At 48.9% G+C, this 144,179-nt stretch overlaps 1 protein-coding gene, 1 long non-coding RNA gene and 1 other non-coding gene across 4 annotated transcripts; all 3 read left to right on the forward strand.

Moving 5' to 3' along the window:
* The first annotated feature begins 9,221 nt into the window (after positions 1-9,221).
* On the forward strand, positions 9,222-99,530 carry LOC134909062 (ribonuclease H1-like). 2 transcript variants are annotated; one of them, XM_063915475.1, is made up of 7 exons: positions 9,222-9,467; positions 10,536-10,657; positions 18,953-19,052; positions 96,219-96,273; positions 96,723-96,807; positions 96,910-97,034; positions 98,527-99,530. In XM_063915475.1, exons 1-7 carry the CDS (start codon positions 9,415-9,417, stop codon positions 98,629-98,631), a joined length of 645 nt encoding a protein of 214 aa, XP_063771545.1. In that variant the 5' UTR covers positions 9,222-9,414; the 3' UTR covers positions 98,632-99,530. The 2 variants fall into 2 exon arrangements, with proteins under 2 accessions (XP_063771545.1, XP_063771544.1); XM_063915474.1 differs by lacking the exon at positions 9,222-9,467 and adding an exon at positions 9,564-9,634.
* On the forward strand, positions 52,646-52,764 carry LOC134912204 (5S ribosomal RNA). The gene has a single exon (XR_010176968.1). It is a non-coding gene; the product is annotated as a 5S ribosomal RNA (ribosomal RNA).
* LOC134911187 (uncharacterized) lies at positions 61,099-61,969 on the forward strand. Its single transcript, XR_010176391.1, has 4 exons — positions 61,099-61,169; positions 61,251-61,314; positions 61,388-61,506; positions 61,735-61,969. It is a non-coding gene; the product is annotated as an uncharacterized LOC134911187 (long non-coding RNA).
* Positions 99,531-144,179: the final 44,649 nt, after the last annotated feature.

Raw genomic sequence — 144,179 nt, forward strand, 5'->3', positions numbered from 1 at the left:
ATGCTCCAAAATGCCCGATTTCATCCGCTATATCGGGCCGAATGCCCGAAATCGGGCATTATCGCTCTAGTGTATGGGGCCCTTAAGTGCTTTTTTCTTGTTAATTTGATCAGTTTATGTACTGTGTAATGGGCACTGCGGATCCCTTGTGGCCAGAGGCGTATCTACCACTTGGCCAGGATGGCACTCGCCAGGGGCGCCCGTAGAAGGGGGGCGCCACCTGGAGGTGCCACCTGCGGCCAAGTAGTAGAGCGCTACAGTGGGCACGGAGTGAAGCAGGTTGCACAAATTAATAACAGCGGGGTTAATTAGCGGCGAGGGGAGGAGACAGAAGCTGTGTGCTGCTGGCTCCTGACTAAAGTCCTGGCTGCAGCAGTTCCTGTTACAGCATAACGCTCCCCTCAGCTGCTGCACCTCCAAGTCACTCCCTCCTCTGTCCCTTTGAACATAGTTAGCCCCACCCCCCTGGAGGCGGAGATCCGGCCCAGGGCCATGCACACCACGGCAGCGTGAGGAGGTGCCTGCAAGGAATCACACCGCGGAAGGAGGAGAGAGTAAGGCTGGAGACTGATGGATAGCACCATGGTGAGTCCATGGGGGTAATTCCAAGTTGATCGCAGCAGGAAATTTTTTAGCAGTTGGGCAAAACCATGTGCCACTGCAGGGGGAGGCAGATATAACATCTGCAAAGAGAGTTAGATTTGTGTGGGTTATTTTTTTTTCCGTGCAGGGTAAATACTGGCTGCTTTATTTTTACACTGCAATTTAGATTGCAGATTGAACTCACCACACCCAAATCTATCTCTCTCTGCACATGTTATATCTGCCCCCCTGCAGTGCACATGGTTTTGCCCAACTGCTAAAAAATTTCCTGCTGCGATCAACTTGGAATTACCCCCATGTCCCAAGAAGTTTGTGGCAGCCGTCTGTGTGGAGGAGGCAGGATTTGTGCAGGTGACATACACACTACTGTACATCAGTACCTGCAATTATCCCACATTTACAGTATGTGTGCGGTTAGTGTGTGTGGGGGGGGGGGTGTCAGTATCAGTATGGGGAGTGGACATGTGTATATGGGAGCTGTCAGTGTGGAGGGGAGGAAGGTGGGATTAGTGTGATGGAGCTGTCAGTGTGGAGGGGGAGGATTGGTGTGATGGAGCTGTCAGTGTGGAGGGGAGGAAGGGGGGATTGGTGTGATGGAGCTGTCAGTGTGGAGGGGAGGAAGGGGGGATTGGTGTGATGGAGCTGTCAGTGTGGAGGGGAGGAAGGGGAGGATTGGTGTGATGGAGCTGTCAGTGTGGAGGGGAGGAAGAGGGGATTGGTGTGATGGAGCTGTCAGTGTGAAGGGGAGGAAGGGGGGGATTGGTGTGATGGAGGTATCAGTGTGGAGGGGAGGAAGGGGGGATTGGTGTGATGGAGCTGTCAGTGTAGAGGGGAGGAAGGGGGGATTGGTGTGATGGAGCTGTCGGGGAGGAGGGGAGGATTGGTGTGATGGAGCTGTCAGTGTGGAGGGGAGGAAGGGGGGATTGGTGTGATGGAGCTGTCAGTGTGGAGGGAGGAAGGGGGGATTGGTGTGATGGAGCTGTCAGTGTGGAGGGGAGGAAGGGGAGGATTGGTGTGATGGAGCTGTCAGTGTGGAGGGGAGGAAGGGGGGATTGGTGTGATGGAGCTGTCAGTGTGGAGGGGAGGAAGGGGGGGATTGGTGTGATGGAGGTATCAGTGTGGAGGGGAGGAAGGGGGGATTGGTGTGATGGAGCTGTCAGTGTAGAGGTGAGGAAGGGGGGATTGGTGTAATGGAGCTGTCAGTGTGGAGGGGAGGAAGGGGGGATTGGTGTGATGGAGCTGTCAGTGTGGAGGGGAGGAAGGGGGGATTGGTGTGATGGAGCTGTCAGTGTGGAGGGGAGGAAGGGGGGATTGGTGTGATGAAGCTGTCAGTGTGGAGGGGTGGAAGGGGGGATTGGTGTGGTGGAGCTGTCAGTGTGGTGGGGAGGAAGGGGGGATTGGTGTGTTGGAGCTGTCAGTGTGGAGGGGAGGGAGGGGGGATTGGTGTGTTGGAGCTGTCAGTGTTGAGGGGAGGAAGGGGGGGATTGGTGTGATGGAGCTGTCAGTGTGGAGGGGAGGAAGGGGGGGATTGGTGTGATGGAGGTATCGGTGTGGAGGAGAGGAATGGGGGATTGGTGTGATGGAGCTGTCAGTGTGGAGGGGAGGAAGGGGGGATTGGTGTGTTGGAGCTGTCAGTGTGGAGGGGAGGAAGAGGGGATTGGTGTGATGGAGCTGTCAGTGTGGAGGGAAGGAAGGGGGGGATTGGTGTGATGGAGGTATCGGTGTGGAGGGGAGGAAGGGGGGATTGGTGTGATGGAGCTGTCAGTGTGGGAGTGGGAAGAGTTGTCAGTGGGGGAGATATGTGTCTGTGTTTAGATTTGTGAGTATGAGGGTAACGTGTGTTTGAGAGTTTTCGGGGGGGCACATTGTTCATAATTAAGTGTTTTGACAAGGAGAACCACATCTCCCAGCATCTGCAGCGTGCTGGAGATGCTAATAAGCTTTATCAAAAAGTTAAGAACGCTTATTGCTTGTAAGACTGGCTGGTAATAAGTGAGAGCTGTATAGTACGGCATTTTTCCAGTGCATATGTTTGCCGGTTGAGCTGCCACATTTCACTGAACCGTCCCCAAATGTAATTGCACCCACCTCCATCCTTAGAGGGAGAAAGTTACAGCTCTTATACTGTACTAATAGTGAATTGAACGTAGTCAGCAAGTCAACAGTCCTTATGTCGACACTACAATGCCAGCACCAGTTTCCCAACTCAGGCTGCTTAAAGCATTTTTTCCCTATCCTACCACTCACTACTAGACACCTACCCCCGTCCCCCCCTCCTCACACACACACACACACACACACACACACACACACATTCTTTTTGTGTGTTTCAGTATACTTTGCCCACTTTCCCATTTGTTTTACTTTTTCTGGTATTTCTATCTCTCCTCCCTCTATAGTTTATCAATTGCCCACTTTCCCTGGTGCTTTGCTGTTCTTAGACTCTCTCCTCTGTCTAGACTGCAATGGTTCCCAAACTCGACAGTTCATGTTTTCCAGGTCGCCTGTGGATTTTTAAAATGTGGCAGTTGGTGATAACACAGTGCAGCTGCCATGTGAGATGGAAAACATGACCAGTTAGCAGGGGTGTATCTACCTATTGGCCAGGATGGCACTCGCCAAGGGCGCCAGGTAAGGAGGGGGCGCCATCCATGGCCAGGGGGTAGAACCAAGTGGTACTGTTAGACTTAGTGACTGTCTGTTAGCACTTGCGCCAGTGTCCGGCAGCAGCGCACTGCAATTCGCTTGTAATCAGACACAACATAAACTACAGCTCCCAGCAGCCCTTGTTGCTGGGAGCTCCCAGCAGCCCTTGTTGCTGGGAGCTCCCCGCACCAAGGGCTGCTAGGAGCTGTAGTTTACTTTGAGTCTGATTGGTCACTAGTGCTGAGCTGTGCCGCTGGACACTGGCATTTGGCTAGGGCCGTGGACGGAGTGGAAGCACGGGGGTGGGACTACACAACACTCACTGCCAGGCAGCCCAACAGCATGGAGGAGAGGGAGAGAGGACAATGAGCTACTAAAGTACATGCAGTCAGCGTGCCCTGTCTGTAATGTGAGGGTGGGGGGGATACTATATAGTCTGTCTGTATGTATGTGTGTCTGTGACTGAATTTATGTATGTGTGTGACTATGTATGTATGTTTGTGTGTGCATAAGTATCTACTGTATTTATGTGTGTTTTAGTGTGTGACTATGTATGTGAATAAGTGTGTAACTATGTACAGTAAGTATGTGACTGTATTTGTAGATACTGCATGTGTGACTGGACTGTATATCATATGTACTGTATGTGTTTTGTTTGTGACTATGTATGTAAAGCTAGCCATATACCAGGACGATATCTTTCCAACCAGCCAACTAGTTGGCTGGTTGGAAAGATAATCTGGCAGTGTGTGGGAGCAAACGATTATCAGCCGTTTGCTCCCACACGCTAAAAAACGGTCAGAAACGGTCTAACCAACTAGTTGGGAAAATCAAACCTGTTTGATTTTCCCAACCAATCGTTCAGGTGTAGGGGAAAACTTCCCTCCAACTGAACGATAAGTAGGCGGACACTGGCTGCTAGTGTCCGCCTACTTTTGTCTCGTGCTGCAGGTGACGCTCTGTGCTCCATACCCCTCCGGCCACCTCACCGCCCCAGCCGCAGTGACCAGCCACCGCACAGCCACACTGCACCGCCAGCCTCCCGCACCGCAAATTAACCCCCCTCCGCCCGCCAGTCCCTTTCCTCCGCTGGCCGCCCCATCCAACCCGCCAGCCTCCCTCAGCCCTGCTCGCAGCGGTAATTCGACCCCCGGCCGCCAGCCTCCCTCAGCCAGCGCACCGGTAATTCCCCCCCCCCCCCCCCCCGCCCGCCCGCCAGCCTCCCTCAGCCAGCACCCCGGTAATTCCCCCCCCCCCCCCCCCCCGGCCGCCAGCCTCCCTCAGCCAGCGCACCGGTAATTCCCCTCCCCCCCCGGCCGCCAGCCTCCCTCAGCCAGCGCACCGGTAATTCCCCCCCCGGCCGCCAGCCTCCCTCAGCCAGCTCACCGGTAATTCCCCCCCCCCCCCCCCGGCCGCCAGCCTCCCTCAGCCAGCGCACCGGCTCCCGCACCGCATATTCACACCCTCACCCCCCCGGCCGCCAGCCTCCCTCAGCCAGCGCACCGGCTCCCGCACCGCTAATTCACACACCCCCCCCCCCCCCCCGGCCGCCAGCCTCCCTCAGCCAGCGCACCGGCTACCGCACCGCTAATTCACCCCCCCCCCCGCGCGCGCCGCCAGCCTCCCTCAGCCAGCGCACCGGCTCCCGCACCGCTAATTCACACCCCCCCCCCCGCCGCCAGCCTCCCTCAGCCAGCGCACCGGCTCCCGCACCGCTAATTCACACCCCCCGCCCGACAACAGACAGACACACACACACACTGACCGCGGGTAACCCCACCGCTGACCGGAAAGTTCCCACCATTGAAACTAATGGAGGGAGCTGTGCGATGCGCTTCTGTCACTTCAGACGCGCACAGAGCCAATCAGGTGAGTGCCACGGCGCTTCCTGATTGGCTGAAGAGACACTTCTGTGACAGCTGTCACGGGGGTGTCTCTGCATTCGTGGAAAGGGGTCCCATGTGTAAACATGGGACCCCTTTCAGTCCGTTTGGTCCGGGTGTTCGGTTTGTTGTTTTGCCAAGTACATGGATTATAATCTGGACCCTGGATCAGGTGAGTATAATTATCTTTTATTTTCAGGTACCCGTGGATTCTACTTGGAGAAGAGGACCGACTGCTTCGTGTCAACATAGGTAAGTATGTGTGTGTCGACATGTGTGAAATAAAGTTTTACTGTCACGGTGTGTGTCTCCTGTTTTTATTTGGGTATTTTTTTTCCATTAGAACTACAGGTACCAGCGGGCCCGTTTTTCTCCCGCATGCTGGTACTTGTGGTTCTCCAAGTACCAGCTTGCGGGGAGGCTTGCTGGGACTTGTAGTACTACTGGAAAAAACAATATTCTTTCCATTTTCTCAAGGCTATCAGCCCCCCATCCGCAGCCTTTGGATGGGGGGGGACAGCCTCGGGCTTCACCCCTGGCCCTTGGGTGGCTGGGGGGGGGACCCCTTGATTGAAGGGGTCCCCACTCCCCCAGGGTACCCCGGCCAGGGGTGACTAGTTGGATATTTAATGCCACGGCCGCAGGGCACTGTATAAAAGTGACCCCCGGCTGTGGCATTATCTGTCCAGCTAGTGGAGCCCGATGCTGGTGTAAAAAATACGGGGGACCCCTACTCTTTTTGTCTCCCCGTATTTTTTGCACCAGCACCAGGCGCAGAGCCCGGTGCTGGTTTTAAAAATACGGGGGATCCCCTGTCCGTTTTTCCCCCGGATTTTTAGAACCAGGACCAGCTCGAAGAGCCCGAGGCTGGTTATGCTTTGGAGGGGGGACCCCACGCAATTTTTTTTCGGGTTTTTCCCATTCCATTTAAAAAAATAATAATCTTTTAAAAAATATATAAATAATACTTGTGCCTCCAAAAAAGACAAACCAAGTACCTAATCCCTTCTAATATAAATAGATATGCTATTACCCAAAAAAAAAAAACACCAAAAAAAAACATGTTTTTACAATTTTTTATTAGATTCCGCCAGCAAACTGTGGCGGATTGAAAATGACCGAAACCGAAACGTTAAGCTGTCAGAACAGGGTCACGTATGTTCTTGATTTTTGAAAAGTCCTAGAGTGCCGCCTATCGTTTGTGATGTGTTTGCTTTCTGAAGCTCAGGAGGGCACCAGGCAAGCTGTACATTTTACTACATTGGGAGTGCCGAATATCTACATCTGGTGTGTGTATATATATATATATATATATATATATATATGCGCCTTGGCAGCCCAACCATGCTGGTATCCATAGTTCAGTATAAAAATTAGTAAATCTAATAAATGTATGGTGGTGAAAGAAAAGCCCAGTTTCACTGAAAAAAAAGACACTTCTGCATGTTTTGAAATGAAAAAACAAAACAAAACTGAAGAACTGTAGGCAGGCACTGTCCGCCTACTTCGGTGACATCACAAGTTGGACAGAAGTTGGAAGGTTGGTTGGTCTGATGAAAAGTTGGTTAGATGTGTGGAGCACTGGTAAAAAGTTGGTGAGATGTGTGGGGCACTGTTTTAGTTGAACAGACAAGTTGGATGGTTGGAAGTTTGGAGTGTTGGAGAAAAGTTGGTCTGATGTATGGCTAGCATAAGTATATATGTGTGTGCCTATCGGCAGGATCAGATATACTAATGGCAAATGTGGTTTGACCGCATTCCCCATATAAAATTAGGAATATATTTATTAGCACTGGTCCACATTTCCACTTTCTATTTGCATTCCCCATATGCCCTGTATAGACTGTGTTTTCAGTAGTGGTATGACAGTGTGGCGTAACGTGAATGAGAGACACTACTGTGCGTTGTAATGTGAGTAATGGACACTACTGTGCGGTGTAATGTGATACTGTGTGGCATAATTTGAATTGGAAGTACTATTGTGCGGCCATGCCCCTTCCCCACAAGGCCACATTCCTTTTTTGACACGCCTCCCTTATTTCAAATATGTGTGTGGGGGGGGGGGGCTGCCCCTGACTTTGCCAGGGGCGCTCGGACCCCTAGATACACCCCTGCCAGTTAGGTATCCTTGAGGGCCGAGTTTGAGAACCACTGGTCTAAAACGTCAGTGTCTGTTGTCCACTTTGCCCAATGTCTTATTTTTCAGAGTATTTCCTTTCTCTGATGTGCGGAGAGGTCGTACAGTAATGTTTTACAGTGTAGTGTAACCTATAGAAGGGTTAGCAATGTAGTGTAGGGTATAGAGGTGTCAGTAATGTAGTGTACGGCATAGAGGGGTAAGTAATTTAGTGTAGGGTGTAGAGATGACAGAGATGTATCGTTGGGTGCAGAGGGGTCAGTGATGTAGTGCAGAGGAGTCAGTGATGTAGTGTAGAGTATAGATGGGCCAGTGATAAGAGGTGTCAGTGATGTAGTGTAGGGTGTAGAGGGGTCAGTGATGTAGTGTAGGGTGTAGAGGGGTCAGTAATGTAGCGTAGGGTGTAGAGAGGCCAGTGATGTAGCGTAGGGTGTAGGGGGGTCAGTGATGTAGCGTAGGGTGTAGAGGGGTCAGTGATGTAGCGTAGGGTGTAGGGGGGTCAGTGATGTAGAGTAGGGTATAGATAGACCAGCGATATAGCGTAGGGTGTAGAGGGGTCAGTGATGTAGTGTAGGTTATAGAGGGGTCAGTAAAGATACTAATCCCAGGTACTTACTACACTTATTGAATGAAAACACAAACTGCAGGAAAAAATATGCAATCTGGCTCAAAGAAAAAAAGCAAAGGCCAGAGGTTAATACGAGTGACCAGCGCGATGCCTTGCGCCACATAGCATTATGTTAAACTGAGATGTAAATTTTTAATATGGGGGATGGGGACACCAAGGAAAAATTTTGCTCTGGAGAACTACCCGTGATCACATAGTCTGGGTCGGGCAGGTTAGCTAGCCTATACAAATCTGTTGATCGCGGAGGTTGGGGGCTGGACTGATCCAGTGACTTGCAGTTAGGGTAGGCAGGGGAGGCAGAGCCTCAACTGTTATATCGAGTATACCCCAGTTTTTTTTTTACTATAAAAATTAATAGAATAATACAAAAAAGATATTTATAACTATATAGGGTAACAAAATATGTACAACCTTGTATAATGCCCACATGAACACTACGGTTCATATGGGATGCGGTCAACACTACAAGGGGGGTTAGCAGAGTCTGAGCAGTAGCCCCTGCGATTAGCCATAGCTGCCCCCAAACTTTAGCCCTAGCCACCACCCCAGGGGGATTAGGGTAGGGAGCAGAGGAGGGGTAAATTAATTACACTGTCTGCATTCTAAAAATCATGATGTCGCAGTTGGTCATGTGACTGCCAGTATCCTGAACGCCAGCATTTCCTAACACACCCGTTCATATATGTGTATGTAACTCTGGCTCTGATACTAGCCCGTGCCTCCTCAGCCACTGACCTCACTGCACCACACTGGGCTGTTCATGATCCATTGCTGCTCGGTTTCCTGTCTGCTGCTGCTACTGGCCAGTTCCCATTGACAGTGAGTCCTGAACAGCAATGTTTGGCAGTGTTTGGGGTGCGCAGTTGGTGCAGCCCCACTATTTCAAACGTGGTCTCCACTGCAGCTCAACCCCTGCAACTGCCACTGGCTTGCTGTGCTCTCTCTGGGAGGGGGGGGGGCGCCAGGCCCTATTTTGCCAGGGGCGCTCAGACCCCTAGATACACCCCTGCTTGTGGCGCCACAGATTGTAAGCTTGTGAGCAGGGACTTCCTATTTCTATGGATGTCTGTTTTTGCCCAGTTTTGTTCTATTACTGTTTTAATTGTAGAGCTCAATGAAATATGCTGCGCTATACAAGCAACTGTTAATAAATACATATAAATAAAAGCTAATAATACTACTGTAAATCCCTGCTGCACGGATGTGAGAGGTAAGGGGGCTGTTTCTTAAAATGTGCATGTTCCCCCACCCCCTGTACCCGGCCCCGCTGTCTGTCACTGGCTAAAGGGGGATCCAGAGGTGCGTAAGTGGTGACTGGCTTAGCACATGCCCGCCGCCTGTTGCCCCTCCCCCTTATCGGGTTGCAGCGGCCATTTTCAGTGCAAAGTTTGCCCCGTTTGGAAGCAGGAGTGCTGTGCTGCCGCCGCGGAGTGTCCCCAGTGATTCGCCTGCTCCCGCTAAACCGTGTCTGTCCCCTGCCGGTATCTTGTCCTCTGCCTGCGGATTACTGTACGGAGATGTCGTTCTACGCGGTGAAGAAAGGACGCAATCAGGGAGTGTACAACTCGTGGTATGTGATGCGTGTTACTAGCGGGATTATTGCAGACTGGTCCTGTGCCCGCACATGGCTGTATATCTAATTGATCGTCTCTAGTGGGATCAGGTGTAAAATGTTACATCCATGATCCGCGTCCCTGCCTGCAGCGGAAGCTGCTCATCTACAGCATGGGAGTTGGTGTAAGCTCTAAGCAGGGTAGCTATGGGAGGGGGGGGGGATTCAGTTGCAGGTAAATTATGCACTGCCTTTGTTATTACCAGTTATTTATATAGCGCACACATATTCCGCAGCGCTTTACAGAGAATATTTGGCCATTCACGTCAGTCCCTGCCCCAGTGGAGCTTACAGTCTAGATTCCCTACCACATGTACACGAGCACACATTCATACTAGGGTTAATTTGTGATGGGATCCAATTAGCCTACGGGCTGAAACACATTCCGGCTCCCACCGCCCTGCACGATCCCGCCTGGCTTTTTACCACTGCCGTGCTGCGTGTCTTTTCACACAGCACGGGCCCGGTTGCAGCCTGAAATAACCACTGGAAGGTCCGGCTGCCGGGCTGGGGCCATGTCGTCTTTGAAGGCAGAGAACCGTGTGTGTGAAGGGGAGCTTTCACACGCAATGGTATTTTTTTCAAGCCGTGTCTGCTGCTGTGCATGTGCGTAGCATTACACACAGCTCAAAGCCGGTGTGTGTGTGTGTGTGTGTGTGTGTGTGTGTGTGTGTGTGAAAGACTACCGGATGGCAAAAAGCCGAACAGTATGTTTTTGGATTGTGGGAGGAAACCCATGCAAGTATGCGGAGAATATACAAACTCCACACAGTTAGGGCCATGGTGGGAATCGAACCCATGATCTCAGTGCTGTGAGGCAGTAATGCTTACCATTACACCATCTGTACCCCTTGCTCAAATCACTGAACTGCTTGCAAAGTCTACGGGGTGGTGAGCAGGTAAGTGCGAGATCGCGCTTCTGTAAACTGAGTTGCCAGGGCAATTGAATCCCCCTCATAGCCTGATTTCAGTAGTGGATTATCATCTTTTATATGATATTAATATTCCTGTGTTTTATCCTCTCAGGGATGAGTGTAAGGAGCAGGTAGACCGCTTTCCATCGGCCAGATACAAGAAGTTTGCTTCAGAGGATGACGCCAGGCAGTTTGTAAGGGACGGCCGGGAAGCCCCGTCCCGTTATAGAGAAAGTAAGTTGTTATCTGAGAGGCTGAAGACATTTTTGTAGCCAGGATTCCCAGGGACTGGTTTGGGGGTCTGGCGATGGCAAGAGTACTTTTCTAATGTGGGGGCAGTAGGTAAAATTGCCTCTTTGGGTCATTTATTGGGGTCTGTTTAGCAAGGGAGGCATTTGATATGCCGGCTGTCGGTATCCCGGCGCTCAGCATACCGGCGACAATCCCGACAGCCGGCATACCGGCAACTATTTTCCCTTCTGGGGTGTCCAAGAAACTCCTGGAGGGAGAATAAATAGCATGGCGTCCGTAGCTCGCCACTGTGTCCGCAATGTGGCGAGTGCAGCGGGCCCGCAAGGTGCACTTTTGTGCTCGCCCAGCTGCTGGCATACGGGATCACGAGCGCCGGCATACCGTAGTAGACTCGTTTAGCAAGCAAAGTTTCACTTACGTCATGTGGAAACTAAAGTGTCCTATTCATTTATATATTATACCATTATATTCTATACAGTAATACAGAGTTAGACACAACTCCCAACTACAAGCACAGAATGCCCTATTCCGTAATGTGCATGCGCAGTGAGAGGGAGTACTAGCCCTTTGGGGATCAGTACGTATTTCCGACGGTACAGACAACGGCATCCCAGCCATCAGTATGCCGGCTACGGGGTGAGCGCTAGCAAGCCCCTTTTGGGCTCGTTGCACTCGCCACAGGCTCTATCCCCACTCTATGGGTGTTGTGGACACCCGCAAGTAGAAATAGCCCCTGTGCGCCAGGATTCCGGCTGGCAGCATTGTCAGTAGTTGGGATTTCGTCGTCTATCCTAACCGCTGGGATCCCGACTGCCGGCAATGCAACTGCATCCCGCCCTTTGCACCTCTCTGTAGGGAGGTGGCTCTGGCGTAGTCCAAATACAGTAATTGAACTTGCGCTACTTACATAAAAGTAGTATGGGGAGCATGTACATGTTTGCCTCCTCTTAGAGCAAAAAACAAATATGGAGCACCCCTGTAAAAATCTCACTGTACTGCTTCAGGCTAGACTTGCAGCTGCAAAATCAGAGGGACTTGTGAAAATACCAATACTAGCTATCGCAGCTAGGCTGGTGGCATTATAGTACGGTAGGGGAACCCTGTGATCCCGCTAGGCTGTGTTAGCAAAATGCGCCCTGCTGGCCCTCCCGAGTTCCTGCGCGCCCCCCCCCCCCCCCCCCCCCCACCTCCATTGAACCTGTTTCCACCCCGCCTCCTGGTGAACGTTGTCCCTTCCTGCTGCGGTTACCGCACTGAACACTCTCTCTCCAACTGAAGTCTGTCCGCAGTTGAATGCATAAGAATCTGGAGTCAGACAGTAGGGCTGGGTTTACCTCTGTTGCCTTAGGCTAACCCAGCCTCCCGTCTGTACCCAAATAACAGAAGACGATAGTGAAGAGCAGCCATTAACAGACAAGCTCATCCTCCTGGGGACTTTGAAGGGGACATGTGGGGTGGTCTTAGGGGCATTGATGGGGCATGTGGGATGGTCAAATGCTGAGCACACTCACAGAGTGATGGAAACGGGGGCATGCCTCTTTTCACACCTTTCAGTATGAAAAGAGCCCTCAGTGATCACAACCTTGCCATAAACAAACCCTAGAGTGGGCACTACAAACCTGCAGTGGGGTGTCATGTAGTACCTACCATACCTAGGCGGGTCACCACAGGACTGAAGTCTCTTGGTGGTTTGATCCCACAAAGCAATCTATATGCTCTATTTATGCAAGAGGTTTTCTCACAATCTTCACCAAAAGAGGTGAAACCATTGTGATTTCCTGGTGTAATATATAAGGGGAATACAATTTCATGTGGGAAATAAAAAAACAAACAAATCCGCAGCGCATGGTTTCTCTGACGTCCTAAGTGGATGCTGGGACTCCGTAAGGACCATGGGGAATAGCGGCTCCGCAGGAGACTGGGCACAGCTAAAAGAAAGCTTTAGACTACTGGTGTGCACTGGCTCCTCCCACTATGACCCTCCTCCAGACTTCAGTTAGAATCTTGTGTCCGGCTGAGCTGGATGCACACTAGAGGCTCTCCTGAGCTCCTAGAAAGAAAGTATATTTTAGGTTTTTTATTTTACAGTGAGATCTGCTGGCAACAGACTCACTGCAACGAGGGACTAAGGGGAGAAGAAGCGAACCTACCTAACTGGTGGTAGCTTGGGCTTCTTAGGCTACTGGACACCATTAGCTCCAGAGGGATCGACCACAGGACCCGACCTCGCTGTTCGGTCCCGGAGCCGCGCCGCCGGCCCCCTTACAGAGCCAGAAGCAAGAAGTGTTCCTGAAAATCGGCGGCAGAAGACTTCTGTCTTCAACAAGGTAGCGCACAGCACTGCAGCTGTGCGCCATTGCTCCTCATGCACACCTCACACTCCGGTCACTGATGGGTGCAGGGCGCTGGGGGGCGCTGAGGGCAATATAAGACACCTTGGCTGGCAAATCTACACCATATATAGTCAGGAAGGCTATATAGGTGTAAAAATACCCCTGCCAGAATTCCAGAAAAAGCGGGAGAAGTCCGCCGGAAAAGGGGCGAGGCCATCTCCCTCGGCACACTGGCGCCATTTTTACCTCACAGCTCCGCTGGAAGGACGCTCCCTGGCTCTCCCCTGCAGTGTCAAGCTACATAAGGGTAAAAAAGAGAGGGGGGGCACTAAATTTAGGCGCAGTATATATTATATAAGCAGCTATAAGGGAAAAACACTAATTTATAGTGGGATCCCTGTGTTATATAGCGCTCTGGTGTGTGCTGGCATACTCTCTCTCTGTCTCCCCAAAGGGCTTTGTGGGGTCCTGTCCTCTGTCAGAGCATTCCCTGTGTGTATGTGGTGTGTCGGTACGGCTGTGTCGACATGTTTGATGAGGAGGCTTATGTGGAGGCGGAACAGATGCCGATAAATGTGATGTCACCCCCTGCGGGGTCGACACCTGAGTGGATGGTGCTGTGGAAGGAATTACGCGACAGTGTCGACTCCTTGCATAAAAGGTTTGACGACACACCAAATGTGGGACAGCCGGCTTCTCAGCCTGTGCCTGCCCAGGCGTTTCAAAAGCCATCAGGGGCTCTAAAACGCCCGCTACCTCAGATGGCAGACACAGATGTCGACACGGATACTGACTCCAGTGTCGACGACGATGAGACTAATGCATCTTCCAATAGGGCCACACGTTATATGATTGAGGCAATGAAAAATGTGTTACACATTTCTGATGTTACCCCGGGTACCACAAAAAAGGGTATTATGTTTGGAGAGAAAAAACTACCAGTGGTTTTTCCTCCATCTGAGGAATTAAATAAAGTGTGTGAAGAAGCGTGGGCTTCCCCTGATAAGAAACTGGTAATTTCTAAGAGGTTACTAATGGCGTACCCTTTCCCGCCAGAGGATAGGTCACGTTGGGAAACATCCCCTAGGGTGGATAAAGCGCTCACACGCTTGTCAAAGAAGGTGGCACTACCGTCTCCGGATACGGTTGCCCTGAAGGAATCTGCTGATAGAAAGCAGGAGGCTATCCTGAAGTCTATATATACACACACAGGTGTTATACTGAGACCTGCTATTGCTTCAGCATGGATGTGCAGTGCTGCAGCTGCGTGGTCAGATTCCCTGTCGGAAAATATTGATACCCTAGACAGGGACACTATATTGCTAACCGTAGAGCATATTAAAGACGCACTCTTCTACATGAGGGATGCACCAGAGGGATATTTGCCGGCTGGCATCTAAAATAAGTGCAATGTCCATTTCTGCCAGGAGAGGGTTATGGACTCGGCAGTGGACAGGAGATGCAGATTCTAAAAGGCACATGGAAGTTTTGCCTTATAAGGGTGAGGAGTTGTTCGGGGATGGTCTCTCGGACCTTGTTTCCACAGCAACAGCTGGGAAGTCTACATTTTTACCCCATGTTCCCTCACAGCCAAAGAAAGCACCGTATTATCAGGTACAGTCCTTTCGGCCCAATAAGGGCAAGCGGGTTAGGGGCGCGTCCTTTCTGCCCAGAGGTAGAGGGAAAAAGCTGCAGCATACAGCCAGTTCCCAGGAGCAAAAGTCCTCCCCCGCTTCCTCTAAGTCCACAGCATGACGCTGGGGCTCCACAGGCGGAGCCAGGTACGGTGGGGGCCCGTCTCAAAAATTTCAGCAATCAGTGGGCTCGCTCACGGGTGGATCCCTGGATCTTTCGAGTAGTATCTCAGGGGTACAAGCTGGAATTCGAGACATCTCTTCCCCCCCCCCCCCCCGCCGTTTCCTCAAATCTGCCTTACCAACAACTCCCTCAGACAGGGAGGCAGTGTTACAGGCAATTCACAAGCTGTATTCACAACAAGTGATAGTAAAGGTGCCCCTACTTCAACAAGGACGGGGTTACTATTCCACAATGTTTGTGGTACCGAAACCGGACGGTTCGGTGAGACCCATTTTAAATTTGAAATCCTTGAACACGTATATAAAAAAGTTCAAGTTCAAGATGGAATCGCTCAGGGCGGTTATTGCAAGCCTGGACGAGGGGGATTACATGGTATCACTGGACATCAAGGATGCTTACCTGCATGTCCCCATTTACCATCCTCACCAGGAGTACCTCAGATTTGTGGTACAGGATTGTCATTACCAATTCCAGACGTTGCCGTTCGGTCTATCCACGGCTCCGAGGGTCTTTACCAAGGTAATGGCCGAAATGATGATACTCCTTCGAAAGAAGGGAGTTTTAATTATCCCGTACTTGGACGATCTCCTGATAAAAGCGAGGTCCAGGGAGCAGTTGTTGGTCGGGGTAGCACTATCTCGGGAGGTGCTACAACAGCACGGCTGGATTCTAAATATTCCAAAGTCACAGCTGATCCCTACGACACGTCTACTGTTCCTGGGGATGGTTCTGGACACAGAACAGAAAAAAGTGTTTCTCCCGGAGGAGAAGGCCAAGGAGCTGTCATCTCTAGTCAGAGGCCTCCTAAAACCAAAACAGGTGTCGTTGCATCACTGCACGCGGATCCTGGGAAAGATGGTAGCTTCCTACGAAGCAATTCCATTCGGCAGGTTCCATGCAAGAACCTTTCAGTGGGACCTGTTGGACAAGTGGTCCGGATCGCATCTTCAGATGCATCGGCTGATAACCCTGTCTCCAAGGACCAGGGTGTCTCTGCTGTGGTGGCTGCAGAGTGCTCATCTTCAAGAGGGCCGCAGATTCGGCATACAGGACTGGGTCCTGGTGACCACGGATGCCAGCCTTCGAGGCTGGGGGGCAGTCACACAGGGAAGAAACTTCCAAGGACTATGGTCAAGTCAGGAGACTTCCCTGCACATAAATATTCTGGAACTGAGGGCCATTTACAATGCCCTAAGTCAGGCAAAACCCCTGCTTCAAAACCAGCCGGTACTGATCCAGTCAGACAACATCACTGCGGTCGCCCATGTAAACCGACAGGGTCGGCACGAGAAGCAGGACGGCGATGGCAGAAGCCACAAGGATTCTCCGATGGGCGGAAAATCACGTGTTAGTACTGTCAGCAGTGTTCATTCCGGGAGTGGACAACTGGGAAGCAGACTTCCTCAGCAGGCACGACCTCCACCCGGGAGAGTGGGGACTTCATCCAGAAGTCTTCCAACTGATTGTAAACCGTTGGGAAAGGCCACAGGTGGACATGATGGCGTCCCGCCTAAACAAAAAGCTAGAAAAGTATTGCGCCAGGTCAAGAGACCCGCAGGCGATAGCTGTGGACGCTCTAGTGACACCGTGGGTGTACCGGTTTATGTGTTCCCTCCTCTTCCTCTCATACCAAAGGTACTGAGGATAATAAGGAGAAGAGGAGTAAGAACTATACTCATTGTTCCGGATTGGCCAAGAAGAGCTTGGTATCCGGAACTTCAAGAAATGATCTCAGAGGAACCATGGCCTCTGCCGCTCAGACAGGACCTGCTGCAGCAGGGGCCCTGTCTGTTCCAAGACTTACCGCGGCTGCGTTTGACGGCATGGCGGTTGAACACTGGATCCTGAAGGAAAAGGGCATTCCGGAGGAAGTCATTCCTACGCTGATTAAAGCTAGGAAAGAAGAAAATGCAAACCATTATCACCGCATATGGCGAAAATATGTTGCGTGGTGTGAGGCCAGGAAGGCCCCAACGGAAGAATTTCAGCTGGGCCGTTTCCTGCACTTTCTACAGTCAGGGGTGACTATGGGCCTAAAATTGGGTTCCATTAAGGTCCAGATTTCGGCTCTGTCGATTTTCTTCCAGAGAGAACTGGCTTCACTACCTGAAGTTCAATCTTTTGTTAAGGGAGTGCTGCATATTCAGCCCCCTTTTGTGCCTCCAGTGGCACCTTGGGATCTCAACGTGATGTTGGATTTCCTAAAGTCACATTGGTTTGAGCCACTTAAAACCGTGGAATTGAAATATCTCACGTGGAAAGTGGTCATGTTGTTGGCTTCGGCCAGGCGTGTATCAGAATTGGCGGCTTTGTCATGTAAAAGCCCTTATCTGATTTTCCATATGGATAGGGCAGAATTGAGGACTCGTCCCCAGTTTCTCCCTAAGGTGATATCAGCCTTTCATCTGAACCAACCTATCGTGGTGCCTGCGGCTACTAAAGACTTGGAGGCTTCCAAGTCGTTGGATGTAGTCAGGGCCCTGAAAATTTATGTTTCCAGGACAGCTGGAGTCAGAAAGACTGACTCGCTATTTATCCTGTATGCGCCCAACAAGTTGGGTGCACCTGCTTCAAAGCAGACTATTGCTCGCTGGATCTGTAGTACGATTCAGCTTGCACATTCTGCGGCTGGACTGCCGCATCCTAAATCAGTGAAAGCCCATTCCACGAGGAAGGTGGGCTCTTCTCGGCTCTACAACTTTGCCGAGCAGCTACTTGGTCGGGGTCAAACACATTTGCTAAATTCTACAAGTTTGACACCCTGGCTGATGAGGACCTAGAGTTTGCCCATTCGGTGCTGCAGAGTCATCCGCACTCTCCCGCCCGTTTGGGAGCTTTGGTATAATCCCCATGGTCCTTACGGAGTCCCAGCATCCACTTAGGACGTCAGAGAAAATAAGAATTTACTCACCGGTAATTCTATTTCTCGTAGTCCGTAGTGGATGCTGGGCGCCCATCCCAAGTGCGGATTGTCTGCAATATTTGTATATAGTTATTGTTTAACTAAAGGGTTATTGTTGAGCCATCTGTTGAGAGGCTCAGTTATTATCATACTGTTAACTGGGTATTGTATCACGAGTTATACGGTGTGATTGGTGTGGCTGGTATGAGTCTTACCCGGGATTCAAAATCCTTCCTTATTGTGTCAGCTCTTCCGGGCACAGTATCCTAAGTGAAGTCTGGAGGAGGGTCATAGTGGGAGGAGCCAGTGCACACCAGTAGTCTAAAGCTTTCTTTTAGTTGTGCCCAGTCTCCTGCGGAGCCGCTATTCCCCATGGTCCTTACGGAGTCCCAGCATCCACTACGGACTACGAGAAATAGAATTACCGGTGAGTAAATTCTTATTTTTCGCTGCAGTCGCAAGGCTTTGGTATTCAATTTGAACCCAGAAAATCGGACATGGTGATTTCTGTAGAAATAACTACTTTTTTTTTTTTTTTTTCTTTTTTTTTTTCCCTCGCACCTGCAGAGCAACTTGATTTTTCCTAAAATCGTTATTTTTAGGGAAAATCACAGGGGCTTGCTTTGGGACCGCCCCCCTACCCCCTCGGCATCCGCATCGAGAACTAATTAAGCAATTGTAAATTTTCAGTTAGCTTAATTAGACGGGAATTACTCAAATTCCGATGCAGTGTCTTCTTCCAGCGTCTGGAGCTGTTCCCCTGCAGCAGCGGTGAGTATGTAGTGTGTGTTTGTAAGTGTGCATGATTGTGCTATGTGTGTGTGCATGTATGTGAGTGTCACCCAATGTGTGTAATCCCCCCCCCCCCCCCCCCCCCCCCCCCCCCAACCTGAAAGCCCCACTTCCATTTTTATTTTTCATTTGGATACCGCGGGTATCGGGAGCGTGCATACCCGCGGTAATCCAAAATTGTATGCAAGGTTTTTTTTTACCTCACGCCCAATTGGATTCCCTCCAGGCCACTGTTCCCTGTGCATATCCATGCTGGAAATGGCACAGACCTTGAGGTTTTTAGCTCTCTATCTAGCTCTATAAAATATAAATATAGTATGTGACTGATCTCTGAAACAGCATACCGAAATGAGCAAGTTAACTTTAGTCACAACCATAATGCAACTACTAGAATATGATAAATATTCAGGAGTGACCTTGATATCTTTACAGGTGATTCCGCAGTTGTGTACACTGACGGCTGCTGTTCACGGAATGGACAACCTAGGGCACAAGCTGGAGTTGGTGTGTACTGGGGTCCGGACCACCCTCTGTAAGTGACAACACCAATTTCTCTATCGTCCTAAGTGGATGCTGGGGTTCCTGAAAGGACCATGGGGAATAGCGGCTCCGCAGGAGACAGGGCACAAAAAAGTAAAGCTTTACTAGGTCAGGTGGTGTGCACTGGCTCCTCCCCCTATGACCCTCCTCCAGACTCCAGTTAGATTTTGTGCCCGAACGAGAAGGGTGCAATCTAGGTGGCTCTCCTAAAGAGCTGCTTAGAGAAAGTTTAGTTTAGGTTTTTTTCTTTACAGTGAGTCCTGCTGGCAACAGGATCACTGCAACGTGGGACTTAGGGGGAAAGTAGTAAACTCACCTGCATGCAGAGTGGATTTGCTGCTTGGCTACTGGACACCATTAGCTCCAGAGGGATCGAACACAGGCCCAGCCGTGGAGTCCGGTCCCGGAGCCGCGCCGCCGACCCCCTTGCAGATGCTGAAGCGTGAAGAGGTCCGGAAACCGGCGGCTGAAGACTCCTCAGTCTTCATAAGGTAGCGCACAGCACTGCAGCTGTGCGCCATTTTCCTCTCAGCACACTTCACTGGGCAGTCACTGAGGGTGCAGAGCGCTGGGGGGGGGCGCTCTGAGAGGCAAATATAAACCTTATACAAGGCTAAAAATACCTCACATATAGCCCATAGGGGCTATATGGAGATATTTAACCCCTGCCTGACTGGAAAAATAGCGGGAGAAGAACCCGCCGAAAAAGGGGCGGGGCCTATCTCCTCAGCACACGGCGCCATTTTCTGTCACAGCTCCGCTGGTCAGAACGGCTCCCAGGTCTCTCCCCTGCACTGCACTACAGAAACAGGGTAAAACAGAGAGGGGGGGCACATTAATGGCTATATATATATATATTAAAGCAGCTATAAGGGAGCACTTAATATAAGGATATCCCTTGTATATATAGCGCTTTGTGGTGTGTGCTGGCAGACTCTCCCTCTGTCTCCCCAAAAGGGCTAGTGGGTCCTGTCTTCCTTAGAGCATTCCCTGTGAGTTTGCGGTGTGTGTCGGTACGTGGTGTCGACATGTATGAGGACGATATTGGTGTGGAGGCGGAGCAATTGCCAAATATGCAGATGTCACCCCCCAGGGGGTCGACACCAGAATGGATGCCTTTATTTGTGGAATTACGTGATGGTTTATCTTCCCTTAAACAGTCAGTTGAGGACATGAGGCGGCCGGACAATCAATTAATGCCTGTCCAGGCGCCTCAAACACCGTCAGGGGCTGTAAAACGCCCTTTGCCTCAGTCGGTCGACACAGACCCAGACACGGGCACTGATTCCAGTGACGACGGTAGAAATTCAAACGTATTTTCCAGTAGGGCCACACGTTATATGATTTTGGCAATGAAGGAGACGTTACATTTAGCTGATACTACAGATACCGTAAAACAGGGTATTATGTATGGTGTGAAAAAACTACAAACAGTTTTTCCTGAATCAGAAGAATTAAATGACGTGTGTGATGAAGCGTGGGTTGCTCCTGATAAAAAGTTGATAATTTCAAAAAAGTTATTGGCATTATACCCTTTCCCGCCAGAGGTTAGGGCGCGCTGGGAAACACCCCCTAAGGTGGACAAGGCGCTCACACGCTTATCCAAACAAGTGGCGTTACCCTCTCCTGAGACGGCCGCACTTAAGGATCCATCAGATAGAAAGATGGAAGTTATTCAAAAGAATATATACACACATGCAGGTGTTATACTACGACCAGCTATAGCAACTGCCTGGATGTGCAGTGCTGGAGTAGTTTGGTCAGAATCCCTGATTGAAAATATTGATACCCTAGATAGGGACAATGTTTTACTGTCGTTAGAACAAATAAAGGATGCATTTATCTATATGCGTGATGCACAGAGGGATATTTGCACACTGGCATCTCGGGTGAGTGCTATGTCCATTTCAGCCAGAAGAGCCTTATGGACACGACAGTGGACAGGCGATGCGGATTCAAAACGTCACATGGAGGTTTTGCCGTATAAAGGGGAGGAGTTATTTGGAGTTGGTCTATCAGACTTGGTGGCCACGGCTACTGCCGGGAAATCCACTTTTTTACCTCAAGTCACTCCCCAACAGAGAAAGGCACCGACCTTTCAACCGCAGCCTTTTCGCTCCTACAAAAATAAGAGAGCAAAGGGCTTGTCGTACCTGCCACGAGGCAGAGGAAGAGGGAAGAGACACCAACAGGCAGCTCCTTCCCAGGAACAGAAGCCCTCCCCGGCTCCTGCAAAAACCTCAGCATGACGCTGGGGCCTCTCAAGCGGACTCGGGGACAGTGGGGGGCCGTCTCAAAAATTACAGCGCGCAGTGGGCTCACTCGCAGGTAGACCCCTGGATCCTGCAGATAATATCTCAGGGGTACAGGTTGGAATTAGAGACGGATCCTCCTCATCGTTTCCTGAAGTCTGCCTTACCAACCGTCTCTTCCGAAAGGGAGAGGGTGTTGGAAGCCATTCACAAGCTGTACGCTCAGCAGGTGATAGTCAAAGTACCCCTATTACAACAAGGAAAGGGGTATTATTCCACTCTATTTGTGGTACCGAAGCCGGATGGCTCGGTAAGGCCTATTCTAAATCTGAAGTCCTTGAACCTCTACATAAAAAAGTTCAAGTTCAAGATGGAGTCACTCAGAGCAGTGATAGCGAACCTGGAAGAAGGGGACTTTATGGTATCCTTGGACATCAAGGATGCGTATCTACACGTTCCGATTTACCCCGCACACCAGGGGTACCTCAGGTTCATTGTTCAAAAAACTGTCACTATCAGTTTCAGACGCTGCCGTTCGGATTGTCCACGGCGCCTCGGGTCTTTACCAAGGTAATGGCCGAGATGATGATTCTTCTTCGAAGAAAAGGCGTATTAGTTATCCCATACTTGGACGATCTCCTAATAAGGGCAAGGTCCAGAGAACAGCTGGAGACAGCTTTAGCACTATCTCAAGAGGTGCTAAGACAACACGGGTGGATTCTGAATATTCCAAAATCCCATTTAATCCCGACAACTCGTCTGCTGTTCCTAGGAATGATTCTGGACACGGTTCAGAAAAAGGTTTTCCTTCCAGAGGAAAAAGCCAAGGAGTTATCCGATCTGGTCAGGAACCTCCTAAAACCAGGAAAAGTGTCAGTACATCAATGCACAAGAGTCCTGGGAAAAATGGTGGCTTCTTACGAAGCAATTCCATTCGGCAGATTCCAGGCAAGAATATTCCAAAGGGATCTGTTGGACAAATGGTCAGGGTCGCATCTGCAGATGCACCTGCGAATAACCCTGTCACCAAAGACAAGGGTGTCACTTCTGTGGTGGTTGCAGAAGGCTCACCTATTAGAAGGCCGCAGATTCGGCATTCAGGATTGGATCCTGGTGACCACGGACGCCAGCCTGAGAGGCTGGGGAGCAGTCACACAAGGAAGAAACTTCCAGGGAGTATGGACGAGTCTGGAAAAGTCTCTTCACATAAACATTCTGGAACTAAGAGCAATCTACAATGCTCTAAGCCAGGCGGAACTTCTCCTGCAAGGAAAGCCGGTGTTGATTCAGTCGGACAACATCACGGCGGTCGCCCATGTAAACAGGCAGGGCGGCACAAGAAGCAGGAGTGCAATGGCAGAAGCTGCCAAGATTCTTCGCTGGGCGGAGAATCACGTGATAGCACTGTCAGCAGTGTTCATCCCGGGCGTGGACAACTGGGAAGCAGACTTCCTCAGCAGACACGATCTTCATCCGGGAGAGTGGGGTCTACATCCAGAAGTCTTCAACATGTTAATAGACCGTTGGGAAAGACCAATTGTAGACATGATGGCGTCTCGCCTCAACAAGAAACTGGACAAATATTGCGCCAGGTCAAGAGATCCACAGGCAATAGCTGTGGACGCACTGGTAACTCCTTGGGTGTACCAGTCAGTGTATGTGTTTCCTCCTCTGCCGCTCATACCAAAGGTATTGAAGATCATACGGCAAAGAAGAGTAAGAACAATACTAGTGGTTCCGGATTGGCCGAGAAGGACTTGGTATCCGGAACTTCAAGAGATGCTCACGGACGAACCGTGGCCTCTACCTCTGAGAAGGGACCTGCTACAGCAGGGTCCCTGTCTTTTTCAAGACTTACCGCGGCTGCGTTTGACGGCATGGCGGTTGAACGCCAGATCCTAAAAGGGAAAGGCATTCCAGAAGAAGTCATTCCTACCTTGATTAAGGCACGGAAGGAAGTCACCGTGAAACATTATCACCGCATTTGGCGAAAATATGTAGCGTGGTGCGAGGATCGGAGGGTTCCGACGGAGGAATTCCAACTGGGTCGTTTCCTACATTTCCTGCAATCAGGATTATCTATGGGTCTCAAATTGGGATCCATTAAGGTTCAAATTTCGGCCCTGTCAATATTCTTCCAAAAAGAATTGGCCTCTGTCCCTGAGGTCCAGACTTTTGTCAAGGGAGTACTGCATATACAGCCTCCTGTGGTGCCTCCGGTGGCACCGTGGGATCTAAATGTAGTTTTAGATTTCCTCAAATCCCATTGGTTTGAACCATTGAAAAAGGTGGATTTGAAATATCTCACATTGAAAGTGACTATGTTACTAGCCCTGGCCTCTGCCAGGAGAGTATCTGAATTGGCGGCTTTATCTTATAAAAGTCCTTATCTAATCTTCCATTCGGATAGGGCAGAACTGCGGACTCGTCCGCATTTTCTCCCTAAAGTGGTATCAGCATTTCATCTGAACCAACCTATTGTGGTGCCTGCGGCCACTAGCGACTTGGAGGACTCCAAGTTGTTGGACGTTGTCAGAGCCTTAAAAATATACATTGCAAGGACGGCTGGAGTCAGAAAATCTGACTCGCTGTTTATATTGTATGCAACCAACAAGTTGGGCGCACCTGCTTCTAAGCAGTCGATTGCTCGTTGGATTTGTAACACAATTCAACTTGCACATTCTGTGGCAGGCCTGCCACAGCCTAAAACTGTAAAAGCCCACTCCACAAGGAAGGTGGGCTCATCTTGGGCGGCTGCCCGAGGGGTCTCGGCATTACAACTCTGCCGAGCAGCTACGTGGTCGGGGGAGAACACGTTTGTAAAATTTTACAAATTTGATACCCTGGCAAAGGAGGACCTGGAGTTCTCTCATTCGGTGCTGCAGAGTCATCCGCACTCTCCCGCCCGTTTGGGAGCTTTGGTATAATCCCCATGGTCCTTTCAGGAACCCCAGCATCCACTTAGGACGATAGAGAAAATAAGAATTTACTTACCGATAATTCTATTTCTCGGAGTCCGTAGTGGATGCTGGGCGCCCATCCCAAGTGCGGATTATCTGCAATACTTGTACATAGTTATTGTTAACTAATTCGGGTTATTGTTAAGGAGCCATCTTTAAGAGGCCCTTTCTGTTGTCATACTGTTAACTGGGTTTAGATCACAAGTTGTACGGTGTGATTGGTGTGGCTGGTATGAGTCTTACCCGGGATTCAAAATGCCTCCCTTATTGTGTATGCTCGTCCGGGCACAGTACCTAACTGGAGTCTGGAGGAGGGTCATAGGGGGAGGAGCCAGTGCACACCACCTGACCTAGTAAAGCTTTACTTTTTTGTGCCCTGTCTCCTGCGGAGCCGCTATTCCCCATGGTCCTTTCAGGAACCCCAGCATCCACTACGGACTCCGAGAAATAGAATTATCGGTAAGTAAATTCTTATTTTTTTTCATATACTATCCAATACTTAAAGTAGAGATAAGTAAAAATGTATTGCGGTCTTTGAGGGTTTTTTTTGTTTGTTTCTAAATAATAAAAAATTGAGGAAGTCTATGCAGTTATTTAAAAGGTATTAGAGACAATACCCACATTAGAGGAGAATCTCTGCTTTCAAACAATGGGACCCCTCAGTACTTAATGCCTGGTGAATGGAAAACCTGTATACTTTTATACACCATTGCCTCTGCAGGTATGGGAGCACCCACATTTGGAAGGTATGTGGATCATTAGGTCGACAGTAACTAGGTTCACCCCATATGGTTGACTTGCACAGAGTTGGCATGTAAAAAGTAGACACCTGAAAAGGTGATTTGGAAATGATCGACACGTTTTCTGGATGTCATTTTGTATGTTAAACCATGTAAAAGCCAAAATAGTGGAAACGTGTACCAGCAGTCTTACTTTGCTCACCACGCTTCGGTCAAGGTTATGGTTTCAAATCGTAGTCTACCTGTATGGTAAAGTTTGAAAAAGTTGACAAAAATGAATGAAAAACTTGTGTTGACCATTGTCCTGTCGACAATATGGCATTGACCTATTCACTGTCTGCCTATCATCCAGATACCATTTGGAAGAGGGGGTCCTGCTCTTTTCAGTGATGTGGCACGTCATAGCTATTGTCTGGTGATCACCAGACCAAATCACCCAAAAGCAAGTTATTTTATTTAAAAACAAAATACTTGCCCATGTAGACTAGCTTTCATGTGACGTGTTAGTATTTAGTGATGGTATTTTCTGGAAATAACCAATTTGTATGGGTACTGCATAGCTATATCTGTAATATTTATGCTGAATGTGATGAGCAGAAGTGTTGACCGATGGCCTCAGCACAGGGAGGTAGAAAAGTCACTAGCGAAGGGGTTAAATGTAAGAAAAACAAAACATTTCTCTAACGTCCTAGAGGATGCTGGGGACTCCGTAAGGACCATGGGGAATAGACGGGCTCCGCAGGAGACATGGGCACTTTAAGAAATACTTTTGATTCTGGGTGTGCACTGGCTCCTCCCTCTATGCCCCTCCTCCAGACGTCAGTTTTAGACTGTGCCCAGAGGAAGATGGGTGCACTGCAGGGAGCTCTCCGGAGTTCCCTGCTAAGAAAGCATTTTTGTTAGGATTGTTTCTTATTATCAGGGAGCACTGTTGGCAACAGGCTCCCTGCATCGAGGGACTGAGGAGAGCGGAGCAGACCTACTTAAATGATAGGCTCTGCTTCTCGGCTACTGGACACCATTAGCTCCAGAGGGAGTGGAACACAGGTTCGTTCTGGGCGTTCATCCCAGAGCCGCGCCGCCGTTCTACTCACAGAGCCGGAAGAAACGAAGAAAGAAGACGTCTAAGGCGGCAGAAGCCTTCGGGTGCTTCACTGAGGTAACGCACAGCACGGCAGCTGTGCGCCATTGCTCCATTACACCTCACACACTCCGGTCACTGTAAGGGTGCAGGGCGCAGGGGGGGCGCCCTGGGCAGCAATAAATACCTATCCTATGGCAAAATAACCTATGTACAGGTGGGCACTGTACATGTATATAAAAGAGCCCCCGCCATATTTTACTAACTTTGAGCGGGACAGAAGCCCGCCGCCGAGGGGGCGGGGCTTCTCCCTCAGCACTCCCCAGTGCCATTTTTTCTTCACAGCACCGCTGAGAGGAAGCTCCCCGGACTCTCCCCTGCTTGACACACGGTGACAGAAGGGTTTTAAAGTAGAGGGGGGGGCACATAATTGGCAAATATATACTACAGCGCTACTGGGTAAACATTCTGTGTTTTTTTTTCTCCTGGGTCATATAGCGCTGGGGTGTGTGCTGGCATACTCTCTCTCTGTCTCGCCAAAGGGGGATCCTGTCTTCAGAAAAGAGATTCCCTGTGTGTGTGGGAGTGTGTCGGTACGCGCGTGTCGACATGTTTGACGAAGGCTCGCCTAAGGAGGAGGGGGAGTGCATGAATGTCGGGTCGCAGTCGGCACCGCCGACACCGGACTGGGTGGATATGTGGAATGTCTTGAATGCTAATGTAAATTTATTGCATAAGAGATTAGACAAGACTGAGGCTAGGGATCAGTCAGGTTGTCAGATCCCAGTGGCACCGGGACCTTCTGGGTCTCAGAAACGCACATTATCCCAGATCACTGACACAGATACCGACACAGATTCTAGTGTCGACTATGAGGATGCAAAATTACAGCCAAAAGTGGCTAAAGGTATTCGTTGCATGATTGTTGCGATTAAAGAGGTTTTGCATATCACTGAGGAACCCCCTGTCCCAGACACGAGGGTGCACATGTAAGAAGAGAAAAAACCTGAGGTCACTTCCGTCCTCATTTGAGCTAAGCGAATTGTGCGAAAAGGCTTGGGAATCTCCAGACAGGAGATTACAAGTTCCCAAAAGGATTCTTATGGCGTATCGCTTCCCACAAAAGGATAGGATACGATGGGAATCTTCGCCTAAAGTAGACAATGCGTTGACACGCTTATCCAAGAAGGTGGCACTGCCTTCCCAGGATACGGCTACCCTCAAAGAGCCTGCTGATCGTAAGCAGGAAGTTACCATGAAGTACATTTACACACATTCCGGTACTATTGTTAGACCGGCGATGGCATCGGCCTGGGTTTGTAGTGCTGTCGCAGCATGGACCGATTCCTTATCTAATGAGATTGATGCCCTAGATAAGGATACCATTCTAATGACCCTAGCGCATATCAAGGATGCGGCATTATATATGAGGGATGCACAAAGAGACATTTGTTTACTGAGCTCCAGAATAAATGCTATGTCTGTTTCTGCTAGGCGGCTCTTGTGGACCCGACAGTGGACGGGGGATGCAGACTCCAAAGCGGCATATGGAGTCGTTGCCGTACAAGGGGGAGGAGTTGTTTGGAGAAGGCCTCTCGGACCTGGTCTCTACTGCTACAGCTGGTAAATCGAATTTTTTACCTTATGTTCCCCCGCAACATACTAAGAAGGCGCCTCATTATCAAATGCAGTCCTTTCGTTCAAATAAAAGCAAGAAGGTACGGGGATCGTCCTTTCTTACCAGAGGTAAAGGCAAGGGAAAAGCTGCACACAGCTAGTTCCCAGGACCAGAAGTCCTCCCCTCCGTCTGCAAAATCCACTGCATGACGCTGGGGCTCCCCTGGGGGAGTCGGCTCAGGTGGGGGCACGTCTTCGAATTTTCAGCTCACAGGTGGATCCCTGGGCAATAGAGATTGTTTCTCGGGGATACAGGCTGGAATTCGAAGAGATGCCTCCTTGCCGGTTTTTCAAATCGGCTCTGCCGGCTTCTCAGTCAGAGAGGGAGTTGGTGTTATCTGCAATTCAAAAATTGTATCTTCAGCAGGTGATAGTCAAGGTTCCTCTTCTCCAGCAAGGAAAGGGGTATTGCTCAACCCTGTTTGTGGTCCCGAAACCGGACGGTTCGGTCAGACCCATTTTGAATCTAAAATCCCTGAACCTGTACTTAAAAAAGTTCAAGTTCAAGATGGAATCGCTCAGAGCGGTCATTGCCAGCCTGGAGGGGGGGGGGGGGGGTTTGGATGGTTTCCCTGGACATAAAGGATGCTTACCTTCATGTTCCGATTTTTCTTCCTCACCAGGCGTTCCTGAGATTTGCGGTACAGGACTGTCATTACCAATTTCAGACGTTGCCGTTTGGGCTTTCCAAGGCCCCGAGAATTTTCACCAAGATAATGGCGGAAATGATGGTGCTCCTGCGCAAGCAGGGTGTCACAATTATCCCATACTTGGACGATCTCCTCATAAAGGCGAGATCCTGAGAGAAGTTACTGAACAGCGTGTCACTGTCTGTGAGAACGTTGCAGTAGCATGGCTGGACTCTCAATATTCCGAAGTCCCAGCTGGTTCCTACAATGCGTCTGACCTTTTTTGGGCCTGATTCTGGACAAAGAACAGAAAAAGGGTTTTCTTCCGATGGAAAAGGCTCAGGAGCTCATGACTCTGGTCAAGGACCTGTTGAAGCCAAAAAAGGTTTCAGTGCATCACTGTACTCAAGTCCTGGGGAAGATGGTGGCATCTTACGAGGCCATTCCCTTCGGCAGGTTTCATGCGAGGACTTTTCAATGGGACCTACTGGACAAGTGGTCCGGGTCTCATCTACAGATGTATCAAAAGATCACCTTGTCTCCCAGAGCCAGGGTGTCTCTCTCCTGTGGTGGCTACACAGTGCTCACCTCTTAGAGGGCCGCAGATTCGGCATTCAGGATTGGATCCTGGTGACCACGGACGCAAGCCTCCGAGGTTGGGGTGCAGTCACTCTGTGAAGAAATTTTCAAGGTCTCTGGTCAAGTCTAGAGACTTGTCTCCACATCAATGTCCTGGAGTTGAGGGCCATATACAACGCCCTACGTCAAGCGGAGGCATTACTTCGGGACAAACCTGTTCTGATTCAGTCGGACAATGTCACGGCAGTGGCTCATGTAAACCGCCAAGGCGGCACAAGGAGCAGAGTGGCCATGACAGAGGCCACCAGGATTCTTTGCTGGGCGGAAGGTCATGTAAGCGCACTGTCAGCAGTGTTCATCCCGGGTGTGGACAACTGGGAAGCGGACTTCCTCAGCAGACACGACCTGCATCCGGGAGAGTGGGGACTTCATCAGGAAGTCTTCGCACAGATCGCGGGTCAGTGGGGACTGCCTCAGATAGACATGATGGCTAAAGAGGTATTGCGCCAGGTCAAGAGACCCTCAGGCGGTAGCGGTAGACGCTTTGGTGACACCATGGGTGTTCAGATCGGTCTATGTGTTCCCTCCTCTGCCTCTCATACCCAAGGTGTTGAGAATAATAAGACAAATAAGGGTGAAAACAATCCTCATTGTTCCAGATTGGCCACGAAGGACTTGGTATCCGGATCTGCAAGAGTTGCTCACAGAAGATCCGTGGCCTCTTCCTCTAAGGCAGGACCTGCTGCAGCAGGGGCCCTGTCTGTTCCAAGACTTACCGCGGCTACGTTTGACGGCATGGTGGTTGAACGCCGGATCCTAGCAGAAAAAGGTATTCCGGAGGAAGTAATTCCTACCCTGATCAAGGCTAGGAAGGACGTGACATTGAAACATTATCACCGTATATGGCGAAAATATGTTTCTTGGTGTGAGGCCAGGACTGCTCCTACGGAGGAGTTTCATTTGGGCCGTCTCCTTCACTTCCTTCAAACAGGAGTGAATTTGGGCCTAAAATTAGGGTCCATAAAGGTTCAAATTTCGGCCTTATCCATTTTCTTTCAAAAAGAATTGGCTTCTCTTCCTGAAGTACAGACATTTGTGAAGGGAGTGCTGCATATTCAGCCTCCTTTTGTACCTCCGGTGGCGCCTTGGGATCTTAACGTGGTGTTAAGTTTCCTTAAGTCACATTGGTTTGAACCACTCAAAACGGTGGAGTTAAAATATCTCATTTGGAAGGTGGTCATGTTGCTGGCCTTGACTTCGGCTAGGCGAGTCTCGGAATTGGCGGCTTTATCACATAAAAGCCCCTATCTGGTTTTTCATGTGGATAGGGCGGAATTGCGGACTCGTCCTCAATTCCTACCTAAAGTGGTTTCATCCTTTCATATGAATCAACCTATTGTTGGGCCTGTGGCTACGCGTGACTTGGAGGATTCAGAGTCCCTGGATGTGGTCAGGGCTTTGAAAATTTACGTGGCCAGAACGGCTAGAGTCAGAAAAACAGAAGCACTATTTGTCCTGTATGCAGCCAACAAGGTTGGCGCTCCTGCTACAAAGCAGACTATTGCTCGCTGGATCTGTAACACGATTCAGCGGGCACAATCTACGGCAGGATTGCCATTGCCTAAATCAGTTAAGGCCCATTTCACTAGGAAGGTGGGCTCTTCTTAGGCGGCTGCCTGAGGGGTCTCGGCATTACAGTTGTGCCGAGCAGCTACTTGTTCGGGGTCAAACACCTTTGCAAAGTTCTATAAGTTTGATACCCTGGCTGAGGAGGACCTCCTGTTTGCTCAATCTGTGCTGCAGAGTCATCCACACTCTCCCGCCCGTTTGGGAGCTTTGGTATAATCCCCATGGTCCTTACGGAGTCCCCAGCATCTTCTAGGACGTTAGAGAAAATAAGATTTTACACTTACCGGTAAATCTATTTCTCGTAGTCCGTAGAGGATGATGGGCGCCCGTCCCAAGTGCGGACTACTTCTGCAAGACTTGTATATAGTTATTGCTGACATAAGGGTTATGTGTTGGTTAATCGGTTGAACCGAGGCTATGTTGTTGTTCATACTGTTAACTGGGTAGTTTATCACAAGTTATACGGTGTGATTGGTGTGGCTGTTATGAATCTTGCCCTTGGATTAACAAAATCCTTTCCTCGTACTGTCCATCTCTTCTGGGCACAGTTTCCCTAACTGAGGTCTGGAGGAGGGCCATAGAGGGAGGAGCCAGTGCACACCCAGAATCAAAAGTCTTTCTTAAAGTGCCTATGTCTCCTGCGGAGCCCGTCTATTCCCCATGGTCCTTACGGAGTCCCCAGCATCCTCTACAGACTACGAGAAATAGATTTACCGGTAAGTGTAAAATCTTATTTTATGGTCCACTAGGGGGCACAGGGATGATGCTGTGTATAGGCTGGCTGGGCTGGAGTCCGTGCACCAACGGGTTGCATCTTTTGTACCCAGCAGCCCTCTGATATCTACTTCGACCGAGGGGGGGGGGCGCTAATTAATAGCTCCCAGGTTACTTTAAAAAAAAATATATATATATTTTAGAGAAGTTCTGAGCGGCGGTGCAGGGGACGCCAATACAGCCGCTCCTACACCCGGCCGTGGCAGCACTGGTGTCCGGGCTGGTGACTTCCACTGTGGGACTCCAAGGGGGAGCCCGCTTTTGAAACCCGCATCTGGAGCCGAGAGGTGAGTAGACAGGTGGCTCCCTGCAGTCGGTGAGCTGTGGCGATCCACCTCTGCTATTGGGAGACAGAGGGTTGCAGGTTCAGTGGGGGCACAGGACACTACGCCTTTCCACTAGACCACCAGGGCAGGCGCTACAGATCTCTGCGGGGTCCTTGGTGGTATGGCACCTGAGGGGGATCGGACGGCCTAGCCTGTAGCCCCTCCACCACACTAGAGGCTTGTAGCAGGTGTAACTGCCTGCCTCAGGGTTGCTTCTCCCTCTCCCTACGCTGGGCAGCCATTTCTCTAACGTCCTAAGTGGATGCTGGGGACTCCGTAAGGACCATGGGGAATAGCGGCTCCGCAGGAGACTGGGCACATCTAAAGAAAGCTTTAGGACTAACTGGTGTGCACTGGCTCCTCCCCCTATGACCCTCCTCCAAGCCTCAGTTAGATTTCTGTGCCCGACGAGAAGGGTGCACACTAGGGGCTCTCCTGAGCTTCTTAGTGAAAGTTTTAGTTTAGGTTTGTTATTTTCAGTGAGACCTGCTGGCAACAGGCTCACTGCATCGAGGGACTAAGGGGAGAAGAAGCGAACTCACCTGAGTGCAGAGTGGATTGGGCTTCTTGGCTACTGGACATTAGCTCCAGAGGGACGATCACAGGCCCAGCCTGGATGGGTCCTGGAGCCGCGCCGCCGGCCCCCTTACAGAGCCAGAAGAGCGAAGAGGTCCGGAAAAATCGGCGGCAGAAGACGTTCCTGTCTTCAATAAGGTAGCGCACAGCACTGCAGCTGTGCGCCATTGCTCTCAGCACACTTCATACTCCGGTCACTGAGGGTGCAGGGCGCTGGGGGGGGCGCCCTGAGACGCAATAAAACAGGATAAAAATACCTTACATGGCAAAAAATACATCACATATAGCTCCTGGGCTATATGGATGCATTTAACCCCTGCCAGAATATACAGGAAAAACGGGTGATAAGGCTGCCGAAAAGGGGGCGGAGCCTATCTCCTCAGCACACTGGCGCCATTTTCCCTCACAGCTCAGTTGGAGGGAAGCTCCCGGTCTCTTCCCTGCAGTCACTACACTACAGAAAGGGTTAAAAAAAAGAGAGGGGGGCACTAATTAGGCGCAGTATTAAAACATACAGCAGCTATAAGGGGAAAAACACTTATATAAGGTTATCCCTGTATGTATGTATGTATGTATGTATGTATGTATATGTATATATATATATATATATATATATATATATATATATATATATATATATATATATATATATATATATTTATAGCTAGCGCTCTGGTGTGTGCTGGCATACTCTCCCTCTGTCTCCCCAAAGGGCTAGTGGGGTCCTGTCCTCTATCAGAGCATTCCCTGTGTGTGTGCTGTGTCGGTACGTTTGTGTCGACATGTATGAGGAGAAAAATGATGTGGAGACGGAGCAGAGTGTCTGTAACAGTGATGTCACCACCTAGGGGGTCGACACCTGAGTGGATGTACTGTTGAAAATTACGTGACAGTGTCAGCTCTGTATAAAAGACAGTGGTTGACATGAGACAGCCGGCTACTCAGCTTGTGCCTGTCCAGACGTCTCATAGGCCGTCAGGGGCTCTAAAGCGCCCGTTACCTCAGATGGCAGATACAGACACGGATACTGACTCCTGTGTCGACGGTGAAGAGACAACCGTGATTTCCAGTAGGGCCACACGTTACATGATTGAGACAATGGAAAATGTTTTATACATTTCTGATAATACGAGTACCACCAAAAAGGGGTATTATGTTCGGTGAGGGAAAAACTACCTGTAGTTTTCCTGAATTTGAGAAATAAAATGAGGTGTGTAATGATGCGTGGGTTTCCCCCCGATAACAATGTATAATTTCTTAAGTATTGGCTGTATACCCTTTCCCGCCAGAGGTTAGGGTGCGTTGGGAAACACCCCCTAGGGGGGATAAGGCGCTCACACGCTTGTAAGAACAAGGGCTCTACCCTCTCATGAGATGGCCGCCCTTAAGGATCCTGCTGATAGAAAGCAGGAGGGTATCCAAAAATGTATTCACACACATACTGGTGTTATACTGCGACCAGCAATCGCCTCAGCCTGGAGGTGCAGTGCTGGGTTGGCATGGTCGGATTCCCTGACTGGAAATATTGATATCCTAGATAAGGATAGTATATTATTGCCTATAGAGCATTTAAAAGATGCATTTCTATATATGCATTATGCACAGCGGAATATTTGCCGACTGGCATCAAGTAAAAGTGCGTTGTCCAATTCTACCAGTAAAATGGTCAGGTGATGCGGATTCCAAACGGCATTTGGAAGTATTGCCTTTGAAAGGGGACATTTGGGGTCGGTCTTTTAGACCTGGTGGCCACGGCAACAACTGGGAAATCCACGTTTGTACCCCAGGTCGCCTCTCAAAATAAGACGCCGTATTATCAGGCGCAGTCCTTTGTTGGCAAGCGGACAAAAGGTTCCTCTTTTCTGCTCGTGACAGAGGGAGAGGAAAAGAGATTACCCAGTTCCCGGGAACAGAAACCCTTTCCCGCCTCTGCAAAGCCCTCAGTATGACGCTAGGGCCTTACAAGCTCAGGCACGGTGGGGGCCCGTTCTCAATGAATTTCAGTGCGCAGTGGGCTCACTCGCAAGTAGACCCCTGGATCCTTCATATAGTATCTCAAGGGTACATATTGAAATTCGAGACGTCTCCCCCTCGCCGTTTCCAAAAGTCTGCTTTACCGACGTCTCCCTCTGACAGGGAGGCAGTTTTGGAAGCCATTCACAAGCTGTATTCCCAGCAGGTGATAATCAAGGTACCCCTCCTGCAACAGGGAACGGGGTATTATTCCACACTATTGTGGTACCGAAGCCAGACGGCTCGGTGAGACCGATTCTAAATCTAAAATCTTTGAACATTTACATACAGAGGTTCAAATTCAAGATTGAGTCACTCAGAGCAGTGATTGCGAACCTGGAAGAAGAGGACTACATGATGTCTCGGGACATCAAGGATGCTTACCTTCATGTCAAAATTTACCCTTCTCACCAAGGGTACCTCAGGTTATGGTACAGAACTGTCACTATCAGTTCAGACGCTGCCGTAGGGATGGTCCACGGCACCCCGGGTCTTTACCAAGGTAATGGCCGAAATGATATCCCTTCGAAGGAAGGGAATTTTAGTTATCCCTGATAAGGGTAAGATCCAGGGAACAGTTGGAAGTCGGTGTAGCACTATCTCAGGTAGTGTTGCGGCAGCACGATTGGATTCTCAATATTCCAAAATCGCAGCTGGTTCCGACGACTTGTCTTCTGTTTCCTAGGGATGTTCCTGGACACAGTCCAAAAAAAAAAAAAAAAAGGGTGTTTCTCCCGGAATAGAAAGCCAGGGAGTTATCCGAGCTAGTCAGGAACCTCCTAAAACCGAACCAAGTCTCAGTGCATCAATGCACAAGGGTTCTGGGTAAAAATGGTGGCTTCCTACGAAGCAATCCCATTCGTTAGATTCCACGCAAGAACTGTCCAGTGGAACCTACTGGACAAATGGTCCGGGTCGCATTTTCAGATGCATCAGCGGATAACCCTGTCACCAAGGACAAGGGTATCCATCCTGTGGTGGTTGCAGAGTGCTCATCTTCTAGAGGGCCGCAGATTCGGCATTCAGGACTGGGTCCTGGTGACCACGGATGCCAGCCTGCGAGGCTGGGGAGCAGTCACACAGGGAAGGAATATCCAGGGCTTAGGGTCAAGCCTGGATACATCACTTCACATAAATATCCTGAAGCTAAGGGCCATTTACAATGCTCTAAGCTTAGCAAGACCTCTGCTTCAAGGTCAGCCGGTGTTGATCCAGTTGGACAACATCATGACAGTCACCCACGTAAACAGACAGGGTGGCACAAGAAGCAGGAGGGCAATGGCAGAAGCTGCAGGGATTCTTCGCTGGGCGGAAAATCATGCGATAGCACTGTCAACAGTACTCATTCCGGGAGTGGACAACTGGGAAGCAGACTTCCTCAGCACGACCTCCACCCGGGAGAGTGGGGACTTCACCCAGAAGTCGTCCACATGATTAAAAAACTCGACAGGTATTGCGCCAGGTCAAGAGACCCTCAGGCAATAGTTGTAGACGCTCTGGTAACACCGTGGGTGTACCAGTCAGTGTATGTGTTCCCTCCTCTGCCTCTCATACCCAAGGTACTGAGATTGATAAGATGGAGAGGAGAAAGCACTATATTCGTGGTTCCGGATTGGCCAAGAAGGACTTGGTAACCGGAACTTCAAGAGATGCTCACGGAGGATCCGTGGCCTCTACCTCTAAGAAGGGACCTGCTCCAGCAAGGACCCTGTCTGTACCAAGACTTACCGCGGCTGCGTTTGACGGCATGCCGGTTGAACACCGGATCCTGAAGGAAAAAAGGCATTCCGGATGAAGTCATCCATATCCTGATCTAAAGCCAGGAAGGATGTAACCGCAAAAACATTATCACCGCAATTGGCGAAAATATGTTGCGTAGTGCGAGGCCAGTAAGGCCCGACGGAGGAAATTCAACTGGGTCGATTCCTACATTTCCTGCAAACAGGAGTGTCTATGGGCCTGAAATTGGGGTCCATTAAGGTTCAGATTTCGGCCCTGTCAATTTTCTTCCAAAAAAGAACTAGCTTCAGTCCCTGAAGTTTAGACGTTTGTAAAAGGGGTACTGCATATACAGCCTCCTTTTGTGCCTCCAGTGGCAATTTGGGATCTCAATGTAGTTTGGGTTCCAAAAGTCACATTGGTTTGAACCACTTAAATCTGTGGAGTTAAAATATCTCACATGGAAAGTGGTCATACTGTTGGCCCTGGCCTGGGCCAGGCGCGTGTCAGAATTGGCGGCTTCATCCTGTAAAAGCCCTTATCTGATTTTCCATTCGGACAGGGCGGAATTGAGGACTCGTCCTCAGTTTCTCCCTAAGGTGGTTCCAGCGTTTTCACCTGAACCAACCTATTGTGGTGCCTGCGGCTACTAGGGACTTGGAGGACTCCAAGTTGCTGGATGTTGTCAGGGCCCTGAAAATATTTCCAGGACGGCTGGAGTCAGGAAATCTGACTCGCTGTTTATCCTGTATGCACCCAACAAGCTGGGTGCTCCTGCTTCTAAGCAGACTATTGCTCGTTGGATTTGTAGTACAATTCAGCTTGCACATTCTGTGGCAGGCCTGCCACAGCTACAATCTGTAAAAGCCCGTTCCACAAGGAAAGTGGGCTCATCTTGGGCGGCTGCCCGAGGGGCCTCGGCTTTACAACTTTGCCGAGCAGCTACTTGGTCAGGGGCAAACACGTTTGCTAAATTCTACAAATTTGATACCCTGGCTGAGGAGGACCTGGAGTTCTCTCATGCGGTGCTGCAGAGTCATCCGCACTCTCCCGCCCGTTTGGGAGCTTTGGTATAATCCCCATGGTCCTTACGGAGTCCCCAGCATCCACTTAGGACGTTAGAGAAAATAAGAATTTACTTACCGATAATTCTATTTCTCATAGTCCGTAGTGGATGCTGGGCGCCCATCCCAAGTGCGGATTGTCTGCAATACTTGTACATAGTTATTGTTACAAAAATCGGGTTATTATTGTTGGGAGCCATCTTTTCAGAGGCTCCTCTGTTATCATACTGTTAACTGGGTTCAGATCACAAGTTATACGGTGTGATTGGTGTGGCTGGTATGAGTCTTACCCGGGATTCAAAATCCTTCCTTATTGTGTACGCTCGTCCGGGCACAGTATCCTAACTGAGGCTTGGAGGAGGGTCATAGGGGAGGAGCCAGTGCACACCAGTTAGTCCTAAAGCTTTCTTTAGATGTGCCCAGTCTCCTGCGGAGTCGCTATTCCCCATGGTCCTTACGGAGTCCCCAGCATCCACTACGGACTATGAGAAATAGAATTATCGGTAAGTAAATTCTTATTTTTACCCACATTGCTGCTCCAGCACTGCACAGAGAGGGAGGCTTGGGATCGGTCTTCCCTGTACCTCGTGCCTGGAAGCCTGGTCCATTTCCTTAGCTCCTTCCTGCTATTTGGCTGGAGAGTTGAGCAATATTCTGCTATATCCTTGCATTAGGGTCTATATCCTTCACTGTGATTGGTGTGCTTGTTACTAATAGCCGCTCGCACTGTAGGAACAACCTTCTATAGTGCCTCAGTTCTGTTTGTATATATCTCTATGTGCTTATAGATGTTTCTCTTACGTCCTAGGGCAGTGTTTTTCAACCGCTGTGCCGCGTGCGGTTGTCAGATGTGCCGCTGCCTGTCGCCCGTCAGATGTCTGCCGCTCTGCTGCCCCTATTATTACTACTGGGCTCGGGCAGCACACTGCTCTCTTCCGTGGCCCGGCCCATGACCTATGGTGACGTGGGGTGACTCATAGGTCACGCACGTCACGCCTACCCGTCTGCTCTCCTGCCCGCCAGCTCTCCTTCCCGCCTATCCTGGCCGCCAGCTCTCCTGCCCGCCTACCCTGGCCGCCAGCTCTCCTGCCCGCCTACCCCGGCCGTCGGCTCTCCTGCTCGCCGCACCTACCCATTCCCCTGCTCCGTGCTGAGCGAGAAACCTGAGGTTGGGGCCAATGTATTTTCTTTATTTAATTGATTGCTGGGGAATTACTGGGGGGGGGACACGACACAATGTGTGACATTACTTGGGGGGGGGGCAGTGTGGTGGAACTACTGGGGGACAACACACAATGTGTGACATTGCTGGGGGAACAGTGTGTGGTGTAATTACTGGGGGGGCTACACAATGTGTGACATTACTGTGGGTGGCAGTGTGTGGTGGAATTACTATTACTATATTTTATTACTGTGGAGGTGAATTAATTTTTTATTACAGTGGGGGCCAATGTGTCTGTTTTATTACTGCGGGAAATATCAGTATATTAGTTGAAAAAACTGACTGTGTGCCTTGGCAATTTTAAAATCTCATTTAGTGTGCCACGAGTTTAAAAAGGTTGAAAATCACTGTCCTAGGGGATACTGGGAATCGATTTTAGTACCATGGGGTATGAACTGGTCCACTTGGAGCCATTGGCACTATAGAAGTGTGAGAACGTGTGCTGGCTCCTCCCTCTATGCCCCTCCTACCGGACGCAGTTTAGAAAATGTGCCCAACGGAGCCGGTCACATCTTGGGAAGCTCCTGAAGAGTTTTCTGAGTTTATTTTAAGTTTATTTTCATGCAGGACTGGATGGGACCACTAAGGGTTAATGGTCCTGTTCCCCACTGACAGGACATTAGCTCCTGAGGGAACTATTCGCAATTCCCACCACGGCGAGTGTACATTCCTGCAGCACACCGCCACCCCTAACAGAGACAGAAGAGTGGTGAGTACTAAGCTGGCATCCCGGCTAGCGGGTCGTCTGCCATTATGGCAGCATTAGGGTACGGAGACGCATGGCTTCTAACGGGGCGGACTGAGTCTCCAGACTTAGTACACAGTATGTGTACACAGTACCCAGACTGGCATTGCAGCTTAAAAGGGAGCTTACTCCATTTTATATACACAGACACCTAAAGCCAGTATAAAGAAGAGCGGGAAGACCGTGCACCATTGTAGGGGTGGGGATTCACTATGAGCGGATCCAGCAGCTCACAGGTGCCGTTTTACCTTACTGCAGCAACACAGATTCTGACTGGAGGGACGCATAGCTCCTCTGGAGAGCCTCCAGATTACCTCATCGGTACCAGGGGGTCATAGCAGGGTGGAGCTTTATACTTGTGTACTAAATCCCTAATCTAGGTACTTAGTCTGCGACCCAGCTAGGGCCCTCATTCCGAGTTGCTCGCTAGCTGCTTTTAGCAGCATTGCACACGCTAAGCCGCCGCCCTCTGGGAGTGTATCTTAGCTTAGCAGAATCGCAAATAGAAATTTCTTAGCAGTTTCTGAGTAGCTCCAGACTTACTCAGCCATTGCGACCAGCTCAGTCAGTTTCGTTCCTGGTTTGACGTCACAAACACACCCAGTGTTCGCCCAGACACTCCTGCGTTTTTCCCAGAAACGCCAGCGTTTTTTCGCACACGCCCAGAAAACGGCCAGTTCCCACCCAGAAACACCCACTTCCTGTCAATCACCAGAACGATGAAAAATCCTAGTTATGCCGTGAGTAAAATACCTAACTTTTGTGTAAAATAACTAAGTGCATGCGCTCTGCGAACCTTGCGCATGTACAGTAAGCGACTAATCGCAATATAGCGAAAATCGGCAACGAGCGAACAACTCGGAATGACCCCCTAAGCTTGGCTTTAGCGATGGGCTCTTTGTGGGTTAATTGTGCCCTTAATGTTTGTGTTGTTACTGCGGCAGTATGCCAGGCACAGAGTGTGTATCATGCAAGGCACAGTGTTCCTCTTTTCCAGGGCGTTCACTAGTGTGTACTCGGTGTAGTATCCCTTCTCAGGCTAGTGGTCCAACAAAACGTACTTTGGCCCATATCCTGCATTCTGACTCTGATAATGAAGGGTTAAAAATGGAGGAAGGTGAGGTGGACATAGAGGTTGGGGAGGGTACTCTGTCGCACGGTGTTGAGGCTCTCATGGACTCTATCAGGGACATCCTAAATATTCCTGATAAGGTGACAGGTGTATGAGGAAACTTTATTTAATGTGAAGAAAAAATCCTCAGCCATTTTTCCTGTATCAAAGGAACTAAGGCCCTCATTCAGAGTTCTTCGCTCGCTAGCTGCTTTTAGCAGCATTGTAAACGCTAGGCCGCCGCCCTCTGGGAGTGTATCTTAGCTTAGCAGAATAGCGAACGAAAGGTCAGCAGAACTGCTACTAAATAATTCCTTGCAGTTTCTGAGTAGCTCCAGACCTACTCCTAGATTGCGATCACCTCAGTCCGTTTAGTTCCTGGTTTGACGTCACATACACACCCTGCGTTCGGCCAGCCACTCCCCCGTTTCTCCAGCCACTCCTGCGTTTTTACCTGGCACGTCTGCGTTTTTTAGCACACTTCCTGAAAACGGGCAGTTTCCGCCCAGAAACACCCACTTCCTGTCAATCACACTACGATCACTCAAGCGATGAAAAAACGTTGCTCGAGCTTGTGCAAATCTCCAAAGTTTTGTGTTAAATTACTGACCGCATGCGCGCTGCATACCATGCGCATTTTCCACCTAATCGCACCGTTGCGAAAAACGGCAACGAGCGAACAACTCGGAATGACCACCTAAATACCCTGTTTGAAGAACTGTGGGTTAATCCAGATAATAACCACCTAGGAATTTGAAATTTCTTATCATCTTTTCTCTATCGTCCTAGTGGATGCTGGGGTTCCTGAAAGGACCATGGGGAATAGCGGCTCCGCAGGAGACAGGGCACAAAAGTAAAGCTTTCCGATCAGGTGGTGTGCACTGGCTCCTCCCCCTATGACCCTCCTCCAAGCCAGTTAGAATTTTGTGCCCGGCCGAGAAGGGTGCAATCTAGGTGGCTCTCCTAAAGAGCTGCTTAGAAAAGTTTAGCTTAGGTTTTTTATTTTACAGTGAGTCCTGCTGGCAACAGGATCACTGCAACGAGGGACTTAGGGGAGAAGAAGTGAACTCACCTGCGTGCAGGATGGATTGGCTTCTTGGCTACTGGACATCAGCTCCAGAGGGACGATCACAGGTACAGCCTGGATGGTCACCGGAGCCTTGCCGCCGGCCCCCTTGCAGATGCTGAAGTAAGAAGAGGTCCAGAATCGGCGGCAGAAGACTCCTCAGTCTTCTAAAGGTAGCGCACAGCACTGCAGCTGTGCGCCATTTTCCTCTCAGCACACTTCACACGGCAGTCACTGAGGGTGCAGGGCGCTGGGAGGGGGGCGCCCTGGGAGGCAAATGAATACCTATTTTGGCTAAAAATACCTCACATATAGCCTCCGGAGGCTATATGGAGATATTTAACCCCTGCCAGAATCCGTTAAGAGCGGGAGACGAGGCCGCCGAAAAAGGGGCGGGGCCTATCTCCTCAGCACACAGCGCCATTTTCCCTCACAGAAAGGCTGGAGGGAAGGCTCCCAGGCTCTCCCCTGCACTGCACTACAGAAACAGGGTTAAAACAGAGAGGGGGGGCACTAAATTGGCGTTAGAAATATATAAAAAAGATGCTATAAGGGAAAACACTTATATAAGGTTGTCCCTATATAATTATAGCGTTTTTGGTGTGTGCTGGTAAACTCTCCCTCTGTCTCTCCAAAGGGCTAGTGGGTCCTGTCCTCTATCAGAGCATTCCCTGTGTGTGTGCTGTGTGTCGGTACGTGTGTGTCGACATGTATGAGGACGATGTTGGTGAGGAGGCGGAGCAATTGCCTGTAATGGTGATGTCACTCTCTAGGGAGTCGACACCGGAATGGATGGCTTATTTAGGAAATTACGTGATAATGTCAACACGCTGCAAGGTCGGTTGACGACATGAGACGGCCGACAAACAATTAGTACCGGTCCAGACGTCTCAAAAACACCGTCAGGGGTTTTAAAACGCCCGTTTACTTTAGTCGGTCGACACAGACAGGGACACTGAATCCAGTGTCGACGGTGAATAAACTAACGTATTCCTTATTAGGGCCACACGTTAAAGGCAATGAAGGAGGTGTTACATATTTCTGATACTACAAGTACCACAAAAGAGGGTATTATGTGGGATGTGAAAAAACTACCGTAGTTTTTCCTGAATCAGATAAATTAAATAGTGTGTGATGATGCGTGGGTTCCCCCCGATAGAAAATTATGGGCGGTATACCCTTTCCCGCCAGAAGTTAGGGCGCGTTGGGAAACACCCCTTAGGGTGGATAAGGCGCTCACACGCTTATCAAAACAAGTGGCGGTACCGTCTATAGATAGGGCCGTCCTCAAGGACCAGCTGACAGGAGGCTGGAAAATATCATAAAAAGTATATACACACATACTGGTGTTATACTGCGACCAGCGATCGCCTCAGCCTGGATGTGCAGAGCTGGGGTGGCTTGGTCGGATTCCCTGACTAAAAATATTGATACCCTTGACAGGGACAGTATTTTATTGACTATAGAGCATTTAAAGGATGCATTTCTATATATGCGAGATGCACAGAGGGATATTTGCACTCTGGCATCAAGAGTAAATGCGATGTCCATATCTGCCAGGAGATGTTATGGACACGACAGTGGTCAGGTGATGCAGATTCCAAACGGCACAAAGGTGTATTGCCGTATAAAGGAAGAGGAGTTATTTGGGGTCGGTCCATCGGACCTGGTGGCCACGGCAACTGCTGGAAAATCCGCAGTTTTTACCCTAAGTCACATCTCTGCAGAAAAAGACACCGTCTTTTCAGCCTCAGTCCTTTCGTCCCTATAAGATCATATCTGCCCAGGGATAGAGGAAAGGGAAGAAGACTGCAGCAGGCAGCCCATTCCCAGGAACAGAAGCGTTCCACCGCTTCTGACAAGTTCTCAGCATGGCGCTGAGACCGTACAGGACCCCTGGATCCTACAAGTAGTATCCCAGGGGTACAGATTGGAATGTCGAGACGTTTCCCCTTCGCAGGCTCCTGAAGTCTGCTTTACCAAGGTCTCCCTCCGACAAGGAGGCAGTATGGGAAAAAATTCACAAGCTGTATTCCCAGCAGGTGATAATAAAATTACCCCTCCTACTACAAGAAAAGGGGTATTATTCCACACTATATTGTGGTACTGAAGCCAGAAGGCTAGGTGAGACTTATTCTAAAAAATTTTTTGAACACTTACAAAGGTTCAAATCAAGATGGAGTCACTCAGAGCAGTGATAACGAACCAGGAAGAAGGGGACTATATAGTGTCCCGGGACATCAGGGATGCTTACCTCTATGTCCCAAATTTGCCCTTCTCACTAAGGGTACCTCAGGTTCGTGGTGCAGAACTGTCACTATCAGTTTCAGACGCTGCCGTTTGGATTGTCCACGGCACCCCGGGTCTTTACCAAGGTAATGGCCGAAATGATGATTCTTCTTCGAAGAAAAGGCGTCTTAATTATCCCTTACTTGGACGATCTCCTGATAAGGGCATAGTCCAGGGAACAGTTGGAGGTCGGAGTAGCACTATCTCGGATACTGCTACAACAGCACGGGTGGATTCTAAATATTCCAAAATCGCAGCTGATCCCGACGACACGTCTGCTGTGCCTAGGGATGATTCTGGACACAGTCCAGAAAAAGGTGTTTCTCCCGGAAGAGAAAGCCAGGGAGTTATCCGAGCTAGTCAGGAACCTCCTAAAAACAGTGCATCATTGCACAAGGGTCCTGGTAAAAATGGTGGCTTCCTACGAAGCAATTCCATTCGGCAGATTTCACGCAAGAACTTTTCAGTGGGATCTGCTGGACAAATGGTCCGGATCGCATTTTCAGATGCATCAGCGGATAACCCTATATCCAAGGACAAGGGTGTCTCTCCTGTGGTGGTTATAGAGTGCTCATCTTCTAGAGGGCCGCAGATTCGGCATTCAGGATTGGATGCTGGTGACCACGGAGCCCAGCCCGAGAGGCTGGGGAGCAGTCACACAAGGAAAAAATTTCCAGGGAGTGTGATCAAGTCTGGAGACTTTTCTCCACATAAATATACTGGAGCTAAGGGTAAATTTATAATGCTCTAAGCTTAGCAAGACCTCTGCTTCAAGGTCAGCCGGTATTGATCCAGTGGGAAAAACATCACGGCAGTCGCCCACGTAAACAGACAGGGCGACACAAGAAGCAGGAGGGCAATGGCAAAAACTGCAAGGACTTTTCGCTGGGCGGAAAATCATGTGATAGCACTGTCAGCAGTGTTTCATCCCGGGAATGGAAACTGGGAAGCAGACTTCCTCAGCAGGCACGACCTCCACCCGGGAGAGTGGAAACTTCATCGGGAAGTTTTTTCCACATGATTGTAAACCGTTGGGAAAATACCAAAGGTGGACATGATGGCGTCCCGTCTGAACAAAAAACGGGACAGGTATTGCGCCAGGTCAAGAGACCCTCAGGCAATAGCTGTGGACGTTCTGGTAACACCGTGGGTGTACCAGTCGGTGTATGTGTTCCCTCCTCTGCTTCTCATACCTAAGGTGCTGAGAATTATAAGACGTAGAGGAGTAAGAACTATACTCATGGCTCCGGATTGGCCAAGAAGGACTTGGTACCCGGAACTTCAAGAGATGCTTACAGAGGTCTTATGGCCTCTGCCGCTAAGAAGGGACTTGCTTCAGCAAGTACCATGTCTGTTCCAAGACTTACCGCAGCTGCGTTTGTCGGCATGGCGGTGGAAAGCCGGATCCTAAGGGAAAAAGGCATTCCGGAAGAGGTCATTCCTACCCTGGTCAAAGCCAGAAAGGAGGTGACCGCACAACATTATCACCACATGTGGCGAAAATATGTTGCGTGGTGTGAGGCCAGGAAGGCCCCACAAAGAAATTTCAACTCGGTCGTTTCCTGCATTTCCTGCAAACAGGAGTGTCTATGGGCCTCAAATTGGGGTCCATTAAGGTTCAAATTTCGGCCCTGTCGATTTTCTTCCAGAAAGAATTGGCTTCAGTTCCTGAAGTCCAGATGTTTGTCAAGGGAGTATTGCATATACAACCCCCTTTTGTGCCTCCAGTGGCACTGTGGGATCTCAACGTAGTTCTGGGATTCCTCAAATCACATTGGTTTAAAACCAGTCAAATCTGTGGATTTGAAGCATCTCACATGAAAAGTGACCATGCTCTTGGCCCTGGCCTGGACCAGGCGAGTGTCAAATTGGTGGTTTTTTCTCAAAAAAGCCCATATCTGTTTGTCCATTCGGACAGGGCAGAGCTGCGGACTCGTCCCCAGTTCTCTCCCTAAGGTGGTGTCAGTGTTTCACCTGAACCAGCTTATTGTGGTGCCTTGCACCTACTAGGGACTTGGAGGACTCCAAGTTGCTAGATGTTGTCAGGGCCCTGAAAATATGTTCCAGGACGGCTGGAGTCAGGAAAACTGACTTGCTGTTATCCTGTATGCACCCAACAAACTGGGTGCTCTTGCTTCTAAGCAGACTATTGCTAGTTGGATGTGTAATACAATTCAGCTTGCACATTCTGTGGCAGGCCTGCCACAGCCAAAATATGTAAATGCCCATTCCACAAGGAAGGTGGGCTCATCTTGGGCGGCTGCCCGGAGGGTCTCGGCTTTACAACTTTGCCGAGCAGCTACTTGGTCAGGGGCAAACACGTTTGCTAAATTCTACAAATTTGATACCCTGGCTAAGGAGGACCTGGAGTTCTCTCATTCGGTGCTGCAGAGTCATCCGCACTCTCCCGCCCGTTTGGGAGCTTTGGTATAATCCCCATGGTCCTTTCAGGAACCCCAGCATCCACTAGGACGATAGAGAAAATAAGAATTTACTTACCGATAATTCTATTTCTCGGAGTCCGTAGTGGATGCTGGGCGCCCATCCCAAGTGCGGATTATCTGCAATACTTGTACATAGTTACAAAAATCGGGTTTTCTCTAACGTCCTAGTGGATGCTGGGGACTCCGTCAGGACCATGGGGAATAGCGGGCTCCGCAGGAGACAGGGCACATCTAAAAAGCTTTTTAGGTCACATGGTGTGTACTGGCTCCTCCCCCTATGACCCTCCTCCAAGCCTCAGTTAGGTTTTTGTGCCCGTCCGAGAAGGGTGCAAACTGGATGGCTCTCTTAAGGAGCTATTTAGTAAAGTTTTTTTTAGGTTTCTAATCAGTGATTCCTGCTGGCGACAGGATCACTGCAACGAGGGACTTAGGGGAGAGACTGGCAACTCACCTGCGTGCAGGAGGATTGAAGTCTTAGGCTACTGGACACTGAGCTCCAGAGGGAGTCGGAACACAGGTCAGCCTGGGGTTCGTCCCGGAGCCGCGCCGCCGATCCCCCTTACAGACGCTGAAGAAAGACGGCGGAACGGAGGTCCGGAAACAGGCGGCAGAAGACTTCACAGTCTTCAGAGAGGTAGCGCACAGCACTGCAGCTGTGCGCCATTGTTGTCACACGGCTCACTGACACGGTAACGGAGGGTGCAGGGCGCTGCTGGGGGCGCCCTGGGCAGCAATATAAATACCTATTTGGCAAATAAATACATCACATATAGCCATTAAGGCTATATGTATGTATTTTAACCCAGGCCAGTTATTAAAAAACCGGGAGGAAAAGCCCGCCGAAAAGGGGGCGGAGCTTATTCTCCTCAGCACTCAGCGCCATTTTCCTGATCAGCTCCGCTGGTGAGGAAGGCTCCCACTCTCCCCTGCACTGCACTGCACTACAGAAACAGGGTTAAAAGAGAAGGGGGGCATAAATTGGCGATATAATGATATATTAAGAGCGCATATATAGAAACAACACCTTCTAGGGTTGTTATATACATTATAGCGCTTTTGGTGTGTGCTGGCAAACTCTCCCTCTGTCTCCCCAAAGGGCTAGTGGGTCCTGTCCTCTATCAGAGCATTCCCTGTGTGTGTGCTGTATGTCGGTACGTGTGTGTCGACATGTATGAGGAAAATGTTGGTGAGGAGGCGGAGCAAATTGCCTGTAATGTTGATGTCACTCTCTAGGGAGTCGACACCGGAATGGATGGTCTACTTATGGAATTACGTGATAATGTCAACACGCTGCAAGACGGTTGACGACATGAGATGGCCGGCGGACAAATTAGTACCGGTCCAGGCGTCTCAGACACCGTCAGGGGCTTGTAAAAACGCCCATTTACCTCAGTCGGTCGACAGACACAGACATGGACACTGACCCCAGTGTCGACGGTGAAGAAACATACGTAATTTTCCTTTAGGGCCACGAGTTACATGTTAAGGGCAATGAAGGAGCTGTTACATATTTCTGATACTACAAGTACCACAAATAAGGGTATTTTGTAGGGTGTGAATAAACTACTTGTAGTTTTGCCTGAATCAGATAAATTAAATGAAGTGTGTGATGATACGTGGGGTTCCTCCGATAGAAAGTTATGGGCGGTATACCCTTTCCCGCCAGAAGTAAGGGCGAGTTGGGAAACACACCTTAGGGTGGATAAGGCGCTCACACGCTTATAAAAACATGGCGTTACCGTCTCTAGATAGGGCCGCCCTCAAGAAGCCAGCTGATAGGAAGCTGAAAAATATCATGACAGTATATACACACATACTGGTGTTATACTACGACCAGCAATCGCCTCAGCCTGGATGTGCAGCGCTGAGGGGGCTTGGTCGGATTTCCTGACTGAAAATTTTGATACCCTTGACAGGGACAAGATTTTATTGACTATAGAGCATTTTAAGGATGCATTTCTATATATGCGTGATGCGCAGAGGGATATTTGCATTCTGGCATCAAGAGTAAATGTGATTTACATATCTGCCAGACGAAGACACGACAGTGGTCAGGTGAGGCAGATTCCAGACGGCATGTGGAAGTATTGCCGTATAAAGGGGCGGTCCTGGTGGCCATGGCAACAGCTGAAAAATCCACTTTTGTTACCCCGAATCACATATCGAAAAAAAAGGACACAGTCTTTTCAGTCTCAGTCCTTTCGTCCCCATAGGGGCAGGCGGGCAAAGGCCAGTCATATCTGCCCAGGGGTAGAGAAAAGGGAAGAAGACTGCAGCAAGCAGCCCATTCCCAGGAACAGAAGCCCCTCACAGCTTCTGCCAAGTCCGCAGCATAACGCTGGGGCCGTACAAGCGGACTCAGGTGCGGTAGGGGGTCATCTCAAGAGTTTCAGTACGCAGGGGGCTCACTCGCAAGGGAACTCCGGGATCCTACATGTAGTATCCCAGGTGTACATTGGAAATTCGAGACATCTCCCCCTCACACAATTCACAGGCTGTATTCCCAGCAGGTGATAATCAAAGTACCCCTCTTACAACATGGAAGGGGGTAGTATTCCACACTATATTGTGGTACTGAAGCCAACCGGCTCGGTGAGATCTGAAATATTTGAACACTTACATACAAGCGTTCAAATCAAGATGGAGTCACTCAGAGCAGTGATAGCGAACCAGGAAGAAGGGGACGATATGGTGTCACTGGATATCAGGGACGCTTACCTACAGGTCCAAATTTGCCCTGCTCACCAAGGGTACTTCAGGTTCCTGGTACAGAACTGTCACTATCAGTTCAGACGCTGCCGTTTGGGTTGTCCACGGCGCCCCGGGTCTTTACCAAGGTAATGGCCGGAATGATGATTTTTCTTAAAAGGAAACATGGACGCTTTCCTGATAAGGGCAAGGTCCAGAGAACAGTTGGAGGTCGGAGTAGCACTATCTTAAGTAGTTCTACGTCAGCACGAGTGGATTCTAAATATTCCAAAATCGCAGCTTTTTCCGATGACACGTCTACTGTTCATAGGGATGATTCTGGACACAGTCCAGAAAAACGTGTTTCTCCCAGTGGAGAAAGCCAGGGAGTTATCCGAGCTAATCGGGATCCTCCTAAAACCAGGAAAAGTGTCAGTGCATCATTGCACAAGAGTCCTGGTAAAAATGGTGGCTTATTACGAAGCAATTCCATTCGGCAGATTTCCCGCAAGAACTCTTCGGTGGGATCTGCTGGACAAATGGTCCGGATCGCATCCTCAGATGCATCAGCGGATAACCCTATATCCAAGGACAAGGGTGTCTCTCCTGTGGTGATTACAGAGTGCTCATCTTCTAGAGGGCCGCAGATTTGGCATTCAGGATTGGATGCCGGTGACCACGGAGGCCAGCCTGAGAGGCTGGAGAACAGTCACACAGGGAAAAAATTTCCAGGGAAGTGTGATTAAGTCTGGAGAATTCTCTCTGCATAAATAAGCTTAGAGCAAATTTATAAGGCTCTAAACTTAGCAAGACCTCTGCTTCAAGGTCAGCCGGTATTGATCCAGTGGGATAACATCACGGCAGTCGCCCACGTAAACAGAAAGGGCGGCACAAGAAGCAGGAGGGCAGTGACAAAACTGCAAGGATTTTTCGCTAGGCGGAAAATCATGTGATAGCACTGTCAGCAGTGTTCTTTCCGGGAGTGGACGACTGGGAAGCAGACTTCCTCAGCAGGCATGACCTCCACCCGGGAGAGTGGAAACTTCATAGGGAAGTTTTTCAGCATGATTGTGGACCGTTGGCAAAGACCAAAGGTGGACATGATAGCGTCCCGCCCGAAAAACGGGACAGGTATTCCGCCAGGTCATGAGACCTTTAGGCGATAGCTGTGGATGTTCTGGTAACACCGTGGGTGTACCAGTCAGTGTATGGGTTCCCTCCTCTGTTTCTCATAACCAAGGTATTGAGAATTATAAGACATAGATGAGTATGAACTATACTAGTGGCTCCGGATGGGCCAAGAGGGACTTGGTACCCGGAGCTTCAAGAGATGCTCACAGAGGACTAAGGGCCTGGGGAGCTAAGAAGGGACTTGCTTCAGCAAGTACCATGTCTTTTCCAAGAATTACCGCGGCTGCGTTTGACGGCATGGCGGTTGAATACCGGATTCTGAAGGGAAAAAGGCATTCCATAAGAGGTCATACCTACCTTGGTCAAAGCCAGGAAGGAGGTGACCGCACAACGTCATCACCACATGTGGTGAAAATATGTTGCGTGGGTAAGGCCAGGAAGGCTCCACGAAGGAAATTCAACTAGGTCGATTCTGCACTTCCTGAAAACAGGAGTGTTTTGAGCCTCAAATTGGGGTTCATTAAGATTTAAATTTCGGCCCTGTAGATTTTCTTCCAGAAAAAATTGACTTCAGTTCCTGAAGTCCAGATTGTAAAGGGTGTATTCCATATACAGTTCTTTTGTGCCTCTAGGGGCACCGTGAGATCTCAACATAGTGTTGGGATTCCTTAAAATCATATTGGTTTGAACCGCTCAAATCTGTGGATTTGAAATATCTCACATGGAAAGTGACCATGCTGTTGACCAATATCTCACATGGAAAGTGACCATGTTGTTAGTCCTGGCCTCGGCCAGGCGATTGTCAAAAAGAATGGGCGGTTTTGTTTTACAAAAGCCCATATTAGAATTTTCCATTTGAACAGGGCAGAACTGGGACTCGTCTCCAGTTTCTTCCTAAAGGGGTGTCAGCGTTGTCACCTGAAACAACCTATTGTGGTGCCTGCGGCTACTGGGGACTTGGAGGACTCCAAGTTACTAGACGTTGTCAGGGCCCTAAAAAAAAAAAAATATATATATATATATATATATATATATATATATATATATATATATATATATATATATATATATATATATATATATTTCTCCTTCATCCACTAGGGGCCACTGGAGTGTAGTTACAATGGGGAGATAGTAGGTGGTATTGGTAGCTGGCACTTTAAAAATTCTCACACTGTGGCTAGCTCCTCCCCTACTATCTCCCCTCCAAGCCAGTCTTAGTTAAGTGCCCGAGGTAGCTGGTTCACTTGGGTTTAGCTGAAGAATTTTCTTCTTTTTTCTTTATTATTTTATTTTTCTTACACACACTCACAGACTGGCAGCTCTGCCACTGCCAGTCTGCACCGTGGGAGCTGCCGGCGGGGTCCCATCGCAGCTGCGTGCGGCTAGGGATGGGCCCCGGCTGAGGGAGACACTGAGCTCTCCTGAGTTGGCGGACACCGCTGCGTGCGGCGCGTGTCGCGGCCACTCCATCCAGCAGAAGATTCCGGCAGCATGGCAGCGGTGAGTATCAAAAATGGTCGGACACCGCTGCGTGCGGCTTGTGTCGGGACCACCCCACCACAGAAGATTCCGGCTGGACGCCGCTGCGTGCGGCGTGTGTCGGGGCCGATCCACCAAGAACACAGTGGTGAGTGAAGTATACTTTATTTGTGGTGGCTATGTATGTTTTTAGAGCAATCTGTTTATTGTTGTACAACCCACTCCAGAAGGGCTCTCTGGGGCTGTAATGTACTTTATTGTATCCTTACCTGTCCTCCTCATGGAGAAACAGACAGGATGATTGGGGGAGGCTGAGTATGTGTTTATACAACCCTGACTGAAAAACGGGTGTGTGTCATTCTGATAACCCTCTGCTCCCCCAGCTCCCCGCACCCCCCGCACCCACTCAGCGCGACTCACAGAGCCGGCACAGGGATCCCGCTCGAGCGCAAAGCAATGTTTAAATTTGGCGCCTTGTACGGAGGGGGCGGAGCTAAGTCCCGCTCTGTAGAGCGAGCTCAGCGCTCCCTGCTCCCAGGCGGCGACTCGCGCTCTGTTCAGCGCAACACTCCCCGGCGGCGGCTAGCAGATACAGGGCTCTACTAGCGCTGTATAGCGGGCTCAGCGCTCAGCGCTCCCCGGCGGTGACTCGCAGGCCCAGCGGAGGGTACAGCTCGCTTCCCGCTTAGTTTTGCAATAAGGCGCCATAGCCGGGGGGCGGAGCTAACTCCTGCTCTGTACAGCGGGCTCAGCATTCTCCGCTCCCCGGCCACTGTTATAGTGTAATAGGCATTTATGTGAGTTTAATGCACATGGTGCTGAGGAGAATGTGATATAGTCAGAGTGGCTCAGCACTAATCCAGTTATCCACTATATAGATTTTATCGCATAGCCCAGAGGAGTTTCACTCTGGCGGCCATTTCCTCCCTGCACAGACCTGGCTTCATATTTGCAGTGTCTCCTATAGCCCAGTGGGCTAATCTTGCATACTCAGAGACAAATACAAATAAAGTCCCAGGTATATTAACAGTTAACCCGCTTTACTCAGCGGGCTCCCAGGTCTCCCCGTCGCTAGGCAACAGCTCTGGGATTTGTAACTTTTCGATACTTCAGGCTGCTGAAATATAGATACATTCCTCCTGCAGTAGAGTCCTCTACCCAGCATTTTCCTACTTGCAAATCAGGGAACCTGCTCTATTACAGTAGCTGGGACTCAGCTCAATAATAATTAAAAGGATCTACTGTGCAGTATTTATTTACCTACGGTGTGTGTGTATATATACATATATAGTTATGTTTGTGCATGTATATATATAGATATATATATTTAAGTGCGTGTAGGTATGTATATAGATAAATCCATAAAATACCAGATATAGGGGATAAAAGCCTACGGCCACACCACCCTGAACACGCCCGATCTCGTCTGATCTCGGAAACTAAGCAGGGTCAGGCCCGGTTAGTACTTAGATGGGAGACCGCCTGGGAATACCAGGTGCTGTAGGCTACTTCCGCAATGTTTTCTAATAACAACATCTTGCACATAACATTTTCCCCCATCTTTCTCACAGGCTGGTCACCATTTTGAAAAGCCAGCGGAACCTCAGAGAAACATTTGGTGCACCTTAATTAGCGGTACACTAAATACAGGGCGGGGTGTTGCCTTCCCTTTATTATTCCTTGTTGTCACTAGTTACTAATGCTATTTGTAATTGTGGAATGCGTGTAAGGCATCAGACAAATAGCGCTGCGGCTCAGTACGCTAGTAGCGGGTATCTGAACAGGGGTTTGAATCCAAACAAAACTTTAAGGAGAACTCCTATAGCCTAGGGCTAAGACTCCTGTCCCACAGCGCAGCGTTGCTGGTTCAGGTCTCCGCTGCTCCAGAAAGTTTATTTTAATCGTATCGGTCACTACACATTATAGTGCAGACCTTACGTAGGGCTCTGTTTATTTAACCCACCTTTTCTCCTTTCGTTTGTCTCTCCTGGGATAGTCGAAGAATTCCCTCTTAGGTGTGAAGTATGCGGCGGAGCTATCTGCTTCGCCCTCCACGCACCTGCACACCCCTGTTTGATCAATGATGCAGGTAATGTCACTATTAACCAGACAATAGCTCATCAGGTAAGCCCTTGGACTTTGGTTTCCAAGGTCACAGGATCAAATCACAGCGGGACCAAACACACCTTTCCAAAAAGAAACTTTGCTAACATTCCATGCATTACTGATGTCTGTTTTCTGTGGATCTGAACCAGTGTCTCAGAATATACAGGTACATAATACAGCAGTTCATCTGATACTGCAGGTAAAGGAGGAGGACACGTCAAGTCCATCAGGGTTCCACGCCATTGACGAAAATGACAGCGACTGGTTCAGTTTCGGATGAGCTGGGCAGGCTCCGGTAGGCGGCCGACAGACACCCGAATACACAATATCAGGTATCAAACAGGGTTTGTTTTCCTATCTTTTCCCCGCAGATGGCAGGAGATGGTATCAGAACCTCTCTAGGGTATACACCTCGGTGTATCGCCGGTCCATCAAGCCGCCGTTTTCCTGAGGCAACCTTGCTCAGGGATCCATCGACATATGCGGCAGCATGGTTCTACCGTATCCGGAGCAGGTAGGTTGGGGAACAATTGTCCTCTAGGTTACAGGATGCTTCGCATCAGGATCAATTGATACTTTGATACAGGTCAGAATCACGATTCTGCTTTATGTTCCTTGGAGGTCTCCATGTCTACAGACTCGGACCCTGCATCTTCGCTTGGGCTGTCTTAACCCGACGACCTCTGGGGCTGCGACAGTGACAAGTAAACATGAAATCCTACGGGGCAGATGGTTCTGGGGAAGGAACTTTCTGCAGGATTTCTTGAACCAATGGAGGTAGGTCCACTTTGATTTCTCCTACTACTGCCCCAGCTCCAAGACAGACCTTTACTGGTCTTCCCTTTAGATTGTTTCGTGCCCTTTCAGGTTTTTGACTCCACACGGGTGATATCTTCGTCGCCAGGGGTTCTCAGGGTAAAAAGGCTGAAGCAGAGGTTCAACATCCTCAGTCCAGTCTGATTTTATGTCATCCTATACACCCATTACACCTGCAGGGTCCCAGGGTAGGCGCAGGTCGATGGGAGAAGGCTTGGGCGGTTACAACCGTCTCAGGAGTCCCTCGGCATGGGTCGGCTGATTTACGATGACAAGAGAGTCATACTGCAGGCTGCGCTCCATAGGTTTCTAACCGCAAAGGGTGTTGATCCCTGTTTTACACATATCATTTGAATTAGGACAGTTCTCAGGCCTTTGTTTTCTTTTCACGTTCCGAAGCCAAGTGGCTCGGACAGGCCTATTCTGGCCTTACAATCCTTTTAGTCTGTGATTGCTAGTTTAAACAAGAAAGGGAGTTTTACGTGTCCCTTGTCTTCAGAGATGCCTGTTTACTGATTTCCGTTGGACAGGCTTTTCTCAGATTCCCCCTTAACAGGATTCTCATTTTCACTGTAAGTCCTTTACTCTTCTCTCTTCCGCTCCCACAGAGTTTAGGAAGATAACAGAATAACTCTTTTTCAAGGGCAGTGGGTGACGTTGGTTCCCTAATGGGACAATTTACTGCTACTATCCCACTCTGTACATTAGGTGGCTTCTGAATATCCGGAGGATCCACGAGCTTCTGATTCGACACAGATCCAATTTATGCTCCGCATAGACGTTTCTCAACACGGTCCGTCAGAGGTTTTTTCATTCCTCGGCACCAGAGACTCTATTTCTTCAGTCAAGTTGCGACGTAATGAGTGGTCGCCTCCATTCCTCTCGGAACGGGGGACAACAATCTTGTTTCCAGATCAAGCCACCAGGTCAGACTCCTGGGTGAGGGAACATGCCCCGGAGTTTTGTCAGCTGGTCCGCTGTGGGCGGAGATTTCGGATCGACCTCAGGGCGTTCTGACTGACTCTTTAACCCTTTATTACTCTCGGACGGCAGTAGCCGTGGAGGCCCTCAGGGCTCCGGGGAGTTTTCTGGTTATTCTATCCTGCCTCCTTTTCTATTTCTACTTCATGTTCAGTAACACAGGAGGGGATTATGCGTGCTAGTCCTCTCGGTGGCGCTGGTTGGGCCACGCATGACTTGAAGATACAGATACGCCTGTTGTCAGTAGAGGAGCCTTGGCTCCTACCTCGACGGGACTGTCTACTTCAACAGGCTCCTTTTTTTTTCTCCTTGTTCAATTTTACACTGGTTTCGGTTACCCGTGTGACTGTTCACGAGACCTCAGAAGGGAGGAGTTCCCTAGTTCGGTTAGGCCTACTGGGCTCCGATTTCAGAAGTCTATTACCTCTTCTCGCTTTTGCCACTTTGGGAAAACTTTATGGAACATAATGAAGATAAAAGGGGGTTTTTCCCCCTTCTTCCAGTTACCATTCATCTTTGGTTTCTCTGGGAGGTTTTTTGCTCCGCTGCGCTTCAGACCACACTGACCGGAATTTTAGGTCTCTGCCTTTTTCGCTTTTCTTCCAAATGAGATTAGCCTAGCGGCCGTAAGTTCGGCCTCTTGTTCAGGGAGTACTCTATTGGCAACTCCCCGGGCTCGGCTTCGGCCTCAGCGGTCGTTTCTTCCAGAGGGGAGGTCCATTTTTCATATAAATCTGACACTAGTGGTTTTCAATCCTCTCTGAATGTTGTCAGGGCTCGTCAACTCTCTCTACAGAGGTCTCAGGCTATTCGATGAAGTGTTTTTTCTTCTTTGCTCTGGACGATGCTCCCGTACTAAATAGCCGGGGCCCCAGCATATGCTGGACAGTTGGATACATCTGATCATCAGACAGTCTTCTTGGCGGTTACTAGGGAACCTCCGTTTTCCAATTCAGCGCGCTTTACGCGCATTGTAAGACCTTCGTGGGCAGCCGCCCGCGGGGTCTCCATGAATATTTTGTCGGGCGGCTACTTGGTCAAACCGACATTCGTTTTGTCAAATTCTACAAGTTTGACACTTTTACGGCCTCTGCATCACTGTTTGGCCGAGCAGTTTTTACAGGACTCTCAGCGCTTTCCCACCCGTTTTTTGGGAGCTCTGGGACGTCCCCATTGTAACTACACTCCAGTGGCCCCTAGTGGATGAAGGAGAAATCAGGATTTTGGTACTTACCGATAAATCCCTTTCTCCGATTCCACAGGGGCCACTGGACGCCCGCCCAGCGCTGTTTCTCCTGATTTTTGTTTGATTAACGATTGCAGATCACCATATGACTGCTTGTTGGGTTCAGGCTAGCCTGGTTTTTTGTCAGGTTCTGTTCCAGGTTTAGTTTGTGTTCGCCTGGTTTACAGGGCGTCGTTAACCTCCTCTACCTTACGGTTTGTTTATTACAGCTCTCCTCGGGCACAGTTTAACGTAGACTGGCTTGGAGGGGAGATAGTAGGGGAGGAGCTAGCCACAGTGTGAGAATTTTTAAAGTGCCAGCTACCAATACCACCTACTATCTCCCCATTGTAACTACACTCCAGTGGCCCCTGTGGAATCGGAGAAAGGGATTTATCGGTAAGTACCAAAATCCTGATATATATATATATATATATATATATATATATATATATATATATATATATATATATATATATATATATATATATATATATACCACAACAACCACCTAGGTGGAAGGTGCACTCACGCCCAGAAATTAGTCTCTGAAGTCACTTGTAAATTCAGTATATTTTTATTCGGGTTCACTGTTGATGCCGTATTTCATCGACGTTTCGGTCCTTATGCGGACCTTTATCAAGATTGGCACTTAAATCACCTATACAATCAGAAACAGTTACAATTAATATGTATAAGAACCCAGATTTATTCAACACCAACACCACCAGTGCCTCCCAGGCCCTGAAGACTGTCACAAAAACCAGAAAACGTATTAAAAAGCTGTTTTTTTATATATGTAAAAAAGAGATACTTGGAAATAATCCACGTGTGATGAAAGAGACACCTCCACCATTAGGACTATCTGTTTAGATAGGCAAATGATTACCTGGACGGCAAGCCAGATCACTCAGATGTGTGGAATGGCCTTCAAAGTTGGCAACATGCCTGATCACATAATGAAGTTAAAAAGCCTATAACGTAGGGGAAGCTGCAAGGCGTAGTCACCTATTAGATAAATAACAGAGTAACTACACCATAAGAAAATACACTAACAACGTCATTTTGGAAAAGATGATGCCGAATGACAAAACCCAAAATTGGATCGAACGTCTACAGACACAGGTGGACACTTATAAACGTGATCTAATTTCTTTTAAACGAAAAAAATTGTCCACTGTAACTAACGACTACCAAACGCATACTGTATACCGCTGGTTACTTGGAAACAATACTAGTGAACGTCAGAATAGACAATACACTAGGCGAAGGGCCCAACCTTTTGCCCATGAATTTGTTTCCTCCGCCTCTACCTCAGACACCGATTATTACGAAGGGAACAACGACTCCACTCGTTTTTTAGATCGAGGAGGAGAGGCCTCCTCTACCCGTTCCAGGGTTCTCAGAAGCGGCACAGACCGCACCCGAGGAGAGGGGGGTACCAAGAGAAGAGGGAGGAGGAGACAGTAGGTGACAATGTCTTTAATCTATCTAGCGTAGAACTGAGTCCAGCGGAAACTAAACTTCTTGCCCGAGGTTTATCTTTCGTCCCCACATGCAGAATTAATTCATTCCAACAAACTATAGATCAGTATAAATTTGGCCGCTCCCTCCGTCTGCGGGAGTTCTTTGCTAACAAATCCACTAACAAAGAGATACCTCAATTCAGACCCAAATCGACATTCGATCCTCCATCCTCCAATCCCAGCATCAAAACTTATTTACGGTTAGTCCAAAGAGACTCTGAGAGCTCACCCCCCAAAAGGATGTTTGATAACCTGTCCATAGCCGAGAGGAAAGCATTAAAAACTTTAAAGGATTCTCCCCATATAGTCATCCGCCCGGCGGATAAGGGAGGAGCAATAGTCGTCCAAGATTGGACTGACTATGACATGGAGATCAACCGACAATTAGCAGATGACATGACCTATCAGAAATTAACCACCAATCCGGTTCCTAAAATTAAATCTAAAATCGATCAATTTCTGAAGTTAGGTTTTGAGCAGGGCTACATAAGTGAAGACACATTAAAATATTTGACCATCAATTCACCCAGGTGTCCCATCCTATACACTCTGCCCAAAATTCATAAGACATTAGTTCACCCTCCCGGCAGACCCATTATTGCCGCGGAAGGCTCTCTGTTACAGCCAATTGCTGTCTTTATTGACAGTATCCTACAGCCTTTGGTATTAAAAACTGATAGCTATTTAAAGGACACTGGGGATTTCCTCACACATCTACGGACATTTACCCATCTTAGTGAAGGCACTCTTCTGGCCACTATGGATGTGGGGTCCCTTTATACCGTTATACCACACCACTTAGGTTTGGATGTTATACGTCAATTTCTTTCCAACAGCCCCTGCAAAGATTACCCCACTGAGTTTGTGTTGGAACTGACCTCATTGGTTCTTACGTGCAACCACTTAATGTATAAAAATGATTATTTTCTTCAAATCGCCGGAACCGCGATGGGGTCGAATTTGGCCCCCGCCTACGCTAATCTGTTCATGGCGCACTATGAACATACGTACCTGTTACCTAGGTATGGGCACAAGATTGCCTTCTTTAAACGGTACATTGATGACGTCTTCTTGCTGTGGGAGGGCACCGAGTCTGAGTTTCTTGACATGGTGAACCAATTGAATGCTTTGGATAATCCTATCAAGTTCACATACACAGTATCGGCCACTAACATCACTTTCCTGGATGTCAGTATCACCAGAAATGGTGACCGACTGGACACCTCGTTGTACCGTAAACCCACTGACCGCAATCTGACCTTGCATGCTAGCAGCCATCATCCCCCAGCCCTCAAAGAAGGATTGCCCATATCCCAGTATCTCAGAGCCATGAGGATCAATTCCAACGCAGCACTCAAAGATCAACAATGTAACGAGATCACCTCTCGCTTTCTGGAGCGAGGGTACACTAGCAGTGTACTTACTCGCTGTCTCAATAAAGCGAACAGCATTTTTCATGGACAACAGGTTAAAAACCCCATTCGTAACAATCGGATGATTTGTTCCACTCAGTATGATGGTTCCACAAGTGCAACCAGAAAGGCCCTACGGAAACATTGGCCAATAATAGCCACCGACAACAGTTTGCCTTTTCTTAAAACACCTGCTCCTATGGTTGCATACAAACGAGGGGCCAACCTAAAGCAATTACTAATGAGACCCACGATTTTCCCTGAACAGAACACATCTCAAATCCAGCTTATGCAAGCCAAACCTGGCAGTTTTTCCTGCGGGGGATGCACAACGTGCAGATCTATGATCACTGGTCCTTTTTTGTATCACCCACACACAGGGAAAAAAATCTTTATCAGATATCATCTCCACTGTCGACTGGATCATGTCGTCTACCTTCTAAAGTGCCCATGTGGGTTATGTTATGTCGGACTAACCGCGCGTCCCTTTCGCGACAGGATGGCAAACCATCGGTCATCCATACACACGGCCCTCAATGTGGGCTTTTCTGACAAACCGGTAGCACGGCACTTTTTGTCAGTTAGACATCAAGTATCTGCCCTGAAGTGTCAGCTGATTGACTGGGTGCCGCCACCTGTTAGTGGAGGCGATCGCACCTTGTTACTTAAACAGAAGGAAAGCTTTTGGATACACAAACTCAATACAGTGTCACCAAAGGGCCTCAATGAGGCCAACCCCCTTAATATTTTTCTTTAGAATTTTATTTTGCCATAGTTGATTGGATACCTTGGAACACACTTTGTATGTTTCAGGGACATAGGGCACTGTGATACAATCAGCACATACAGGCTGGGTTTCGATTTGTGTTTTATATGTTTTATATGTTCTATGTTTTATTTTTTTCATTTTTGTATGTTCTTTTTATGTATATAGATTAAGAAAGTAAGGACAGTTATTTATACGTCCTTGCTTATGTTTTTTTTATATATATTTTTCTGTTGTTTCCCGGAGCCTTCCCAGGTCCTATACTAGTCACGAGGGTCCACCAATTTCAATGACCACACCACCCACTATTCCCTTTTATTATTTAAAATCTTTTACTACATTATACCAATGTATTACTATAAAGATATTACACTCACATCAGTATTCAATTTGCCTTTGTTGATCAGATATATGTTAGTTTGTATGCGTAGGGTGAGTTGTGGTCATTTGATCTGGTGCCCTCTTATGTCATTTTTGACATTTCATATTATGGATCATTATTTACATTTGCACTCTTTTTCTTCTGTGGTGATTGACAGGCTACACATAGGTTAATCCAGGATTATACGTGAGGAGACCTCCGGTATACCTCCGAGTCCCTGTGAGCTATGAGTGAACCTGTACATTGATGATTCCACCTGGGGGAGTGTTCATTCTCTTAGAACACCCCCCTCTAGGTTGTACACCTCCTTTAAACATTAGCCAGTGGATAAGCCTAATTACGGTTCTTTCCGCGAGTGGAACGCAGAGACTTCCGGCCAGCGCCACTTCCGCGGAATGGAACGCATGGTGTTCCGGTCGGTGGAACGCAAAAGACGCGTCTCCGGCAGTTGCCCTTCCAAATCGTTAAAATACACTCATTTAAGTAGCCGTGCGTTAGCGATAGCCACTGCCTGTCCTGTGAACCCTGTAACGTTTTTCCCAGTTGGTCTGAGTTAGTTATCTGAGAGGTGATCAGTTAATGAGAGACTGGGTTTATACTAATCTCCCTAATTGGCACTTCCTGTGGTTGATCCTTAAATAGTGCTCAGCTGAGGCTGAACTTTATGCAGCTTCCATTTGGCTCTGGACACTTGAGCAGTGAGTATGGTTCCCCTGCAGCTCCCTTCTGACACATGATTACGGTTGGTGATTATTTTTTCCTGTTGTGCCTCCTTACAGACTGAGTGTCTGACACATGTACAGAGCCCACAAGCTGCCATGAGCTATTTCTACATGTAACTAGGTATGATCTTTTCCAAAATGACGTTGTTAGTGTATTTTCTTATGGTGTAGTTACTCTGTTATTTATCTAATAGGTGACTACGCCTTGCAGCTTCCCCTACGTTATAGGCTTTTTAACTTCATTATGTGATCAGGCATGTTGCCAACTTTGAAGGCCATTCCACACATCTGAGTGATCTGGCTTGCCGTCCAGGTAATCATTTGCCTATCTAAACAGATAGTCCTAATGGTGGAGGTGTCTCTTTCATCACACGTGGATTATTTCCAAGTATCTCTTTTTTACATATATAAAAAAACAGCTTTTTAATACGTTTTCTGGTTTTTGTGACAGTCTTCAGGGCCTGGGAGGCACTGGTGGTGTTGGTGTTGAATAAATCTGGGTTCTTATACATATTAATTGTAACTGTTTCTGATTGTATAGGTGATTTAAGTGCCAATCTTGATAAAGGTCCGCATAAGGACCGAAACGTCGATGAAATACGGCATCAACAGTGAACCCGAATAAAAATATACTGAATTTACAAGTGACTTCAGAGACTAATTTCTGGGCGTGAGTGCACCTTCCACCTAGGTGGTTGTTGTGGTATATTGGTGGCCTCTCTGGTCATTAGGAGCACCCGCCGTCGTTATTACTTTTGATGAGAGTGCAGGATCTTCCAAGACTATATATATATATATATATATATATATAGTTAGGACGGCTGGAGTCAGAAAGTCTGACTTGCTGTTTATATTGTATGCACCCAACAAGCTGGGTGCTCCTGCTTCTAAGCAGTCTATTGCACGCTAGATTTGTAGTACAATTCAGCTTGCACATTCTGTGGCAGGCCTGCCACAGCCGAAATATGTAGATGCCCATTCCACAAGGAAGGTGGCCTCATCCTGGGCGGCTGCCCGCGGAGTCTCGGCATTATAACTTTGCCGAGCAGCTACGTGGTCAGGGGAGAACACGTTTGTAAAATTTTACAAATTTGATACTCTGGCTAAAGAGGACCTGGAGTTCTCTCATTCGGTGCTGCAGAGTCATCCGCACTCTCCCGCCCGTTTGGGAGCTTTGGTATAATCCCCATGGTCCTGACGGAGTCCCCAGCATCCACTAGGACGTTAGAGAAAATAAGAATTTACTTACCGATAATTCTATTTCTCGTAGTCCGTAGTGGATGCTGGGCGCCCATCCCAAGTGCGGATTGTCTGCAATGCTTGTACATAGTTATTGTTACAAAAATCGGGTTATTACTATTGTTGTGAGCCATTTTTTCAGAGGCTACTTCGTTTTGTTATCATACTGTTAACTGGGTTCAGATCACAAGTTGTACGGTGTGATTGGTGTGGCTGGTATGAGTCTTACCCGGGATTCAAGATCCTTCCTTATTGTGTACGCTCGTCCGGGCACAGTACCTAACTGAGGCTTGGAGGAGGGTCATAGGGGGAGGAGCCAGTACACACCATGTGACCTAAAAAGCTTTTTAGATGTGCCCTGTCTCCTGCGGAGCCCGCTATTCCCCATGGTCCTGACGGAGTCCCCAGCATCCACTACGGACTACGAGAAATAGAATTATCGGTAAGTAAATTCTTATTATTATTGTTGTGAGCCATCTTTTCAGAGGCTCCGCTGTTATCATACTGTTAACTGGGTTTAGATCACAAGTTGTACGGTGTGATTGGTGTGGCTGGTATGAGTCTTACCCGGGATTCAAAATTCCTCCCTTATTGTGTACGCTCGTCCGGGCACAGTACCTAACTGGCTTGGAGGAGGGTCATAGGGGGAGGAGCCAGTGCACACCACCTGATCGGAAAGCTTTACTTTTGTGCCCTGTCTCCTGCGGAGCCGCTATTCCCCATGGTCCTTTCAGGAACCCCAGCATCCACTACGGACTCCGAGAAATAGAATTATCGGTAAGTAAATTCTTATTTTCCTCCTGGGGATAGGAAAAAATGGGAAAATCCACCGATAGTGGATGCGTCAGTCTCCATGCTCTCACGTAAAATAGTATTACCTGTTCCTGGTGCAGCCTCCCTAAAGGATACAGCTGATCTTAATATTGTTGGCATCATATAGAACGAACAGCGAGTCCGATTTCCTGCGACGAGCAGTTCGCTTTACATATACCTTCAAAGTCCTTATAACGTCCAAGGACTTTGAAGTAGCAGAGGTGTCAGTAGCAACCGTAATCACAATTGGCTGGTTGATGTGAACGCCAACACCACCTTAGGAAGGAATTGCTAACGATTCCTGAGTTCATTTCTGTCTGAAAATCAAGTAGGCGCTCTTGTGAGACAGCGCCCCCAGCTCCGATACGCGCCTTGCCGAAGCCAAGGCCAACAGCGTTGCGTCTACCTCCAGTAACAGTTCAAACCAGTCCGATTGGAGGCATTGCAGAACCAAATTGAAATCCCAAGGTGCGCGGGAGGCACAAAGGGAGTTTGGATATGAAGAACACCCTTCACGAACGTCTGAACATCAGGGAGAGAAGCCAATTGTTTCTGACCGAAAATAGACCAGGTCGAAATCTGAACTTTTATGGAGCCTAGGCGTAGGCCCACATCAACTCCCGACTGCAGAAAAAGCAGGAAACGTCCCAGATGAAATTCCACCGTAGCATATTATCTGCTCTCACGCCAAGAGACATATTTCTTCCAGAGACGATGGTAATATTTTGACGTTACCCCCTTCCTGGCTTGGATCATAGTCGGGATGACCTTGTCAGGAATCATTCTCCTGGCTAGAATCAGCCGTTCAACTTCCATGCCGTCAAACGTAGCCGTGGTAAGTCTTGAAAAACGAACGGGCCCTGTTGCAGAAGATCCTCTCGAAGAGGCAGAGGCCACAGATCTTCGATTAGCATCTCGAGAAGATCCGCATACCAGGCCATTCGCGGCCAGTTTGGAGCAATCAGGATTGCTTGAACTCTTTCCCTTTTTTCTCTAACGTCCTAGAGGATGCTGGGGACTCCGTAAGGACCATGGGGAATAGACGGGCTCCGCAGGAGATAGGGCACTTTAAGAAAGCTTTGGACTCTGGGTGTGCACTGGCTCCTCCCTCTATGCCCCTCCTCCAGACCTCAGTTTTACACTGTGCCCAGAGAAAGATGGGTGCACTGCAGAGAGCTCTCCAGAGTTCTTTGCCTAGAAGCATTTTTGTTTGGATTTTTTCTTTCTACATTTTACATTTTCACAGGGAGCACTGCTGGCAACAGGCTCCCTGCATCGTGGGACTGAGGAGAGAGAGGAGCAGACCTTCTTGTCAAAGATAGGCTCTGCTTCCTCGGCTACTGGACACCATTAGCTCCAGAGGGGGTGAACGCAGGTTCTTACTGGGCGTCCACCCCCGGAGCCGCGCCGCCGTTCTCCTCACAGCTAGAAGTACAGAAAACAGAAGTCGTCAGGCGGCAGAAGCCTTCAGCTTCACTGAGGTAACGCACAGCACTGCAGCTGTGCGTCATTGCTCCCATACACCTCACATACTCCGGTCACTGTAAGGGTGCATGGCGCAGGGGGGGGGGGGCGCCCAGGGCAGCAATATAAACCTCTGCATGGCAAAAAGACTATATACATGTACAGGTGGGCTCTGTACATGTATATAAAAGAGCCCCCGCCATATTTTACTAAGTTTGAGCGGGACAGAAGCCCGCCACCGAGGGGGCGGGGCTTCTCCCTCGGCACTCACCAGCGCCATTTTCTCTCCACAGCACTGCTGAGAGGAAGCTCCCCGGACTCTCCCCTGCTTACACACGGTGAAAGGGTGCTTAAAAGAGAGGGGGGGGCACATAATTGGCGGTTTACATATTATACTGCGCTGCTGGGGAAAAACAGTTTGTGTTGGTCTCCAGAGTTATTGCGCTGGGTTGTGTGCTGGCTTACTCTCTCTCGGTCTCTCCAAAGGGCCTTGACAGGGATACTGTCTTCAGGAAACGGGTTCCCTGTGTGTGTGAAGTGTGTCGGTATGCGTGTGTCGACATGTTTGACGAGGAAGGCTCGCTTAATGTGGAGGGGGAGTGCTTGAATGTCAGGTCGCCGTCGGCAACGCCGACACCGGAATGGGTGGATATGCTGAATGTCTTGAATGCAAATGTCAATCTATTGCATAAAAGATTAGACAAAGCAGAAGCTAGGGATCAGTCAGGTAGCCAGTCCATGCCTGTCCCTGGGGCGCCAGGTCCTTCGGGGTCTCAGAAGCGCACCATATCCCAGATCGATGACACAGATACCGACACAGATACTGACTAGTGTCGACTATGAAGATGCAAAATTACAGCCAAAGGTGGCTAAGGGTATACGGTACATGATTATGGCCATTAAAGAGGTTTTGCTTATTACTGAGGAACCCCGTCCCTGACACGAGGGTACACATGTATAAAGGGAAAAAGCCATCCTCATTTGAATTAAGTGACTTGTGCGAAAAGGCTTGGGAATCTCCGGATAGGAGACCACAAGTTCCCAAAAGGATTCTCATGGCGTATCCTTTTCCACAAACTGATAGGATACGCTGGGAATCTTCGCCAAAAGTTGACAGGGCGCTGACACGTTTGTCCAAAAAGGTGGCACTGCCTTCTCAGGATACGGCTTCCCTCAAGGAACCTGCTGATCGCAGGCAGGAAATTACCTTAAAGCACATTTACAATCATTCCGGTACTATTGCTCGACCGGCTATGGCGTCGGCCTGGGTTTGTAGTGCGGTTGAAGCATGGGCAGATTCCTTATCTATGGAAATTGATACCTTGGATAGGGACGCCATTCAAATGACCATAGAGCATATCCGAGATGCTGCCTTGTATATGAGGGATGCTCAGAGAGACATTTGTTTATTAAGCTCCAGAATAAATGCTATAGCTATTTCTGCTAGGCGGCTCTTGTGGACCCGACAGTGGACGGGAGATGCCGATTCAAAGCGGCATATGGAGTCCTTGCCTTACAAGGGGGTGGAGTTGTTTGGAGACGGCCTCTCGGATCTTGTCGTTACGGCTGGTAAGTCAAATTTCTTACCTTATGTCCCCCCGCAACATACTAAAAATTCACCTCATTATCAAATGCAGTCCTTTCGTTCCAATAAAAACAAGAAGGTACGTGGATCATCCTTTCTCTATCGTCCTAGTGGATGCTGGGGTTCCTGAAAGGACCATGGGGAATAGCGGCTCTGCAGGAGACAGGGCACAAAAAGTAAAGCTTGAGGATCAGGTGGTGTGCACTGGCTCCTCCCCCTATGACCCTCCTCCAAGCCTCAGTTAGATTTTTGTGCCCGGCCGAGAAGGGTGCAATCTAGGTGGCTCTCCTAAAGAGCTGCTTAGAAAAGTTTAGCTTAGGTTTTTTATTTTACAGTGAGTCCTGCTGGCAACAGGATCACTGCAACGAGGGACTTAGGGGAGAAGAAGTGAACTCACCTGCGTGCAGGATGGATTGGCTTCTTTGGCTACTGGACATTAGCTCCAGAGGGACGATCACAGGTACAGCCTGGATGGTCACCGGAGCCTCGCCGCCGGCCCCCTTGCAGATGCTGAAACAAGAAGAAGGTCCAGAATCGGCGGCATGAAGACTCCTCAGTCTTCTTAAGGTAGCGCACAGCACTGCAGCTGTGCGCCATTTCCTCTCAGCACACTTCACACGGCAGTCACTGAGGGTGCAGGGCGCTGGAAGGGGGGCGCCCTGGGAGGCAAATGAAAACCTATTTTTGGCTAAAAATACCTCACATATAGCCTCCGGGGGCTATATGGAGATATTTAACCCCTGCCAGAATCCGTTAAGAGCGGGAGACGAGGCCGCCGAAAAAGGGGCGGGGCCTATCTCCTCAGCACACAGCGCCATTTTCCCTCACAGAAAGGCTGGAGGGAAGGCTCCCAGGCTCTCCCCTGCACTGCACTACAGAAACAGGGTTAAAACAGAGAGGGGGGGCACTAATTTGGCGTTAGAAATATATAAAAAAGATGCTATAAGGGAAAACACTTATATAAGGTTGTCCCTATATAATTATAGCGTTTTTGGTGTGTGCTGGCAAACTCTCCCTCTGTCTCTCCAAAGGGCTAGTAGGTCCTGTCCTCTATCAGAGCATTCCCTGTGTGTGTGTGCTGTGTGTCGGTACGTGTGTGTCGACATGTATGAGGACGATGTTGGTGAGGAGGCGGAGCAATTGCCTGTAATGGTGATGTCACTCTCTAGGGAGTCGACACCGAAATGGATGGCTTATTTAGGGAATTACGTGATAATGTCAACACGCGGCAAGGTCGGTTGACGACATGAGACGGCCGACAAACAATTAGTACCGGTCCAGACGTCTCAAAAACACCGTCAGGGGTTTTAAAACGCCCGTTTACTTTAGTCGGTCGACACAGACACAGACAGGGACACTGAATCCAGTGTCGACGGTGAATAAACAAACGTATTCCTTATTAGGGCCACACGTTAAGGGCAATGAAGGAGGTGTTACATATTTCTGATACTACAAGTACCACAAAAGAGGGTATTATGTGGGATGTGAAAAAACTACCGTAGTTTTTCCTGAATCAGATAAATTAAATGAAGTGTGTGATGATGCGTGGGTTCCCCCCGATAGAAAATATGGGCGGTATACCCTTTCCCGCCAGAAGTTAGGGCGCGTTGGGAAACACCCCTTAGGGTGGATAAGGCGCTCACACGCTTATCAGAACAAGTGGCGGTACCGTCTATAGATAGGGCCGTCCTCAAGGAGCCAGCTGACAGGAGGCTGGAAAATATCATAAAAAGTATATACACACATACTGGTGTTATACTGCGACCAGCGATCGCCTCAGCCTGGATGTGCAGAGCTGGGGTGGCTTGGTCGGATTCCCTGACTAAAAATATTGATACCCTTGACAGGGACAGTATTTTATTGACTATAGAGCATTTAAAGGATGCATTTCTATATATGCGAGATGCACAGAGGGATATTTGCACTCTGGCATCAAGAGTAAGTGCGATGTCCATATCTGCCAGAAGATGTTTATGGACACGACAGTGGTCAGGTGATGCAGATTCCAAACGGCACAAAGGTGTATTGCCGTATAAAGGAAGAGGAGTTATTTGGGGTCGGTCCATCGGACCTGGTGGCCACGGCAACTGCTGGAAAATCCACCGTTTTTAACCCTAAGTCACATCTCTGCAGAAAAAGACACCGTCTTTTCAGCTTCAGTCCTTTCGTCCCTATAAGAGTCATATCTGCCCAGGGATAGAGGAAAGGGAAGAAGACTGCAGCAGGCAGCCCATTCCCAGGAACAGAAGCGTTCCACCGCTTCTGACAAGCTCTCAGCATGACGCTGAGACCGTACAGGACCCCTGGATCCTACAAGTAGTATCCCAGGGGTACAGATTGGAATGTCGAGACGTTTCCCCTGCGCAGGCTCCTGAAGTCTGCTTTACCAAGGTCTCCCTCCGACAAGGAGGCAGTATGGGAAAAAATTCATGAGCTGTATTCCCAGCAGGTGATAATTAAATTACCCCTCCTACAACAAGAAAAGGGGTATTATTCCACACTATATTGTGGTACTGAAGCCAGAAGGCTAGGTGAGACCTATTCTAAATCTAAAAAAATTTGAACACTTACAAAGGTTCAAATCAAGATGGAGTCACTCAGAGCAGTGATAACGAACCGGGAAGAAGGGGACTATATGGTGTCCCGAGACATCAGGGATGCTTACCTCCATGTCCCAAATTTGACCTTATCACTAAGGGTACCTCAGGTTCGTGGTACAGAACTGTCACTATCAGTTTCAGACGCTGCCGTTTGGATTGTCCACGGCACCCCGGGTCTTTACCAAGGTAATGGCCGAAATGATGGTTCTTCTTCGAAGAAAAGGCGTCTTAATTATCCCTTACTTGGACGATCTCCTGATAAGGGCAAAGTCCAGGGAACAGTTGGAGGTCGGAGTAGCACTATCTCGGATACTGTTACAACAGCAGGGGTGGATTCTAAATATTCCAAAATTGCAGCTGATCCCGACAACAAGTCTCCTGTGCTTAGGGATGATTCTGGACACAGTCCAGAAAAAGGTGTTTCTCCCGGAAGAGAAAGCCAGGGAGTTATCCGAGCTAGTCAGGAACCTCCTAAAATCAGTGCATCATTGCACAAGGGCCATGGTAAAAAAATGGTGACTTCCTTCGAAGCAATTCCAGTCGGCAGATTTCATGCAAGAACTTTTCAGTGGGATCTGCTGGACAAATGGTCCGGATCGCATCTTCAGATGCATCAGCGGATAACCCTATATCCAAGGACAAGGGTGTCTCTCCTGTGGTGGTTACAGAGTGCTCATCTTCTAGAGGGCCGCAGATTCGGCATTCAGTTTTGGATGTTGGTGACCACGGAGGCCAGCCCGAGAGGCTGGGGAGCAGTCACACAAGGAAAAAATTTCCAGGCAGTGTGATCAAGTCTGGAGACTTTTCTCCACATAAATATAGCTAAGGGTAAATTTATAATGCTCTAAGCTTAGCAAGACCTCTGCTTCAAGGTCAGCCGGTATTGATCCAGTGGGATAAAACATCACGGCAGTCGCCCACGTAAATAGACAGGGCGGCACAAGAAGCAGGAGGGCAGTGGCAAAAACTGCAAGGACTTTTCGCTGGGCGGAAAATCATGTGATAGCACTGTCAGCAGTGTTTCATTCCGGGAATGGAAACTGGGAAGCAGACTTCCTCAGTAGGCACGACCTCCACCCGGCAGAGTGGGAACTTCATGGGGAAGTTTTCCACATGATTGTAAACCGTTGGGAATTACCAAAGGTGGACATGATGGCGTCCCGTCTGAACAAAAAACGGGACAGGTATTGCGCCAGGTTAAGAGACCCTCAGGCAATAGCTGTGGACGTTCTGGTAACACCGTGGGTGTACCAGTCGGTGTATGTGTTCCATCCTCTGCTTTTCATACCTAAGGTACTGAGAATTATAAGACGTAGAGGAGTAAGAACTATACTCATGGCTCCGGATTGGCCAAGAAGGACTTGGTACCCGGAACTTCAAGAGATGCTCACAGAGGACTTATGGCCTCTGCCGCTAAGAAGGGACTTGTTTCAGCAAGTACCATGTCTGTTCCAAGACTTACCGCAGCTGCGTTTGACGGCATGGCGGTGGAACGCCGGATCCTAAGGGAAAAGGCATTCAGGAAGAGGTCATTCCTACCCTGGTCAAAGCCTGAAAGGAGGTGACCGCACAACATTATCACCACATGTTGCGAAAATATGTTGCGCGGTGTGAGGCCAGGAAGGCCCCACGAAGAAATTTCAACTCGGTCGATTCCTGCATTTCCTGCAAACAGGAGTGTCTATGGGCCTCAAATTGGGGTCCATTAAGGTTCAAATTTCGGCCCTGTCGATTTTTCTTCCAGAAAGAATTGGCTTCAGTTCCTGAAGTCCAGAAGTTTGTCAAGGGAGTACTGCATATACAACCCCCTTTTGTGCCTCCAGTGGCACTGTGGGATCTCAACGTAGTTCTGGGATTCCTCAAAACACATTGGTTTAAAACCAGTCAAATCTGTGGATTTGAAGCATCTCACATGAAAAGTGAACATGCTCTTGGACCTGGCCTGGACCAGGCGAGTGTCAAATTGGTGGGTTTTTTTCTCAAAAAAGCCCATATCTGTTTGTCCATTCGGACAGGGCAGAGCTGCGGACTCGTCCCCAGTTCTCTCCCTAAGGTGGTGTCAGTGTTTCACCTGAACCAGCTTATTGTGGTGTCTTGCGCCTACTAGGGACTTGGAGGACTCCAAGTTGCTAGATGTGGTCAGGGCCCTGAAAATATAGGTTCCAGGACGGCTGGAGTCAGGAAAACTGACTTGCTGTTATCCTGTATGCACCCAACAAACTGGGTGCTCTTGCTTCTAAGCAGACTTTTGCTAGTTGGATGTGTAATACAATTCAGCTTGCACATTCTGTGGCAGGCCTGCCACAGCCAAAATATGTAAATGCCCATTCCACAAGGAAGGTGGGCTCATCTTGGGCGGCTGCCCGAGGGGTCTCGGCTTTACAACTTTGCCGAGCGGCTATTTAGTCAGGGGCAAACACGTTTGTAAAATCCTACAAATTTGATAACCTGGCTAAGGAGGACCTGGAGTTCTCTCATTCGGTGCTGCAGAGTCATCCGCACTCTCCCGCCCGTTTGGGAGCTTTGGTATAATCCCCATGGTCCTTTCAGGAACCCCAGCATCCACTAGGACGATAGAGAAAATAAGAATTTACTTACCGATAATTCTATTTCTCGGAGTCCGTAGTGGATGCTGGGCGCCCATCCCAAGTGCGGATTATCTGCAATACTTGTACATAGTTACAAAAATCGGGTTATTATTGTTGTGAGCCATCTTTTCAGAGGCTCCGCTGTTATCATACTGTTAACTGGGTTCAGATCACAGGTTGTACAGTGTGATTGGTGTGGCTGGTATGAGTCTTACCCGGGATTCATAAATCCTTCCTTATTGTGTACGCTCGTCCGGGCACAGTATCCTAACTGAGGCTTGGAGGAGGGTCATAGGGGGAGGAGCCAGTGCACACCACCTGATCCTAAAGCTTTACTTTTTGTGCCCTGTCTCCTGCGGAGCCGCTATTCCCCATGGTCCTTTCAGGAACCCCAGCATCCACTACGGACTCCGAGAAATAGAATTATCGGTAAGTAAATTCTTATTTTGTAGAACACAGCTAGTTCCCAAGAGCAGAAGTCCTCCCCCGCGTCTGCAAAGTCCACCGCATGACGCTGGGGCTTTCCGGGTGGAGGCAGATCTGGTGGGGGCTCGTCTTCGATTTTTCAGCCACGTCTGGGTTCACTCGCAGGTGGATCCCTGGGCATTACAGATTGTTTCCCAGGGATACAGGCTGGAATTCGAAGACTTGCCTCCTCGCCGATTTTTCAAATCGGCTCTGCCGGCTTCCCCGTCAGAGAGGGAGCTAGTGTTGACAGCAATCCAAAAATTGTATATTCAACAGGTGATTGTCACAGTTCCTCATCTCCAGCAAGGAGAGGGATCTTACTCCAACCCTGTTTGTGGTCCCGAAACCGGACGGTTCGGTCAGACCCATTTTGAACCTGTACTTGAAGAGGTTCAAGTTCAAAATGGAATCACTCAGTGCGGTCATCGCCAGCCTGGAGGGGGGGGGATTGGATGGTGTCCCTGGACGTAAAGGATGCTTACCTTCATGTTCCGATATTCCCCCCACATCAGGCGTTCCTGAGATTTGCAGTGCAGGACTGTCACTACCAATTTCAGACGTTGCCGTTTGGGCTTTCCACGGCCCCGAGAATTTTCACCAACGTAATGGCGGAAATGATGGTGCTCCTGCGCAGGCAGGGGGTCACAATTATCCCATACTTGGACGATCTCCTAATAAAGGCAAGATCTCGGGAGAGGTTGCTGGACAGCGTGTCTCTGTCCATGAAGACATTGCAGTTACACGGCTGGATTCTCAATATACCGAAGTCCCTGCTAGTCCCTACAACGCGTCTGACCTTTTTGGGGCTGATTCTAGACACAGACCAGAAAAAAGATTTTCTTAGGCTGTGAGGGAGTATATGGCAAAAAGTTTGACTTCTCAGCCGTAGCTGTGGAAACTAGGTCCGAGAGACCATCCCCAAACAATTCCTCACCCTTGTAAGGTAATACCTCCATGTGCTTTTTGGAGTCTGCATCACCTGTCCATTGCCGAGTCCACAGGACCCTTCTGGCAGAAATTGACATTGCATTTATTCTAGAGCCCAGTAGGCAAATGTCCCTCTGGGCATCCCTCATATATAGGACAGCGTCTTTTGTATGCCCCAGGGTCAGTAAAATGGTATCCTTGTCTAAGGTATCCATTTCCTCAGACAGATTATCTGTCCATGCTGCTACAGCACTACACATCCAGGCCGACGCAATTGCCGGCCTCAGTATAGTACCTGAGTGTGTATAAACAGACTTCAGGATACTTTCCCTTTTGCTTTTTCTCCCCATACATATACACCCTTTTGTCAGGGACAGGGTTTACCTCTGATATGTGCAATACATCCTTCATTGCTATAATAATGTAGCGGATGGCTTTAGCCATTTTAGGCTGCAATTTTGCATCATCGTCATCGACACTGGAGTCAGAATCCGTGTCGATATCTGTGTCAACCATTTTGGATAGTGGGCGCTTCTGAGACCCTGACGGCCTCTGCACTGTAGGATCAGGCATGGGCTGAGACCCCGACTGTCCCAAGGCATCAGCTTTATCCAACCTTTTATGCAAGGAGTTTACATTATCATTTAACACTTTCCACATATCCATCCAATCAGGTGTCTGCGCCGTCGGCGGAGACACGTCATTCATCTGTACTTGCTCTGCCTCCACATAGCCCTCTTCGTCAAACATGTCGACACACGCGTACCGACACACCACACACACGGGATGCTCTATATGAGAACAGGACCCCCACAAGGCCTTTTGGAGAGACAGAGAGAGAGTATGCCAGCACACACCCCAGCGCTATATGACCCAGGAATCACACAGTAACTTAGTGTTTACCCAGTAGCTGCTGTATATGTATTAAATGCGCTAAATTTATGTGCCCCCCCCTCTCTTTTTACCCTGTCTACCGTGAGTCTGCAGGGGAGAGCCTGGGGAGCTTCTTCTCAGCGGAGCTGTGGAGAGAAAATGGCGCTGGTGAGTGCTGAGGAAGAAGGCCCCGCCCCCTCAGCGGCGGGCTTCTGTCCCGCGATTTTGTGTAAAATTCACAACAGGGGCTCATGCATATAACAGTGTCCAACTGTATATATGCTGCTTTTGCCAGGAGGTATCTAATTGCTGCCCAGGGCGCCCTGCACCCTACAGTGACCGGAGTGTGTGGGTTAGTGTGGGCGCAATGGCGCACAGCTGCAGTGCTGTGCGCTACCTCATATGAAGACAGGAGTCTTCTGCCGCCGATTTTGACGTCTTCTTTCTTCAACCCGCCGGCTTCTGGCTTTGCGAGGGGGACGGCGGCTCCGGGAACGGACGACAAGGTCAGGTCCTGTGTTTGATCCCTCTGGAGCTAATGGTGTCCAGTAGCCTAAGAAGCGCAACCTAGCCACAGTTAGTAGGTTTGCTTCTCTCCCCTCAGTCCCACGTAGCAGAGAGTCTGTTGGCAGCAGAAGCCCTCTGAAAATAAAAAAACTAACTAAAATACTTTCTTATTAGCAAGCTCATGAGAGCTCACTAAAATGCACCCAGCTCTGTCCGGGCACAGATTCTAACGGAGTCCCCAGCATCCACTACGGACTACGAGATTTACCGGTGAGTAAAATCTTATTTTCTTCCGATCGAAAAGGTTCAGGAACTCATAGCCATGGTCAGGAACCTATTAAAACCAAAAAAGGTTTCAGTGCATCAATGATTCAGTGCATCATTGCACGCGGGTCCTGGGGAAGATGGTGGCTTCCTACGAGGCCATCCCTTTCGGCAGGTTCCATGCGAGGACCTTTCAATGGGACCTTTTGGACAAGTGGTCTGGGTCCCATCTACAAATGCATCAAAAGATCACACTGTCTCCCAGGACCAGGGTATCCCTCCTGTGGTGGCTGAACAGTGCTCACCTACTAGAAGGTCGCAGGTTCGGCATTCAGGACTGGGTCCTGGTGACCACGGACGCAAGCCTCCGAGACTGGGGAGCAGTGACACTGGGAAGAAATTTCCAAGGTCTCTGGTCAAGCCTAGAGTCTTGTCTCCACATCAACGTCCTGGAGTTGAGGGCCATATACAACGCCCTGCGTCAAGCGGAGGAATTGCTTCGGAGAAAACCGGTTCTGATTCAGTCAGACAATGTCACGGCAGTGGCTCATATAAACCGCCAAGCGGAACAAGGAGCAGAATGGCCATGGCAGAAGCGACCAGGATTCTACGCTGGGCGGAAGGCCATGTAAGCGCGCTGTCAGCGGTGTTCATCCAGGGGGTGGACAACTGGTAGGCAGACTTCCTCAGCAGGCACGACCTGCATCCGGGAGAGTGGGGACTTCATCAAGAAGTCTTCGCACAGATCACGGATCGTTGGGGAGTGCCTCAAATCGACATGATGGCATACCTTCTCAACAAAAAGCTAAAGGGGTATTGCGCCAGGTTAAGGGACCCTCAGGCGGTAGCGGTAGACGCTCTGGTGACACATTGGGTGTTCAGATCGGTCTATGTGTTTCCTCCTCTTCCTCTCATACCCAAGGTGTTGAGAATAATACGAAGAAGCAGGGTCAGAACAATACTCATTGTTCCAGATTGGCCACGGAGGACTTGGTATCCGGAGCTGCAAGGGTTGCTTGCAGGGGATCCGTGGCCTCTTCCTCTAAGGCAGGACCTGCTGCGGCAGGGGCCCTGTCTGTTCCAAGACTTACCGTGGCTGCGTTTGACGGCATGGCGGTTGAACGCCGGATCCTAGCGGAAAAAGGGATTCCGGAGTAAGTCATTCCTACCCTGATCAAGACTAGGAAAGACGTGACGTTGAAACATTATCACCGTATATGGCGGAAATATGTTTCTTGGTGTGAGGCCAGAGCTGCTCCTACGGAGGAGTTCCATTTGGGCCGTCTACTTCACTTCCTTCAAACAGGAGTGACCTTGGGCCTAAAATTAGGATCCATAAAGGTCCAGATTTCGGCCTTATCCATTTTCTTTCAAAGAGAATTAGCCTCTCTTCCTGAGGTACAGACTTTTGTGAAGGGGGTGCTGCATATTCAGCCTCCCTTTGTGCCTCCGGTGGCGCCTTGGGATCTTAACGTGGTGTTACGGTTCCTCAAGTCACCTTGGTTTGAACCACTTAAAACTGTGGAGTTGAAATACCTCGCGTGGAAAGTGGTCATGTTGTTGGCGTTGGCTTCGGCGAGACGCGTTTCAGAATTGGCGGCTTTATCGCATAAAAGCCCATACTTGGTTTTTCACGTGGATAGGGCAGAGTTGAGGACTCGTCCTCACTTTCTGACAAAAGTGGTCTCATCTTTTCATGTGAACCAACCTATTGTCGTGCCTGTGGCTACAAGGGACTTGGAGGATTCTGAGTCCCTGGATGTAGTCAGGGCTTTGAAGATTTATGTGACCAGAACGGCTCGGATCAGGAAGACTGAAGCTTTGTTTGTTCTGTATGCGGCCAACAAGGTTGGCGCCCCTGCTTCAAAGCAGACTTGCTCGCTGGATCTGTAACACGATTCAGCAGGCGCATTCTACGGCAGGATTGCCGTTACCGAAATCGGTCAAGGCCCACTCCACTAGGAAAGTGGGCTCTTCTTGGGCGGCTTCCCGAGGGGTCTCGGCATTACAGTTGTGCCGAGCAGCTACTTGGTCGGGGACAAACACCTTTGCAAAGTTCTATAAGTTTGATACCCTGGCTGAGGAGGACTTCTTGTTTGCTCAATTGGTGCTGCAGAGTCATCCGCACTCTCCCGCCCATTTGGGAGCTTTGGTATAATCCCCATGGTCTTTACGGAGTACCAGCATCCTCAAGGACGTTAGAGAAAATAAGATTTTACTTACCGGTAAATCTATTTCTCGTAGTCCGTAGAGGATGCTGGGCGCCCGTCCCAAGTGCGGACTAGTTATTGCTTACATAAGGGTTATGTTATAGTTTTCGGTGATACCGTGGCTATGTTGTTGTTCATACTGTTAACTGGGTAGTTTATCTTAAGTTATACGGTGTAATTGGTGTGGCTGGTATGAATCTCGCCCTTAGATTTACAAAAATCCTTCCTCGTACTGTCCATCTCCTCTGGGCACAGTTTCTCTAACTGAGGTCTGGAGGAGGGGCATAGAGGGAGGAGCCAGTGCACACCCAGAATCCAAAGCTTTCTTAAAGTGCCCTCTCTCCTGCGGAGCCTGTCTATTCCCCATGGTCCTTACGGAGTCCTAGCATCCTCTACGGACTACGAGAAATAGATTTACCGTTAAGTAAAATCTTATTTTTCTTTCTCTGACTATCCGCAGCACATGTATCTGTGTGCGTGTTGGTCTTCTTTCCTCGCTCCTGCCATGGGCTTGCTAACTAAACTGTTGAGGTGGGGTATAGGGGACTTGAGATTGGAGGGCTGCTGGGTACAAAAGTTGTAACCCGTTGGTGCCCTGACCCCAGCCAGCCGATTACCAGTGTCATCCCTGTGCCCCCTATGGACTCAAAAGGATTTATCCAGGTAAAATCATAAATCCCATTATTTTTTGGGCACATTTTTTTTTCTCACTGCTCAACTTCTTTTCTTGAAAGAAGGGACAGTAGTTCAGTGAATGCACACTTAAGTCCATCCATCGCAAAGGATAGCTCTTACCAGGAGAGCTGCTGTTTATGATTTTCTTCAAACATACGGTGTTAATAAACTCCGTTATGCTTGCGATGACTGACGGGATTTTGAGGTCGATACTTTCTGGAAGTCTTTTCAATTAATAGAAAACAATGAAAATTCTGCTTAAAACGATCACTGTTTTGCATCTCAAGTTACATGTAGATTGTTCTATAGTCCTACAGCTGGTTTTGGGTGCGGTTAGAGTTTGGCTGAACAAATAATTGCAGCACTGGTAGAAGGGGAGTAGAAACAGTATTGATCGTTGCCCAAGTTTGCACTTGTCATCTGCAGGTCAGGCAGCCATACTATGAGCTGAGCCAATATGCATGAGACTGTTTTAGTCACTATGGGCCTGATTCTCCGTCAGCTGCTGGCGTTTTTCCGTATGAGTCTTGCAGGCAGTTTACTAGATTTTGCTAATGCAAGAATCCACCTTTGTGTACCAAACATCCGAGTGACTGCATGTGGAAACAGACGTCCCATCTCCGTCCACATGCCCACCACATTCATGTGAGACAGACGTGTGATGTGATGACATAGTCGCCCCCTAGTTACCACCCAGACACGCCCATTTCATGGAAAGTTTAGTCCCATCAATGGACAGATCTATCCGTTTAAAGTAACTATTTCCATCCGTGTGCGAATACTTTTATCTGGCACATGCGCAGATTTTTTTTTTTTCTTAGACGCATACAGATGATAGTGTCATGCGTGTGCATTGCGACCTGTGTATCTCGGTAATCCTGTTGCATTAATGGGATATGCTGACATGAATATTGTGGCATCCTGCAGAACCACTGCTATTGCTGTGTTAAAGACTTTGGGTTCTTTCTAAAGTAGTAAGCATCCATACACTTCCTGTGAAAATACATTTTGGGTGCAGTAGTAAGCAGCCATACACTTCCTGTGAAAATACATTTTGGGTACAGTAGTAAGCAGCCATACACTTCTTGTGAACATACGTTTGGGGTGCAGAGAAATAAGGGGGTGTTACTCATAGCGACTACATTAGGACATGATGTTATAAAACCATAATTCTGAACAAATTAGAACATAAGAGGATTTTGTGGTTGATTAAACTTTTTAAGACCATGTAGTTATCCTGTCATTTCCACTGCTTATTGGTATTGTAAGAGCAATATCTGAGGCGTTAGAGCTTTCCTGATAGCAGTGTGTCTGGATGCACTGATTAGGGAACGCCGGCACAATGTAGCTTTAAGTAGCACATCCCTTCTATATTCACTCTAGCACCCTGCACCTGTCACAACCCATGCTGTTCCTCTTTCCTGCCATCGGGTGTGACTCATAGGGTCGAGAGTGACTGACTGGGTTGACACCTGTAATAAGTCGACATGGTCATTAGGTCGACATGGAAAAAAAGTAGACATGGGTTTTAAAAAAAATCCCCCCCCCCCCCTTTGTAAAGTGACCAGGAACCCCAATTAGTGCACAGTGTCCCCTCGCATGGCTCGCTTAGCCCTCCATGCTTCAGGCAAGATGCCTCGCTGCACTCGGAACAGGTTACTATTCCCAGTCGTAGTCAACGTGGATCGTAAAGTAGTGTTCATTCTAGCACCCTGCACCTTTCAAAATCCATGCAGTTCCTCTTTCCTACCTGAGGTGTCGCTCTCTGCTCTGGTGCTTCTCAGCACACTGGTCTGTATTTCAGTGCTGAGATACAGACCAGAGTGTTCTGGGAAGCACCAGCGCAGAGAGCGACACCCCAGGCAGGAAAGAAGAACTGCACGGATTTTGAAAGGTGCAGGGTGCTAGAATGAACACTAGTAAAGTATGAAAAAGTTTTAAAAAAAAACCGAAAAACTCAGGTTGACTTTTTCATACGTCAACCTTTGCCATGTCGACCAATAGTGATCGAGCTAATGTGTCATGTGGGGACTGCCGGGATTGCAATCCCTGGCCTGGGCAGAGAGGGGCCCTCCTCTGCAGCTGCAAACAAGGATCTCTCTGTATAGAAATGTCTTCAACAAAATGGCTACTGCCATGGAGGAGACAAAAAAAAATAATGACAATATGGACAAACAAATACATAGGGTCTATTCATGAATCAGTGAAAAGTGTGGAGAAGTTGCCCATGGCAACTAATCCGCATTGAAGTAACATTTATAACTTGCATACTGTACAATTGCACGGAGCAGCTGATTGGTTGCCATGGGCAACTTCTCCACGGGCTCACTTCTCCACACTTTTCACTGCTTCATGAGTTGACCCCATAGTAACACAAGGAATCAAGTTTACCATAAGTAAAAGTATATATAATATAATCTCGATCTGTGAGAGAAAGGTGGGTGGGGAAGGGCTAGGGCAGGGGTGGGCAATTATTTCAGCCGATGGGCCACTTGACATTTCCTGTCAGTATCCGAGGGCCACATGCAAAATAGCAGCTCGCCCCACTTGCCAAAAATATAGGGACGTGGCTTCATGTGGAAGGGGTGTGGGCAAAAAATAATACATTCATATTAGGCTGCACAATAGTCTCCATTATTCAAATTGCGCCACACAGCGCCACTTACACACATTACACCAGGTAGAGCCCCTTTTACACACATTACGGCAGGTAGGGAGCCTTTTCACACATTAACATTTTATTTAGGATAATTATTGTGCAGCAAGCAAATTATCCAGTGTCTTATGGCCCCTGGGGAAAGGTGTGACACGGTGACAGAACACGGTGGGGGTGACACAGTGACAGAACACGGTGGGGGTGACAGAACACGGGGGGTGTGACAGAACACGGTGGGGGTGACACGGTGACATAACACGGGGAGGGGGGGTGACAGTGACAGAACACGGGTGTGTGACACAGTGACAGAAAACGGTGGGGGTGACACAGTGAAAGAACACGGGGAGGGGGGGTGACAGTGACAGAACATGGTGGGGGTGACACGGTGACAGAACACGGGGAGGGGGGTGACAGTGACAGAACACGGGGGGTGTGACACAGTGACAGAACACGGTGGGGGTGACAGTGACAGAACACGGATGTGTGACACGGTGACAGAACACGGGGGGTGTGACACAGTGAAAGAACACGGGGAGGGGGGGTGACAGAACACGGTGGGGGTGACAGTGACAGAACACAGGGGGTGTGACATGGTGACAGAACATGGTGGGGTTGACAGCGACAGAACACGGGGAGGTGACACAGTGACAGAACACGGGGGGTGTGACACAGTGACAGAACACGGGGGGTGTGACATAGTGACAGAACATGGGGGGGTGACACAGTGACAGAACACGGGGGGGGTGACACAGTGACAGAACACGGGGGCGGGGGGTGACATAGTGATAGAACATGGGGGTGACATGGTGATAGAACACGGGAGGGGTTGGTACAGCGAGAGCTAAAGATCTCTCCCCCAAACCTAAAAACAGTCTGACGCCACTGCCCACACACGCAAATATATACACACACACACACACTTTCTTTCACTTTTCCCATTAACTTACTGATCTGGCAGTGGCAGAAGGGATGGATCTGTAGCAGTCTGGCTCTTGTCCCGTGTAGCCCCGCCCCCTCATTGGCGCGTAGCCCCGCCCCCTTCTCGGCTGAACACAGCCGTTGTCACTGGGGACTCTGGAGGAGGCTGCTACAACGCAGCAGCAGGGGAGAGAGGCGCCGCTGGCAGCTTGGAGGTACTGCAGTGCAGAGTAATGACAAGCAGCTCAGCCGGTCGGCCCGCTTGTCATTGCTCGCTGGTGGGAGGCAGTGGGCCGGGCAGGATCGGTTTGGGGGCCGCATCAGGCCCGCGGGCCGTATTTTGCCCACCCCTAGGCTAGGGCTTCATAATTTATGATAGATTAACATGTTAAACATCTGCACCCACAACCCAGACTTTGATATTTTTATTTTTTTAATTTGTTTTTTGCACCAATTGATGACCCATTTCCACTGTAGCTCTATCTACATTATCCACCGCTCCACCCCCAGGGGGTCCCTGCCTATTTTGTCAGTCACTGGTCCCATAATTTCTGATGGCACCAGAACAGAGAGCGACAATCCATCCTTCCAATAGGCTTTTTATAAAATTATATATTCCATTTCTAATTCAGCAAGGTATTTCCCGGGGTGCCCTGCCATTCCACACCTGCGGCTCCTCCCACCTTCACGGGTATGGTTCGTTTCTCATTCCAGCCACATTCATGTTTTTAAGTTGTCAGCTGTTTTATTATCACAATTGTATTGTAATAAACCTTTCTCTATCGTCCTAGTGGATGCTGGGGTTCCTGAAAGGACCATGGGGAATAGCGGCTCCGCAGGAGACAGGGCACAAAAAGTAAAGCTTTTTCCGATCAGGTGGTGTGCACTGGCTCCTCCCCCTATGACCCTCCTCCAGACTCCAGTTAGATTTTTGTGCCCGGCCGAGAAGGGTGCAATCTAGGTGGCTCTCCTAAAGAGCTGCTTAGAAAAAGTTTAGCTAGGTTTTTTATTTTACAGTGATTCCTGCTGGCAACAGGATCACTGCAGCGAGGGACTGAGGGGAGAAGGAGTCAACTCACCTGCGTGCAGGATGGATTGGCTTCTTGGCTACTGGACATCAAGCTCCAGAGGGACGATCACGGGTACAGCCTGGATGGTCACCGGAGCCACGCCGCCGGCCCCCTTGCAGATGCTGAAGACAGAAGAGGTCCAGAATCGGCGGCTGAAGACTCCTGCAGTCTTCAAAAGGTAGCGCACAGCACTGCAGCTGTGCGCCATTTTCCTCTCAGCACACTTCACACGGCAGTCACTGAGGGTGCAGGGCGCTGGGAGGGGGGCGCCCTGGGAGGCAAAATGATTACCTATAAAGGCTAAAAATACCTCACATATAGCCCTAGAGGCTATATGGAGATATTTAACCCCTGCCTGATTTCTCTAAATAGCGGGAGACGAGCCCGCCAGAAAAGGGGCGGGGCCTATCTCCTCAGCACACGGCGCCATTTCCTCTCACAGTTCCGCTGGTCAGGACGGCTCCCAAGTCTCTCCCCTGCACTGCACTACAGAAACAGGGTAAAACAGAGAGGGGGGGGCACATTTATGGCGATAAATTGATATAACAAAGCAGCTATAAGGGAGCACTTATTATAAGGCTATCCCTGATATATATATAGCGCTTTTGGTGTGTGCTGGCAAACTCTCCCTCAGTCTCCCCAAAGGGCTAGTGGGTCCTGTCTTCGTTAGGAGCATTCCCTGTGTGTCTGCTGTGTGTCGGTACGTGTGTGTCGACATGTATGAGGACGATATTGGTGTGGAGGCGGAGCAATTGCCAAATATGAGGATGTCACCCCCTAGGGAGTCGACACCGGAATGGATGCCTTTATTTATGGAACTACGGGATAGTGTCAACACGCTAAAGCAGTCGTTTGACGACATGAGGCGGCCGGACAATCAATTAGTGCCTGTCCAGGCGACTCAAACACCGTCAGGGGCTGTGAAACGCCCTTTGCCTCAGTCGGTCGACACAGACCCAGACACAGGCGATGACTCCAGTGGTGACGGTGACGAATCAACCGTATTTTCCAGTAGGGCCACACGTTATATGATTTTGGCAATGAAGGAGGCGTTACATTTAGCTGATACTACAGGTACCACTAAACAGGGTATTATGTGGGGTATGAAAAAACTACCTATAGTTTTTCCTGAATCAGAAGAATTAAATGACGTGTGTAATGAAGCGTGGGTTGCCCCTGATAAAAAACTGATAATTTCAAAGAAATTATTGGCATTATACCCTTTCCCGCCAGAGGTTAGGGAGCGCTGGGAAACACCTCCTAGGGTGGACAAGGCGCTAACACGCTTATCTAAACAAGTGGCGTTACCCTCTCCTGAGACGGCCGCACTTAAAGATCCATCAGATAGGAGGATGGAAAATATCCAAAAAAGTATATACACACATGCAGGTGTTATACTACGACCAGCTGTAGCGACTGCCTGGATGGGCAGTGCTGGGGTAGTTTGGTCAGAGTCCCTGATTGAAAATATTGATACCCTGGACAGGGACAATATTTTACTGTCGTTAGAACAAATAAAGGATGCATTTCTTTATATGCGTGATGCACAGAGGGATATCTGCACACTGGCATCACGGGTAAGTGCTATGTCCATTTCGGCCAGAAGAGCTTTATGGACGCGACAGTGGTCAGGTGATGCGGATTCAAAACGGCATATGGAAGTTTTGCCGTATAAAGGGGAGGAGTTATTTGGAGTCGGTCTATCAGATTTGGTGGCCACGGCTACAGCCGGGAAATCCACCTTTCTACCTCAAGTCACTCCCCCACAGAAAAAGGCACCGACTTTTCAACCGCAGCCCTTTCGTTCCTTTAAAAATAAGAGAGCAAAGGGCTATTCATATCTGCCACGAGGCAAAGGTCGAGGGAAGAGACAGCAACACGCAGCTCCTTCCCAGGAACAGAAGCCCTCCCCGGCTTATACAAAAGCCTCAGCATGACGCTGGGGCTCCTCAAGCGGACTCGGGGATGGTGGGCGGTCGTCTCAAAAATTACAGCGCGCAGTGGGCTCACTCGCAGGTAGATCCCTGGATCCTGCAGATAATATCTCAAGGGTACAGGTTGGAATTAGAGACGGATCCACCTCGCCGTTTCCTGAAGTCTGCTTTACCAACGTCCCCCTCCGAAAGGGAGACGGTTTTGGAAGCCATTCACAAGCTGTACTCTCAGCAGGTGATAGTCAAGGTACCTCTTCTACAACAAGGGAAGGGGTATTATTCCACTCTTTTTGTGGTACCGAAGCCGGATGGCTCGGTAAGGCCTATTCTAAATCTGAAGTCCTTGAACCTGTACATAAAGAAGTTCAAGTTCAAAATGGAGTCACTCAGAGCAGTGATAGCGAACCTGGAAGAGGGGGACTTTATGGTATCCTTGGACATCAAGGATGCGTATCTCCACGTTCCAATTTACCCCTCACACCAGGGGTACCTCAGGTTCGTTGTACAAAACTGTCACTATCAGTTTCAGACGCTGCCGTTCGGATTGTCCACGGCACCTCGGATCTTTACAAAGGTGATGGCCGAGATGATGATTCTTCTTCGAAGAAAAGGCGTATTAATTATCCCATACTTGGACGATCTCCTAATAAGGGCGAGGTCCAGAGAACAGCTAGAGATGGGATTAGCACTGTCTCAAGAAGTGCTAAAACAGCACGGGTGGATTCTGAATATTCCAAAATCCCAGTTAATGCCGACAACTCGTCTGCTGTTCCTAGGGATGATTCTGGACACGGTTCAGAAAAAGGTTTTTCTCCCGGAGGAAAAAGCCAAGGAGTTATCCGAGCTTGTCAGGAACCTCCTAAAACCAGGAAAGGTGTCTGTACATCAATGCACAAGAGTCCTGGGAAAAATGGTGGCTTCTTACGAAGCAATTCCATTCGGCAGATTCCACGCAAGAATTTTCCAAAGGGATCTGTTGGACAAATGGTCAGGGTCGCATCTTCAGATGCACCTACGGATAACCCTGTCTCCAAGGACAAGGGTGTCTCTTCTGTGGTGGTTGCAGAGTCCTCATCTATTGGAGGGCCGCAGATTCGGCATACAGGATTGGATCCTGGTGACCACGGACGCCAGCCTGAGAGGCTGGGGAGCAGTCACACAAGGAAGAAACTTCCAGGGAGTATGGACGAGCCTGGAAACGTCTCTTCACATAAACATTCTGGAACTAAGAGCAATATACAATGCTCTAAGCCAGGCAGAACCTCTGCTTCAGGGAAAACCGGTGTTGATCCAGTCGGACAACATCACGGCAGTCGCCCATGTGAACAGACAGGGCGGCACAAGAAGCAGGAGTGCAATGGCAGAAGCTGCAAGGATTCTTCGCTGGGCAGAGAATCATGTGATAGCGCTATCAGCAGTGTTCATCCCGGGAGTGGACAACTGGGAAGCAGACTTCCTCAGCAGACACGATCTTCACCCGGGAGAGTGGGGACTTCATCCAGAAGTCTTCCACATGCTGGTAACCCGTTGGGAAAGACCAATGGTGGACATGATGGCGTCTCGCCTCAACAAAAAACTGGACAGGTATTGCGCCAGGTCAAGAGATCCGCAGGCAATAGCTGTGGACGCGCTGGTAACGCCTTGGGTGTACCAGTCGGTGTATGTGTTTCCTCCTCTGCCTCTCATACCAAAAGTATTGAGAATTATACGGCAAAGAGGCGTAAGAACGATACTAGTGGTTCCGGATTGGCCAAGAAGGACTTGGTACCCGGAACTTCAAGAGATGATCACGGAAGATCCGTGGCCTCTACCTCTAAGGAGGGACTTGCTTCAGCAGGGTCCCTCTCTGTTTCAAGACTTACCGCGGCTGCGTTTGACGGCATGGCGGTTGAACGCCGGATCCTAATGGAAAAAGGCATGCCGGAAGAAGTCATTCCTACTTTGATTAAAGCAAGGAAAGAAGTAACCGTGCAACATTATCACCGAATTTGGCGAAAATATGTTGCGTGGTGCGAAGATCGGAGTGCTCCGACGGAGGAATTTCAACTGGGTCGATTCCTACATTTCCTGCAATCAGGATTGTCTATGGGTCTCAAATTGGGATCTATTAAGGTTCAAATTTCGGCCCTGTCGATTTTCTTTCAAAAAGAATTGGCTTCAGTCCCTGAAGTCCAGACCTTTGTGAAGGGAGTGCTGCATATACAGCCTCCTGTGGTGCCTCCAGTGGCACCGTGGGATCTCAATGTAGTTTTGGATTTTCTAAAATCTCATTGGTTTGAACCACTAAATAAGGTGGATTTGAAATATCTCACTTGGAAAGTGACCATGCTTCTAGCCCTGGCTTCTGCCAGGAGAGTGTCAGAATTGGCAGCTTTATCTTACAAAAGCCCATATCTGATTTTCCATTCGGACAGGGCAGAACTGCGGACTCGTCCGCATTTTCTCCCTAAGGTGGTGTCAGCATTTCATCTGAACCAGCCTATTGTAGTGCCTGCGGCTACAAGTGACTTGGAGGACTCCAAGTTACTGGACGTTGTCAGAGCATTGAAAATATATATTGCAAGAACAGCTGGAGTCAGAAAATCTGACTCGTTGTTTATATTGTATGCACCCAACAAGATGGGTGCTCCTGCGTCTAAGCAGACGATTGCTCGTTGGATCTGTAGCACAATCCAACTGGCACATTCTGTGGCAGGCCTGCCACAGCCTAAATCTGTAAAGGCCCACTCCACAAGGAAGGTGGGCTCATCTTGGGCGGCTGCCCGAGGGGTCTCGGCATTACAACTTTGCCGAGCAGCTACGTGGTCAGGGGAGAACACGTTTGTAAAATTTTACAAATTTGATACTCTGGCTAAGGAGGACCTGGAGTTCTCTCATTCGGTGCTGCAGAGTCATCCGCACTCTCCCGCCCGTTTGGGAGCTTTGGTATAATCCCCATGGTCCTTTCAGGAACCCCAGCATCCACTAGGACGATAGAGAAAATAAGATTTTACTTACCGATGAATCTATTTCTCGGAGTCCGTAGTGGATGCTGGGCGCCCATCCCAAGTGCGGATTATCTGCATAAATTGTACATAGTTATTGTTAACTTATTCGGGTTATTGTTGTAGGAAGCCATCTGTCAGAGGCTCCGCTGTTATCATACTGTTAACTGGGTTTAGATCACAAGTTGTACGGTGTGATTGGTGTGGCTGGTATGAGTCTTACCCGGGATTCAAAATCCTCCCTTATTGTGTACGCTCGTCCGGGCACAGTACCTAACTGGAGTCTGGAGGAGGGTCATAGGGGGAGGAGCCAGTGCACACCACCTGATCGGAAAAAGCTTTACTTTTTGTGCCCTGTCTCCTGCGGAGCCGCTATTCCCCATGGTCCTTTCAGGAACCCCAGCATCCACTACGGACTCCGAGAAATAGATTTATCGGTAAGTAAAATCTTATTTTATCATATTTTCTCTGACGTCCTAGTGGATGCTGGGGACTCCGTAAGGACCATGGGGAATAGCGGCTCCGCAGGAGACTGGGCACAAAAGTAAAGCTTTAGAACTACCTGGTGTGCACTGGCTCCTCCCCCTATGACCCTCCTCCAAGCCTCAGTTAGATTTTTGTGCCCGAACGAGAAGGGTGCACACTAGGTGGCTCTCCTGAGCTGCTTAGTGAAAAGTTTAGTTTTAGGTTTTTTATGTTCAGTGAGACCTGCTGGCAACAGGCTCACTGCATCGAGGGACTAAGGGGAGAAGAAGCGAACTCACCTGCGTGCAGAGTGGATTGGGCTTCTTAGGCTACTGGACATTAGCTCCAGAGGGACCGATCACAGGCCCAGCCATGGATAGGTACCAGAGCCGCGCCGCCGGCCCCCTTACAGAGCCAGAAGACAGAAGAGGTCCGGAAAATCGGCGGCAGAAGACGTCCTGTCTTCAACAAGGTAGCGCACAGCACTGCAGCTGTGCGCCATTGCTCTCAGCACACTTCACACTCCGGTCACTGAGGCTGCAGGGCGCTGGGGGGGGGGGGGGCGCCCTGAGACGCAATAAAAACACCTTGGATGGCAAAAAATGCATCACATATAGCTCCTGGGCTGTATGGATGAATTTAACCCCTGCCAGAATACACAGAAAAACGGGAGATAAGGCCGCCGAGAAGGGGGCGGAGCCTATCTCCTCAGCACACTGGCGACATTTTCCCTCACAGCTCCGTTGGAGGGAAGCTCCCTGGCTCTCCCCTGCAGTCACTACACTACAGAAAGGGTTAAAAAAGAGAGGGGGGCACTAATTACGCGCAGTATTAAAAATACAGCAGCTATAAGGGGAAAAACACTTATATAAGGTTATCCCTGTATATATATATATATAGCGCTCTGGTGTGTGCTGGCAAACTCTCCCTCTGTCTCCCCAAAGGGCTAGTGGGGTCCTGTCCTCTATCAGAGCATTCCCTGTGTGTGTGCTGTGTGTCGGTACGTTTGTGTCGACATGTATGAGGAGAAAAATGATGTGGAGACGGAGCAGATTGCCTGTAATAGTGATGTCACCCCCTAGGGGGTCGACACCTGAGTGGATGAACTGTTGGAAGGAATTACGTGACAGTGTCAGCTCTGTATAAAAGACAGTGGTTGACATGAGACAGCCGGCTACTCAGCTTGTGCCTGTCCAGACGTCTCATAGGCCGTCAGGGGCTCTAAAGCGCCCGTTACCTCAGATGGCAGATATAGACGCCGACACGGATACTGACTCCAGTGTCGACGGTGAAGAGACAAATGTGACTTCCAGTAGGGCCACACGTTACATGATTGAGGCAATGAAAAATGTTTTACACATTTCTGATAATACGAGTACCACCAAAAAGGGGTATTATGTTCGGTGAGGAAAAACTACCTGTAGTTTTCCTGAATCTGAGAAATTAAATGAGGTGTGTGATGATGCGTGGGTTTCCCCCGATAACAACTGATAATTTCTAAAATGTTATTGGCATTATATCCTTTCCCGCCAGAGGTTAGGGTGCGTTGGGAAACACCCCCTAGGGTGGATAAAGCGCTCACACGCTTGTAAGAACAAGGGCTCTACCCTCTCCTGAGATGGCCGCCCTTAAGGATCCTGCTGATAGAAAGCAGGAGGGTATCCTAAAATGTATTTACACACATACTGGTGTTATACTGCGACCAGCAATCGCCTCAGCCTGGATGTGCAGTGCTGGGTTGGCGTGGTCGGATTCCCTGACTGAAAATATTGATACCCTAGATAGGGACAGTATATTATTGCCTATAGAGCATTTAAAAGATGCATTTCTATATATGCGTGATGCACAGCGGAATATTTGCCGACTGGCATCAAGTCTAAGTGCGTTGTCCATTTCTGCCAGTAGAGGGTTATGGACACGACAGTGGTCAGGTGATGCGGATTCCAAACGGCATTTGGAAGTATTGCCTTATTAAGGGGAGGAGTTATTTGGGGTCGGTCTTTCAGACCTGGTGGCCTCGGCAACAGCTGGGAAATCCACGTTTGTACCCCAGGTCGCCTCTCAACATAAGAAGACGCCGTATTATCAGGCGCAGTCTTTTCGTGGGCAAGCGGGCAAAAGGTTCCTCATTTCTGCCCCGTGACAGAGGGAGAGGAAAAAGGCTGCAGAAATCAGCCAGTTCCCAGGAACAGAAGCCCTCTCCCGCCTCTGCCAAGCCCTCAGTATGACGCTGGGGCTTTACAAGCAGAATCAGGCACGGTGGGGGCCCGTCTCAATGAATTTCAGCACGCAGTGGGCTCACTCGCAAGTAGACCCCTGGATCCTTCAGGTGATATCTCAGGGGTACAAATTGGAATTCGAGACATCTCCCCCTCGCCGTTTCCTAAAGTCGGCTTTACCGATGTCTCCTTCTGACAGGGAGGCAGTTTTGGAAGCCATTCACAAGCTGTATTCCCAGCAGGTGATAATCAAGGTACTGAAAAGAAGGAAAAAAAATCGGCTGCGCTTAGGGTGCTTTACAAATGGGTATAAATCATGGAGAGTTGACAAACTTCTATGTAGAGTGGATTTATTATGATATAAAATACATCAACAACAAATAAAATAAATCATGTACAACATAATAAATAAATGACTATACTCTAAAACACCATTATATAAACACACAGTATCAATCGAGATCTATGTATAATGTTCCCCTGATTCAGGGTTAGGGATTGATACTTATTGACCATTGTAACAATGATGGAACTTAAGTAGTTACAATTTAACTCTGCAATGTATTATGGCTAGGAATAGATGGAAACAGCAAAGCTTTTTCTCCAATACTCGGAGACAGAAAGAAAGGGCCCAGCGGTCGGCAATGAAATAAATAGTATACAGTTTTACAGGTAAAACTGTATACTATTTATTTCATTGCCGACCGCTGGGCCCTTTCTTTCTGTCTCCGAGTATTGGAGAAAAAGCTTTGCTGTTTCCATCTATTCCTAGCCATAATGCATTGCAGAGTTAAATTGTAACTACTTAAGTTCCATCATTGTTACAATTGTCAATAAGTATCAATCCCTAACCCTGAATCAGGGGAACATTATACATAGATCTCGATTGATACTGTGTGTTTATATAATGGTGTTTTAGAGTATAGTCATTTATTTATTATGTTGTACATGATTTATTTTATTTGTTGTTGATGTATTTTATATCATAATAAATCCACTCTACATAGAAGTTTGTCAACTCTCCATGATTTATACCCATTTGTAAAGCACCCTAAGCGCAGCCGATTTTTTTTCCTTTTCAATTACTGCATCCATAGGCACACGCACAGTGCCTATTTTCGGCAGCGCTCAGGTGCGGTTGCATTTCGGTAGACTGATCCATTCTTTAGGCGCTGTCAGTAAGGTGTTTTGATAATCAAGGTACCCCTCCTGCAACAGGAAACGGGGTATTATTCCACACTGTTGTGGTACCGAAGCCGGACGGCTCGGTGAGACCGATTCTAAATCTAAAATCTTGAACACTTACATACGGAGGTTCAAATTCAAGATTGAGTCACTCAGAGCAGTGATTGCGAACCTGGAAGAAGGGGACTACATGATGTCTCGGGACATCAAGGATGCTTACCTTCATGTCCCAATTTACCCTTCTCACCAAGTGTACCTCAGGTTTATGGTACAGAACTGTCACTATCAGTTTCAGACGCTGCCGTATGGATGGTCCACGGCACCCTGGGTCTTTACCAAGGTAATGGCCGAAATGATGATACTCCTTCGAAGGAAGGGAATTTTAGTTATCCCTTACTTGGACGATTCCCTGATAAGGGTAAGATCCAGGGAACAGTTGGAGGTCGGTGTAGCACTATCTCAGGTAGTGTTGCGGCAGCACAATTGGATTCTCAATATTCCAAAATCGCAGCTGATTCCGACGACTCGTCTTCTGTTCCTAGGGATGATCCTGGACACAGTCCAGAAAAAGGTGTTTCTCCCGGAGGAGAAAGTCAGGGAGTTATCCGAGCTAGTCGGGAACCTCCTATAACCGAGCCAAGTCTCAGTACATCAATGAAATGGTTCTGGGAAAAATGGTGGCTTCCTACGAAGCAATCCCATTCGGCAGATTCCACGCAAGAAATTTCCAGTGGGACCTGCTGGACAAATGGTCCGGGTCGCATCTTCAGATGCATCAGCGGATAACCCTGTCACCAAGCACAAGGGTGTCTCTCCTGTGGTGGTTGCAGAGTGCTCATCTTCTAGAAGGCCGCACATTCAGGACTGGGTCCTGGTGACCACGGATGCCAGCCTGCGAGGCTGGGGAGCAGTCACACAGGGAAGGAATTTCCAGAGCTTATGGTCAAGCCTGGAGACATCACTTCACATAAATATCCTGAAGCTAAGGGCCATTTACAATGCTCCAAGCTCAGCAAGACCTCTGCTTCAAGGTCACCCGGAGTTGATCCATTCGGACAACATCACGGCAGTCACCCACGTAAACAGACAGGGTGACACAAGAAGCAGGAGGGCAATGGCAGAAACTGCAAGGATTCTTCGCTGGGCGGAAAATCATGTGATAGCACTGTCAGCAGTATTCATTCCGGGAGTGGACAACTGGGAAGCAGACTTCCTCAGCAGACACGACCTCCACCCGGGAGAGTGGGGACTTCACCCAGAAGTCTTCCACATGTTTATAAAACTCGACAAGTATTGCGCCAGGTCAAGGGACCCTCATGCAATAGCTGTAGACGCTCTGGTAACACAGTGGGTGTACCAGTCAGTGTATGTGTTCCCTCCTCTGCCTCTCATACCCAAGGTACTGAGAATTATAAGATGGAGAGGAGTAAGCACTATATTCGTGGCTCCGGATTGGCCAAGAAGGACTTGGTAACCGGAACTTCAAGAGATGCTCACGGAGGATCCGTGGCCTCTACCTCTAAGAAGGGACCTGCTCCAGCAAGGACCCTGTCTGTTCCAAGACTTACCGCGGCTGCGTTTGACGGCATGGCGGTTGAATGCCGGATCCTGAAGGAGAAAGGCATTCCGGATGAAGTCATTCCTATCCTGATCAAAGCCAGGAAAGATATAACCGCAAAACATTATCACCGCATTTGGCGAAAATATGTTGCGTGGTGCGAGGCCAGTAAGGCCCCGACGGAGGAATTTTCAACTAGGTCGATTCCTACATTTCCTGCAAACAGGAGTGTCTATGGGCCTGAAATGGGGGTCCATTAAGGTTCAAATTTCGGCCCTGTCAATTTTCTTCCAAAAAGAACTAGCTTCAGTCCCTGAAGTTCAGACGTTTGTGAAAGGGGTACTGTATATACAGCCTCCTTTTGTGCCTCCAGTGGCACCTTGGGATCTAAATGTAGTTTTTGGGTTCCAAAAGTCACATTGGTTTGAACCACTTAAATATGTGGAGTTAAAATATCTCACATGGAAAGCTACTAGGGACTTGGAGGACTCCAAGTTGCTAGACGTTGTCAGAGCCCTGGAAATATAGGTTTCCAGGACGGCTGGAGTCAGAAAATCTGACTCGTTGTTTATTCTGTATGCACCCAACAAGCTGGGTGCTCCTGCTTCTAAGCAGACTATTGCTCGTTGGATTTGTAGTACAATTCAGCTTGCACATTCTGTGGCAGGCCTGCCACAGCCAAAATCTGTAAAAGCCCATTCCACAAGGAAGGTGGGCTCATCTTGGGCGGCTGCCCGAGGGGTCTCGGCTTTACAGCTTTGCCGAGCAGCTACTTGGTCAGGAGCAAATACGTTTGTAAAATTCTACAAATTTGATACCCTGGCTGAGGAGGACCTGGAGTTCTCTCATTTGGTGCTGCAGAGTCATCCGCACTCTCCCGCCCGTTTGGGAGCTTTGGTATAATCCCCATGGTCCTTTCGGAGTCCCCAGCATCCACTAGGACGTCAGAGAAAATAAGAATTTACTTACCGATAATTCTATTTCTCGTAGTCCGTAGTGGATGCTGGGCGCCCATCCCAAGTGCGGATTGTCTGCAATACTGGTACATAGTTATTGTTACCAAAAAATCGGGTTATTGCTGTAGTGAGCCATCTTTTCTAGAGGCTCCTCTGTTATCATGCTGTTAACTGGGTTTAGATCACAAGTTATATGGTGTGATTGGTGTGGCTGGTATGAGTCTTACCCGGGATTCAAAAATCCTTCCTTATTGTGTACGCTCGTCCGGGCACAGTATCCTAACTGAGGCTTGGAGGAGGGTCATAGGGGGAGGAGCCAGTGCACACCAGGTAGTTCTAAAGCTTTACTTTTGTGCCCAGTCTCCTGCGGAGCCGCTATTCCCCATGGTCCTTACGGAGTCCCCAGCATCCACTACGGACTACGAGAAATAGAATTATCGGTAAGTAAATTCTTATTTTAATACCCACTCTGACAAGGATATGCCATAAAAATTCTCTTGGGAATCTGCCACCTTTTGTCAGGCGACTCCCAAGCCTTTTCACAAAGAGCGTTCAGTTCATGAGAGGGGGGAAACTTCACTTCAGGCTTTTTTCCCTTTAAATAAGCAAACCCTTGTGTCTGGAACAGCAGGTTCCTCAGAGATATATAAAACATCTTTAATAGCCACAATCATGTACTGAATACTCTTAACCACCCTCGGATGTAAAGTAGTCTCATTGAAATCGGAATCAGAGTCTGTGTCGGTATCTGTATCTGCCATCTGGGTAAATGAACGTTTTTGTGACCCTGAGGTGGTCTGTACCTGAGACAGAGCGTCCTCCATGGATTTCCTCCATGCTTGTGTCTGAGAATCAGATTTATCTAGCCTCTTAGACAATAATGCCACATTTGCATTCAGTGTACTCAACATATTCGCCCAATAAGCAGTCGGCTGTGCCGACAGATTCATTCCCAAATCTTTTTCTGCGCCCCCAGTAACTTCCTCCGGGGAGGAAACTCAGCCTCAGACATGTCGACACGCACTACCGACACACCCACACTCACGCCGGCCACACAAAAAAGGGGACAGATCCACAGGGAAACCTGCAGAGAGAACACAGAGGGAGTATGCCAGCTCACACCCCAGCGCCCATATACTACAAATAAATAATATATGTGGTCAGCGCTGTAATATAAGATCAAAAAGCACCAAATTGCATGTGCTCCCTTGTTACTTGTAAGGAGCTTGGAGATCCGGGCCAGCGTCTCTGCAGCGGCTGTGGAGAGAGAAAATGGCGCTGGTGAGCTGTGCGGCTAAGCCCCGCCCTTTCTCGGCGCGCTGTAGTCCCGCTCAATTTTGAATTTATTATACTGGCGGGGGTATTGCCTTCTGCCAGTTAAATTGACCCCAGTAACTGCTGCCCAGAGCGCTCCCCCCCCCCTAGCGCCCTGCACCCTGTGAGTGCCGTTGGTGATGTGTGTGGGAGCATGGAGCGCAGCGCTACCGCTGCGCTGTACCGTTACTGAAGTCTTCTGATGTCTTCTGTTCTTCTCACACTCACCCGGCTTCTTTCTTCTGGCTTCTGTGAGGGGGATGGCGGCGCGGCTCCGGGAACAAGCAGCTAGGCGAACCAAGTGATCGAACCCTCTGGAGCTAATGGTGTCCACTAGCCTAAGAAGCAGAGCCCTTAACTAAGAAGAAGTAGGTCTGACTTCTCTCCCCTCAGTCCCACGATGCAGGGAGCCTGTAGCCAGCAGGTCTCCCTGAAAATAAAAAAGCCTAACATAAGTCTTTTCCAGAGAAACTCAGTAGAGCTCCCCTAGTGTGTGTCCAGTCACTCCTGGGCACAGAATCTAACTGAGGTCTGGAGGAGGGGAATAGAGGGAGGAGCCAGTTCACACCCAGTCAAAGTCTTTTTAGTGTGCCCATGTCTCCTGCGGATCCCGTCTATACCCCATGGTCCTTTTGGAGTCCCCAGCATCCTCTATGGACTAGGAGAAATAGAGCAATCTTATCCACCCCCCAAAAAAGATTCTATTGCCACACAGAAAGGTAGAAGTTGCGGAAAAGTTTCTGATAACTGGTGCTAAACATAAAAATTTATTGCCTGCTAGAAGATCGGAACAATCATTCATATGTTTCTAGATGACTAAGGACAGCCAGCTTATACTAGTACGCTAAGTGTGCCCCAATATGAGCAGTTTATTTACTAGGAATGTGAGAAGGGCGACTCTCCCTCGCTGGTGCTGATTCTTATCAATTTTCCAAGTAATATCACCTTAATCTAGAAGGCTGCATCTCTCTAGGTGTGTTTATACAAATACACCAATTGTCAGAGTGGGTATTAAAATAGGATTTTAATACCTACCGGTAAATCCTTATTTCTAAGTATAGGTTGAGTATCCCTTCTCCAAAATGCTTGGGACCAGAAGTATTTTGGATATTGGATTTTTCCGTATTTTGGAATAATTGCATACCATAATCAGATATCATGGTGATGGGACCCAAGTCTAAGCACAGAATGTTTTTATGTTTCATATACACCTTGTACACACAGCCTGAAGGTAATTTTTAGCCAATATTTTTTTTAGTAACTTTGTGCATTAAATAAAGTTTGTGTACTTTGAGCCATCAGAAAACAAAAGTTTCACTTACTCAAAACATTCCGTATTTCGGAATATTCTGTATTTCGGAATATTTGGATATGAGACACTCAACCTGTATTGTGTTTCTATGTATACTAATTTGCACACTCCCTGTGGGGTTTCCATGCAGAGATCGCATGCCATTCACCTACTTGTTTATACAGAGTATGTATAAGACATCACCAGACTTTGTTGCATGAAATAAAGTTTTTTGAGAATTTATCTTTTTCTGTATTATCAGGAATGTGTCAGAAAGGCTGGAAGGAAGGCCGACAAATCAACGCGCAGAAATACAGGTAATCTACTACTTAGTGTTCCATTGAGGCTCTATATTTATACATGGCAGATGCTAGTAGTTAGTTATTCAGGAATTATGTTACGTTTCATTTGGTAGGCAAAGGGAGAAGTGAATGATACTCTTCAAACCTGTATAAATTTACTAGTGAGTGAAAATGGGAACAAGCTAATTAAAATGCACACATTTTTGTATTATTAGCACATGGATGTTTGATTAAACATATATAAAGTCATGCTAACTTTGTTCAGGAATTGCCCTTTTACAGCAATTAGCTATTTGAGATATTTTGTGGCGTACAATTTGTAAAAAATAAAATTTCTTTGAGCCAGTTTTTTTTATTAATTTAAGGAAAGTTGTTTACTTCCAACACACAGATAACTTGTGTGACATTGTGTATAAAGTATGTAAAATAAAATGATCTAATCTCATATGGACTCCACCCCCCAGGCAGCATGTAAGGCGCTAGAACAGGCTAGAAGCCAGAATCTCTCAAAAATTGAGATACGCACGGACAGCGAGTTTACGATTAATGGTAAGTGCCATTAATGCACCAGTGACTACTACTTTAGTACTCTTCCCCATCTGCCAGGGTTACAAATCGTGCTTATTAATGTTACGTCACTATGTTTACCAGGTGCCACTAAGTGGACATCTAACTGGAAGGACAATGGCTGGAAGACTGCCAGTGGCGGGGAGGTCAAAAACAGAGAAGACTTTGAAAAACTGGATCATCTTTCACATGGGATTGATGTTAATTGGGTGAGTACAGTAGTAGTAGAATTTGTACCTTCATCACAAATAAAGTGTGACAGTGCTTAGGTTTCCTCGAGTATGGTGTTTCTGTAGTAGTTTTTGGTATCTTTATACGAATGGCTAGTAATGGAAAAGTCCACTACAGATTCTTCACAATCATTTCAGCTCTCTAATGGGGCCATTCCTTTCAGTCCCCCATTTACAAGGGTCTGATACTGCTTCTGTGCATCATGTACTATGCTTATAACAGAACATGAGTCGTCTTAGTGATGTGCTGATTCACGAATGCATGTTTAGAAAATCAACCTTTTAACTCATTGAATTTTAAAACATTAGTGCAAATGTACTATTTAATGTAATTCTCCATTTGCTAGAAGATCTAGACGCATGTTAGCTCCCCTACTATATTGCCAATCACTGTTTTATATATCCGGCAACAGCATTAAGTTGGCCCAATATTACCCCAGAGTGAGTGCTGTTCTCAAGAGTAATTCCAAAAAAAATCAGTGATGTGCTCATTGCCTGTCTCTAGAGCAGGTTTTCTAAAATTGAGGAGCCAGGGACAACCCAGCTTCCCATTTCCCTAAGGAACCAACCCCCACGGCCACACAACTAAGGGGGTACCACCCTGGCATAACAGCCCTCTGCATCCACACTACAGTGCAGCTACCCCCCAAGCAAACAACCCCCCCTCCCATGCGGTCAAATTAATGAGCAGCTACCAACCACTCCACAGCCTCCCCTGGGCAAACAATACCTCCTACCCTGTGGCCACATCACGACCCCTCCGCAGCCGCAATCCGTGGCCATGCATAGACCCTCTTATTGGAGATCTCTATGCAGCCGGAGTTTGGAAATAGGCAGGACGGGACATGCACTCCTGTGCAAGAAATGGCCGTTGCAGTACAAGCACACCTCCAAAAATCTCAGCTGCGGCTGTAGAGGATCTGTTTCCTCTTTCCAAAATCTAGTAGCCAGGCAGCAAAATCTAGGGTCCATGGCTACCTGGCCTCTGGAATTTGTCGGGACCTGCTCTAGAATGCGTGTCTGGGAACACTGCTTATTTGCTGAAGTGCATTTTATTGTGGCTGTATACTATACTAGGAGTTGGGATCATGCTGAAAACTGATGTCTGTATTAACACGTTTGAAAGCTTAACCTTGTGGTGGTTATAAAACACCCCAAATCCACCAATGACAGAAATTGGGAGCGGCGATTAACTAATTCCTAATTAATTGGGTGCTTCCTCTTGGAATTTGCTCAGCCCTCAAAAGGTTTCTTCACTAATGTAGAATCTGTGGACAAATGTTGCCTCACATTGTTTGATAATACTCTATCATGGTGGTTCTACCTATGATGATTGAGAGAGGGGGGGGGGGGGGGGGGCAGGGAACAGCAGAGAAGGATAGTGGGGCGGAGACTGAGGTGACCCAGCATATGCAGGGTTTGTTATACTAGTAGTAGCGATAATAATCACTTTTCACTGCCTCTCTTATAGAAACACATTCCAGGTCATGCTGGTTATCAAGGAAATGAAGAAGCTGATAAACTCGCCAGAGCTGGAGCCCAAAAATCATCCTCGGGAACCAGATACCGGTGGTAGTTGTCAAGTGTCCCGCACACCCATTACATAGTTATTAGGTCTGACTATCCGTTACGTTTATGTTTAGCTTCCATATTCTACAAACTACACACATTCCACTCTTATGTGACCAATAGAGGAATTGTTTAAGGCAGATTAATTTATACCAGAGCCATTCAACGAAGGCTCACTAACCCGCTAGTTTACCCCAGTGGGTACAAATGTGCGCTTTTCCTTGCAGCCTCGAGAGCTATGAGGGAAAAATCGTGATTAAATGCATCCTCTGGGGGCTTAACATGCAGGGAAACCCATAGAGTCTGTCTCTTAATGTGGGACACCTGGCATTAAACCTGGAGCTTTACCCACGGGTAATTTAATCTGCCCCTTTCAGTATATTTTCTTTTAATATAACCATATAAAATTAATCTCCTAAACAAAAGCCCCAAAACGTTGTCTGTTTTCAGGTCTGGGGTAGTCTGCAGTGTTAGCAAGTATAATCTACGGATGCTAGTTGTTGTATTTTCACTTTGTAAGGGCCTTTGTTTATTAATATGCTATAAAAAGGCAAAGTGCACGTTCTGCAAATACTATAAATGACAGCACGTTATATGTTATGTTTTAGTATGTACTGTTGTTTTGTTACGGAATTTGGAGCTTAACTATAGTCTTTTAGCATTGTGCAAAATCAATGATGCAGGTCTGTTTTTCATCTACAAATAGTGCTGTAATGCCTGTAATTTCTGCGCTGATAGAAAAGTTTCTATCCTCATTCATAGGCAAAGTGGTTTGCTGGTGAAAATAATAACAGCTGTTTTACCACAATTTTTTTTAGAGGTTTGGAATGTTTTATGGTAAAAAAAAAAAAAAAGAAAGGTAGTGTCAAAAATTTTATGTTTTATTAAACAACCATATAAACTTGACTGTGTCATTTTGTTCTAGGCATATGTTAGTTTCAATGTTTTTATTAACATTTATAAGGTGCTACAAAGGGATTTAGCTGATTTGTCAGCGGTCGGGATCCCGGCTGTCCGGATACAGACGCTAGAAACGCCACCGCTGACAGTTGGCATGCCGACTAACAGGAACTATCCCCACTTGTGGGTGTCTACGACACCCATAGAGTGGGAATAGAAACTGTGTTGAGCCACCGAGCCCGCAAGGGTCTCTGTTGCGTTCGTGCGGACTTCCCCCTCTGTTGGCCTGGATACTGACCGCCGGCATTACAGCCCCAACCTGCTACAAAGTGTCCACAGCACCCAAGAAGGGTGGAGCACACAAAAATTATAAAAACAGAGTAAAGGTGCATACACACTAGATCAGTGGTTCCCAAACTGTGTGCTTAGGCACCCTGGGGTGCCTTGGGACACTAGCAGGGGTGCCTTGGATTGGTGATCTAGGACCAATTCAAACTATTTTTGGTCAAAGTAATAGACAAAACCAGTGCTTGTGGCTGCCAATTGTAAAATATGAGGACAAACCGAAGCAAATATTGTCCCGCACCACACTGAAGAAACGAAGGATGACACAAACATAATTTACTTTATTTAAAGTTTGGGAACCATTGCACTAGATGATTTAAATTGTCGATATGCACGATAAATATATCATTGCGCATATCGAAGTGTGTATGCAAGATTAAGATGCGCGTTTCCTCAGGTTTCTCTATCGTCCTAAGTGGATGCTGGGGTTCCTGAAAGGACCATGGGGAATAGCGGCTCCGCAGGAGACAGGGCACAAAAAAGTAAAGCTTTTACCAGATCAGGTGGTGTGCACTGGCTCCTCCCCCTATGACCCTCCTCCAGACTCCAGTTAGATTTTGTGCCCGAACGAGAAGGGTGCAATCTAGGTGGCTCTCCTAAAGAGCTGCTTAGAGAAAGTTTAGCTTAGGTTTTTTACTTTACAGTGAGTCCTGCTGGCAACAGGATCACTGCAACGAGGGACTTAGGGGAGAAGTAGTGAACTCACCTGCGTGCAGAGTGGACTTGCTGCTTGGCTACTGGACACTAGCTCCAGAGGGACGATCACAGGTACAGCCTGGATGGTCACCGGAGCCGCGCCGCCGGCCCCCTTGCAGACGCTGAAGAGAGAAGAGGTCCAAAATCGGCGGCTGAAGACTCCTGAGTCTTCATAAAGGTAGCGCACAGCACTGCAGCTGTGCGCCATTTTCCTCTCAGCACACTTCACACAACAGTCACTGAGGGTGCAGAGCGCTGGGGGGGGCGCTCTGAGAGGCAAATAAAAACCTTATTAGAGGCAAAAAATACCTCACATATAGCCCACAGAGGCTATATGGAGATATTTAACCCCTGCCTAACTTCAAAAATAGCGCGAGACGAGCCCGCCGAAAAAGGGGCGGGGCCTATCTCCTCAGCACACAGCGCCATTTTCTCTCACAGAAAAGCTGGAGAGAAGGCTCCCAGGCTCTCCCCTGCACTGCACTACAGAAACAGGGTTAAAACAGAGAGGGGGGGCACTGATTTTGGCGATATTGTATATATATAAAAGATGCTATAAGGGAGAAACACTTATATAAGGTTGTCCCTATATAATTATAGCGTTTTTGGTGTGTGCTGGCAGACTCTCCCTCTGTCTCCCCAAAGGGCTAGTGGGTCCTGTCCTCTGTCAGAGCATTCCCGGTGTGTGTGCTGTGTGTCGGTACGTGTGTGTCGACATGTATGAGGACGATGTTGGTGAGGAGGCGGAGAAATTGCCTGTAATGGTGATGTCACTCTCTAGGGAGTCGACACCGGAATGGATGGCTTATTTAGAGAATTACGTGAGAATGTCAACACGCTGCAAGGTCGGTTGACGACATGAGACGGCCGACAATCTATTAGGACCGGTCCAGGCGTCTCAGAAACACCGTCAGGGGTTTTAAAAACGCCCATTTACCTCAGTCGGTCGACACAGACACAGACACGGACACTGAATACAGTGTCGACGGTGAATAAACAAACGTATTTCTCATTAGGGCCACACGTTAAGGGCAATGAAGGAGGTGTTACGTGTTTCTGATACTACAAGTACCACAAGAAAGGGTATTATGTGGGAGTGAAAAAACTACCTGTAGTTTTTCCTGAATCAGATAAAATAAAATGAAGTGTGTGATGATGCGTAGGGTTACCCCGATAGCAAATATTGGCGTTATACCCTTTCCCGCCAGAAATTAGGGTACGTTGGGAAACACCCCTTAGGGTGATAAGGCGCTCACACGCTTATCAAGTGGCGTTACCGTCTCCAGATACGGCCGCCCTCAAGGAGCCAGCTGATAGGAAGCTGGAAAAATATCCTAAAAAGTATATACACACATACGGTGGTTATACTGCGACCAGCGATCGCCATCAGCCTGGAGATGCAGTGCTGGGTTGGCTTGGTCGGATTCCCTGACTGAAAATATTTTATTCATGTAGAGCATTTAATAGGATGCATTCTATATATATGTATGTGAGATGCACAGAGGGATATTTGCTCTCTGGCATCAAGATAAGTGCGTTGTCCATATCTCCCAGAAGATGTCAGGGACACGACAGTGGTCAGGTGATACAGATCCCACACGGCAGATGGAAGTATTGCTGTATAAAGGGAAGGAGTTATTTGGGGGTCGGTCCATCGGACCTGGGGACCACAGCAACAGCTGGGAAATCCAACCCTTTTTTACCCCAAGTTACATCTCAGCTAAAAAAGACACCGTCTTTTCAGCCTCAATCTTTCCTTTCCCATGAGGGCATGCAGGCAAAAGGCCAGTCATATCTGCCCAGACATAGAGGTAAGGGAAGTAGACTGCAGCAGGCAGCCCTTTCCCAGGAAAAGAAGCCCTCCACCGCGTCTGCCAAGTCCTCAGCATGACGCTGGGGCCGTGCAAGCGGACTCAAGGTGGGGGGGTAGTCTCAAGAGTCTCAGGGCGCAGTGGGATCACTCGCAAGTTGACCCCTAGATCGTACGAGTATTATCCCAGGGGTAAAGATTGGAGAGTCGAGACATCTTCTCCTCGCAGGTTCCTGAAGTCTGCTTTACCAACGGCTCCCTCCGACAGGGAGGCAGCATTGGAAACAATTCACAAGCTGTATATCCAGCAGGCGATAATCAAAGTACCCCTCCTACGACAAGGAAAAGGGTATTATTTTTCCACACTATATTGTGGTACTGAAGCCAGACGGCTTGGTGACACATAGTCTAAATCTAAAATGTTTTGAACACTTACATAAAAGGTTCAAATCGAGATAAAGTCACTCAGAGCAGTGATAGCGAACCGGAAAAAAGGGGACTATATGGTGTCCCTGGACATCAAGGATTACCTCCATGTCCAAATTTTGTCCTTCTCATCAAGGGTACCTCTGGTTCGTGGTACAGAACTGTCAATATCAGTTTCAGACGATGCCGTTTGAATTATCCACGGCACCCCGGGCCTTTTTACCAAGGTAATGGCCGAAAAGATGTTTCTTCAAAGAAAAAAGGCATCTAAATTATCCCTTACTTGCACGACCTAAAAAGGGCAAGTTCCAGAGAACAGTTGGAGGTCGGAAGAGCACTATCTAAAGTAGTTCTTCGACGGCACGACTGGATTCTAAATATTCCAAGAATCGCAGCTGTTTTCCGACGATACGTCTGCTGTTCCTAGGGATGATTCTGGACACGGTTCAGAAAAAGGTTTTTCTTCCCGAGGAAAAAGCCAAGGAGTTATCCGACCTGTCAGGAACCTCCTAAAACCAGGAAAGGTGTCTGTACATCAATGCACAAGAGTCCTGGGAAAAATGGTGGCTTTTTACGAAGCAATTCCATTCGGCAGATTCCATGCAAGAATTTTCCAAAGGGATCTGTTGGACAAATGGTCAGGGTCGCATCCTCAGATGCACCTGCGAATAACCCTGTCGCCAAGGACAAGGGTATATCTTCTGTGGTGGTTGCAAAAGGCTCATCTATTGGAGGGCCGCAGATTCGGCATACAGGATTTGATCCTGGTGACCACGGACGCCAGCCTGAGAGGTTGGGGAGCAGTCACACAAGGAAGAAACTTCCAGGGGGTATGGACGAACCTGGAAAAGTCTCTTCACATAAACATTCTGGTACTAAGAGCAATCTAAAATGCTCTAAGCCAGGCGGAACCACTCCTGCAAGGAAAACCGGTGTTGATTCAGTCGGACAACATCACGGCGGTCGCCCATGTAAACAGACAGGGCGGCACAAGAAGCAGGAGTGCAATGGCAGAAGCTGCCAACATTCTTCGCTGGGCGGAGAATCACGTAATAGCACTGTCAGCAGTGTTCTTCCCGGGCGTGGACAACTGGGAAGCAGACTTCCTCAGCAGACACGATATTCACCCGGGAGAGGGGGGTCTTCATCCAGAAGTCTTCCACATGCTAATAAACTGTTGGGAAAGACCAATGGTAGACATGATGGCGTCTCGCCTCAACAAGAAACTGGACAAGTATTGCGCCAGGTCAAGAGATCCACAGGCAATAGCTGTGGACGCACTGGTAACACCTTGGGTGTACAAATCAGTATATGTGTTTCCTCCTCTGCCTCTCATACCAAAGGTATTGAAGATTATACGGTGAGGAGGAGTAAGAACAATACTAGTGGCTCCGGATTGGCCAAGAAGGACTTGGTACCCGGAACTTCAAGAGTTGGTCACGGACGACCCGTGCCCTCTACTTCTGAGAAGGGACCTGCTACAACAGGGTCCCTGTCTCTTTCAAGACTTACCGCGGCTGCGTTTGACGGCATGGCGGTTGAACGCCAGATCCTAAAAGGGAAAGGCATTCCAGAAGAAGTCATTCCTACCTTGATTAAGGCAAGGAAGGAAGTCACCGCGAAACATTATCACCGCATTTGGCGAAAATATGTCGCGTGGTGCGAGGATCGGAGTGTTCCGACGGAGGAATTTCAACTGGGTCGTTTCCTACATTTCCTACAATCAGGATTGTCTATGGGTCTCAAATTGAGATCTATTAAGGTTCAAATTTCGGCCCTGTCAATATTCTTCCAAAAAGAATTGGCCTCAGTTCCTGAGGTACAGACTTTTGTTAAAGGAGTACTGCATATACAGCCTCCTGTGGTGCCTCCGGTGGCACCGTGGGATCTAAATGTAGTTTTAGATTTCCTCAAATCCCATTGGTTTGAACCATTGAAAAAGGTGGATTTTAAATATCTCACATGGAAAGTGACTATGTTACTGGCCCTGGCTTCCGCCAGGAGAGTATCTGAATTGGCGGCTTTATCTTATAAAAGCCCTTATCTAATCTTCCATTCGGATAGGGCAGAACTGAGGACTCGTCCGCATTTTCTCCCTAAGGTGGTATCAGCGTTTCACCTGAACCAACCTATTGTGGTGCCTGCGGCCACTGGCGACTTGGAGGACTCCAAGTTGTTGGACGTTGTCAGAGCCTTAAAAATATACATTTCAAGGACGGCTGAAGTCAGAAAATCTGACTCGCTGTTGATACTATATGCACCCAACAAGTTGGGTGCCCCTGCTTCTAAGCAGACGATTGCTCGTTGGATTTGTAACACAATTCAACTTGCTCATTCTGTGGCAGGCCTGCCACAGCCTAAATCTGTTAAGGCCCATTCCACAAGGAAGGTGGGCTCATCTTGGGCGGCTGCCCGAGGGGTCTCGGCATTACAATTCTGCCGAGCAGCTACGTGGTCGGGGGAAAACACGTTTGTAAAATTCTACAAATTTGATACCCTGGCAAAAGAGGACTTGGAATTCTCTCATTCGGTGCTGCAGAGTCATCCGCACTCTCCCGCCCGTTTGGGAGCTTTGGTATAATCCCCATGGTCCTTTCAGGAACCCCAGCATCCACTTAGGACGATAGAGAAAATAAGAATTTACTTACCGATAATTCTATTTCTCGGAGTCCGTAGTGGATGCTGGGCGCCCATCCCAAGTGCGGATTATCTGCAATACTGTACATAGTTATTGTTAACAAATTCGGGTTATATTGTTAAGGAGCCATCTTTAAGAGGCTCTTTCTGTTATCATACTGTTAACTGGGTTTAGATCACAAGTTGTACGGTGTGATTGGTGTGGCTGGTATGAGTCTTACCCGGGATTCAAATTGCCTCCCTTATTGTGTACGCTCGTCCGGGCACAGTACCTAACTGGAGTCTGGAGGAGGGTCATAGGGGGAGGAGCCAGTGCACACCACCTGATCTGGTAAAAGCTTTACTTTTTTGTGCCCTGTCTCCTGCGGAGCCGCTATTCCCCATGGTCCTTTCAGGAACCCCAGCATCCACTACGGACTCCGAGAAATAGAATTATCGGTAAGTAAATTCTTATTTTTTATCATTTATCTTTATCAACTGAACATGCAGTCCAATTTAGGCTATATCTTTTATGACTGCATGTTCAGGGATAGGAGTGATTGATATTGTTCAGTGTGTATGCTCGCTTTCGTTCATTCTGCTGCTGGGGCCATTTCAAGGGAAATCTTTTTTCTTTTTCATCCACTAGGGGTCACTGGAGTACTCTTGGGATATGGACGGCTTCCGTAGGAAACGGGGCACTGAATATTTAAATTTAGAACACTCCACCCCTCCATATCCCCGAGTACCTCAGTGTTTTTTTCTGTGCTCGAAGTAGCAACAGGTTAATGTGGCTGGGTCCACGATTTTTTTGAATATTTTTTGTTTTAAGTGACTTCTTTTTTCATACACATCCCTTTCCCCCTTCCAAAAGGCAGGGTCAGGGATAGTGCAAGCTGCTAATAGCAGCTGTGGCGTGTCGGTCCTCACTGAATGAGCTCCCTTACAGCCACACAGATCCTCCTGCACAGGCTGGCCGGCGCTTGTAGAGAAGCCCCGTCGGAGCCTCACCACAAGCAGCAGGAGTCGAGGTATGTTGAACGGGGCGGTCAGCTCCCGCCGCCGCCCCGCTGTGTGGGGACATTGTTTATATGATGGCCGCTGCTCCGGCCCTCACAGCTGCACGGCCGCTGCTCACAGCGATTCAAGACGCGCTCCCCGCTCTGTTACTGCGCGTCCCGCTACCGGCCCCACACGCTGCGCTGCCCGCCCGCACTGCATTCGCAACGGAGCATGCAGGGGGGAGGGGGGGCATTATACTGTGATTATATAACAGAGGGGGCAATCAGCGGCATGAGAGGGAAAACCTGCAGCAACAGCAGTATGCTAGGCTGCAGGTATGCTAATTACAGGATTTCATATAAATGTCACTTTAACCTGCACTGTGATTATATGGGTAAGCATGGCAGCCATTTCTAACCATGCTTCCTGTGTCTTCCTGCTGTGATTCCAGAACGTTCCAGTACTACATCTCTACTCCACCGGAGGCGCAGGGGTGTTAGTGGGAATTTGGGATCACATTTCATAGTACTGGCCACGTGTACTGCACTTGGCCAGATATATATATATATAAGATGTTAGTAGAAACTCGACAGGCTCCAGATAAACTGTTTTCTATACCTCGCAGATTTAAGTCTAGTTACCCGTTTCCAGACTGTGACATGTACATGGGAGAATCCACCAATAGTTGATTCGTCGGTGTCGAAGCTTACGAAGAAGTTAACCATACCAGTGCCAGCGGCTACTACGCTTAAAGACCCTTCAGATCGCAAAATAGAAACTATGCTAAAGTCCATGTATGTAGCAGCAGGAGTGCTGCTGAGACCTGGCTTGGTTGGTATCTGGGTCACTAAGGCGCTCATAGTATTGATAACAGAACTTAAGTCTGCCCTCCATGACGAACACCTTATACTTCTTGCTGATCAAATGTGTGAGGCTGCGGAGTATCTCTGTACAGCTTCTACTGACGTCTGTCAGCTCACTTCTCGTATTTCATCGTCGCTAGTTACAGCACATCGAGCACTCTGGCTGCGTTCTTGGCAAGCGGAGGCAGAGGTCAAACGAGGTATAGAGGCGTTACCTTACGATGGCAAGAAGTTGTTTGGTCCTGAATTGGACACATGGATTTCTGAGGCTACGGTGGAAAGTCTGTTTTCTTACCATTGCCTCCACCGGTACCAAGAAGGAGGTACTCTGGACCTTCGTTCAAATCCTTTAGACCGCAGTCCTTTCGCGGACGTGGCAGAGGAACAGCCACGCCTGGTAGACGTGGACGTGGTTTCCAACAAACCAACACAAGTCGTCAGGACGCTAAGGTCACCGACAAGCCAGTGGCATGACGGGCTACCAGCCCATCTCGGTTCTCCGATTGTGGAAGCACGCCTTCAGACGTTCCATTTGGCGTGGTTCCAGACATCCGCGGATGGGTGGATCCGCAATTTAGTGTTAAGATGTTACAAAATAGAGTTAGACTGTCTTCCGCCACTGCGGTTTTTCAAGACAGGACTACCTCTGTCGGACGACAAGAGGGCGGTTCTGCAAATTGCCATTCAGTCCCTACTGGATTCAGCAGTTGATTCTGGTCCCTGTACACCAACAGGGTCAGGGTTATTATTCCAGTCTGTTTGTGGTACCAAAGCCGGATGGCTCAGTCAGGCCGATATTGAACTTAAAGGGTCTCGGTACGTAACTTACTACAGATTCAAGATGGAATCTCTGCGCTCAGTGATTGCAAGTTTAGAGCCAGGGGAGTTCATGATTGCGCTAGATTTCAAGGATGCGTACTTACACATTCCGATTTGGCAGCCTCATCAGAGGTTCTTGCGGTTTGCAATACGCCATTACCAGTTTCAGGCTCTACCGTTTGGCCTATCGTCGGCGCCTCGGGTATTCACAAAGGTGATGTCTGTGATGATAGCTCATCTCAGATCCCGGGGAGTGACCATAGTTCCGTATTTGGACGATCTGCTCATCAAAGCCCCGTCTCAACAGATACTTCTCCAACATGCGCTGCTAACGTACAATGTACTGGTTTACCACGGTTGGATTGTCAACTTCAAGAAATCACATCTAATTCCGTCTCAACGCCTTCAATTCCTAGGTATGATTTTCGATACGGTCAATCAAAGAATTTACCTACCACAACAGAAAGTACAGATTATTCGCCATCTGGTACAATTAGTGCTCAAGCCACGCACAGTCTCGGTACATTTGTGCATTCGCCTCTTGGGCACAATGGTGGCGGCTTTCGAAGCGCTTCAGTTCGGAAGATTTCACTCGCGTCCATTTCAACTGGATGTGCTCGCACAGTGGTCGGGCTCGCTTCTGCAGATTCACCAGAGGGTGAGGTTGTCGCCAAGGGCAAGGGTGTCTCTGCTCTGGTGGCTCAAGGAACACAATTTAACCGCAGGGAAACTGTTCGGCGGCTGGAATTGGATAATTCTAACGACGGACGCCAGTCTCAGAGGTTGGGGAGCTGTAGTTCAAAATTGTCAGCTCCAGGGTCTCTGGGCGGATCACAAAAGATTGCTGTCTATAAATGTCCTGGAACTCCGCGCAATTTACAATGCGCTACGACAAGCAGTGCACATGCTTCGGTTTCACACTGTCCAGGTGCAGTCAGACAATGCGACGGTAGTCGCATACATCAACAAACAAGGAGGAACGAGAAGCCGCATGGCAATGCGGGAAGTAGCTCGAACCCTAAATTGGGCGGAATACCACCAGGTGATATTGTCAGCAGTGTTCATTCCGGGAGTGGACAACTGGGAGGCGGATTATCTCAGCCGTCGGGATTTTCATCCAGGAGAATGGGCATTAAATCCAGAAGTGTTTTCACATGTTGGTTCAGCGGTGGGTTTATCCTCAGGTGGACCTGATGGCGTCTCGACACAATCACCAAACGCTCCAGTATGTGTCCAGAACAAGAGATCCAAAGGCAGTGGCGGTGGATGCTCTCACCGTCGCGTGGCCGTACAGCCTCGTGTATCTGTTTCCGCTGCTCCCTCTGGTGCTAAAACGGATCAAAAGAGAGTCTGTCACAGTCCTACTAGTGGCGCCTCATTGGCCTCGGAGAGCTTGGTTCTCGGATCTCCGCGGACTACTCGCAGACTATCCTTGGCCGCTCCCACTACGTCCAGACCTGTTACAACAGGGTCCGTTCCTTTACCCCGATTTAGCGCGGCTGCGTTTGACGGGGTGGCTGTTGAGACCGCCCTCTTAAGAAGAGAGGGCATTCCAGAATCGGTTATACCAACCATGTTACGAGCTAGGAAGCCGGTTACGGCAGCTCATTATTACAGAATTTGGCGTGCCTATATAGGTTGGTGTGAAGCTCGGAAGTTTCCGACATCATCTTTCAAGTTATCCCGTCTTTTGTTATTTCTACAGATGGGGTTAGATGGAGGACTGCGTTTATCTACACTAAAGGTGCAGGTATCTGCGTTGTCAATTTATTTTCAAAGACGATTGGCTCTATTGCCGTCGGTACACTTTTTTCTGCAAGGTGTCCTCAGAGTACAGCCTCCATTCATTCCACCTACAGCGCCATGGGACTTGAATCTGGTTTTAGATTTCTTACAGTCTTCATATTTTGAACCCTTACAACAAGTGGATATAAAGTTTCTCACTTGGAAAACAATTTTTCTTCTAGCCTTAGCTTCGGCAAGGCGTGTTTCAGATTTGGGTGCCTTGTCATGCAAGCCACCGTATTTGGTGTTTCATGATGACAGAGCGGAACTTCGGATGAATCCCGTTTTCTTACCAAAGGTAGTGTCATCTTTTCACATCAACCAATAGTAGTTCCTGTGTTGACAGCACATTCTGGAACGCTGGATGTGGTACGCGCATTACGCGTTTATGTATCCCGAACGTCTACAGTTCGTAAGATGGATACGTTGTTTGTTCTCTATGATGCGGCCAAGATGGGTTGGCCAGCGTCTAAGCAGACCTTATCCAGATGGATAAAACTGACTATACGTCAGGCTTACCTTCATGCTAGGTTACAGCCGCCTACATCAGTAACGGGTCATTCCATACGTTCTGTGGGAACTTCATGGGCAGCTGGTCGTGGAGCTTCTACGACGCAGCTTTGCCGTGCGGCTACATGGTCTTCAGTGCACACGTTTGTGCGCTTTTACAAGTTTGATACGTTTGCGGCGTCAGCATTTAGCTTTGGTCGCCTAGTGTTACAGGTGCCAAACAGCTCTCCCGCCCACGGGGGAAGCTTTGGTACGTCCCAAGAGTACTCCAGTGACCCCTAGTGGATGAAAAAGAAAATAGGATTTTGGTACTTACCAGGTAAATCCTTTTCTTTGAATCCATAGGGGGCACTGGATGCCCATCCAGAGCAGTTTTACCTGGTTTGTGGTAAGTTCAGAGGATCTTATGGTAACACACTCTCACTGACTGGTTCAAATTATCAAGTGCTGGTTATGGTTTCAACTGTTTAGTTGTCAGTAACGTTATGTGTCAACTTCGTTGTTGTCCGTTATGTTATATGTAATACTCCATTGTCAACCTCTCTATAGTTCCTGTACGGCTCAGTAAAAAACACTGAGGTACTCGGGGATATGGAGGGGTGGAGTGTTCTAAATTTAAATATTCAGTGCCCTGTTTCCTACGGAAGCCGTCCATATCCCAAGAGTACTCCAGTGCCCCCTATGGATTCAAAGAAAAGGATTTACCTGGTAAGTACCAAAATCCTATTTTTTCTCTTACGTCCTAGAGGATGCTGAGGTCCACATTAGTACAATGGGTTATAGACTGGTCCCTTGGTAGCCATGGGCACTTTAAGAGTTTTTAATAGTGTGGGCTGGCTTCTCCCTCTATGCCCGGAGGAGCCGGTCAAAGCTAGGGGAGCTCCATAGGAGTTTTTATAGTTTAATTATTTTAAATAGAGTTAGGTACAGGGAGACTGCTGTCAACAGCCTCCCTGCTTCCTGGGACTTAAGGGGGGGGGGAAGTAGTGTCCAACCCTCTGAGGTTAATGGTCACTATCTCCGCTGACGGGACACTGAGCTCCTAAGGGTGATGATCGCTAGCCCCTGAGGCAACCGCTCACTCCTGCAGCATGCCGCCGCCCCCTAGCAGAGCCAGAAGACGTCGGTGGTGAGTAGATCACCGGTGACCCGACAAGCGAGGAGCCGGTGTGAATGGCGGCATCAGGGTAGGAGTGCAGCATTAAAGCTGCGCTCCAGAGGGCTCCGTGGTACTATGGTGCGGCGCTATGAGGAGTGCCCTGGGCCAGCGCATCACTCTTAAAACTGGTCACTGGGCTATCAGGGAATGTGTTCTACTACCAGCTGTGTAATTTACCTTAAGCCAGTATAATCATAAAGTGTGGGAAGATGTGCCATGACAGGGGGTGGATCCGTACACAGAGCCGCTACCCCCCACATATCTCCAGCTGTCCTGTGCAGTACCAGGGGGTTATAGCAGGGGCAGAGAGTTGTTATTCACAATTTTAACTGTGTAGTCTATTAAGGTTGCACAGTCAGCACCAGGCTTTTATGATAAAACTGCCTACTGGGGCGCTGTGTGTGTGTGTGTGTGTGTGTGTGTGTGTGTGTGTGTGTGTGTGTGTGTGTGTGAGCTCCTTTAACTGTGTCTCTCTGAAGGTACTTGCAGGAAACTGACATTTTCCTGTGTGTACATTTTCTGACATTACCATGTCCAGGGACTCTGTGTCTTGTGCTGCAGAGTATGTATCTTCCCCAGAAGAATCCATTCCATGTACTCAGGAATGTAATACCATGTCTCAGCCTTCTGAATCCGAACCGTTATGGGTGGCTTCAGTTAAGGGAATGATATCCCAGATGTCATCTAGGATAACTCATAATGAGACTAAAATGCAGGTTTTGAGAAAATCTGTAGAGGTTTTGTCTGGTTCTGTTCCCACAGCCTCCTCAAACTCCCGTGGTATATGCCCAAGGAAGCGTGCTCTTGCCCAAATTATGCAAGTCAACACGGATACTGACTCTGATACGGGAGACGTGATGGGGATATGCGGGGGGGAGGCATCCCTTGCAAAGGGGGTGCAGCTCATGATTGAGGCCATTAGGGATGTGTTACACATTACTGACAAAGCACCTGAGCAGGTCGAGGAGGCTTACTTTACAGACAATAAGAAAGCATCCCTGACTTTTCCTGCGTCTAAGGAATTGAACGCATTATTTGAAAAATCCTGGGAAAACACGGAGAAAAAATTCCAGATCCCAAAGAGGCTTCTGGTGGCTTTTCCGTTTCCTGAGGAGGATAGTAAAAAGTGGGAAAAAAACCCTATTGTAGACGCTTCTGTATCTAGACTGTCTAAAAAGGTGGTTTTACCGGTCCCTGGGTCTACCACTTTGAAAGAACTGGCAGACCGTAAAATTGAGACTACTCTCAAATCCATATAAACTGCTTCAGGCCTCTTTGGGGAAGCTTTAGATACGTGGCTCTCCACGGGTTCGTCAACCTTTCTTCCCTCAGCCACTTACAGGTGGGAGCGAGACTCGGACTTTTCAGCTACGTCTGGGTATCATCCGGCCTGGATCCCTGGGTACAGGATATTGTGTCCCAGGGGTACAGACTGGAATTTCAAGGAAACTCCCACCTCACAGATTCTTCAAATTAGGCTTACCAGCTTTGCTGACAGAAAGGGCTTTCCTACAAGAAGCCATTCAAAAATTGGAAAGGGCAAATGTCATTGATCCGGTTCCACCTCATCTGGAAAGCAAGGGTTACTATTCAAACCTATTTGTAGTACCGAAACCGGATGGTTCGGTCAGACCAATTTTGAACCTGAAGTCTTTAAACCCTTATTTGAAGGAATTCAAGTTCAAAATGGAGTCTCTGAGAGCGGTGATCTCAGGTCTGGGGGAGGGGGTATCCCTGGATATCAAGGATGCGTACCTTCACATTCCAGTCTGGCTGCCTCACCAGGCTTATTTTAAGATTTGCACTGCTGGACTGTCATCCGTTCCAGGCACTGCCATTCGGCTTCTGCACAGCACCGAGGGTGTTCATCCAAGGTGATGGCAGAGATGATGGTGCTACACCGCAGACGGGGAGTGAACATAATTCCATATCTGGATGATCTGATAAAGGCGTCGTCCAGGGAGAGGTGGTTTCAGTCCATTGCTCTCACGACTCAACTGCTCAGGGATCATGGATGGATCCTGAATCTTCCAAAGTCACATTTGGAGCCGACAAGGAGATGGTCTTTCCTGGAGCTGATCCTCGACACGGAAGTACAGAGGGTGTTTCTACCGGTGGAGAAGGCATTGGTGATACAAACAATGATCCGGGATGTCTTAAAGCCTGCCCGGGTGTTGGTTCATCAGTGCATTCGCCCTCTGGGAAAGATGGTTGCCTCCTACGAGGCTCTGCAGTATGGAAGATTTCATGCACGGTCTTTCCAACTGGATCTCCTGGACAAGTGATCGGGATCTCACCTACACATGCACCAGAGAATACGGCTGTCGCCGAAAGCCAGGATTTTGCTCCTATGGTGGCTACAAATGCCCCACCTTCTCAAAGGCCGTAGGTTCAGGATTCAGAACTGGATCCTTCTAACCACGGATGCAAGTCTCAGGCTGGGGCGCTGTCATCCAAGGGGAAACCTTCCAAGGAAGGTGGTCAAGTCTGGAATCCATTCTTCCAATAAACATTCTGGAACTAAGAGCCGTCTACAAGCGGTACATCTTCTACAAGATCAAGCCATTCAGGTGCAGTCGGATAATGTAACGACGATGGCATACATAAACCGACAGGGCGGAACGAAGAGCAGGGCTGCAGGATCGGAGGTAACAAGGATCCTCCTTTGGGCAGAAAAGCACGCAGTGGCGCTGTCAGCAATCTTCATTCCGGGAGTGGACAACTGGGAAGCGGACTTCCTCAGCAGACACGATCTCCATCTGGGAGAGTGTGGCCTCCATCCGGAGGTGTTCACGGAGGTAACAAATATTTGGGGTATACCTCAAATCGTCATTATGGCCTCCCGCCTCAACAAGAAGCTTTGGAGGTACTGTTCCAGGTTGCGGGATCCACAGGCAGTGGCGGTGGATGCCCTGGTAACTCCGTGGATGTTCAGGTCCATGTACGTGTTTCCTCCACTTCCACTCATCCCAAGAATTCTGAAACTCCACAAAGAATGCAAGAGTTCAGGTGATCCTCTGCTCCGGACTGGCCAAGAAGAGCGTGGTACACAGATCTTCTGGAGTTACTGCTGGGAGACCCGAGGCCTCTTCCTCTTCGAGAGGACCTTCTGCAACAGGGGCCATTCACTTATCAAGACTTGCCACGGCTACGTTTAACGGCATGGAGGTTGAACGCCAGATCTTAGCTCGGAAGGGCATTCCTAACAAGATTATTCCTACCCTGATACAGGCTAGGAAAGGAGTCAAAACATTGCCATCGGATTTGGAAAAGGTACGTGTTTTGGTGTGAATCCAAGAAGTTTCCTATGGTGGCGTTTCAACTTGGATGGTTTCTCCTCTTCCTGCAAGCAGGGATGGATGTGGGCATGCGCCTGGGCTCCATAAAAGTCCAGATTTCGGCCTTGTCCATCTTCCAGAAACAATTGGCTGCCCTCCATGAGGTTCAGACTTTCTTGAAAGGGGTTCTGCACATCCAACCCCCCTTTGTGCCTCCTACGGCACCTTGGAATCTTAACGTGGTGCTGCAGTTCCTGCAATCGGATTGGTTCAAGCCTTTAGAGGAGGTTGAGGTCAAGTTTCTCACTGGCTGTCACACTGTTGGCATTGGCATCTGCTAGATATGTGTCCGCATTGAGGGCTTTGTTCTGTAAAAGCCCCTACTTAATTTTCCATGAGGATAGAGCTGAGCTCAGGACGCGTCGGCAGTTTCTTCCAAAGGTTGTGTTGGCTTTTCAACCTATTGTGGTGCCAGTGGCTACTGAATCCTCAATTCCCTCAAATTCCTTGGATGTTGTGAGGGCTTTGAAGATGTATGTGAAGAGGACTGCGCGTCACAGGAAGTCGGACACTCTGTTTGTCCTGTATGATCCCAACAAGATTGGGTGTCCTGCTTCTAAGCAGACGATTTCTCGCTGGATCAGGTTTAGTATTCAGCATGCTTATTCTACAGCAGGCTTGCCGTGCCTGAAATCTGTTAAGGCCCACTCTACTCGTAAAGTGGCTTCTTCCTGGGCGGCTGCCCGGGTGTCTCTGCTTCACAACTTTGCCGAGTGGCTACTTGGTCAGGTTTGAACACGTTTGCCAAGTTCTACAAGTTTGATACTTTGACCAAACTTCCGGTCCTCTCAGAGGCCAATCAGTTCTGCAGGAGCCTCCACGTTCTCCCTCCCGTACTGGGAGCTTTGGTACATCCCCATGGTACTAATGTGGACCCCAGCATCCTCTAGGACGTAAGAGAAAATAGGATTTTAATTACCTACCGGTAAATCCTTTTCTTGTAGTCCGTATAGAGGATGCTGGGCATGCGCCCAGCGCTCCGTTTTCCTGCAGTTGTTACTTAGTTCAGTACTGCCTTGTTACTTGGTTAAGTGCTGCATTATTACTTGGTTGAGTACTGTTGTTAAGCTGTTGCTGAAGTTGTTCAGGCAGGTTGGCCTGATTTGCCTTGTTATGTGTGAGTTGGTGTGAATCTCACTATTATCTGTATTTACTTCTCTCAACGTTTGTCCGTCTCCTCTGGAATGGATTCTAGACTGAGTCTGGTAGGAGGGGCATAGAGGGAGGAGCCAGCCCACACTATCAAATTCTTAAAGTGCCCATGGCTCCCAAGGGACTTGTCTATACCCCATGGTACTATTGTGGACCCCCAGCATCCTCTACGGACTATGAGAAAAGGATTACCGGTAGGTAATTTAAAAAAATAAATGAATAAAAATAAGATTTTACTCACCGGTAAATCTATTTCTCGTAGTCCGTAGTGGATGCTGGGGACTCCGTAAGGACCATGGGGAATAGACGGGCTCCGCAGGAGACTGGGCACTCAAAAGAAAGATTTAGTACTACCTGGTGTGCATTGGCTCCTCCCTCTATGCCCCTCCTCCAGACCTCAGTTAAGGAAACTGTGCCTGGAAGAGCTGACAGTACAAGGAAAGGATTTTTGGAATCCAGGGTAAGACTCATACCAGCCACACCGTACAACTTGTGATAACATATCCAGTTAACAGCATGAACAACAAACGAGCATCACTCAACGGATGCCATATAACATAACCCTTTAGTAAGCAATAACTATATACACGTATTGCAGAAAGTCCGCACTTGGGACGGGCGCCCAGCATCCACTACGGACTACGAGAAATAGATTTACCGGTGAGTAAAATCTTATTTTCTCTATCGTCCTAGTGGATGCTGGGGTTCCTGAAAGGACCATGGGGAATAGCGGCTCCGCAGGAGACAGGGCACAAAAAGTAAAGCTTTAGGATCAGGTGGTGTGCACTGGCTCCTCCCCCTATGACCCTCCTCCAAGCCTCAGTTAGATTTTTGTGCCCGGCCGAGAAGGGTGCAATCTAGGTGGCTCTCCTAAAGAGCTGCTTAGAAAAGTTTAGCTTAGGTTTTTTATTTTACAGTGAGTCCTGCTGGCAACAGGATCACTGCAACGAGGGACTTAGGGGAGAAGAAGTGAACTCACCTGCGTGCAGGATGGATTGGCTTCTTGGCTACTGGACATTAGCTCCAGAGGGACGATCACAGGTACAGCCTGGATGGTCACCGGAGCCTCGCCGCCGGCCCCCTTGCAGATGCTGAAACGAGAAGAGGTCCAGAATCGGCGGCAGAAGACTCCTCAGTCTTCTTAAGGTAGCGCACAGCACTGCAGCTGTGCGCCATTTTCCTCTCAGCACACTTCACACGGCAGTCACTGAGGGTGCAGGGCGCTGGGAGGGGGGTGCCCTGGGAGGCAAATGAAAACCTTTTTTGGCTAAAAATACCTCACATATAGCCTCCGGGGGCTATATGGAGATATTTAACCCCTGCCAGAATCCGTTAAGAGCGGGAGACGAGGCCGCCGAAAAAGGGGCGGGGCCTATCTCCTCAGCACACAGCGCCATTTTCCCTCACAGAAAGGCTGGAGGGAAGGCTCCCAGGCTCTCCCCTGCACTGCACTACAGAAACAGGGTTAAAACAGAGAGGGGGGGCACTAATTTGGCGTTAGAAATATATAAAAAAGATGCTATAAGGGAAAACACTTATATAAGGTTGTCCCTATATAATTATAGCGTTTTTGGTGTGTGCTGGCAAACTCTCCCTCTGTCTCTCCAAAGGGCTAGTAGGTCCTGTCCTCTATCAGAGCATTCCCTGTGTGTGTGCTGTGTGTCGGTACGTGTGTGTCGACATGTATGAGGACGATGTTGGTGAGGAGGCGGAGCAATTGCCTGTAATGGTGATGTCACTCTCTAGGGAGTCGACACCGGAATGGATGGCTTATTTAGGGAATTACGTGATAATGTCAACACGCGCCAAGGTCGGTTGACGACATGAGACGGCCGACAAACAATTAGTACCGGTCCAGACGTCTCAAAAACACCGTCAGGGGTTTTAAAACGCCCGTTTACTTTAGTCGGTCGACACAGACAGGGACACTGAATCCAGTGTCGACGGTGAATAAACAAACGTATTCCTTATTAGGGCCACACGTTAAGGGCAATGAAGGAGGTGTTACATATTTCTGATACTACAAGTACCACAAAAGAGGGTATTATGTGGGATGTGAAAAAACTACCGTAGTTTTTCCTGAATCAGATAAATTAAATGAAGTGTGTGATGATGCGTGGGTTCCCCCCGATAGAAAATATGGGCGGTATACCCTTTCCCGCCAGAAGTTAGGGCGCGTTGGGAAACACCCCTTAGGGTGGATAAGGCGCTCACACGCTTATCAGAACAAGTGGCGGTACCGTCTATAGATAGGGCCGTCCTCAAGGAGCCAGCTGACAGGAGGCTGGAAAAATATCATAAAAAGTATATACACACATACTGGTGTTATACTGCGACCAGTGATCGCCTCAGCCTGGATGTGCAGAGCTGGGGTGGCTTGGTCGGATTCCCTGACTAAAAATATTGATACCCTTGACAGGGACAGTATTTTATTGACTATAGAGCATTTAAAGGATGTATTTCTATATATGCGAGATGCACAGAGGGATATTTGCACTCTGGCATCAAGAGTAAGTGCGATGTCCATATCTGCCAGAAGATGTTTATGGACACGACAGTGGTCAGGTGATGCAGATTCCAAACGGCACAAAGGTGTATTGCCGTATAAAGGAAGAGGAGTTATTTGGGGTCGGTCCATCGGACCTGGTGGCCACGGCAACTGCTGGAAAATCCACCGTTTTTACCCTAAGTCACATCTCTGCAGAAAAAGACACCGTCTTTTCAGCTTCAGTCCTTTCGTCCCTATAAGAGTCATATCTGCCCAGGGATAGAGGAAAGGGAAGAAGACTGCAGCAGGCAGCCCATTCCCAGGAACAGAAGCGTTCCACCGCTTCTGACAAGCTCTCAGCATGACGCTGAGACCGTACAGGACCCCTGGATCCTACAAGTAGTATCCCAGGGGTACAGTTTGGAATGTCGAGACGTTTCCCCTGCGCAGGCTCCTGAAGTCTGCTTTACCAAGGTCTCCCTCCGACAAGGAGGCAGTATGGGAAAAAATTCATGAGCTGTATTCCCAGCAGGTGATAATTAAATTACCCCTCCTACAACAAGAAAAGGGGTATTATTCCACACTATATTGTGGTACTGAAGCCAGAAGGCTAGGTGAGACCTATTCTAAATCTAAAAAAATTTGAACACTTACAAAGGTTCAAATCAAGATGGAGTCACTCAGAGCAGTGATAACGAACCGGGAAGAAGGGGACTATCTGGTGTCCCGAGACATCAGGGATGCTTACCTCCATGTCCCAAATTTGCCCTTATCACTAAGGGTACCTCAGGTTCGTGGTACAGAACTGTCACTATCAGTTTCAGACGCTGCCGTTTGGATTGTCTACGGCACCCCGGGTCTTTACCAAGGTAATGGCCGAAATGATGGTTCTTCTTCGAAGAAAAGGCGTCTAAATTATCCCTTACTTGGACGATCTCCTGATAAGGGCAAAGTCCAGGGAACAGTTGGAGGTCGGAGTAGCACTATCTCGGATACTGTTACAACAGCAGGGGTGGATTCTAAATATTCCAAAATCGCAGCTGATCCCGACAACAAGTCTCCTGTGCTTAGGGATGATTCTGGACACAGTCCAGAAAAAGGTGTTTCTCCCGGAAGAGAAAGCCAGGGAGTTATCCGAGCTAGTCAGGAACCTCCTAAAATCAGTGCATCATTGCACAAGGGCCATGGTAAAAAAATGGTGACTTCCTTCGAAGCAATTCCAGTCGGCAGATTTCATGCAAGAACTTTTCAGTGGGATCTGCTGGACAAATGGTCCGGATCGCATCTTCAGATGCATCAGCGGATAACCCTATATCCAAGGACAAGGGTGTCTCTCCTGTGGTGGTTACAGAGTGCTCATCTTCTAGAGGGCCGCAGATTCGGCATTCAGTTTTGGATGTTGGTGACCACGGAGGCCAGCCCGAGAGGCTGGGGAGCAGTCACACAAGGAAAAAATTTCCAGGGAGTGTGATCAAGTCTGGAGATTTTTCTCCACATAAATATAGCTAAGGGTAAATTTATAATGCTCTAAGTTTAGCAAGACCTCTGCTTCAAGGTCAGCCGGTATTGATCCAGTGGGATAAAACATCACGGCAGTCGCCCACGTAAATAGACAGGGCGGCACAAGAAGCAGGAGGGCAGTGGCAAAAACTGCAAGGACTTTTCGCTGGGCGGAAAATCATGTGATAGCACTGTCAGCAGTGTTTCATTCCGGGAATGGAAACTGGGAAGCAGACTTCCTCAGTAGGCACGACCTCCACCCGGCAGAGTGGGAACTTCATGGGGAAGTTTTCCACATAATTGTAAACCGTTGGGAATTACCAAAGGTGGACATGATGGCGTCCCGTCTGAACAAAAAACGGGACAGGTATTGCGCCAGGTTAAGAGACCCTCAGGCAATAGCTGTGGACGTTCTGGTAACACCGTGGGTGTACCAGTCGGTGTATGTGTTCCATCCTCTGCTTTTCATACCTAAGGTACTGAGAATTATAAGACGTAGAGGAGTAAGAACTATACTCATGGCTCCGGATTGGCCAAGAAGGACTTGGTACCCGGAACTTCAAGAGATGCTCACAGAGGACTTATGGCCTCTGCCGCTAAGAAGGGACTTGTTTCACCAAGTACCATGTCTGTTCCAAGACTTACCGCAGCTGCGTTTGACGGCATGGCGGTGGAACGCCGGATCCTAAGGGAAAAGGCATTCAGGAAGAGGTCATTCCTACCCTGGTCAAAGCCAGAAAGGAGGTGACCGCACAACATTATCACCACATGTGGCGAAAATATGTTGCGTGGTGTGAGGCCAGGAAGGCCCCACGAAGAAATTTCAACTCTGTCGATTCCTGCATTTCTTGCAAACAGGAGTGTCTATGGGCCTCAAATTGGGGTCCATTAAGGTTCAAATTTCGGCCCTGTCGATTTTTCTTCCAGAAAGAATTGGCTTCAGTTCCTGAAGTCCAGAAGTTTGTCAAGGGAGTATTGCATATACAACCCCCTTTTGTGCCTCCAGTGGCACTGTGGGATCTCAACGTAGTTCTGGGATTCCTCAAAACACATTGGTTTAAAACCAGTCAAATCTGTGGATTTGAAGCATCTCACATGAAAAGTGAACATGCTCTTGGACCTGGCCTGGACCAGGCGAGTGTCAAATTGGTGGTTTTTTTCTCAAAAAAGCCCATATCTGTTTGTCCATTCGGACAGGGCAGAGCTGCGGACTCGTCCCCAGTTCTCTCCCTAAGGTGGTGTCAGTGTTTCACCTGAACCAGCTTATTGTGGTGTCTTGCGCCTACTAGGGACTTGGAGGACTCCAAGTTGCTAGATGTGGTCAGGGCCCTGAAAATATAGGTTCCAGGACGGCTGGAGTCAGGAAAACTGACTTGCTGTTATCCTGATGCACCCAACAAACTGGGTGCTCTTGCTTTTAAGCAGACTTTTGCTAGTTGGAGGTGTAATACAATTCAGCTTGCACATTCTGTGGCAGGCCTGCCACAGCCAAAATATGTAAATGCCCATTCCACAAGGAAGGTGGGCTCATCTTGGGCGGCTGCCCGAGGGGTCTCGGCTTTATAACTTTGCCGAGCGGCTATTTAGTCAGGGGCAAACACGTTTGTAAAATCCTACAAATTTGATACCCTGGCTAAGGAGGACCTGGAGTTCTCTCATTCGGTGCTGCAGAGTCATCCGCACTCTCCCGCCCGTTTGGGAGCTTTGGTATAATCCCCATGGTCCTTTCAGGAACCCCAGCATCCACTAGGACGATAGAGAAAATAAGAATTTACTTACCGATAATTCTATTTCTCGGAGTCCGTAGTGGATGCTGGGCGCCCATCCCAAGTGCGGATTATCTGCATTACTTGTACATAGTTACAAAAATCGGGTTATTATTGTTGTGAGCCATCTTTTCAGAGGCTCCGCTGTTATCATACTGTTAACTGGGTTCAGATCACAGGTTGTACAGTGTGATTGGTGTGGCTGGTATGAGTCTTACCCGGGATTCATAAATCCTTCCTTATTGTGTACGCTCGTCCGGGCACAGTACCTAACTGAGGCTTGGAGGAGGGTCATAGGGGGAGGAGCCAGTGCACACCACCTGATCCTAAAGCTTTACTTTTTGTGCCCTGTCTCCTGCGGAGCCGCTATTCCCCATGGTCCTTTCAGGAACCCCAGCATCCACTACGGACTCCGAGAAATAGAATTATCGGTAAGTAAATTCTTATTTTCTCTAACGTCCTAGTGGATGCTGGGGACTCCGTAAGGACCATGGGGATTATACCAAAGCTCCCAAACGGGCGGGAGAGTGCGGATGACTCTGCAGCACCGAATGGGCAAACACAAGGTCCTCCTCAGCCAGGGTATCAAACTTATAGAACTTTACAAAGGTGTTTGAACCCGACCAAGTAGCTGCTCGGCAAAGTTGTAATGCCGAGACCCCTCGGGCAGCCGCCCAAGAAGAGCCCACTTTCCTTGTGGAATGGGCTTTCACTGATTTTGTATGCGGCAAACCAGCCGCAGCATGAGCCTGCTGAATCGTGTTACAGATCCAGCGAGCAATAGTCTGCTTTGAAGCAGGAGCACCCAGCTTGTTGGATGCATACAGGATAAACAGCGAGTCAATTTTCCTGACTCCAGCCGTCCTGGCTACATAGATCTTCAAAACCCTGACTACATCAAGCAACTTGGAGTCCTCCAAGTCACGAGTAGCCGCAGGCACCACAATAGGTTGGTTCAAATGAAAAGATGACACCACCTTCGGCAGAAATTGCGGCCGAGTCCGTAATTCTGCCCTGTCCATATGGAAAACCAGATAGGGGCTTTTACATGACAAAGCCGCCAATTCTGACACACGCCTAGCCGAAGCTAAGACCAATAGCATGACCACTTTCCACGTGAGATACTTCAGCTCCACGGTCTTAAGTGGCTCAAACCAGTGAGATTTCAGGAAACTCAACACCACGTTAAAATCCCAAGGTGCCACAGGTGGCACAAAAGGGGGCTGAATATGCAGCACTCCCTTAACAAACGTCTGAACCTTAGGCAGTGAAGCCAGTTCTTTTTGAAAGAAAATGGATAGGGCTGAAATCTGGACCTTTATGGACCCTAATTTTAGGCCCATAGACACTCCTGACTGTAGGAAGTGCAGGAATCGACCTAGCTGGAATTCCTCTGTAGGGGCCGTCCTGGCCTCACACCAAGCAACATATTTTCGCCATATACGGTGATAATGCTTTGCTGTCACGTCCTTCCTAGCCTTTATCAGCGTAGGAATAACTTCATCCGGAATGCCTTTTTCCGCTAGGATCCGGCGTTCAACCGCCATGCCGTCAAACGCAGACGCGGTAAGTCTTGGAACAGACAGGGCCCTTGTTGCAACAAGTCCTGTCTGAGAGGCAGAGGCCATGGGTCCTCTGTGAGCATTTCTTGCAGTTATGGGTACCAAGTCCTTCTTGGCTAATCTGGAACAATGAGTATTGTTCTCACTCCTCTTTCTCTTAAGTCCTAGTGGATGCTGGGGACTCCGTAAGGACCATGGGGAATAGACGGACTCCGCAGGAGACTGGGCACTCTAAAGAAAGATTTAGTACTACCTGGTGTGCACTGGCTCCTCCCTCTATGCCCCTCCTCCAGACCTCAGTTAGAATCTGTGCCCGGACAGAGCTGGGTGCTTTTAGTGAGCTCTCCTGAGCTTGCTAATAAGAAAGTATTTTAGTTAGGTTTTTTATTTTCAGAGAGCTTCTGCTGGCAACATACTCTCTGCTACGTGGGACTGAGGGGAGAGAAGCAAACCTACTAACTGCGGTTAGGTTGCGCTTCTTAGTCTACTGGACACCATTAGCTCCAGAGGGATCGAACACAGGACCTGACCTTGTCGTCCGTTCCCGGAGCCGCGCCGCCGTCCCCCTCGCAGAGCCAGAAGCCGGCGGGTTGAAGCAAGAAGACGTCAAAATCGGCGGCAGAAGACTCCTGTCTTCATACGAGGTAGCGCACAGCACTGCAGCTGTGCGCCATTGCGCCCACACTAACCCACACACTCCGGTCACTGTAGGGTGCAGGGCGCAGGCGGGGGCGCCCTGGGCAGCAATTAAGTACCTCATGGCAAAAGCAGCATATATACAGTTGGACACTGTTATATGCATGAGCCCCCGCCATTATTTTTACACAAAATCGCGGGACAGAAGCCCGCCGCTGAGGGGGCGGGGCCTTCTTCCGCAGCACTCACCAGCGCCATTTTCTCTCCACAGCTCTGCTGAGAGGAAGCTCCCCAGGCTCTCCCGTGCAGATTCACGGTAGAAAGAGGGTAAAAAAGAGAGGGGGGGCACATAAATTTAGGCGCATTAATCATATATACAGCAGCTACTGGGTAAACACTAAGTTACTGTGTGATTCCTGGGTTATATAGCGCTGGGGTGTGTGCTGACATACTCTCTCTCTGTCTCTCCAAAAGGCCTTGTGGGGGTCCTGTCCTCATTTAGAGCTTCCCCTGTGTGTGTGGTGTCGGTATGCGTGTGTCGACATGTTTGACAAAGAGGGCTATGTGGAGGCAGAGCAAGTGCAGATGAATGACGTGTCGCCACCGACGGTGCCGACACCTGATTGGATGGATATGTGGAAGGTGTTAAATGATAATGTAAACTCCTTACATAAAAGGTTGGATAAAGCTGATACCTTGGGGCAGTCAAGGTCTCAACCCATGCCTGATCCTACAGCGCAGAGGCCCTCAGGGTCTCAAAAGCGCCCACTATCCAAAATGGTTGACACAGATATCGACACGGATTCTGACTCCAGTGTCGATGACGGTGATGCAAAATTGCAACCTAAAATGACTAAAGCCATCCGCTACATGATTATAGCAATGAAGGATGTTTTGCACATTTCAGAGGTAGACCCTGTCCCTGACAAGAGGGTTTATATGTATGGGGAGAAAAAGCAAGAGATGACTTTTCCCCCTTCACATGAGTTGAATGAATTATGTGAAAGAGCGTGGGAGTCCCCCGATAAGAAAGTACTGATTTCCAAAAGGTTACTTATGGCGTACCCCTTCCCGCCAACGGACAGGATGCGCTGGGAATCCTCCCCTAGGGTAGATAAAGCTCTCACACGCTTATCTAAGAAGGTGGCCCTGCCGTCACAGGATACGGCCGCCCTAAAGGAGCCTGCAGATAGAAAGCAGGAAAGTTTCCTGAAATCTGTTTATACACATTCCGGTACTCTACTGAGGCCGGCAATTGCGTCGGCTTGGATGTGTAGTGCTGTAGCAGCGTGGACAGATAATCTGTCTGAGGGAATGGATACCTTAGACAGGGATACCATTCTGCTGACCCTGGGGCATATTAAAGACACTGTCCTATATATGAGGGATGCCCAGAGGGACATTTGCCTACTGGGCTCTAGAATTAATGCAATGTCAATTTCTGCCAGGAGGGTCCTGTGGACTCGGCAGTGGACAGGTGATGCCGACTCCAAGAAACACATGGAGGTGTTACCTTACAAGGGTGAGGAATTGTTTGGGGACGGTCTCTCGGACCTGGTTTCCACAGCTACTGCTGGGAAGTCAAACTTTTTGCCATATATCCCCTCACAACCCATATATCCCCTCACAACCTAAGAAAGCACCGTATTACCAAATGCAGTCCTTTCGCTCACAAAGAAGCAAGAAGGTCAGAGGTGCGTCCTTTCTTGCCAGAGGCAGGGGTAGAGGAAAAAAGCTGCACCATACAGCTAGTTCCCAGGAACAGAAGTCCTCCCCGGCTTCCACTAAATCCACCGCATGACGCTGGGGCTCCACGGGTGGAGCCAGGAGCGGTGGGGGCGCGTCTCCGACATTTTAGCCACCAGTGGGTTCGCTCACAGGTGGATCCCTGGGCTATACAGATTGTGTCTCAGGGATACAAGCTGGAATTCGAAGTGCTGCCCCCTCACGGTTACCTCAAATCGGCCCTGCCAGCTTCCCCCATAGAAAGGGAAGTAGTGTTGGCGGCAATTCACAATCTATTTCTCCAGCAGGTGGTGGTAAAGGTTCCCCTTCTTCAACAGGGAAAGGGATACTATTCCACAATGTTTGTGGTACCGAAACCGGACGGTTCGGTCAGACCCATATTAAATTTAAAGTCCCTGAACATTTCTCTGAAAAGATTCAAGTTCAAAATGGAATCGCTCAGAGCGGTCATTGCAAGCCTGGAAGAGGGGGATTTTATGGTGTCTCTGGACATCAAGGATGCTTACTTGCATGTCCCCATTTATCCACCTCATCAGGAGTACCTCAGATTTGTGGTACAGGACTGTCATTACCAATTCCAGACGTTGCCGTTTGGGCTCTCCACGGCACCGAGAATATTTACCAAGGTAATGACAGAAATGATGGTGATCCTGAGAAAGCAAGGAGTCACAGTTATCCCATACTTGGACGATCTCCTCATAAAGACGAGGTCCAGAGAGCAGTTGCAGATCAGCGTAGCACACTCTCAGGAAGTGTTGCAGCAGCATGGCTGGATTCTGAATATCCCAAAGTCGCAGCTGATTCCTACGACGCGTCTGCCCTTTCTGGGCATGATTCTGGACACAGACCAGAAGAAGGTGTTTCTCCCGGCGGAGAAGACTCAGGAGCTAGTGACTCTAGTCAGAGACCTCTTAAAACCGAAACAGGTGTCGGTGCATCACTGCACGCGAGTCCTGGGAAAGATGGTGGCATCGTATGAGGCCATTCCCTTCGGCAGGTTCCATGCGAGGATCTTTCAATGGGATCTGTTGGACAAGTGGTCCGGATCGCATCTTCAGATGCATCGGCTGATCACCCTGTCCCCCAGGGCCAGGGTGTCTCTTCTGTGGTGGCTGCAGAGTGCTCACCTTCTCGAGGGCCGCAGGTTCGGCATACAGGACTGGGTCCTGGTGACCACGGATGCGAGCCTCCGAGGTTGGGGGGCAGTCACTCAGGGAAGAAACTTCCAAGGGTTGTGGTCAAGTCAGGAGGCTTGTCTGCACATAAATATCCTGGAACTAAGGGCCATATACAACGCCCTGAGTCAAGCGGAGCCCCTGCTTCGCAACCAACCGGTGCTGATTCAGTCAGACAACATCACCGCAGTGGCTCATGTAAACCTCCAGGGCGGCACAAGAAGCAGGGTCGCGATGGCGGAAGCCACCAGGATTCTTAGGTGGGCGGAGAATCACGTGCAAGCACTGTCAGCAGTGTTCATTCCGGGAGTGGACAACTGGGAAGCAGACTTCCTCAGCAGACACGACCTCCACCCGGGAGAGTGGGAACTTCATCACGAAGTCTTCACTCAGATTACAAATCGATGGGAACTGCCACAGGTAGACATGATGGCGTCCCGTCTCAACAAAAAACTACAAAGGTATTGCGCCAGGTCAAGAGACCCTCAGGCGATAGCTGTGGACGCACTGGTAACACCGTGGATGTTCCAGTCGGTCTATGTGTTTTTCCTCCTCTTCCTCTCATACCCAAGGTACTGAGAATCGTAAGACGAAGAGGAGTGAGAACAATACTAGTTGTTCCAGATTGGCCAAGAAGGACTTGGTACCCGGAACTGCAAGAAATGCTCACAGAGGACCCGTGGCCTCTACCTCTCAGACAGGACCTGTTGCAACAGGGACCCTGTCTGTTTCAAGACTTACCGCGGCTGCGTTTGACGGCATGGCGGTTGAACGCAGGATCCTAGCGGAAAAAGGCATTCCGGAGGAAGTTATTCCTACGCTGATAAAAGCTAGGAAGGAAGTGACAGCAAATCATTATCACCGTATATGGCGAAAATATGTTGCTTGGTGTGAGGCCAGGAAGGCCCCTACAGAGGAATTCCAGCTGGGCCGGTTCCTACACTTCCTACAGTCTGGAGTGACTATGGGCCTAAAATTAGGGTCCATAAAGGTCCAGATTTCGGCCCTATCCATTTTCTTTCAAAAAGAACTAGCTTCACTGCCTGAGGTTCAGACGTTTGTTAAGAGAGTGCTGCATATTCAGCCCCCTTTTGTGCCACCAGTGGCACCTTGGGATCTTGACGTGGTGTTGAGTTTACTGAAATCTCACTGGTTTGAGCCACTTAAGACCGTGGAGCTAAAGTATCTCACGTGGAAAGTGGTCATGCTATTGGCCTTAGCTTCGGCTAGGCGTGTGTCAGAAGTGGCGGCTTTGTCATGTAAAAGCCCCTATCTGGTTTTCCATATGGACAGGGCAGAATTGCGGACTCGGCCGCAATTTCTGCCGAAGGGGGTGTCATCTTTTCATTTGAACCAACCCATTGTGGTGCCTGCGGCTACTCGTGACTTGGAGGACTCCAAGTTGCTTGATGTAGTCAGGGCTTTGAAGATCTATGTAGCCAGGACGGCTGGAGTCATGAAGACTGACTCGCTGTTTATCCTGTATGCATCCAACAAGTTGGGTGCTCCTGCTTCAAAGCAAACCATTGCTCGCTGGATCTGTAGCACGATTCAGCAGGCTCATTCTGCGGCGGGATTGCCGCACCCAAAATCTGTAAAAGCCTATTCCACAAGGAAGGTGGGCTCTTCTTGGGCGGCTGCATTACAGCTTTGCCGAGCAGCTACTTGGTCGGGTTCAAACACATTTGCAAAATTCTACAAGTTTGATACCCTGGCTGAGGAGGACCTTGTATTTGCCCATTCGGTGCTGCAGAGTCATCCGCACTCTCCCGCCCGTTTGGGAGCTTTGGTATAATCCCCATGGTCCTTACGGAGTCCCCAGCATCCACTAGGACGTTAGAGAAAATAAGATTTCTCTGACGTCCTAGTGGATGCTGGGAACTCCGTAAGGACCATGGGGAATAGCGGCTCCGCAGGAGACTGGGCACATCTAAAGAAAGCTTTAGGACTATCTGGTGTGCACTGGCTCCTCCCCCCATGACCCTCCTCCAAGCCTCAGTTAGATTTTTGTGCCCGACTGAGCAGGGTGCAATCTAGGAGCTCTCCTGAGCTTCTTAGAAAAAGTTAGTTTTAGGTTTTTTATTTTCAGTGAGACCTGCTGGCAACAGGCTCACTGCATCGAGGGACTAAGGGGAGAAGAAGCGAACCTGCCTGCTTGCAGCCAGCTTGGGCTTCTTAGGCTACTGGACACCATTAGCTCCAGAGGGACCGAACACAGGCCCAGCCTCGGAGTCCGGTCCCAGAGCCGGCCCCCTTACAGAGCCAGAAGCAAGAAGAGGTCCGGAAAATCGGCGGCAGAAGACATCAGTCTTCACCAAGGTAGCGCACAGCACTGCAGCTGTGCGCCATTGCTCCTCATGCACACCACACACTCCGGTCACTGAGGGTGCAGGGCGCTGGGGGGGGGCGCCCTGAGCAGCAATATAAACACCTTGGCTGGCAAAAATACATCACATATAACCCCCAGGGCTATATGGATGTATATTAACCCCTGCCAGATTCCATAAAAATGCGGGAGAAAAGTCCGCGAAAAAGGGGTGGAGCCTATCTCCTCAGCACACTGGCGCCATTTTTCCCTCACAGCTCCGTTGGAGGGAAGCTCCCTGGCTCCCCCCTGCAGTTAATACACTACAGAAAGGGTTAAAAAGAGGGGGGGGCACAATTTAGGCGCAGTATACAACATATAGGCAGCTATAAGGGAAAACACTTTTTTATAGGTGCTATCCCTGTGATATATAGCGCCCTGGTGTGTGCTGGCATACTCTCCCTCTGTCTCCCCAAAGGGCTTTGTGGGGTCCTGTCCTCTATCAGAGCATTCCCTGTGTGTGTGCTGTGTGTCGGTACGGCTGTGTCGACAGGTATGTGGAGGATAATGAGGTGGAGGCGGAGCGAATGCCTGTAAATATGTTGTCACCCCCTGCGGGGTCGACACCGGTGTGGTTGAACTTATGGAAGGATCAACGTGAAAGTGTCAACTCCTTACATAAAAGGCCGACGACACGGAACAGCCGGCTACTCAGCTTGTGCCTGTTCCAGCGTCTCAAATGTCATGGGGGGCTCTAAAATCGCCCGCTACCTCAGATAACAGACACAGATGTCGACACGGATACTGACTCCAGTGTCGACATCGATGAGACTGGTGTACCCTCCAAATAGGTCCACCCGTTACAGGATTGAGACAATGAAAAATGTATTACACATTTATGATTATACCCCAGGTACCACATAAAAGGGTATTGTGTTTGGTGAGAGAAAACTATTAGTAGTTTTTCCTGCATCTGAGAAACTAAATGAGGTGTGTGAGGAAGAGTGGTCTTCCCCCGGTAAGAAATTGATATTTTCTACAACGGTTATTGGCAGCGTACCCTTTCCCGCCAGAGGATAGGTCACGCAGGGAAACACCCCATAGGGTAGATACAGCGCTTACACGCTTATCAGAAAAGGTGGCACTACCGTCTTCGGGTACGGCCGCCCTGAAGGAACCTGCTGATAGAAAGCAGGAGGTTACCCTATAAGATATGGTCACACACTAGGGCATTATATTGCGACCAGCCGTTGCTTCGGCATGGATGGGCAGTGCTCCCGCTGCGTGGTCAGATTCCCTGTCGGAAAATAACTATGGATAGGGACAATATTTTGCTGAAAATAGAGCATATAAAAGATGTGGTCTTATACATGCGTGATGCACAGAGGGATATTTGCCGACTGGCATCAAAAATAAGCGCTAGGTCCATTGCCGCCAGACGGGGGTTATGGACTTGGCAATGGTCAGGCGATGCCGACTCGAATCGGCACATGGAAGTTGCCCTATAAGGGGGTAAAACTGTTTGGGGATAGTTTTTCAGACCTCGTTTCCACAGCTACTGCTGGGAAATTAATTTTCTCTGACGTCCTAGTGGATGCTGGGAACTCCGTAAGGACCATGGGGAATAGCGGCTCCGCAGGAGACTGGGCACATCTAAAGAAAGCTTTAGGATCACCTGGTGTGCACTGGCTCCTCCCCCTATGACCCTCCTCCAAGCCTCAGTTAGATTTCTGTGCCCGACGAGAAGGGTGCACACTAGGGGCTCTCCTGAGCTCTTTGTGAAAGTTTTAGTTTAGGTTTATTATTTTCAGTGAGACCTGCTGGCAACAGGCTCACTGCATCGAGGGACTAAGGGGAGAAGAAGCGAACTCACCTGCGTGCAGAGTGGATTGGGCTTCTTAGGCTACTGGACATTAGCTCCAGAGGGACGATCACAGGTTCAGCCTGGATGGGTCACCGGAGCCGCGCCGCCGTCCCCCTTACAGAGCCAGAAGAGCGAAGAGGTCCGGAAAAATCGGCGGCAGAAGACGATCCTGTCTTCAGATAAGGTAGCGAACAGCACCGCAGCTGTGCGCCATTGCTCTCAGCACACTTCACACTCCGGTCACTGAGGGTGCAGGGCGCTGGGGGGGGCAGCGCCCTGAGACGCAATAAATCGATAAAAAAACCTTATATGGCTAAAATAAATGCATCACATATAACTCCTGGGCTATATGGATGCATTTAACCCCTGCCAAAACATACAGAAAAAGGATGATAAGGACGCCGAGAAAGGGGCGGAGCCTATCTCCTCAGCACACTGGCGCCATTTTCCCTCACAGCTCAGTTGGAGGGAAGCTCCCTGGCTCTCCCCTGCAGTCACTACACTACAGAAAGGGGTTAAAAAAGAGAGGGGGGCACAAATTAGGCGCAGTATATAACAATACAGCAGCTATAAAGGGAAAAACACTTATATAAGGTTATCCCTGTATATATATAGCGCTCTGGTGTGTGCTGGCAAACTCTCCCTCTGTCTCCCCAAAGGGCTAGTGGGGTCCTGTCCTCTATCAGAGCATTCCCTGTGTGTGTGCTGTGTGTCGGTACGTTGGTGTCGACATGTATGAGGAGAAAAATGATAAGGAGACGGAGTAGAGTGTCTGAAATTGTGTTGTCACCCCCTAGGGGGTCGACACCTGAGTGGATGTACTGTTGAAATTGCGTGACAGTGTCAGCTTTGTATAAAAGACAGTGGTTGACATGAGACAGCCGGCTACTCAGCTTGTGCATGTCCAGACGTCTCATACAGGGGCCCTAAAGCGCCCGTTACCTCAGATACAGACGCCGACAGGGGTACTGACTCCTGTGTCGACGGTGAAGAGACAACCGTGATTTCCAATAGGGCCACACATTGCATGATTGAGGCAATGGAAAAAGTTTACACTTTTCTGATAATATGAATACCACCAAAAAAAGGGGTATTCTGTTTGGTGAGGAAAAACTTCCTGTAGTTTTCCTGAATCTGAGAAATAAAATGAGGTGTGTGATGATGCGTGGGTTTCCCCCCGATAACAATTGATATTTTCTAAAAAGTTATTGGCAGTATACCTTTTCCCGCCAGAGGTTAGGGTGCGTTGGGAAACACCCCCTAGGGTGGATAAAGCGCTCACACGCTTGTAAAAACAAGGGCTCTACCCTCTCCTGAGATGGCCGCCCTTAAGGATCCTGCTGATAGAAAGCAGGAGCGTATCCTAAAATGTATTTACACACATACTGGTGTTATACTGCGACCAGCAATCGCCTCAGCCTGGATGTGCAGTGCTGGGTTGGCGTGGTCGGATTCCCTGACTGGAAATATGATATCCTAGATAAGGACAGTATATTATTGCCTATAGAGCAATTAAAAGATGCATTTCTATATATGCAGGATGCACAGCGGAATATTTGCCGACTGGCATCAAGTATAAGTGCGTTGTCCAATTATTCCAGTAAAGTGGTCAGGTGATGCGGATTCCAAACGGCATTTGGAAGTATTGCCTTAAAAGAGGGGATGTACCCCAGGTCGCCTCTCAAAATAAGACGCCGTATTATCAGGCGCAGTCCTGGTTGGCAAGCGGACAAAAGGGTTCCTCTTTTCTGCTCGTGACAGAGGGAGAGGAAAATGGCTGCAGAGATCAGCCAGTTCCAAGGAACAGAAACCCTTTTCCGCCGCTGCCAAGCCCTCAGTATGACGCTAGGGCTTTACAAATTCAGGCACGGTGGGGTCCCGTTCTCAATGAATTTCAGTGCGCAGTGGGCTCACTCGCAAGTAGACCCCTGGATCCTTCAGATAATATTTCAGGGGTACAAATTGGAATTCGAGACGTATTCCCCTCGCCGTTTCCAAAAGTCTGTTTTACCGACGTCTCCCGCTGACAGGGAGGCAGTTTTGGAAGCCATTCACAAGCTGTATTCCCAGCAGGTGATAATCAAGGTACCCCTCCTGCAACAGGGAACGGGGTATTATTCCACACTATTGTGGTACCGAAGCCAGACGGCTCGGTGAGACCGATTTTAAAATCTAAAATCTTTGAACACTTGCATACAGAGGTTCAAATTCAAAATTGAGTCACTCAGAGCAGTGATTGCAAACCTGGAAGAAGGGGACTACATGATGTCTCGGGACATCAAGGAGGCTTACCTTCATGTCAAAATTTACCCTTCTCACCAAGGGTATTTCAGGTTATGGTACAGAACTATATCAGTTCGGATGCTGCCGTAGGGATGGTCCACGGCACCCCGGGTCTTTACAGAAGTAATGACCGAAATGATGATATTCCTTCGAAGTAAGGGAATTTTAGTTATCCTTTACTTGGACGATTCCCTGATAAGGGTAAGATCCAGGGAACAGTTGGAGATCGGTGTAGCACTATATCAGGTAGTGTTGCGGCAGCACGATTGGATTTTCAATATTCCAAAAATCGCAGCTGGTTCCGACGACTTGTCTTCTGTTCCTAGGGATGATTCTGGACATAGTCCAGAAAGAAGGTGCTTCTCCCGGAGGAGAAAGCCAGGGAGTTATCCGAGCTAGTCAGGAACCTCCTAAAACCGAACCAAGTCTCAGTGCATCAATGCACAAGGGTTCTGGGTAAAAATGGTGGCTTCCTACGAAGCAATCCCATTCGGCAGATTCCACGCACAGTGGAACCTTCTGGACAAATGGTCCGGGTCGCATCTTCAGATGCTTCAGCGGATAACCCTGTCACCAGGGACAAGGGTATCCCTCCTGTGGTGGTTGCAGAGTGCTCATCTTCTAGAGGGCCGCAGATTCGGCATTCGGGACTGGGTCCTGGTGGCCACGGATGCCAGCCTGCGAGGCTGGGGAGCAGTCACACAGGGAAGGAATTTCCAGGGCTTATGGTCAAGCCTGGAGACATCTCTTCATAAAAACATTCTGGAACTAAGGGCCATTTACAATGCCCTAAGTCAAGCGAAACCCCTGCTTCAGGGTCAGGCGGTATTGATCCAATCGGACAACATCACGTCAGTCGCCCACGTAAACAGACAGGGCGGCACGAGAAGCAGGAGGGCAATGGCAGAAGCTGCAAGGATTTTCGCTGGGCGGAAAATCATGTGATAGCACTGTCAGCAGTGTTCATTCCGGGAGTGGACAACTGGGAAGCAGACTTCCTCAGCAGACACGACCTTCACCCGGGAGAGTGGGGACTTCACCCAGAAGTCTTCCACCTGATTGTAAACCGTTGGGAAAAACAAAAGGTGGACATAATGGCGTCCCGTCTAAACAAAAAACTAGACAGATATTGCGCCAGGTCAAGGGACCCTCAGGCAATAGCGGTGGACGCTCTGGTAACACCGTGGGTGTACCAGTCAGTGTATGGGTTCCCTCCTCTGCCCCTCATACCAAAAGTACTGAGAATCATAAGAAGGAGAGGAGTAAGAACTATACTCGTGGTTCCGGATTGGCCAAGAAGGACTTGGTATCCGGAACTTCAAGAGATGCTCACGGACGAACCGTGGCCTCTACCTCTAAGAAAGGACCTGCTCCAGCAAGGGCCTTGTCTGTTCCAAGACTTACCGCGGCTGCGTTTGACGGCATGGCGGTTGAACGCCGGATCCTGAAGATCCCTACCCTGGTCAAGGCCAGGAAAGACGTAACCGCAAAACATTATCACCGCATTTGGCGAAAATATGTTGCGTGGGGTGAGGCCAAGAAGGCCCCTACAGAGGAATTTCAACTGGGTCGTTTCCTCCATTTCCTGCAAACAGGACTGTCTATGGGCCTAAAATTAGGGTCCATTAAGGTTCAAATTTCGGCCCTGTCGATTTTCTTCCAAAAAGAACTGGCTTCAGTGCCTGAAGTTCAGACATTTGTAAAAGGGGTACTGCATATACAGTCTCCTTTTGTGCCTCCAGTGGCACCTTGGGGATCTCAATGTTGTGTTGAGTTTTCCTAAAGTCACATTGGTTGAACCACTCACCACTGTGGACTTAAAATATCTCACATGGAAGTGACGAGTTAGCCCTGGTTTCAGCCAGGCGGGTGTCAGAATTGGCGGCTTTATCATATAAAAGCCCTTACTTAATAGTTCATTCTGAAAGGACAGAATTGAGGACTCGTCCTCAAATTTTCTACCTAAGGTGGTTTCTGCATTTCACATGAACCAACCTATTGTGGTACCTGCGGCTACTAAGGACTTGGAGGATTCCAAGTTGCTTGACGTGGTCAGGACCCTGAAAATACATGTTTCCAGGACGGCTGGAGTCAGAAAATCTGACTCGCTGTTTATCCTGTATGCACCCAACAAACTGGGTGCTTCTGCTTCTAAGCAGACGATTGCTCGTTGGATTTGTAGTACAATTCAGCTTGCACATTCTGTGGCATGCCTGCCACAGCCAAAAATCTTAAAATGCCCACTCCACAAGGAAGGTGGGCTCATCTTGGGCAGCTGCCCGAGGGGTCTCGGCTTTACAACTTTGCCGAGCAGTTACTTGGTCAGGAGCAAATACGTTTGTAAAATTCTTCAAATTTGATATCTTGACTGAGGAGGACCTGGAGTTCTCTCATTCGGTGCTGCAGAGTCATCCGCACTCTCCCGCCCGTTTGGGAGCTTTGGTATAATCCCCATGGTCCTTACGGAGTTCCCAGCATCCACTAGGACGTCAGAGAAAATAAGAATTTACTTACCGATAATTCTATTTCTCGTAGTCCGTAGTGGATGCTGGGCGCCCATCCCAAGTGCGGATTGTCTGCAATACTGGTACATAATTATTGTTACCAAAAAATTCGGGTTATTGTTGTAGTGAGCCATCTTTTCTAGAGGCTCCTCTATTATCATGCTGTTAACTGGGTTCAGATCACAAGTTGTACAGTGTGATTGGTGTGGCTGGTATGAGTCTTACCCGGGATTCAAAATCCTTCCTTATTGTGTACGCTCGTCCGGGCACAGTATCCTAACTGAGGCTTGGAGGAGGGTCATAGGGGGAGGAGCCAGTGCACACCAGGTGATCCTAAAGCTTTCTTTAGATGTGCCCAGTCTCCTGCGGAGCCGCTATTCCCCATGGTCCTTACGGAGTTCCCAGCATCCACTACGGACTACGAGAAATAGAATTATCGGTAAGTAAATTCTTATTTTTTTGCCACAGGCTACCCCACAACAAAAGAAAGCACCGTATCATCAAGTACAGTCCTTTCGGCCCCAGAAAAACAAGTGGGCTAGAGGCTCATCCTTTCTGCCGAGAGGCAAAGGTAGAGGAAAAAAGCTGCAACACACAGCTAGTTCCCAAGAGCAGAAGTCCTCCCTGCGTCCGGTAGGTCCACAGCATGGTGCTGGGGCTGCTCAGGCGGACCCGGGTACGGTGGGGGCCCGTCTCAGATATTTCAGCGGACAGTGGGCTCTCACATAGATCCCTGGGTCCTTCAAGTAGTATCTCAGGGGTACAGGCTGGAGTTCGAGACGTTCTTCCCCCCGCCGTTTCCTAAAATCTGCCTTACCGGCACCTCCCTCTGCCAGGGAGACGGTGTTGGTGGATATTCAACACTATAATCACAACAAGTGATTGTCAAGGTGCCCCTCCTTCAGCAAGGAAGGGGTTACTATTCCACAGTGGTTGTGGTACCGCAACGGTTCGGTGAGACCCATCTTGAAATTAAAATACTTGAACTTTTATATCAGAAGATTCAAGTTCAAGATGGAATCGCTCAGGGCGCTTATTACGAGCCTGGACGAGGGGGATTACAGGGTCTCCCTGGACATCAAGGATGCGTACCTGCATGTCCCCATTCCCCCCCCCTCACCAGGAGTACCTCAGATATGTGGTACAGGACTGTCACTATCAGTTCCAGACGCGGCCGTTGGAGTTGTCCACGGCACCGAAGGTCTTTACCTAGGTAATGGCCGAAGTGATGATACTCCTTCACAAGAAGGAAGTTTTTATTATCCCGTACTTGGACGATCTCCTGATAAAGGCGAGGTCCAAAGAACAGTTGATAGTGGGGGTAGCACTCTCTCGGGAAGTGCTACAACAGCACGACTGGATTCTCAATATTCCAAAGTCACAGCTGGTCCCGACGACACGTCTTCTGTTCCTGGGAATGTTTCTGAACGCAGACCAGAAAAGAGTGTTTCTTCCAGTGGAAAAAGCCGAGGAGTTGTCATCTCTAGTCAGAGACATCCTAAAACCAGGACAGGTGTCGGTACATCAATGCACACGAGTCCTGGGAAAAATGGTAGCTTCGTACGAAGCATAATTCCATTCGGAAGACTCCACGCAAGGACGTTCCAGTGGGACCTGTGGGACTAATGGTCCGGGTCCCATGTACAGATACAACAGCGGATAACCCTGTCAGCAAGAAACAGGGTGTCGCTGCTGTGGTGGCTGCAGAGGGCTCATCTACTAGTGGGCCGCAGATTCGGAATACAGGACTGGGTCCTGGTGACCACGGATGCCAGCCTTCGGGGCTGGGGTGCAGTCACACAGGGATGAAATTTCCAAGGAGATTTCGCTTCACATAAATATTCTGCAGCTAAGGGCCATTTACAATGCCCTAAGACAAGCAAGGCCCCTGCTTCAGAACCAGCCGGTACTGATCCAATCAGACGACATCACGGCGGTCGCCCATGTACACAGACAGGGCGGCACAAGAAGCAGGATGGCGATGGCAGAAGCCACAAGGATTCTCCGATGGGCGACCTACACCCAGGAGAATGGGGACTTCATCCAGAAGTTTTCCAAATGCGGGTAAACCGTTGGGAATGACCACGGGTGGACATGATGGAGTCCCGCCTCAACAAGAAGTTGAAAAGATATTGCGCCAGGTCAAGGGACCCTCAGGCGATCGCTGGGGACGCTCTAGTGACACCGTGGGTGTACCAGTCGGTTTATGTGTCTCTACCTCTCATACCCAAGGTACTGAAAATAATAAGAAGGCGAGGAGTGAAAACCATACTCGGGGTTCCGGATTGGCCATGAAGAGCTTGGTACCCGGAACTTCAAGATATGCTGTCAGAGGACCCTTGGCCTCTGCCGCTCAGACAAGACCTGCTGCAGCAGGGACCCTGTCTGTTCCAAGACTTACCGCGGCTGCGTTTGACGGCATGGCGGTAGAACACCGGATCCTAAAGGAAAAGGGTATCCGAAGGAAGTCATCCCTACCCTGATCATAGCCAGGAAGGATGTCACCGCAAGACATTATCGCCGCGTTTGGCGAAAATTTGTTGCTTGGTGGGAGGCCATGAAGGCCCCGACGGAGGAATTTCAACTATGTCGATTCATGCACTTCCTGCAAGCAGGGGTGACGTTTGGGCCTCAAATTGGGGTCCATCAAGGTCCAGATTTCGGCTCTGTCGATTTTCTTCCAGAAAAAAACTGGCTTCACTGCCTGAAGTTCAGACTTTGGTTAAAGGAGTACTACATATTCAGCCTCCTTTTGTGCCTCCTGTGGCACTTTTTGGATCTCAACGTGGTGTTGGATTTCCTAATGTCACATTGGTTGAGCCACTTAAAACCATGGAGCTAAAGTATCTCGCGTGGAAAGTGGTCATGCTGTTGGCCTTGGCCTTGGACAGGCGTGTGTCAGAATTGGTGGCTTTGTCATGTAAAAGGCCTTATCTGATTTTCTGTATGGATAGGGCAGAGTTGAGGACTCGTCCTCAGTTTCTCCCGAAGGTGGTCTCAGGTTTTCACTTGAACCAACCTTTTGTGGTGCCTGCGGCTACTGGGGACTTGGAGGATTCCAAGTTGCTGGACGTAGTCAGAGCCCTGTAAATTTTATTTTTCCAGGACGGCTGGAGTCAGGAAGACTGACTCGCTGTTTATCCTGATGGCACCCAACAAGCTGGGTGCTCCTGCTTCTAGGCAGTCTATTGCGCGCTGGTTTTGTAGCACTATTCAGCTGGCGCATTCTGCGGTAGGATTACCGCAGCCTAAATCAATAAAAGCCCATTCCACAAGGACGGTGGGCTCATCTTGGGCGGCTGCCCGAGGGGTCTCGGCTTTACAACTTTGCCGAGCAGCTACTTCGTCAGGGGCAAACACGTTTGCAAAATTCTACGAATTGATACCCTGGCTGAGGAGGACCTGGAGTTCTCTCATTCGGTGCTGCAGAGTCATCCGCACTCTCCCGCCCGTTTGGGAGCTTTGGTATAATCCCCATGGTCCTTACGGAGTTCCCAGCATCCACTAGGACGTCAGAGAAAATAAGAATTTACTTACCGATAATTCTATTTCTCGTAGTCCGTAGTGGATGCTGGGCGCCCATCCCAAGTGCGGATTGTCTGCAATACTTGTACATAGTTATTGTTAACTAATCGGGTTCTTGTTGTGAGCCATCTATTCAGAGGCTCCTCTGTTATCATGCTGTTAACTGGGTTTCATATCACAAGTTGTACGGTGTGATTGGTGTGGCTGGTTTGAGTCTTACCCGGGATTCAAAATCCTTCCTTATTGTGTACGCTCGTCCGGGCACAGTATCCTAACTGAGGCTTGGAGGAGGGTCATGGGGGGAGGAGCCAGTGCACACCAGATAGTCCTAAAGCTTTCTTTAGATGTGCCCAGTCTCCTGCGGAGCCGCTATTCCCCATGGTCCTTACGGAGTTCCCAGCATCCACTACGGACTACGAGAAATAGAATTATCGGTAAGTAAATTCTTATTTTTACTCACCGGTAAATCTATTTCTCGCAGTCCGTAGTGGATGCTGGGCGCCCGTCCCAAGTGCGGACTTTCTGCAATACGTGTATATAGTTATTGCTTAATAAAGGGTTATGTTATGTGGCATCAATTGAGTGATGCTCGTTTGTTGTTCATACTGTTAACTGGATATGTTATCACAAGTTGTACGGTGTGGCTGGTATGAGTCTTACCCTGGATTCCAAAATCCTTTCCTTATAATGTCAGCTCTTCCGGGCACAGTTTCCTTAACTGAGGTCTGGAGGAGGGGCATAGAGGGAGGAGCCAGTGCACACCAGGTAGTACTAAATCTTTCTTTAGAGTGCCCAGTCTCCTGCGGAGCCCGTCTATTCCCCATGGTCCTTATGGAGTCCCCAGCATCCACTACGGACTACGAGAAATAGATTTACCGGTGAGTAAAATCTTATTTTTTCTTACAATTCTCAGCACCTTTGGTATGAGAGGAAGAGGAGGAAACACATAGACCGACTGGAACACCCACGGTGTTACTAGTGCGTCCACAGCTATCGCCTGAGGGTCCCTTGACCTGGCGCAATACCTTTTTAGCTTTTTGTTGAGGCGGGACGCCATCATGTCCACCTGCGGCAGTTCCCATCGATTTGCAATCTGCGTGAAGACTTCTTGATGAAGTCCCCACTCTCCCGGGTGGAGGTCGTGCCTGTTGAGGAATTCTGCTTCCCAGTTGTCCACTCCCGGAATGAACACTGCTGACAGTGCTTGTACGTGATTCTCCGCCCAACGAAGAATCCAGGTGGCTTCTGCCATTGCCACCCTGCTTCTTGTGCCGCCCTGGCGGTTTACATGGGCCACTGCAGTGGTGTTGTCTGACTGAATCAGCACTGGATGGTTTTGAAGCAGAGGCTCCGCTTGACTCAGGGCGTTGTATATGGCCCTTAGTTCCAGGATATTGATGTGCAGACAAGTCTCCCGACTTGACCACAGCCCTTGGAAGTTTCTTCCCTGAGTGACTGCCCCCCATCCTCGGAGGCTTGCATCCGTGGTCACCAGGACCCAGTCCTGTATGCCGAACCTGCGGCCCTCGAGAAGGTGAGCACTCTGCAGCCACCACAGAAGAGACACCCTGGCCCTGGGGGACAGGGTGATCAGCCGATGCATCTGAAGATGCGATCCGGACCACTTGTCCAACAGATCCCATTGAAAGATCCTCGCATGGAACCTGCCGAAGGGAATAGCTTCGTATGACGCCACCATCTTTCCCAGGACTCGCGTGCAGTGATGCACCGACACCTGTTTCGGTTTTAGGAGGTCTCAGACCAGAGTCACGAGCTCCTGAGCCTTCTCCGCCGGGAGAAACACCTTCTTCTGGTCTGTGTCTAGAACCATGCCCAGGAAGGGCAGACGCGTCGTAGGGATCAGCTGCGACTTTGGAATATTCAGGATCCACCCGTGTTGTTGCAACACTTCCTGAGAGTGTGCTAGGCCGATCAGCAACTGCTCCCTGGACCTCGCCTTTTATGAGGAGATCGTCCAAGTATGGGATAATTGTAACTCCTTGCTTTCGAAGGAGTACCATCATCTCCGCCATTACCTTGGTAAATATTCTCGGTGCCGTGGACAGGCCAAACGGCAACGTCTGGAATTGGTAATGACAGACCTGTACCACAAACCTGAGGTACTCCTGATGAGGTGGATAAATGGGGACATGCAAGTAAGCATCCTTGATGTCCAGCGACACCATAAAATCCCCCTCTTCCAGGCTTGCAATGACCGCTCTGAGCGATTCCATTTTGAACTTGAATTTCTTCAGATAAACGTTCAGGGATTTTAAATTCAGAATGGGTCTGACCGAACCGTCCGGTTTCGGCACCACAAATATTGTGGAATAGTAGCCCCTTCCCTGTTGAAGAAGGGGAACCTTCACCACCACCTGCTGGAGATATAACTTGTGAATTGCCGCCAACACTACCTCCCTTTCCATGGGAGAAGCCGGCAGGGCCGATTTTAGGTAACGGTGAGGGGGGGGGGGGGGTCACTTTGAATTCCAGCTTGTATCCCTGAGACACAATTTGTATAGCCCAAGGATCCACCCGTGAGCGAACCCACTGGTGGCTGAAATTTCGGAGACGCGCCCCCACCGCTCCTGGCTCCGCCTGCGGAGCCCCAGCGTCATGCGGTGGATTTAGTGGAGGCCGGGGAGGACTTTTGTTCCTGGGAACTAGCTGCATGGTGTAGCTTCTTTCCTCTACCCCTGCCTCTGGCAAGAAAGGATGCACCTCTGACTTTCTTGCTTTTTTGTGAACGAAAGGACTGCATTTGGTAATACGGTGCTTTCTTTGGCTGTGAGGGAACATATGGCAAAAAATTCGACTTCCCAGCCGTTGCTGTGGAAACCAGGTTCGAGAGACCGTCCCCAAACAATTCCTCACCTTTGTAAGGTAAAACCTCCATGTGTTTTTTAGAGTCGGCATCACCAGTCCACTGCCGAGTCCACAGGACCCTTCTGGCAGAAATCGACATTGCGTTTACTCTAGAGCCCAGTAGGCAAATATCCCTCTGGGCATCCCTCATATATAAGACAGTGTCTTTAATATGTCCCAGGGTCAGTAAAATAGTCTCCCTGTCCAGGGTATCTATCCCCTCAGACAGAGTATCTGTCCATGCTGCTACAGCACTGCACATCCAGGCCGAAGCAATTGCTGGCCTCAGTAGAGTACCATAATGTGTATAAACAGACTTCAGGATACCTTCCTGCTTCCTATCCGCAGGATCCTTTAGGGCGGCCGTATCCTGTGACGGCAGGGCCACCTTCTTAGATAAGCGTGTCAACGCCTTATCTACCCTAGGGGAGGATTCCCAGCGTAACCTGTCCGTTGGCGGGAAAGGGTACGCCATAAGCAATCTTTTGGAAATCAGTACTTTCCTATCAGGAGAATCCCAAGCTTTTTCACATAATTCATTTAATTCATGTGAAGGGGGAAAAGTCACTTCTTGCTTTTTCTCCCCATACATATAAACCCTCTTGTCAGGGACATTTTAGGTTGCAACTTAGCATCATCGTCATCGACACTGGAGTCAGAATCCGTGTCGATATCTGTGTCAACAATCTGGAATAGATTTTTGAGACCCTGACGGCCTCTGAGCTGTAGGATCAGACATGGGTTGAGACCCTGACTGTCCCAAGGCTTCAGCTTTATCCAACTTCTTATGCAAGGAGCTTACGTTATCATTTAACACCTTCCACATATCCATCCAATCAGGTGTCGGCGGCGACCCCACATTCATCTGCACTTGTTCTGCCTCCACGTATCCTTCCTCGTCAAACATGTCGACACAAACATACCGACACACCGCACACACCCAGGGAATGCTCACTTGAGGACAGGACCCCCACAAATGCCTTTTGGGGAGACAGAGAGAGAGTATGCCAGCACACACCGCAGCGCTATATAACCCAGGGATTACACAGTAACTTAGTGTTTACCCAGTAGCTGCTGTTTATGACAATTTGCGCCTAAATTTATGTCCCCCCCCCCCTCTCTCTTTCACCCTTTTTCTACCTGGAGGGGAGAGCCTAGGGAGCTTCCTCTCAGCGGAGCTGTGGGGAGAAAATGGCGCTGGTTAGTGCTGAGGAAGAAGGGCCCGCCCCCTCAGCGGCGGGCTTCTGTCCCGGGTCTGTGTAAATAAAATGGCGAGGGCTCGTACATATATACAGTGTCCGGCTGTATATATGTGTATTTTTGCCAAGAGGTATCCTAATTGCTGCCCAGGGCGCCCCCCCCCCTGCGCCCTGCACCCTACAGTGACCGGAGTGTGTGGGTAGTGTGGGCGCAATGGTGCACAGCTGCAGTGCTGTGCGCTACCTCATGTGAAGACAGGAGTCTTCTGCCGCCGATTTCGATGTCTTCTTGCTTCTGCCGGCTTCTGGCTCTGCGAGGGGGACGGCGGCGCAGCTCCGGGAACGGACGACCAAGGTTAAGATCCAGTGTTCGAACCCTCTGGAGCTAATGGTGTCCAGTAGCCTAAGAAGCGCAACCTAGCCGCAGTTAGTAGGTTTGCTTCTCTCCCCTCAGTCCCTCGTAGCAGAGAGTCTGTTGCCAGCAGAAGCTCTCTGAAAATAAAAAAAACCTAGCTAAAATACTTTCTTATTAGCAAGCTCAGGAGAGCTCACTAAAAGCACCCAGCTCTGGCCGGGCACAGATTCTAACTGAGGTCTGGAGGAGGTGCATTGAGGGAGGAGCCAGTGCACACCAGGTAGTACTAAATCTTTCTTTAGAGTGCCCAGTCTCCTGCGGAGCCCGTCTATTCCCCATGGTCCTTACGGAGTCCCCAGCA

This window comes from Pseudophryne corroboree, chromosome 4, assembly GCF_028390025.1.
Source record: "Pseudophryne corroboree isolate aPseCor3 chromosome 4, aPseCor3.hap2, whole genome shotgun sequence".
NCBI lineage: Eukaryota > Metazoa > Chordata > Amphibia > Anura > Myobatrachidae > Pseudophryne > Pseudophryne corroboree.

Bases quoted from the DNA above. Each gene is read 5' to 3' on its own strand.
- LOC134909062 (XM_063915474.1), top strand. From the start codon at position 9,579: ATGATCCGCGTCCCTGCCTGCAGCGGAAGCTGCTCATCTACAGCATGG. The intron at 9,635-10,535 runs GTAAGCTCTAAG...TTATCCTCTCAG, and splicing joins TCTACAGCATGGGAGTTGGT to GGATGAGTGTAAGGAGCAGG. The intron at 96,274-96,722 runs GTAATCTACTAC...TCCACCCCCCAG, and splicing joins ATCAACGCGCAGAAATACAG to GCAGCATGTAAGGCGCTAGA.